The sequence below is a fragment of the Labrus mixtus genome, chromosome 1 (assembly GCF_963584025.1).
Source record: "Labrus mixtus chromosome 1, fLabMix1.1, whole genome shotgun sequence".
Classification (NCBI taxonomy): Eukaryota; Metazoa; Chordata; class Actinopteri; order Labriformes; family Labridae; genus Labrus; species Labrus mixtus.
Genome location: NC_083612.1, coordinates 30423736 through 30567914, shown reverse-complemented (window position 1 = coordinate 30567914; position 144179 = coordinate 30423736). Strand labels below are relative to the sequence as shown.

General features: G+C 41.8%; 3 protein-coding genes across 15 annotated transcripts; 1 reads left to right on the top strand and 2 right to left on the bottom strand.

Annotated features, from left to right (window-relative positions):
• Window positions 1–35298: 35298 nt before the first annotated feature.
• immp1l (inner mitochondrial membrane peptidase subunit 1) lies at window positions 35299–50825 on the bottom strand. 2 transcript variants are annotated; one of them, XM_061041846.1, is made up of 6 exons: window positions 50689–50825; window positions 42138–42248; window positions 41960–42048; window positions 41595–41721; window positions 36031–36141; window positions 35299–35452 (listed from the first exon to the last, which is right to left on the bottom strand). In XM_061041846.1, exons 2-6 carry the CDS (start codon window positions 42240–42242, stop codon window positions 35366–35368), a joined length of 519 nt encoding a protein of 172 aa, XP_060897829.1. In that variant the 5' UTR covers window positions 42243–42248; window positions 50689–50825; the 3' UTR covers window positions 35299–35365. The 2 variants fall into 2 exon arrangements, with proteins under 2 accessions (XP_060897829.1, XP_060897835.1); XM_061041852.1 differs by having other exon boundaries at window positions 42138–42255; window positions 50693–50776.
• Window positions 50811–112436, top strand: elp4 (elongator acetyltransferase complex subunit 4). Of its 2 annotated transcripts, none has more exons than XM_061041838.1 (10): window positions 50811–50995; window positions 52829–52864; window positions 58937–59055; window positions 60381–60515; window positions 61901–62037; window positions 65040–65124; window positions 67696–67884; window positions 75508–75616; window positions 77768–77874; window positions 111622–112436. In XM_061041838.1, exons 1-10 carry the CDS (start codon window positions 50839–50841, stop codon window positions 111748–111750), a joined length of 1203 nt encoding a protein of 400 aa, XP_060897821.1. In that variant the 5' UTR covers window positions 50811–50838; the 3' UTR covers window positions 111751–112436. The 2 variants fall into 2 exon arrangements, with proteins under 2 accessions (XP_060897821.1, XP_060897815.1); XM_061041832.1 differs by having other exon boundaries at window positions 50812–50995; window positions 58934–59055.
• A 3465-nt stretch (window positions 112437–115901) lies between these two features.
• On the bottom strand, window positions 115902–136442 carry pax6b (paired box 6b). Of its 11 annotated transcripts, XM_061041774.1 has the most exons (15): window positions 136270–136438; window positions 130282–130474; window positions 127539–127612; window positions 127279–127332; window positions 126447–126470; window positions 123876–124006; window positions 123513–123548; window positions 123212–123427; window positions 122760–122925; window positions 119363–119521; window positions 119069–119151; window positions 118808–118958; window positions 118124–118236; window positions 117678–117819; window positions 115902–117029 (listed from the first exon to the last, which is right to left on the bottom strand). In XM_061041774.1, the coding sequence occupies exons 4-15, from the start codon at window positions 127289–127291 to the stop codon at window positions 116944–116946; spliced, it is 1320 nt and encodes a 439-aa protein (XP_060897757.1). In that variant the 5' UTR covers window positions 127292–127332; window positions 127539–127612; window positions 130282–130474; window positions 136270–136438; the 3' UTR covers window positions 115902–116943. The 11 variants fall into 11 exon arrangements, with proteins under 11 accessions (XP_060897757.1, XP_060897707.1, XP_060897776.1 ...); XM_061041724.1 differs by lacking the exon at window positions 127539–127612 and having other exon boundaries at window positions 136270–136439; XM_061041793.1 differs by lacking the exon at window positions 126447–126470.
• Between the last annotated feature and the right edge of the window lie 7737 nt (window positions 136443–144179).

The following is a 144179-nucleotide window of genomic DNA, read 5'->3' as shown; positions in this document are numbered from 1 at the left end:
AGTGTTTTCTGCAGCTGAAACTCAGAGAATGGGATTTTCATATTTTCGTCTTTTCCTTTGCCCCGTGCACACCGTCTCCTCCTCTGCACCCCCACCCCTTCTTCTCCTTCTCTCCCTCTGTCTCTCGGTGCCACTGTGCAAGTCACCCTGCTCTAGGGCTCTGGAGATCTTTCAAACATATCTGGGAAATCAATCTTACAGCAAACTGAAGGAAAACATCGAATGTCATTGAGCAATAAGTATGAAGCCTGTCAGAGGTAGAGCTGAGAGCCGGGCCCGCGGCGGGTTAGGCCTGCCAGTGTCCCAGCGAGAGGCCTCGTCAGCTGGACCCCTGCCTATACACACAATACAAACACACACACTGGAACACACAAACACGTAGATCTGACAGAGGAAAAAAGAATGCAGTTTATTCTGCCATGACGTCTGGGTTCACACCATTTGCACCCCTTCATATTTCTATTTTTGTGTTTTTTGTATTTTTTGCCTTCTTTTCTCATAACTGAGTCGACTTCTCAAACACACCTCTCAGGCCATATATAAAGGCATAAGGAATATTCCAATAGTTTATTTGCATCAAACAGAGCTGTTGTCTATTATTCATTTAGGACGACAATTAACGAAAAATGTCATCAGAAATCAAAGTGACAATTTGTTTTTATTTCAAGTTGCTTTCTGTAACACTGCTGAAATAGTCCATTCCATTGGACAACAGCAGCTGTCAATCAAATCACCTGAGCCAATGGGATGCAGTCTGCAGCCAACAGGTGAACTAATCACCTAACAGAAACAATTCACAAGCAGTCAGTCAGAAGGTCAGGACACAACCATCTCTCAAACAGTCATTGAGAACTCCTGAAAGTGAAAACATGTTACTTTGAACCCTGGACACAAAGCTGGACCTTTTCTTTACCTGGAGAGTCAAATCTCCCTATCAATCGTGCGAAGTGAGGCTGCTGCTGCTGAGGAGGATTGTTTCCAGACTTTGAACACTGGTCAGGCAAACATTGCTGGAGCAATGTGCAGATGAAGATGGCGAGCTAAAGGATCAACCTCAAAAACTCGTCAAAAACTTTCCCCCAAAAGGCAGGCCTCAAGCCTGGCTGTTTGGTTGAATGGTGTGGTAGGATTTCCCCTACCTAAATAAACCCTTAAATTCCTCAGACAATCTGCACACACATAACTAGAACTGCAGTAAGTGTGATGTGTTTGGGGCACGGATTTATCTGAAGAGAATTGCTGTAATTGGGAATATTTAGTGTATTGATAATTGTCTGATGTATGGAGGGTAGAAGGTGCCCTTAAAGAAAGAGAAACTGAATTTTGAATTGAAGGCCTGTTTTATTTTATTTTGTGATTTCCTTGATTGACTTCAAGTGTTTTTTATTTGTGAAACATAGAACATTGTGAAATACAAAACTGGTAACCAACATTTTGTGTCCTGTGTTTTAATTAATTCTCCACCAGCTCCAAGAGTCGAACCTTACTCTAGCCCTGTAGACATTAGATTTGTTACATTTTGCCTTTATTGATAATTTATTATTTCTACATCCATATTTTATTTAAACTAATTTTGTATCCTGAGTGTTACATTTCTCTTCCATTTGTCTGATAGTTTAATCTTTTTATAAAGGCCAACTGTAAAGTGTGTTCTGTTTTTAATTGTTTGTGTTTTCTGTATTACCACAGATATAAATGAACTATAAAACTATCACTGGCTCAACAGTTGTGTTGCACGGCTCCTTTCAGATCTTCAGTCGGCTGACATAGAAGTAAGAAAATACTCTCGTGAAGTTTAAACTTTTCATGGTTAACATACAAAAATATTAGAACATAGAAATTGTTGCAGAGAATTTTTAATGCTAATTTAAAAGCAACTAACTTTAAGAACTTTTGTTAAACTTTTTCGTGTCTCTACTTCAAATTATTTTTGACTATTGTTTACATAAAACACATTTTCGATATTTAAACTACTGATTCAAACAAAATAAATGGTTATCAAGATGAGTTGTGAGTAACATTCTTTTAAATATGTAAAACATTTTGTCTTATGTAATCATTGAAAACAGTTAATTGTATTTGATATCAAATTGACTTTAATGGTCACACAATTGTTACATTTAGTACAAGGTGTGGTCAAAGCTTCACCCTGTCGAGCCAAGGAAATATACACCTTTTTTTTACGTAAGATACATTTAAAATACAGAAACTCTGAAGAGTTACAATCAAAAGTTAAAACATTTGAATTCAAAATGAGTGTTAAATTGTTTACTATAATTTAAGATGTATGCTAAGGCCTGTACATGTATTGTACAGATGTTGTGTAAGAGGTGAACTTAAATTCTGCAAGAGGTGCACTTGAATTGGGCCACAAAAACAATATTTTTGGGATGTCATTATAAACACAGATTTGTGAAACTTATAATATAAAGTGATGAGGGACACTGATTCTAAGCATTTTATCCAAACACACAACATGTCACAAAAGATACAGCACAATCTCTCAACTGGTTTCCTCTCGTACGCGATTCAGGGTTCTCCTCTACATGTATCAGAGGCTCACAGGCAGTTATACCGACCTGAGAAAACATGAGAGGAAGATGGATTTCAGGAGGCAGGAGGGGAGAAGGGCAGGAGAAACAGAGAGAGAGAGAGAGCAGGCTCAGACAGACAAGTGAAGGGAAGCAGAAGTTGATGAAACAAGATGTCACCATTGATGGGTCATTACACCCAAGTAAGCATGGGACACTAGCTGGGCCTGTACTGACCCCTCTCTCTTTATCTCTTTTTTTGTCTCCCTCTCTGACAAAGACTCCAAAACATGCCATTACCTTAGTTTCTCAATGTGACTTTACAGACTCTGCGCCGATTATCCGCACAGGACAACAAATCACAGCAGTTCAGTGTCGCAGCGATCCTAATTGGCCCTCTTATATCCACACACCCATGTGTTTACATCTCCAGGTCAATTGAATTAGGTCTTATAATGAGCCTGGGTGCTGACTCTGAAACGCTGCTCAGCACATTGAGGCATAAACCGGCACAAATCAGGTGAATCCAGTTAGGAGTGTTTACACTTTACAGCACACGCACGCAGTATTTGTCTCACGGTCCCTTGTCGCACCTATCCTATTGCTCATTATCATGACTCTGAGCCTGCACGAGGATCAGGGCAACGGCGTCTGTGATGCCACATCAACGAGTCGAGAAGAGGTCCGGAAAGCGACACTAATCTACAAATCCCCAGTGTGAGAGTTTAATAGTAAAGCTCAGCCATTATTTGTTTTAAAGCTTACTCATTATTTGACTACTTAACAATGCACAATGTCCAGATCACATAGCCACTGACCACATTTCCAAGCTCAGCCAATTAGGACCTGAGGATGCGGCAAGTGAGATGTTAACATAAGAAAGAACTTTGGGTGCGATTATTCAAAAAGAAGTGTCTTGATCCGGTGATCTGCCAGTGATTTGGAGCAATAACGAATGTTTTGTTTCTTCTGATGGACTGTGATGTGAATATGACAGAGTGGGATTAGGATTTGATGGTCCTCAGGCTGCTCAGTGGCAGGGAATAGAGAGGTCATCGTTTAAGTAACAGGACTGGAACAGATAGAGTCACTCGAGGGTGAAATGTAAGGATGTTTATGAGCATACACTGTCTTAAATCAGCTACTTATACATCATGCTATTTGCACTGTATATTAAACAGCCTTTTTTATAAAACTTACAAAAAACAAAGGTCATTTTTTAACCAACCTTACTGTGCAATGAAGATGACTTATTCTCAAAATATGTTTGAGGTTGAAAGTATGCAAGATTCAGTGTATGTGCATGCAAACAATCCAGCACAAAAATGTCAAGCCTTGCCGTTTGAATTACTCAAATGAGAAAGTAATGTAGTCAGTGTGAGTGAAGAGTTGTACGTTTTGACACATGAAGAGGGAAGCGGACCACAGGGACCTCACATCAGCCTCCATGTGTGTGTTTAGACTAGTGAGTGGAACTAAAACCTGGCCCCCCGAACCAACACGCCTTGGCTCCGTTGGGACACACATAAGCGACAATAACAACCAAATTAACCGTGCGCACGCAGGCATCGGTGTGTTGAGCTGATCTCAAGCTCAGTCAGCGGCTCTTGGGTCCAGTCTGGTCCACTGATTTTTTTTTTCTTTTTTCCGAGGGACAACAACGAGCCGCGGCGCAGCCAGGACTGTGTACTGTGAAATTAGAGCGGGGTGTGAAAGTGGAAAAACCAAATAAGCATGAGGTTGAAACACGGTATCACGCTCTCTCGCCTGTCTCATCCCGCGCCTCCACACTGTCAAACTCGATAAAGAGCAAAATTGTCCATGATCGGAAGTATCTTGGTTTCTCTGTTGTGACTAATGTGTTCATCTTTGCCTCAGACTGTCTCCTTTATCTTTAAGATGAATTATTAAACTGTTCGCAAATCTCTCAGCCAACATATTTGCTAAAGAAAAGTCGTTTGAAAACAAATTGAAACTATTTTCCTCACTTTTCTAAGCATTTTTTTTTTTTTGTACTTAAATGCAACAAAGGTCAAGAAACAACAACAGATAAAATAATGGATAAAGTCGTCCAGTGAGGCTGGATGACTTTACTTTTAGCTTAATGACACTAACATTTCTTTATAAAATTGTGACAATATTGCATTCGATTTAACCAATTCACACTGAAATTCACTTGGCTACATTCTGTCAGATTTATCTCTGTCTTAAAGCACTGCCAACTTCAACAACAGAGGCTATTCAATTTTTTTCCGTTTCTTTTTATACATAAGCTTATTTTTCCTGGGCAATTAAGAGCATTTGCATAATTTAAATTCATGGTAAATACTTTTAGATTGATCTGGAAGCCCGTTCCTTAAGTTAGAGTAGTTGCCTGAAATGAATGGTGAAGCTCAGCTGAATGTGTAGTTTGCGACCGTCAAGTTGCTGTTGTTCAGATGTCCTACAGCAGAGAAGACACTAACACAACCCCGTGTTTTACTACTAATCATAAGTGATGGTTAACCATATGTATATTTAATGTTGTTTATTTCAGAATCAGTCTCATGTCATCTTTGACAAATTGACACTGATGATGCCCTTTGAAAAATTATCTCAAATATATATCTGTCCATCTGAAATCCTCCTCTGACATGCGTCTGCCTTCATGCTGGCAACTCTGATAGCATCCCATCCACAGGGACCTGAGTAACACTGCTTGATTCACACCTACATTCCTCCCCACCGCCCCCCACACACACACACACACACACACACACACACACACACACACACACACACACACACACACACACACAGACACAAAGTCAAAGTTTGTACACACAGAGGTCAAAAGTCTTATAAGAACAAAATGCACAATTGCATCCCTCCGTACAATCCTCCACCAGAGGAACTCCTTTTTTTTTTTTCTAGTTTCAGTATGACAAACTGTGAAGAACAAACAACACACACGCTGACACCTCTCTCTATTACCTTAACCTGACGGCCTTCGCTGTCTTGGTGGCATCAAAATGTCGTGTCTCCAATTTTAGTATCCTTCACCCCACACACACACAAACACACATAGACACAAACACACACAGCTGCTAAAACAACAAGTCAACATGGGCCGGCAGAGAGCTGGTCTACAGCACTTTCCCCACACCAGGCCTAGTTATACTCTGCCTGTTTGAGGTACACTGATTACTGATATTACACACACACACACAAACATACACACACACACACACACTACCTTCACTGCAGGGTATGTGTAAACTCACCATGCAGAAGCAGGTCGCTGCATTAAACACAAGCATATGCTAGCAAGGAGTCTTACTATGATCTTGCACAGTGTACTCCACTAGACTGGGCTTCAGCACGCTACACTTGTCTGTATTCCACTGCATTACATTGGGCAGAGGCAGGCTAAAGCTAGCTGATGCACTGCCACTGTGTAACAAGTGCAGGGCCTTACTAGCGAGATGCTAGGCTAGGCTAAAGCGAATCAAGGCCTCCTGCAGTCATTGGTGTGAGAGCCCATTTTCACAGTTCACACCCGACCTGCTAATGGCTGATCATTCATTCACGCTCTCTGTTGATTGTGCAGGCAGGGGGTTGGCCAATCGTACAGTTTGCTAATGTAGCGTACATAGTGAGGATAATCGGTGAGAGCAATAAGCATGCTAATGTTCTGTTGGCCATGAAAACTGAGGTCTGGTTTTACGTTAGAGCAGGATTATGACTAAGTTGTGCTTCGGTTGGGAGCTGCAGGTTGTAACAAGCAGTGAGTGGACATTAAGATTTTAAACTTTCACTCTGTAAAATCTGCCAATGTCCTCTTATTTCCATGATTACCTTTGGTGATAGTGTTACTGTCTAAAGTTCTCTGACCATTGGCTGTGGAGTTAGAATATTCTATACCAGATGAGATGCTGGACGTAGATGGAGACCTCTAAAAAGGAAATCTTTGTGTTCATCTTGATTGATCAATAAGCCTTGGTTTTTATAAAGTATTAGAGGAGAGGAGCTGCTTTAACCTGCGGTAAATATACACAACGCATTGGTTGTAAAAACCTTTCAAACTCGCAATGTCCTACAGCAGGTTGATTTTTGATTCATTCAAATAGAAAAGATACTGTAAATCTATACATATGTACTGTAGCTATACTGGTGGACAAACATTTTTTTTTATTAGCAGCTTTGTGTGTGAAAAAAAAACAATATTCTGAATGAATTATTTTGGCAACCTCTGTGGAATCCAGTGTTCATTCAGCCTCGATTTGTGCATATTAACACATAGACTGGATAATTATACATGCACGTTTTTCAATGAGGGTGAATGAATGAAACTATTTTTTTTCTGGAGTAAGTACGGTACAACTGCTGAAGCTGTTTGGAAACAAAATGTCATGGTGTTTCAGATATTTCTAGGTTCTTGGTTTGGTTTTTATCTGTTCATTGGCTGCACAGTTTCCTAGCATGCTATGCTAGATGCGGTGATGCAGAGAACTGAGTGAATTTCAACTTAAATTGATTGTTTACATGCTATACACAGCTCCTAATTATTTGGCCTGCCTGTTCAGTTAACAAGAAGAACAGGCCAAACAGCCTCATAGTCAACAGAAATGTATAAAACCACAGAGGGCAAAGTGGTCCTCCATGGTCTTTTTCACCATTACACAAGCTGATATGTTGATTATTTGACAGCTTAGAGCAGAGAGGTTGAAGTTAAGAGTGAACACAGACTCTTCACTATTTATTAGACTTTAAACTAATTTAACTCAAAAACATTCCACAAGGCTACGCAACAATTTTACATTTTTACCTCAAATCTTTGTTTGTCTTCCGTTAACTGTTTTATTTTCTCATAAATCTAATCTGCTTTGAGTTAGTATACTAGTTAAATAGTTTGAGGTTATTTCTTCAGTTGGAATGCCGTTTGCTTTTCTTGCAGCGATGTCTTTATTCCAGTGCAAATTTGATACTTGATGATCTAAAAACCTCCAAAGTTTTGCATAGTTAGAAGAATGAGGCCTTTCCTAATGAGACAGACAAACTAATCTATGACATTTATTCAACCTGATTATGTTACTAATTAGAGAAAAGAGATAGCGGGGGGGGACTAAGACTGAAGAGAGAAAGAAGCCTCACAAACAAAACCCTTTATTTATTGAGGCAGTGCGCCTCAGGCAGTTTGGGTCTGTTAATTGTGAAAGAATATCTCACTCCCTATGATTAATGCCATGGTATACCGTGAAACACTGCACACATCCTGCACTGTTTCCTCCTTTTCACTGTATTTAGAAATTCTAATTGACATAAAGCCTGTATCAGTTCAGCCTCCTCCGTGTCAGCTGTGAGCCGTGAGGCGTGCTGATGTGAAACATGTTGCATCTGCTTCGCTCACAGGTTTTTCACAGCGCATTAGGAGAACCTCAGTCTTTGAGATCACACCGCATTTTCTGTGCGACTTCACATCCTTACCCTGTGGATGAGCTCCACTCTGCTCCCCTGTCCATCTGGATATCCCAGCTCACCCCGCAAAGTCCACTACTGCCAAACATGACAAACTCCCTCAACTAGATTGGATTAGAGCACGAGAGAGAGAGCGTGCAGCCGCGGCCTCGGACTTAAATACTCTCCGGGCTTAAAAGGGAGTGATAGAGTTAGTTCCAAGGAAGCATAATTAATGTTCTTAATTGGGCCTTTCCTTACTGTGGAGACTGATAGTCCACTCATAGCCCGCCGTGGCTCCGGGGCCACTGCCATGCGCTGTTAATGACATGTGCCCTGTGCTTGTCTGATCTCATACAGTTGCTGGCCTTTTCTTTGCAGAGATGTGTCTCACTCAACACTCAGCTGTGGTCAGAGGAAGATATGGACTCTGAAAATATCACTGAGCTGCAGAGAAGAAACTCCTCACTTCCTTTTTTGAAACTCCATCATGTTATTATAGGATGATCTACGCCTGCTGTTGTAGATAAATTCAGGAAAAAGTGCCCTCTGTTTCCTCTCTGATTGAGCTTTTGTCCACTACAAGATGGATTTAACCTCCTGAACCTGCTCTCCCCCAGAGGTCTCACTTACAAGCTCTCTCCTCCTGCCTCTGACCCCGGGCTTAGTGACATCAGATGGGCAGCGAGGTGTAAATCCGCTGCTCCCACAGACTCCTGCCCGTGTTAAGTCAGGTGTGACACATACGCATGTCTGGCTGGGAAAATGTACAGTTTGTCCTCTTCTGCTGGGAGAATGCAGGTAACAAGATCTGTTTAGATGTAACATGTGCTGTAACAGCTTTAAAAGAAAACAGCAGCTTATCTAAGGTCATCTTTTCTACAGCTTCAACCTTTAGGATGCTTATAAGCCACCATGCTAGTAACTGCTCTTTGTCCACACACCCAAACATGACATCAAAATGTACTGCGTTTATATATTGGTAAATCAAATGGCAACAAATATGATGAAAATATTAAAGATCACTAAATAATACTGAAAAAATGCACTCACAAAAAACAATGGTCAATAAATTCATTTTGATCAACATTGCACAAAGTATTAGTTCACCTTAAAAACAATGACTCAAAAAACCTTATTTACACATCATCAGTCAGTAAAACATTTTATCAGCTTTAAAAATGATAAAGATATCACTAAGGGTGGCTTTTTATTGATACCGTTTATAAATAAAAAGGAAAACTCTCGCCTTGTGTCCGTCACCTTTCTAAACTGTCGGCCATCCAACAACAAAAAATAAATTATTTGATTTATTACTTTAATTGAATATATTCAAAATGTAATGCCTGTATATGTCAAGTCCTGCAAAATAATATGTCAAACTTTCAGTTTTCATGTAAGAGTACGAATTTACTTAACTTTACGACTGCGTCTCATTTCATGTTGTCGGTGTGAAAGAAGTGTTGGTTATGAGACAAAAGTGGTTTTACTGAGAAGTATTTTTGTAGACTTTAGAATTTACTGGTCTGTGTTTTTTTTTTCTGCATCCTACCAGCAGGGGTCAGTAGTGCTCTTCTATCAGAAATCCTCATCAACCATCCGAGAGGACTTCCTTTCACAAAGCAGCTGCTCTGTCCTTTTACGTGTGCTACACTGAGTATTTAAAATATACAAAACATTTGTCCAACATATCTGAATAATATATTATGTTATATGAAATTATATATAGATGCTGTCAAACTGAACATCCTGTAAATATCCCCACAATCAACTTAACAAACAAGCAGCAAATGAAACAGATATGGAAGATGATTATTTTTTCATGCCTAGGCTTCATATTAAAAATGTGGATGAGGGTCAGTAACTCAGCGGAGAGCGCTCATTTTTAAATCCTAATGAACTTAGGTTATAGAGTACGGACGCTGATGCACAAAGGTAGATACAGACATTACCTTGTAATTGTTCAATTTAATCAGCATTTATAATATTCACCTCAGTGAATTCAGATACCTCATGACATTCTGGCCTAAATTTAAATTCACTTTCTTTCTATGTCTAATTACAAACCATCAGAGTGCATGTCTAACTATCTCTTTCTGCTGTCTCTGCGTGAGGTTGTCACTGTTGATTCTGCAGCATTTGCATTGAGTGACTATTAAAAAATGACAAAGCAGGGATGAAGATGAGGAAAGGAATGGTTTTTAAAAAATCATCTCGTAAAAAAAGTAAATACAGCTAAATCTACACACGAGAAAGGATGCTGTTATATGTTCTTTTTTACTCTGTGGTCAGAGGGACGGGGTGGCAACTTAGTGTCCAACACAGGGAGAGACTGACACACTTTCTCTCTGTGTTTCCTCCCTCAGGCGGAGAGCTAATTAAGAAGGGACTGTGGTTTTATTTACTGTCAGCTCCTGGCCCCTGGGTGCGTGCGTGTGTTTATGTGTGTGTGTGTGAGAGAGAGAGAGCAGGACTGATTCTGCTCTGAGACCGTTCTCAGTCACACCAGTTTAGTCGGGCCTTGCCATTTTGCCCACATTCAGCCAGCGGCGCAGTGATAGAAGTAATGCTGACCATTATCCCGTGAGCTACAGCTTCTCTTAGAAGAGATTCTGCACAGAGATGTGGGGAGGTGCAGGGCATGGCAGCCAGCAGTCAGCGCTGCGGGGAGAAACGTAATTACTATACCCTCAATATGATACAGATATCACAGATACATCAAAGATGTGATGTGGATGTTCACTGTGAGTGAGGGAATGTGCTACAATAGGTTTTTCTTATTGGGCTCAATATATCATGATTAACTTAAACATCACTCTTTATGCAAAACAAAGATGTATTTTAATTATCAAACCGCCTTGACCTGTTTCTCTCAGTCTGTAAATGATTTAAAGCTGATTAGGGAGTGGGTTAAAAAGTCTAGATCTGCCTCTTCAGTAGACTTCATTAAGCCTGCTTAATATATTTACAGTCACTGCTTGGATATTTTCAGATACCGGTGCGTTGTGTTTCAGATTCTGATTTAGTCCTGTGATCCTTCTGTTTTGATTGTTAATGTGTTGATTCAGTTTTTCATTTTCAATTTACGACGAGACAGAGGGAAACAACAATTAAAACAAAACACCAAACCACTCAGCATAGACAATAAGGAGAGAAAAACATAAACTAAACACATTAATCAAACATTTGACATTCTTTAGAATTATTTGACACAGTTTTACAACAATAATCACCACCGCTGAGTCCTGGCATCTCACATACTTTAAATAAGACCTTGAAATAAAAGTCAACATGTTCATGGTTATTTATTCAAGAAGATCTCCACATTTTGATTAAGTCAGCTATTTTAGAGGTCCAATGTAACATGCTCCATGGTTATCTTATTCCAGTCAGAGAGTGTGAGGGACCTCGCAGGAAATCCAATGTAGAAGTATATTCTTTGTAGCACAGCATGTCAGCACATTCATCAATTGTCTATGATGCACATTAGAAACATTTGAACTCAGAAGAAGGAAGACTGGATCCAGTTTAAGCTGAGTCCCAAACATTTCCTGCTTTTCATGCTGGAAAGTTTTCCAACATGTCAGTGATTTATTTGGCAGGACTAGAGACAGTTCATTAAGTTACCGGAATGAGTTTTTCTGCGCTCCCCTTAAATCTGTGTTTAAGATGGGGTGGAGTAAAAGTAACAGACATTGGCGACATCATAAATAGTCTGTTCAAAGATGCAACTCCAACATGTGTGATGTGAAAATAGAAAAATCAAGCACACATTATATCTGATGATGTACTGTAAGGTGGACTGTGACCTCCTATTTAAATAAAAATAATCATATTTTTTGTGTGTTAGACGTCACATGGTAGTCAAAGAATGTGTGTGTGTGTGTGTGTGTGTGTGTGTGTGTGTGTGTGTGTGTGTGTGTGTGTGTGTGTGTGTGTGTGTGTGTGTGTGTGTGTGTGAGTGTGTGTGTTAAAGAATGTCTGGAATTGGTCAGGTAAGAGCCATGAGAATCATAAAGAAAACTACTGAGACCAAAACTCTGAAAATGAAGGACCTGGTCGAACATAAAACTAATGGTAAATGAACTTGAGCTTGTGTTGCACATTTCTAGTCTTCTGAATACTCAAAGTGCTTTTTACACTGCAGGTCACACCTACACATTCACACACTGATGGCAGAGGCTGCTTTGTAAAGTCTCCATTAGTATTAACTAATCCCATTCATACATATTTACACGCTGCTGACAAAGCAGCGGGAGGAACTTGGGGGTTAAGTGTCTTGCCCAAGGACACGTCGGACATGTGGCTGCAGGAGCTGATGATTGAACTTTGTATACAAAGGTCAAAGTAACCTCAGAGGTATATTCATGAAAGGAAAAAAAACACGCTGGGAAAACCAGTGAAAAACTTGATTGTGTCACAACAAAGGGAGTAACCTGTGGAACAGCTGTGGTAAAGAAATGAAAATGTATAAAACATTCATCAAATTTAAACAAATCTTCAAGTATCTCATTAAACTAAGGACTTCATTGTTACATCATGAATATACTGTGAATCCATTGACTCATGATTTATATTTTATCATGGAACAGTTTTGTTGCTTTATGGTCATCTGTGTTCTTTGGTGTTATTTTAAATGCATTGGCCTTAATAGATTTATGTTCAAATGGAAAAAAAAAGGGTAATGCTTAACTTTAACCCCTTTCCTATTAAGATGGTTATAAAGGAGTCTCTAATGTCTGTCATGACAGAGATTGCAGACCTTTTTGTCTCCTATCTAAGTCTCCACGTTGGGGACTCTGATCTGTTGACTGAACATATCTGCCATGTAAACAAAACATGGTAGAGGTTAATTTTACCTCAAATTCAGGCCTTGCTCTCCATGCTTTTCTCTTCAAACTCGCTTGCCACTTACGTTAAATCCCCACTGTCTGTGTTGACTGTGGATGGTCATTTGTAGTTAAGCTGACAGTGGACATCCTCCCAACATCCGCTGATGTTGATCAAACAGAACCTGCAGTCCCCCACTGGCCCCAAGCTGATTCAAACAGTACCTCAGCAGGACGCTCTTTACAGGGTTCCTCCACGGCTCCATTTGTTGGTGACAGCGCTGCGGCAGAGGTGACACACCGCAGTGACAGGGGCAGCCCCCCCTCCTCCACCCTCTCCACCAACATCCACTCACCCAGCAGTGGTGCCCCTGTGAGCCCTGCACCTCGGCCATGTCAGTCAATATACCCCAGGCAGCCACACACACACACACACACACACACACACACACACACACACACACACACACACACACACACACACACACACACACACACACACAGACAACCTGGACGAAGAGAGGGAGAGTAGCAGAAAGAAAGGAAGTGGTGATGGATGGAAGAGTGTTTCAGACTCTCATTAAATGCTGTTGTGTCTGACAGCGACGATGCTGTAGCTGTTACGGAGAGTTGATGACCCAAGTGACCCGGAAAGCGAGGCGTGGCCCACACAGCTGTGGTCACCGTGGTGATCTCACACAGTGTAATTAATGCACACAATCAGAGGTGTCTGCATAAGTGTGTGTGTGTGTGTGTGTGTGTGTGTGTGTGCGCGCGCTCAGGATCACACGTGCAGGGGTTTCGCCTGCTTATTACAACCAAACAGTGAGTTACAATCTGACAACAGAGAGCTCTGGGTAATTTCCCATCATGCCTCATCAGGAACAGCAGGGGGGCCAAGAGCCTCGCCACATCAGCTCACACTCGGACCTGGGTAGAAAATTACCATCATTAAACAGCGATGTGAGAGAGAGAGAGAGAGAAAGAGGGAGACAAAAAAAAAAGGAGAGCCAGCGACAGACAATGGGAGAGTGGGAGACAGGAGGACGGAGGGAATCAAATGAAAGGAAGGATGGAGTCAGACTACATACAGTAAATGCCAAAAATCAGGATGCAGTATTGATCAAGGTAAATGGAGTATCTGTGGGCCTCAAAAGACAAAATCTATGACACTATCCCACTCTGAAGAAAACACACAGAGCAGATCTTTACCAGTGTTCTTGTCTTTCTTTTCTCCGTCTGTCTGTTTGGCACTCTCATTAGGGACTGGCTGTGATTGCATTGGATTGAACGGTGACTCAGTATCGATCTTGTCAGCCCTCTGAGGACTGATGTAATCAGTGCCCTCTTGTGGTGGTGGTGGTGGTGGTGGTGGGTGGGTGGGGGGGGGCTGAGATTAGCAGGGAGACAGGTGGGAGAACAAACAGGAGTTAAGCACTGACAACCATTGTGAAAGTTTATATGTTGTGATTTTACAAAGTATTGCACAGGGAAACACCTTTAACCTAAATTAAAGTTGCAAGACCTCAGCAATATGCTAACAGTTTTTACTTTAAAGTAAAAAAGAAATACCAGTAAATAAAATGTAAAAAGTAGAAGTACCTTACGCAACTTGCTTCTTTTCAGAACAATCAACACAAGATATTTATATAACTGTATTGGAAGTATTGATGCGTATTTATTTTTTATTTTGTTATTTTTTAAGGGGTGGTGTTATCTTTCAATGAATCATAATTGAGTTTTGGGTCATGTTTTTCTAATTATAATTTGAGTCTGAGAAGTAAATAATAGTTTTAACGTAGTAAATTTAAACCGCACAATATTTTTCCAGGGTTGAAACAAAAAATGGAATAAAAATGTTAGGACTTAATAAATTACAGTAAATATAAGTATTTTTTTTAGGGGATGGGGGGGGGTTACTCAGAGTGAAAGCATCGCTTAAAGCAAACACAGCCAGGCTTTTTCTTGTCAAATATTAATCTCTGCTTCATAACAGAAATGCACACGTGAAAAGATCTGCAGCCAAGCTCCGAGCTCTCCTGTCTCATCTCAAGCCTGCTCGACTTAAAAAAGACATGTTAATATCTGACTGGAATCTATGAGGAGACGTTGAAAAAAAGTGCTCTGTATCTGTAAAATCAATCACAGTGGCTGCAAGAAGGAGACGAGTTCTGGTTGTTCTTCGAGGGACGGGATGTTTCCTGACAGTCTGTAGTCCCGCAGCTCCCCGGTTGTCTTGACAGCTCTACCAGGCCCATGGCTCTTCCTAACTCCTTCTGTCTTCATGTCTTTTTCCTCAGCCCAGTGCTGAAAGTGTTTACCCTCCCATCTTCTAACATTAACTTCTGTGTCCCTTCACATATGTCTGCAGATTGCTCTCACACACCTGGACTCCCTCTTGCTCTTACCCTTTTCCCTAATCCCACAGCTCCTTCTTTTTCTCCTCTCTCTGTCTGTCTCTCTTCCTACTGTTCTTTGCACACAAAAAAAACAGCCTCACTTGATCACTTGACTGAGTGTTCACCTGGCTGCTCTTCTGGCTCGGGATCAAAGGGAAAGGAAAGGAGATATAGGAAAAAAAACGAGATGGAAAATAAACAGAGAGAAAAGAGAGGGAGAAAGAGAGAGATAGAGTTGGAGACCCAAGAGGAGGGATGGACATATGCAGAACAGAATTCATGTTTTGTGGAGGAGCAGCATCCCCAAGCCTTTCTATAACACATACTGTATCTTTACAATAGTCACACACACACACACACACACACGCACACATGCACACACACACATTTCCCATGTAAAGGCCTACACAGATGCGCTCTTGGTGTGGAGGAGAGCGAGAGGGAGAGAGAGAGAGAAAGAGAGAGCGAGTCTTTGCATGGATGACCCAGTTGGGCTTGTGCCAGTTCTGGAAGAGCCTGGAGCCAAAGTGTAGACCTGGAGATACACACACACACACAGACACACAGAGAGACACACACACACACACCATCTGGTCCCGTGCCTTTTAATAACTGAAACAAGGCACAAGATGTAGGCAGCATGGTGCATGGTTTCCCATCAGCCTGGCAGCGAGAGAGCGGTAAGTAACAATAGCAACAATCGCCGTGAGAGCAGTAAATACACAAAGCATTACAGGTGTAGATGGAGACACAAAGCCGAGCGTGAGGCCTTTTTGTATGCAGAAAATGTGTTGCAGGGGAGTGTATAATGCTTTTATGGGAGTTTCACACACGGGGGTGTTCAAAAAGATGCAGCCCCGCTTTCTCGCCATACAGCCAGCATAAAATTCCTTCCCTTCCTTTGCTTTTCTGCCTCTCTTTTCTTCCTCTCGGTCTTCCTCCCCCGCTGCGTACAGGAGTCAGTCTGACTTTTGATCCTGACATCTGCGTCTTGCAGGAATGTCTGTGTGCTCCCTCTGCCCTCTGATGTAGCTCCAGGAACTAATGGAATGTGAAAGAGACAGACGGGCTTCTCGTCTGAAAAACACTGCCCTCTCTCCGCACACGTGTGTACATATGTGTGTGTGTGTGTATGCATGTCTCTATGCATGTGTGTGTGTGTGTGTGTGTGTGTGGGTTGAGAGGGCATCTCTTGCTCCCACACATCTACTGTCTGCTCCCATAGCATCCAAAAAATCAAATGAAATGAAAAATAGTGAGAGAGGAAGGAGAAAGGGAAAGGATAAACGAGTTGAACACCTCAATTTCTGATTGTTGCAGATGGCATGATGGAGTGTGGATTAATGTCGGCTAACCTTTGAGCTGTAGTGTATGGGGTTAATCCCGCTACTCTTTCACTTTCTCTCCCTCTCTCCCTCTCTCCCTCTCTCCCTCTTTCTGCAGAGAGAGTCTGAAGGTCTAAAAGGGTGTTTACAATTCACTAATCTGACTTCAAAACCAGCTTAACTCTGGGAGACATCAAAGGTGCGCGCGTGATGGCCCCACTGATCCCAGTAAGGGGGGGATGTATGATAGACTGGAAACATAGTGAGATGGGGGGGAGGGGGGGGGGAGGGTGCAGAATGAGAGAAAACCAGATATTTCTGAGATCTTGTGATGACTGTCTCAGTTGATTAAAAAAAAAAAAAAAAAAACTGCTCCAGACTTATGATAAGGCTTAAAAATGAAAAGCGCTTCATGAGGATGCCAAAAACACACAATGTCAGATTGATTGGTTCTGGATCAATTATTTCACTGAAACAATCAACAGATCCACATCTTGTTTAAAGACAGTACTGTTTAGGTTGGTGACACACATCTGAAAATCGAGCTTTATATAAATTGCTCGTAGCCCCATTTTAAATGAGAGCATCGCGTCTCTGGCATCTTTATCAAAACCCCTCCTGATAACAAGCACAGTTGATATAGCTGTCTCTCTTTTCCATAAACATATTCATTTAGAATTGATTGCTGGATTTTTCAAACAGCATTCCTAGAAGTGGACGGGGAGGGGGGGGGGGTCTTTGTCCCTGGCGAGGGCTAACTAATGACGAAGAGTTCATTTAGATGGGACTTGCATGAATATCTGCACAGGAGAAAAATGCATGCAGGCAAGGTAAAATTAGCCAGTAATAAATGAAGACCGGGGAAATACATCCGGCATTAATTGTCATCCAAAAGGTCACGGTTCATTAAATTACCATTAAAGAGTTTGACAAAATATATTTGGTGCTCACTGAGGTATGCCGGCTTTGTGAAGTAAAAATATATAAATAACTGTAATAACTGTAGCTGTGTTTCTAAGGCCTATTAATATCAGATGCACAGGAGAGGCCTATTCTGCAGGGACGTTGTCAAGGCATTTGCGCTATTAACAGATGTATTTTTCCTCATCCTTGAACACATAGAAATAATGCAAATTATAATAAATTGTCTTCTAATGAATAGTCAGGTCACAAAAAAATGAGGACAGTATGATTAGATGGAGATGAAGTGATGGCAGCGGTATTAGTTATTCCGTATGTGTGCCGGTTACGTCTCCCTGCGAAGTTCTTTTGTGATTTCAAGTTTGTCCCACATTTCTATTGAGCTATCAGGGACAGACACACGAGACTGCCCCGAGCAAACATCTGCTCACACATGTACACATATGTATAAACAGACACAGGCTGACATACATGCCCACGCTCGAGCCCAACACTTAGACCAAACAAAAACCAAAGGGAAAAAAGAGAGCGTACAATAGGCCCACATTTGATTAAAACAAGGAGAAAAAGGGAGGAGAGAGGAAAGAAAAAGAAAGTGAATGTGTGTGTGTGTGTGTGCGCGTGTGCGTTCGTGTGTGCGTTGGAGAGAAGCAGAGCAACATGAGACAGAGAGAGACTCGGGTGGACAGACACTGATTCCCCCAGGTGCATGTTGGGTAAGTCTTCAATAATATGGAGTGACAAGGAACAGAAGGAGCCGATTTCTCCTCATGTCATATCCTCTTTCTCTTCTCGCTTCCTGCTTCTTGTCAACAGGACTTTAAACTGGTGTTTGTTAAATTGGATGTCAGGGTCAACAGAGGACTTTGTTCCATCGAATGCTTGTCTGTTTGTGTGCATGTGTGTTCGCCTGCGTGTGCATAAACGTGTGTGTGTGTGTGTGTGTGTGTGTGTGTGTGTGTGTGTGTGTGTGTTTACGCTCGATGTCGTCGTTTAAACGTGGTAACATGTTGTCTCTTGGTATTAAAGGGTCTGGATAAGAGAATAAAATACGACAGAATACCTTAACATAATGCTCCTGTGAGGACCTGTGTGGTTGTATCAATTCAGACGCGCCCTGTGCTTTAAGTGGTACCTTTATCTCTTTGCTGATTTTGTCCTGTACGTCTTTAAATAGTGTTTTTTTTTTTTTACAACAAAAAAACCCTAGTCCTCCTTAATTTAAAACCTCTAATGTTCAACTTACAGCTTGGCATGGAAAAGTGAAAGAAGGCTAACCCTCGTCTGACACCTACCCTGCAGCAGGAGGGACGTGGATAGAAAATAACTTCATAGAGATCATCAGTCTTCTCACTGATTGTGTGGCTTGCTTTTGAAGATCGTTAAGAAGCATCCGTATTAATTCCAGTGTGTTCTATGACCAGCTAAAATACTCCTCACAGGAGCTTTAAGTCGAAACAGGGCCCACTTAAACCCATCGAAACATTAGAATATTAAAACACAATGCAATTTACACACAAAAGTGTCCATGACGCTGATTCAGAATCCCCCGCTGCATTGGTTAGCAAAGCCCCCGGAGCCTCCAGTGTTGCGCCGTGCCACTGTAGCAGGTCTCCCTTGCCTTTCCAGGAAGCATCCGATGAGTAGGAAGCCCCTGGACATCTCTGCTAATCACTCATCCCTAAACAAGCACTTCTACATGACCTCCGAGAGAAAGAAACAAGAGACAGACAAAACCACGCAGCCAAACAAGGCCGCCCCAGGCCTTCAACCAATTTAAATCCCAATTAGATATTCAGATATAGTCTCCAGAGGTGGAGTGTGTCGTCTGTAGATGTTTGTGCATGCTTGTGCGTATGCGTGGGTGCATGCATGCATGTGGATCTTTAACCAGCTCTTCCGTATACGAACAACAAAGGTCATTCCCTGTCTGAGTCGTTGGATGTTATTGTCCCGATTAGTGTGTGTGATTTTGTTTTGACTGTTATTGTTACGATCGTAGAAGCAGCTGACCTTTGACTGTAAAATATAGAGGATCACGTTATTGTCATTGTCAGAGGATTTTTCACTTTTTCTTTACCTGCAACAGCAAGTCAATATTTTCATAACATGTGTGATGGAGACAAGAACTGGACTCAGAATGTACAGAAAACAAATGGTCACACACGTCAAGTGTTCATAGTGTTTCTATTGTTAGCCAACATCTGCGAGGAGATCGCCTCAGTGCAGAATGAAATACACAAACCAAAAAGGAATTAAGAGGTAAACTGAGGTTTCCTTTCTGTCTGTGCTTCATTGCTGCCTGCTGAATCATTTTATGGCCTTCAGATTCCCATCACACAAGACAGATTAAACTGACATCAGTTTTCTCTATCAAAATATGCAGAATAAAAGGATAAGAGGTATTACGTGTTAAAGTAGATCAGTTTCACAAGCTCTTATGTCAGTCTAACAACCTGTCTATCCTGTCAATAATGGATTTGCATTTGCAAACATTTTCATAATGAGGATTACTCTTATAAGCGTCAGGTTGTATGGCGTTTGTTATTATCATATTGTCATGTTTTTTTGGTAAGAGCTGCTGCAAAGCCTCCATCGGCCTCTCAATGCCTTTACATGGCTACATAAACAAAAGCACACACACACATAAACTGACAAACACACAACAGATGGCCACCCCCCCCCCCCCCCCCCCCCCTCACCTCTTACATTAGGGTCCCCGTGGCAACAGGTCAAAACAGGTCCCACCTGAATGGGGCATTTGTGGTTCACAGGTGAGCCCTCTCTCTTCCTCTTTTCCTCCTCTTCTTTATAGTCACATCCACACGTCCTGCAAATGAGAGCAGGTCAGCATGTGCCGGGTTACTTCTGCAGGCCAGATGGGATTCAACAGAGATGACACTCAGTGGACGACCCACCTGATGTTACCATAATGCAGCAAGAGAGGCCTTTTCCTATCCTTTTGATAAACACAACAGAGAGGTGGAAACATGCATGTGCACATTATTGCACACATGCACAGACAGGCACATACAGTTTAAAGTGTGATATAGTGTTAATACTGTACAAATAAAAGTGACATACATGTAATTGTGCACTGGCCTTTTTCACCAACTCTGGATGAGGTTTTCAGTCAGTCCTCATTCCCCTCTATGCCTCTAGGTGGCAGTATTGTCCTATCAACCCCCTCTGCTGGCTTCTCTGTGCTTCAGCTTGTGAAACTCCGCAAAAAAATCTCAGCAGTCGTCATCAACAGAAAGAATTAAGTGACTGCTTCTAAAAGCTGATCATCTGTCTTGCACTCTATTTAGAAGCAGAACAAAATATATAGTGCTTCATAAAATGTTCCATGTCCCAGGCATTACCCCAAGACCATTTTTGCGTGATCATGCGTAAAAGCATCTATATTTATACAAAACCCAAAAGTTAACATCCATGGGTCTGTACTTTCACTAAAAAAATGATTATTTACCATTATCATGAATACGATTTGACCACAGTTTCCAGCTGAGTGTGACATTTTAAAAAAGTAAATATATTTTACAATTACACTTTTGTTCAGTGTTTAAATAATTTTCAGGTGTTCTGGAGGATGTATCAGTTTCTGTGCATGACACAAAGGTGATGTCACCCTAAGGCCAAAGGCAGTAAAAGCAGCATCATCACCAACATCCACGAATCCACATCCAATTCATCATTATGCCGCTCTGGTGTATGTGTGTGACTTTACTTATGTTATATTGAGGAGAGTGTTTTTTCATCAGAGGCTGGTGGAAGCTTTGCGTGCAGAGCAGCACTTGTTCCGACACTTCAAAAAAAGAGGGGCAATAACAGCCCCGCGATGTGTACAAGTGCAAACACACAATTAGACCCATTATTGTATCCTGGAGAAGAGAGAGAAGTGCAACGCGGGCACTCCCCCTGCTGTGGCTTTGGCACCCTTTGGAGACAGTGAATCATGTACACATGTACACGTGTACACAACAATACAGCAGAAGCACTTCAAACAGTCGGCTCCATTCATGGACTCCTCAGCCAGCCAAGCACACAATTTACATTTGTCATATATTGGTTGAATGGTATTTAGGTATCCGGCCAACTTACCTCATCACCTTTCTCGACTGCAGGCCTCTGTTCTCCATCCTAGGAACACTGTGATAAAAGCATTGTATCCTTCAAACCAAAGTCTCTTTTACACTCTCCTATAAGATCTGTCTCCATATTTACATTTATATATTATCTATTTATCTAAACGCATGTGCATGCTACACAGTGAAGTAGATACAACGGCACCTTTAATACTGTTGTTTGAGTATTTATACACACAGGCTGACAGGTGCCTCCTTGCACACTTGCCTTTCCCTCCTTTCCTCGACTGCAGGATCGTGTGATGCACCTGGCCTCTGCAGCAGAGTACCGGTCTGACAGCTAACACTACACTGTGTCACGGTGTGCACTGATTGTCTTATCTGCCCATTTATCACAGTTGAATTGGAACCAGCCTTGCCTGAAACCTGCTTTCAGACTTTGTTCGGGTGACTTGGGATGCATGATGCTGCAATTGTTGCGCTTTCAGAAAGAGGGGTTCCATTGCAAATGTATTCAGGGTTATTTTGAACATACAAAGATACTCAATGCACTTCATACTGTATTTCACCAGCCCAAGATAACAGCTAGAATTAGGGCTGAGCTGCTAAGCCGTGCTTGTAGAACTGTAGGTATTAGCACTACATGTCCTATGCCCATGCTGCTGCAGAAAAAAAAACTGGCATTAAATTACTTCCTGATGAGTGAAAGTTTGTCCTGCGTCAAATAGCCTTAAATGGAATCTTGGATGATTGTATTTTGCTGAAAAATGCATCAGTATAGCTGGCTCCATGAGGCCGTCCGCGCAGGCTGTTTGCACACAAACCAGCACTGATGTCTTCTGTCAGCCCTCATTTTGGTAAACACTGATGTGTATGTGAGGAAACGGAGTGACAGGTGCATGATTGAGGTACTTAAAAGCAGACACTCGCAGCGACTCTCCTCCTCTCTGCTGATCTCTCAGGGTCGCTGTGATTCTCCCCGCGCGTTCTCATCCTGACATTACATGCATCAGCTCTCTTTCATCTCCTGCAACATTTTATTTTGGGTCTTGTTTAATTGATGTAACGCAAGCTTTAGTGCTAATTGTGAGTTAGTATAATCACCTCATTATCATTCACATAGTGCAGATGCCTGGTTTCTTGATTTTAAAAGAAGAGTATCACTCCTTTGAGATCCAGGCTGAACTTGTTTGAACGTGTCAGGCGGGCGCCAACTTCACATGGACTTTGCCACCTTTTCAAAGACTTTTGCTTTAAGAACAGGTCCGTTTAAAAGAGATCTGTAAAAGATAAACATTAAATATGCATCCGGATCTTCTGCTTGGGCGAGTGGACTGAATCTGTATGAATGGGTAATGTGTTGCTGTGACGGCAAGCAACTAGATTGATCACTCATTACGATATCTGCTCCATTGGCCATTAACACCCGCAAGGAGCCTAACCATGGGCCCCATCACACACACCAGGGTTAAATTGAGAGTGAAGAAGTGAAGTGTGTGTGTGTGTGTGTGTGTGTGTGTGTGTGTGTGTGTGTGTGTGTGAAGGAGGGGGGTGTAAGGAAGAATGGTTTTCTGCATGATCCAAATCTGGTCGTTCCATAGGCTGCTGTACACTTTGACAGTGGAGGTGAGTGGGTTCAGGTGTCCTGGTATACATAAAGTGGGCAATACATCTCTATAGTTTCTCACCGGGGATACTGTCCTCTGTATTTATCACACTCACTAAGCACATTAGGCCACAATGCTGCAGATAAAAGCCGAAACCCATTTACCCAGATGGCTCTTCAATGGAGGAAAATCACACGTGTGATAATATTAGACATGGACTTCAGTCTGCGCTCACATGTGTCCTTCCTGAGACTTCCCCTCCTGGTGGCCTATTCTCCGCTGATCCAAGATCGAGAAAAACATGTAAATTTTAAGAGTCTCTCCACACCCACCGCTGTAGGGGTGTTGTCAGAAGAACAAAATTTAATAAACCTGGCTGTCCATGACACCTGCACACATACTGTCTTTCTCCCTGTGTCTCTTGTGTTTTCTCTTTCTCTCACACACACACCTGCCTAAGTGAGGGATTTACTTGTGTTACACACAGCACATTGAACCTGCCAATCACCTGCACAGTGCAGCTGTCGGTGCGTTGTCTGTGAGCTGTCTGCATTCCTTTAGAAATTAACTGCGCACCTCAAATACTCTCAGGCACGCAGCTTTAAAAATGCTGAAGAGGGGACGAATGTCGTGACAAGCTGTTCCGTCACATACATGTCAAAATCACTGGGATAGTTTCTAATTATCATAACTGAATGACTAATCCTGAATACTTTCCAAAAGATATTAAATTAGAGCCTGAAATGATTCATTCAGCACGCAAATGAAGGTGAGAGCTGCTCTGCTTCTGTTGGCTTCAAAACAGCTCCCCTGCTTTAATCCAAGATTCATTTCAAGACGACACTCTGTTTAAGACTAGCTGAGCATTACAGTGACAGACAATAGTTATAATTAAATTTTGTATGGCTGAGCCCAGCTGACAAAACTGTCGTTGTGCACAGGTGGGTTAACTTGAAACACTAGTGTGAAGTCAAAAACTATGGAAGCCCTGAGCAGACATTCTTCAGTACGGTCTGCTTATCTCTCACAAGATGATGACTGATTAAATGTTGTTTTATTATCTTTAGATCTTGAAGAGAAAACAAGAAATATTTACTCGGGAAAACAGAGTGAAATGAAAAGTATGAAAGCATGTCCTCTAATGGCTTCTGTAAATAACTAACTAAAAAAACTAATGAGACATCTTTGTGTAAAGTCTTAGATTTTCTGATTTCTGACATCGGTATTTTGTATTAAAGGATAATAATAATGATGAAATCTTCACCCTAAGCACCATCACACAAAAAAAGTCCTGAAATGGACCAGTTTGAAACCCATCTATTGGAGGGTCAGTAGTTGCTATGAGGCGGGGAGTTTTCTACAGACATGTTGGAGATGCTGCTGTTGACATAAAGGCTGTTTATTCCACTGTGCTCCCTCTGTAAAGATTCTGTCCACATAGACCTCATACGGGGCAAGGGGACCCCTATTCATCTCCTCCCAAATGGGATAGCATCCTCCAGGGGAGAGGGGTGACACGGTCCCTGCCAAGGCGACGGGGAAGTCCTTCAGCTGATAATAGCAGTCGACGGGGGGAACAACCTCAGCAGGCACCAGGCCAGACAACTGTCAATCAAAGTACCTCTCCTCTTTTTTTTTTTCCACTTTTGGTTTGCTCCTCTCCCTCCTCTCTATTCCTCCCGTTGTCTCTCTCATCCATCTCGACTCCTCTTCCTCACAGTGTGCACTCTCCAGAAAAACTCTGCTTCACATCTCCAGCCTGGACATCCTCACAGTGAACATCATGGACATGGTGCTCTGACAAGAGATGAAGGCAAACATCAATTACAGATGTGTAGCTGTACATAATAAGGCATTTTAATGGGTCAGCTAATTGAGCATCAGAAAGCAGCGACGTAGAGGTAGAAAATGAACATCAGAGCATTATGTGGAACTTTTTTCTCTCGTCTTCCTTAGCGCATTAAATCACAACAAACAACAATTGAGGTTCCCTTTTATCTAATCAGTAATTACCACAATGATAATTACACGACTGTGCAATGGCATGAAACAAATTGTTCTGAGAATAAAGTGCATTCCCCTCTCAATTTGCTTACTTCTACAACATCCATTCATCAATGAAAACAAAGCAAAACAAACTGAGCTTCGTGGAAGAGCAAGAGATGAACTGACAACTCTGACTGATGTTCTGCAACAGAAATTAAATATGTAAGAAAATAGAGGTAACCAGTTAAAATGATTCATGTCGCAAAATAAAGCTGGGTAACGTGTGAGTGTATGAAACCAACTTCTGAAGAAAAACAGTCAGCTCTTGTAAGAGAATACAGGTTTAAAAAAAAATATGTGCAACAGGTCCAAGTTTACATTTACACAGAAATTGTTGTATAATGTTGTTTACTTTTAAGGTTATTATTAACCGTCAGACACTGTAAAAAAGAAAAAAAGCTTGTGTGTTTTTCTAGTTGACTTAAATCTATTTTATCTCAGGACTAGTCTTCCTCCTGAGAGTTCATGTAAAAATCATAGTAAACACATTTCTAGAAACACTTGAAAGCACACAAAACAGCCTTCTGTTGATTGTTTTCTTACCAGCCCGCCTCATTATGTTACATACTTAAATACTGAATTCATCAAAGCACATCATCAGTACGAGTGTGTCAGTGATTTTAAAGGGCACATTTTTTGTTAACAGAAGAATCCTATGGATTCAATTCCCTTGACTAACAAAAGTTTTACCATCAAATCTAAAAAGAACCCTAAAATGAAGTGTTTTAGAAAAACAAGCACTAAAAAACAACATTTTTGGTTGAAACATAACAGAATCTAGGAATGTATCTGGGCACTGCCCAGTGAAGACAACACATGTTTGTAGATAAGAGCAGATCTGTCACCATGGCCCGGGAAATGTGGGCGAGGTAACGCCATTCTTTGGCTGCAAGCTGTCCATTAATGAGACATCAGTCTATCAGGATGGTCCGTTATGACAACTACCAGAGGCATTTTTTTGTGTTTGTGTCCATTTGTATGGAGCATGCTTGCATGTGTGTCAACATTTGGACACTCATGACCCAAAGCAAACACTGAATAATGCAAATTTCTAGGATTTAAAAAAAAAAACGGATGTGCATTTGTCATCATGGTAAACACGAAAACATTATTGCAAAAAAAAGAGGAATAATCATCACTCTCTTTTTGAGACATTTAGGGAGGAATGTTACTAGTGTACAATATTATCATAAATAGCATTCATTTGAAAATAAAATGACAATTTCATTAAACCTGTTATATAGTTTACAATATGAGCTCTGAATCATCTACATTAAATAACTACATGTGTCGACTTCAGTGTTGCGTGAGTGTCTATAACCCAGCTGTGCATCATGGGACAAGTCAGTCTTAAAGAGGTGGACCAGCCACTTCCTTCTTTAAAGCAAGCTTTTTACATTTACCAGTAACCGTGTGTGTGCGTGTGTGTGTCCTCACCAGCTGTATGTATAGCAGGTATTTGCGTGTCTTAGAGTGGTATGGTATAAAAAGAAACCCCAAGACTCATACAATATTAAACACAGCCCATCTTGCAGATTTTCCGATTGGAAACATTGACACACACATACATTCATCATGCACCCACACACTGGTAGGGTATCATATTTGTACACAACCTGGCTCAATTGACCTGTAATTACCCATTATTAACACTATGACTACACCATGACTACATGTGATAAAGAACAAAGTAATTCAAGTTCAGGTTTCCTTGTAGATATGAGGGTTGATGCATGAAAGCATTTTTTAAAACTTCTATACGAGTGCAGTCAAATCAGTTCTGATGTGCATGTGTTTAATTAAAGATGAATTTACTTGTCAAAAAAATAGATGGATGGAATAAAAAAATATATATATTTTGTAATTTATCCCACAGTTCATTGATAAACTAAATGTGCAAAAATGTGTGAAACCTGATGTCTAGTCACATCTTTTGCTTTGTAAATCAGAGACCTGCTCAGTTAATCACATTGTAAGGCCTGATAATGGTAGAACTGATTTTACAAAATTCAATTAAATGTGTGAATTCAGTTCAACAAATATTATACAAATCATAATCAACACAAATAATGCATCAATTAAACAGTCTAATCGTATCACCCTGTCATAGGGTTACAATAAGCTGAACATTTGATCTGTTTAATAAATCGTGCTGTTTTTAAAACAAAGCGTAACTCCATAGAGGTAGAGGAGGAAATGAATAACTACCACCTAATATTCAAACAACAAACAATGTATGACAATCTGTGCGGTATAGTTTTAATTTTCTTTTCCCCAAGTAGATATTTGGGATGTAAAAATAATTTAGATAATTAATAACTTGAACGGCCTCTTGGTCAATGACAACTGGTATTGGCCCCAGTCCCTCAAAAGCCTTAACAGGATAAGATACTGGATGGATGGATGACTTTTAGAAAGGATTTAGTTGTTCATTAGTAGCAAAGGAGTGGGAATAAGTAAGCTGATACTTCAAACAGCTCCACTTTAAACATGTACTTTTTACTTTGTAAATGGTGAAGTGACTTGAGCTTGTATAGCGCCTTTCTATGACTACTCAAAGCGCTTTTACACTGCAGATCCCATCTACACATTCACACCCATTCACACACTGGTGCTATAAGTGACCATCAGAAGTAGCTAATCCCCTTCATTCATACGCCCCCGACGAAGCAGCGGGAGCAACTTGGGGTAAGTGTCTTGCCAAAGAGCACATCGCACATTCTACAATTCTACAATTCATTTAGCAGATGCTTTTATCCAAAGCGACGTACATCAGAGAGTAAGTACAACACAAGCAAGGATCTAGAAAAAAGGAAACAATATCAGTAAGAGCAAACGATCAGCTTTGAGTCTGATTGGACACACAGGTGCTGACAGGAAGTGACCAGAGGCAAAGCACAACATTGAGGGCAGTTCTTGAGAGCTCTAATCAGTATAGAAACCATCTTATAAGTCGTCATTATCAAACAAAAACAATCGTCATTACCATCATCATCATCAATAATATGGAGACCATCATCATTAAGTTAGTAGGTATTCATGAAAGAGCTGGGTCTTTAGCTTTTTCTTAAAGGTACTTATCACCTCTTTCTTATTCACGTTCCAAATAAAGATATCAAACTCAAAGTCCCCCAAGGAAAATGTTGTCATGGAATACATTACGTTAATGCAAAAGCTCCTTCGCTCCATCCTTGTTCTACATGACCTTTGTGGTATATTTCAGACTGTGACACTCATTCACTTTTATCTCTTCAGCTCAGGACCTCCTCAGATCAGTGGTCTGTTTGCTCTCACACAGAATCTCAGCAGACATTGCCAAGAACTTCTTTTAGCACTCTACCAAAATGCCTGGCATCAACACACTCTCTTACACAATGGATCCCCCCCCCCCCACCCCACCCCCCAAAACTCACCACACTACCATAATGACCAAGTCTCACCATCCATGGCAGTGGCTGATGTTTGCCTTGCACTTTCGCTGATATTGCCCCCTCCTCCTGCTCTCTCCTTTCAAACCCACCCATTTGACAAAGTGAAAACAGCAAGAAAAACACAAACAAAAACCTCCCCCAAGCTCAAGCACGCACAGCTAAAACCTGACATTCTAATTAGTTTTAAAAGTAATTGCTCGAAATGATTAGTTGAGTTGGGCCACTTTCCCCTGTTACCTCTGAATTGGAAATATAATTGCGGCAGACAGTAATTGGCCAGCCATAGACTGTTGGTTATTGTAGTCTGTGGTGGCCGGCTGCATCATTACCAAGGCTTGGACGCGGTTCAGCTTTTGAACTACAGTGACCGAAGAGGAACACAAACACACACGCACGCAATGCTCTGCTTCCCCATGCCAGCACTCCATCGCCGCTCAGACCCATGCCCCTGCTCTAAGGATCTAAGTTGTTTTCCATCCCGACCTCCCTTCTTCTTTCCTTTCTTTCCCTCTACCTCAGGGGCAAATGAAGTGCCTGTCGAGAGAAAGGGAATGCTACAAGCTCTAATCCGGAGAGGAGGATCTTCAGCTTGTAAAAAGAAAACGGGGAAAGGGGGAGAAATAAGCGAAAGGACTCGATTGGACAGTGACGTGTCATCAGCATAGAAGGAGAGTAAGTTTGCTTCCTGCCTGCAGCTTTTCTGATAGCAATCAATTTCTGAATCATCCAAGATACTCATATGTGCTCTTCATGGTTATTTTTTCATATATACACATGTGCCACTGCCTGTTTGTTTCTTGCCTGGATCAGTCTGTTTATGTTTTGTTGAGTTTCCTTTGCTAAATTGTCTGGAACCCGAACAGCCCCCATCAGTAAACCAGGCAGAAAGGGCTGTGTATCCCTCTACAGGATCCAGGACATGCCCGTGGGACGACAAAGACACACACATGCACACACAGTGTACCTTAGTCTGTCTGACTCGCAAGCACAGACACACACACACACACACACACACACACACACACACACACACACACACACACACCAACTGAATGACAATCAGAGAGATTTTTTTTTTGAGTGACAAATCAGGACAAATTTAAGAAAAATACAGGCCTTTTAACTCTGGTCTTTTCCAAAGTTGACAAACAGATTGCCAAAGAGTCTGAAGGAAGCCCTGCTTACTGCTCTACAGTATGTCAACCACAGAATCAAGAGAAAGAGAGCGCTCATATCTACAAATCGCTATCTGCCAATTACTCTTCCTCCCTCTCTCTATTAAGCAAAGGGGAGATATAGGTCAGGCCTGTCAGACTCAGGCTTCCGTCAACCCCCCCCCCCCCCTCCTCCATCCTCCCCTCTATGCATCACTCCTTGCCTGAGGATAGAGGTCCCATAGCTTTCCATTAGGACCCTCTGAGAGTACTGTACATACAGTAGAGGCCCCCCATGCACATAATCCCACCCACACCCGCACCATTAGAGGGGCGACGCACTAATAGTGTTGACTGCCTTTAGGGAGGAATAACACCAAGGCCAAAGGCAGCAAGTAGCTATACTTCTGGTGTTAAAAGTTCACCATCTCTTTGCTAATTTAATCAAGTTAAAGTTAAGTTTGCCTTCTACATTGTCTTTGTGCGGTGTGTGTTTTTTTTTTTCACTCTTTGATTAGTGGACTGTGATTATTGACAGCCTGGTGTGTGTGATCATCACAACAAACTGACAGTAGGGAGCTCAATAGCCTCCAATACCATCTGTCTAGTATGGATCTCTGGAGGTTGACGCCTGTTGGCTTTGGGAGACGTACACACCACAAGCCTCAAGAGCTGGCAGAGTTTGGAGGAGGTGTGTGTGCGCCCAATTGAAGCTGTTCAGTCATCTTCACACGCACAGAATCAAGTCGGGGTAGAGTATCTCCCAATCTTTTCCCTCCTCTCCTTTCTCCTTCTTTTTTCTCACACACACAGGAGAAGAGCGAGGGTGATCAAACGTGTCTGTGATGTCTTTAATTAAGAAGTACTAACAGGCTTGATTAAAAGGAGAGAATGAAAGGATCCGCCAATGAAAGGAGCAATTCCCTGATCAGCTAACAGCAACACAAGTGGATGGGAGAGCAGGGAAGAAAACAGGATGCATCAACAGAGGAGAAATATGCAAAGAGAGGAGGAGGAGGAGGAGGAGGGGAACTGATTGAAATTAAGCAGCAGCGTGATTGAAAAACAGCTACAACTTATCCAACAAAAGTTGTGTTTGATATAGGCTACGTAAACCTCTTGCTGCTGGTGTATGTTTGTGTGTGTGATGGAGGTATTTTTGTTCGCAGACAGCCTTGAGAGAGACTGTCAGAGTAATGCCGCAGCGTTACTTTTGGGTCACGTTCTCCACCATGGATATGAAAACAAACAAACCAGGCCATTACCAGTGGCTGGCGGTTCTCTTACTCTCTCTACCCGTACCTCCCGCTCTCCTCTTTCACGTGTCTCTGCACTTTTAAAGGACTCAATTAACCTGAAATGAACCAAAGGACCGAGCATACAGATACCGCCTGTCTTCCTGTCTCTGCCCCAAATTCAACCATCCTCCACTCCAGATCTCTCTCGTCTCTTCTGCCCCCTGCAGTCATTTCTCATCTTCCTCTTGCTTAACTCCTTTATTCTGTTTTGTGCAATAGCTTTGGGCAATACAACAGCAAGTAAGGTTCCTGTGGGGAGTTAATGATTTAAAAAAAAGCATCATTATCATCCTTTAAAAGCAATATGATGATGAATTATGTTTTTATAAAGAAGAGAGGACTGTGTGGACCCAGTGTTGTAGTTAGAACCTTAGTGACAAACTTCTAATATCTTTTATGAATATTAAATAGAAAAGACTTGACAATATATTAAAAAAATAATAATCTGCTCAACATGCTCACTCGACTGAAAACCAGTCATACGTGAGTAAATTCTTTAAATCTGATGGGAGTCCACTGCATGAACAAAAACTTCAAGGAACTCACAACCTTAAGGCTTAGTTGAGTATTATATGTGTCAAAAAGAGTCTCAAAAAGCTGAAGGCCTATGTGCCTTCAGGGGGAGCGGGACTGAAATCTGATAAACTGCCTCAAATGACATCACTTAAGTCATTCTTGAGTTGAACATGAGGGCACAAGTTAACAAAAAAAACATTAGCCACGAGAACACCTCCAACCTTTAAAGAGCCCATATTATGCCCTTTTTGGGGTTCGTATATTTAATCTATGTACCTACTTTTGTACGTTCACAATAGATAAAGTTATAAAAAAGTGTCTGTTTTCATGTACTGCTCCTCCTTGCTCCCTCTACGCTCTGAGTCCGTCAGCTGCACTCTGTTGAGCCCACACTGTTAGACCCCATGTGGGCCAAGTCTGCTCTGATTGGTCTGCCGATCTGCTCTGTCGTTATTGGTCAGTTGCTCAGCACGCTTCTCGGAAATTTCAACATGAGCTGCAGGGCTTGCCACAACGAGCCAATGGACTTAGATCAGTGATATCACACTGACAATGACGTCGCACTGACACATTTTTATCGAGGGGGGCTAGAACCGAGCGTTACATGCAGCTAATGCTACAGCTAACAGGAGGACGTAGGAGAAGCCGCGTTTCCGCGGACTTTGAATTTTTGCACATAGATGTTCCTAAACATGCACAGGACACTTGGAAAACACACTAAAGAGCATATAAAACCAGAAAAAGCATAATATGGGACCTTTAATTCTGATTGTTTGCAGCTGGATTGCATTGTGGGTAATCTAGGACCCTGGTTTAAGGGTTTAAGTGGCAACCTCTTGGTGTTTGAAAATGAAGCCAATGTGGACCTGTGCAAAATGTCTGTAGTACCTCGAGTGCCCACTTGAGGCTGGCTGCAAAAGCCCTAGAAGTCACACACACACCCATTCAAAGATGACCACTTTTACAGCAGAAGTAAACATGTTAACAGCATGGTTCAGAACATGAATTTGGTCTGAAAAGCTCATTTCTATAGCGACACACGCTGTAAGGAGGATGCTTTTATTTTTTAAATGTATCCGTTACGATGATATTAAGGCTAAGAGATATTCATAATATGGGGCATGTCTGAACTGACTGACAGACAGACGCATGGTAGCTGTTTACTAGAAGGCTTCAACTCTTTGCCTGGTACTAAATTGACAGGAATTTAGTTTAAAACATCATTTCCAATAAGGCTGTGTAGTGTCACTTCAGAAACCAATGAGTGACGTCACTGAGACTACGTCCATGATTATATAAAGTCTATGATTTAAAAAGGTAGAAATAGCTACGGAAAAAGCTACATCGCTGTTTCTGCTGCAACAAGTTGGTGAAAAATCTAAAATCATAGAGGCGGGTTTCCTCTGCATATGAACTTAACTGAGTAATCATTCCCGTATAACATCAGATATTGAGCTACATGCTGCACTTCAGCTCCGTCCCACTCTTCTGTATGAGGTAGCCGACACACCTCAGGCGCGCTGACAGCCCACAGCCTGACTCTGTGCTGCTGCAGAGCTCAGCACAGCTGTCCGTTGTCCGTTTCCTCTGATCTCCATCTCTCCCTGCTTTGTGCCCACTCAGCATGACAATGATATACACCTCTGCCCCGTCATCTCTTTAAAACTCCTGACACAACTCAAAGGATGACAGCAAAAGCAGCATACAGACTGTATCTCTATACATCATGCATGGAGCTCAAATGACTTAGCAGCACGAGGAGAGTATTGCCCAGTATAATTGTGTCAAATGTTGATAATTGTACAGCACCTTAGGTAGTTTGAACCCAAAAGCTGCAGCTTTAACCTTGTTAAAATGACGTAAATCATGGACTGCTTTCACCCACCAGGGTTTGAGCATCATTAGTAAACAGTCAGAGCTCCCTCTATGGGGCAGTGTCTTGAAAGAGACATGCTAAGATTACTTGTGTCAGCATTTCAGCTGAACACAGGCACCGTGTTGACACGCAGCAGATGAATATTAAACCTTGAGAAACAAAGATGTGCTGGAAGCAAAAGCCTGCATAAATATTTTTCATATGCACACATACACACGCTCACACACACACAATCTTGAGCGTCCCTCCCAGCAGGCACAATCACACTCAGGCAGATAATTCAGTGTCACAGGGAGCCTTGTCTCTGACCCTCTGGCCCCCTCCAGACAGGGAAGCAGCTGGACAGGGACCCACGGCTGCCTGGAACTCACTTCCCCTGGGGAGCTCCAAGGAGAAGAGTCCCTCTCTGCCTCGGAGAATGACCAGCTGAGCTTCCTCGGCTCAGTCTGTGAATGTGCTGTTATGTCTCTGAGTCCAGGAAGGTCTGAGCAAGAAAGGGAAAACGCCTTAGAAATGTGCAAACAGCAATGCAAGGCTTATTGTGGGAGTCAGCAGGCTGATGAAAAACATAGCATCAGGGTTGCTTGGTTTTTTCCTCCTTGTATAAATTCTGTGAAGTTGAAGCTGTCAGAGTGTCACTCAATTTGCTTTACCTTCTGAAGTGACAGAAAGCGTTCCCTCTGTGTGCTTGTGTTTACATTTCGCCTGAGGTTGAAGATGCACTCATTTGAAGAGTTATTTAGCTTCAGTTTTATTATGATTTTAGATTTCACGTGACTTCTTTTTGTTGCAAAAAAAAAAGAGAAAACCCTGCAGAACAAAAAAAAAACCTGGTTGGAAGAATCATGATGAATGTGTATATTTAATTTGAAGTTAGCATCCCTTTTAAGCTGAAGACATTTGAAAACTAAGATTGAGCTTGTTTTATTTAGTGTGTGGGTCAAATGTTTCTTTTGGGTTTTTTCTTGCTACCTTTTTTCTCAAATTTGAGTTTGTGTCTTTTTTTTGCAGTCATTGACTTGTCAAAAAAAAAAAAAATGTCCAAAAAAGTTCAAGGTATAACCATACATTTTTTTTTCTGAAGCAGATATTTAGAGTAAGTGTGCTTACAATATTTTTTGGATACTGTAGCATGATATTTAAAACCATAAAACTGTGTCCTATGTGCATGTAACAAAGTGAGTGTGAGACACACACACACACACACACACACACACACACACACAATGTGTTCAGTGGTGAGGCAGGCCCTTACTAAGTGCTTATTAATATTGTATGGTTAAATGGGAAATGTTAACATTTTTTCAATTGGCTTGGCAGCCTAATGAAATATTCAACAATAAGAGAGCTTTTGTTTTACCATAATACTAAGAAGGGTAAACATGGAACTAATAACATCATTTTTAAGGGAATGTCTGTTCTGAGGCCAGTTTGTATATTTAGACAGGTTTTCCAGTTTTAAAGACCAGTAAGAGAACCAACAAAATATGTTCATTTAAACATGTGTAATGTTGGGTATGATTTTGTCTTTAGTGTGTTTTTATCAGTAAATGAGCAAGATCCCAGACGTAAACCTTGAGCCTCTACTCTATGCCTCTGCCCGCTCTCTCCCATTAGCAGCTCCACAGAGACGCAGCTTTTCTTTGCTGCTCACGCAATGCTGCTGCTACAGCACAGCTACAGCCAACACAACACACGGCCACATGACAAAGCCTCGTCAGTCAGAAGAGAGGAAAACATTTGACTTAAAGAGGAATTATTTGGTGGTTTCTCTACAAAAAATACCTCCAATAATAACGTGGTCCTAGCCTGGTTAAATTACATGATTGAATCAAAAACACTTAAAGGGATAAATACAAATCAGATTTATTCAAAAAAGTGTCACATTGTATAAACAAACTAAATGAATCAATCTGAGTCCGAGTTTCTCTTAGCTTTAACGATCTGTCTGCTTGGGCTTTCACTGAGGGTCCCAAAACTATGTGGCGGCCAGAGCTGTGTAGGAGACAAAGGACAGAGAGACAAACAATGGGTTAAAACAGAGATAAGACTCGATTAATAATAAAAACTAACGACCTGAAACTATAGTGCAGGACACTCTATCACACTTCTTGGACACATTTGCTAATGTGTCTTTTAAGCATGTGTCTGATGATCTTGTTATTTCATCAGCTGTGGTTCTAGGGCCTCCAGTGGAGTGCCGCTGTCCAATCAGATGGACAGAAGGTTGCCTGACCTGTTTTCCAGGGTCATGGTTGCTATGACATCCAGTGACGTGACAGCACGGCAGAATGGAAAGCTACACAATATGTTGTCCAGGCTTTGGTCAATCAGACACACTTGCTTTGAACTTCCAACTGACTCACGTCTCTGAATTGTGCTTCAAATGGCCATGAGGGACTAATCAAAAACCAAATGAAAAAAAACAATCATCATAGACTGATGGTGCTGAAGCTGCACAGCTAACACTACTACAGTCCACAGATGAGGGATTTAATCAAAAATAGCTTCTTGATTATGCAAATTAACACTTTTTCAATAATTAAAAGAAAACAGTGTGCCTCCTCTTTTACCTTTAAGCAAACCCGCCCTCGGATGAGGGCATAAGGAATTGGGCCATAGCTCCTTGAGTCAGTGGAATTCCTAAGGTTATCCCCTTCTAGCCATACGTGGCCTTTTGGAACCTGAAAATATCAGCACACACACACATGAAGAGAGGGCAGGACAGGATTACAATGCAGCAGTTTTATCCCACAACAAACAATTTAAGAGAAAGGAAATCAAGAAGCACGACCTAACTTTAGCATGTAAAAGATATTTGACCTATTATGTTGTCCCAATCTACGTTAACCCCACCCCCTACCCTCAATGAGTGGCTTAAGCCAGTCCTCCCTCCTCAGTCTATCTTAACGTCAACCTGCCTGTCCCTCTTTAACCCCGAACCGTCTTAGGAGAGGGGTCATGGGTAACGGGCAGGGTCGGGGGGGATTTAGAGGAACTTCAAACGGGGTCATTAGGCTGTTGGCTGAGATCTGCACCCCTCTTACCCAGGGAGGGCAAAGCAAGAGAGGGGCCTGAGATAGCAGGGCAGAGAGAGAGCGAGAGGGAGGAAAAGAGGGAGCTGGAGAGGGCTAAGCTGCGGCTAGCAGCAGTGTCCAAGGGTCTCCACCGCGGTCCGACCTGCCAGTGGGGCGGTCATCCGAGCGGGCTCTAATTCACAGTGACACCAATTATGATTAATCTCATCACTTTAGGAGAGTAGGCTTGTCAAGGCCCTAATTAAGTGCGCTGTCCCCCCTATATGTGCAGACAGGATCAACAACACATTATATTGTCATAATGGGCATCACAATCCACGAGTCTATTTTTGTGTTGCCTAACTTTTTAACGGCAAAAGTCCAGTGGAGGAAAGAGAATAACATGAATAAAGAAGCAGAATCCTGACGTCACATCTTCGCCCCGGCTAGTTCCCCTTATTCCCGTCACCCGGCTTCTCTGATTGGACTCTTCGGTCCTACTGTGAGATGCCGCGTTTTGTTTTATAGCGGATAATTGAGACAGATGATGTGACATAATCACGAGCCAGTGACATGTTGACCTAACACGAGGTAAACAACTCGGTGAATAACGACGACACAAATGAATATCATTAAAGGAGTCATCTGAGAACCATATGTCAGCATGCTGGATTCCCACCATTACACCTCATTAACATGGTAACATATGCTGGCTCCCAAGCACAGGAAGAAGACGCACCACCGTTTGTCATCTGCCAAACCAGAACCCCTTGTTTCTCCTCGTCTACTGTTAAAAACAAACAACATCTTGTTGTGCTCATACTGCAGACACAAAGATGTGGTTACAACACCTCAAGCATCTGTCCAGACGTTGGTGAAACCGCTGCACTGACACTGTTTCTTCATCGCTGCTCTTGACATCACTTCAGCTCCATTAGTAATCCAGAATGGATACATCTAACCCTAATTAATCTGTTTTACAACAGCAAAAAGAACGAGAGATTTTCCTCTTCTCAAATCTGTGAAAAAAAACGCACAGATTCTTTGAGCTCGTTGAAACGAATGGGCATCACACCTAAACCTGAGCAAAGAGAAAAAAGTTCTTTGAGAATCAACCAGGCAGTCTTTGAAAAAAAAGTGAGAAAGGGAAGAGCTCTGAAACTTGACACGATGTACGGTGGCCAGACAGAGGATAAAAGCTTTCGCATATCAGCTTGCAAGTTGCAGGTGTGTGAACAAGTTAAAAAAAAACAAAAAAACAAACACTAAGTCAAAGGCAAACCTTTAAATCAAAAATATGTTGATGCAAAGCAGAGGTGTAACGAGGATGCAGCATCCTTGACTCTGCGTTTGAAAGACAACTGCAGAGTCAAGCACCTCCAGAAAGCCATAAAAATGTGAGCGACTCACTAACTCGATTAGTTGAATGCACACAAATGTTGTTTTTTAGAAGTCTCTCCAGACAAACGGTGAGGAAACCATTCGTTATTTTACCACCTCAACAGAACAAGCATGTGGTTTGGACATGACTGACACCAACAGATGTTTTTTTTTATAACCACACAGATTGCAAAAGGTCTATGAAGGCCCAACACATCGTCTTTGGATGTGGAGTCACTTTGATGGATGGCAGCGATTGTACCAGTCCTGTGCTGGGAGGCTGTGTAGACATGAGGCCTTGTGTACCTGTCAGAGACGTGTCGAGAAGCTCCGACACTCGAGCTCTCCTCGCCGTGGAGGTGTGTTGTTTAACAGCCGCACCATTACAGTGCTCATTAAGTTAACATGATTATGGTGGAGAATTAAATTTGGCTTGAAATACATACAGCAGAGTCCACCTTTCACCATAGAACTCTTTCTGTGTTTACTAGAACAGAACACATGAGGACATTTCATATCTCTCTCTCTCTCTTTCTAGCTCTCTCTGCCTGTCTGTCTGTCACCCTCTCCCGCTCTCTTTGCGATAATATTAGGGATCAAGTGTCATTGTTTTGACACAATAGCTCAGACACAGAAATGATTCCTAAAAGGTGACAGGGCAATTAGTCTGCTGTTAAAGCTCTGAGGGTGGAGAGGACCTGCCTGTCTGTCAGAACAAAAAAAAAGAGGCGATGACAGGGTCTAACACCACCTTCAGAAATTCGTCTTTACAGGTCCACCCATAATGCCTCACACCGTTCTAACAGTCCCACACAAACACATACAGCCTCTGGGGAAAGAAAACTCCCAGAGGGAGGCCAAACAGTGAAGTGAACAGCGGGTATTTTATCAGCTAGTCAGTCATTTTGCTCCTGGGGGTTAAAAAATATTACCATGGGAAAGCATTTATTAGGATCGTAGATTAAGAGTAATGCAAATTGAAAATCAGCTTAGCACAGTTGTTCACACCAATTTAAAGCTGCAAAGAGGAACACATTTCTGGTGTTTTTTAAGATGTAGCAGGCCCTGTTCAATAAGGGTGCAAAAGCATGCATTGCACCCGCATCAAACATTTCTGCACCCTCAATCAAACGGATGCAAAAAAATAACAATAGTTTTTTTTCTCTTATTACATGAGGAATCAAGGCTTTCAGATGACAACAGTGACTCCCATCATGTTTACGTCATCCATGATCTGATGGTCATGACGTGACCTGTCTGTTCACCAGAGAACACATGCAGGACCCATAACACCTACACTATTTTACATTGCTGATGCCAGTCACTGTAGCTGCTGCAGCCCCTTTAATCTCAGCTGCACCCTAAGTCTTTTTTTTTCCAGAACAGGGCCTGAGATGTAGGCATCTTTAAAAAAAGGACACATGTCCTCATGTTTATAAAAGTGCAGTCAGAAAGAGGGGCATTTGTCCTACTAAAATAACAAAACCAAAATATCATTGTTTCTCTCTCCTCCTCCTCGGCCATGAGTCTGAGTCCTGTTTGCTACCGGATCTAAAATATAAAACAGGAAAGGAAAGAGTTTCAACTCTTCAAAATGAGAAAGTATCAGTATTTTCTCGCAAAAAATGGTTTCAGCCTTTTTTTTTTTAACCCTGTTTGAAATTTGAAGTTTGGATCCGATGTCGCTTCAGTTGGAGCTTTTTTGAGAAATTGATGGGCCCGTAAAAAAAAAACGCAAACATAAATTAAAATAGATGATCAAATAAAACAGTAATAAATATTATTGAGCAGAATTTAGAACACTAAACTAAAGAAGTGGATAAATAAAAACACTCTGATGTGGTGAAAGTACGAGTCATTTTCTCTTCAACATATTGTAACCTGCAGCTTAAACAACCGAGTAATCGATCAAATAGCTCGATAGGTAGATTCAAAATCTGATATGAAGGGGGAACCGGCTGTGTAGTAGTTAGTGTGACGCTTCATGAACGGAGGCTGGGGTCCACCAAGTTGGCAGCCAGGGTCTGAATCAGACCTGTGGCTCCTTTCCCGTATTTCGTTCCCCGTTCTCTCTGTCTCTCTGATTTCCGGCTCTATCCACTTCTCTATCTCTACAAAAAGGCACAAAAAGACCCCCCCCCCCCCCCCAAAAAATAAATAAATAAATAAATCTGCTATGACCAACAGTTTTATGCTTTTTTAATAAAGCAAAAATGGTAAATATGCTCGGTGTCCAGTTATTTAAAGTGTGAATTTGTGTTAAGTGTTTCTTTATTTGTATCATTGTTGATAAATATCTTTGAGAACTGGATTAGCTAATATAAGAAATCTATACACTTTGAGAAGCCATAATACACATTTTTGAATGACTTGAACATTTAATGGATAAAAACAAGAAGAAAAAAAGCCAAAAAATACAGATTACATGGTACAGTTACTTGTTCTCGTCTTCACTTCATGCATTTAAAAAGGTCCTTGTATTTAATTGTGTCAAACAATGACTGATGTGATATCGTACATCTGTGAATTCCATTTTTTTTTGGGTGTTTGTGTGTGTATGGGGTGGGTGGGGCTTTTATGCCTTTATTTAGTCAGGACATGAACACAGGCTGCGCGCTTCGAGGACTACAGCTTCTGTATATGGGGTGCTAGAAATGACCACTAGGCCACAGAGCCCCATTCTCAGATTGTTTGAACCTCACAGTGGACTTTAGTGAGGTTGCTACAGTGCATGCAGTCAAAAGGGGGATCCGTTTATTCTGGTATGATCTGTTGTTAGAGAAAGATACAAGCAGCCAAAAAAAGGAAGACTTACTGGGATCAAGTATCCCAAGGCAATGATGTCATCCATCACAAAGTCAGTCCTGTGTATGTGGAGGTGAAGCTAGCCGAAGAGGAAACCTTTTTATTTCCCCATTTGATTTGTTGAATGACACTTAGAGGCTCGGCCTTATGCTATGTTTCGCTGAACTCATTCAACAGTCTGCCCGTAGTCTATAAAAAACACAAAAAATTCAAAAACATGCAACATAAATGCAACCTTTGGTTTGCAGACACACACACACACACACACACACACACACACACACACACACACACACACACACACACACACACACAGACACACACACACACAGACACACACACACACACACACACACACACACACACACACACACACAGACACACCTCCGCCCACCCATCAGTGTGTCCACTCGGCTGGCACTAACTCTAACAGGCTTCAGAGAGATTGCAGGCCTGAGCTGTGGGCGTTGGGGAGAGTAGTAATAGAAAAGCAATGACAGTGGTTTCAGCAGCAGAACCCCTGCTCACTCTCTGGTTTTATCACTGTTCTGAGGAAATATAGGTGTTGTCAAAAGCTGATATTTTGACCAATGACACAAAATGGATGTGTGCGGTCTAAAATGTAAACAACTATAATAGTGTATGGACAAGTGGCACAAACACAAAGTAAAACAAAAAAGAAACCCAGAGACAGTTTTGCATTATGCACAGAATCACTCAACTATCAAGTGTTTTGTAGGAAATGCATTTCTCATTTCTCTATCTCCCTGCATATTTTTAACCCCTTTCTCTTCCAGAGATTTGTGTTTATTGCGAACAAGCCAGGGAAACTGGCACCTGGATTTTTTTGGGTTCCGCAGAAAATCACAGGATGCATAAAAGAGAGAACTTTCAGCACTCTGAACAACTTGCATGAAAAAAGAAAACATACTCACATATGTGTGGGCCTTGAATAGATCTGAAGGGGCACTTGTGCAGACCTTGTCACCTTCCAGCCCAATCACTCTTTTACAAATGTTCATATTTGGGTCAAATGGACTCTTTGCAATTATGATATCCCCCCTGTACAAGAACATAAACACAGTGACAATAGTTCAAATTGAAAAATGAAAAACATCACATTTAGTTATGACGTATCTTTGTAGGAAATTGTTGCCATTTTTAATTTTTTTTTAAAATCTTTTTTAAAAGAGTATCCAAAGGAAAAATGTCTCAATCAGTCTTCCAGTGAATAAAAACATGTTTCAATACATATCAGAATTTTGTGTTCCGTCATATGAATCTGACAACTGGAACCTACTTTTCTATTTTGCAGAGATGACGACTCATCCGCTCAGAGAAGACAATATCATGGTTGACAATGGTCGGCTCCATGGATGGACCTGAACACTGAACAGAACAACAACAAAATGTAGTTTTTCATTTTATAAAAAAGAAAGATCAGTCATTCACTCTGTTATAATAATAAGAATACAGACCACAACAACTTCTCCGATGTATTCGAAGGCACAGTGAGCAATGCAGCCATACTGGACGGTGTAGCCCACAAAGCCCAGCGTCGTCCCCAACACACGGCGGAACATCTCCACCTACAACAAAAATACAGAAATATGGTCTATGATTTATCCAATGCTCTATACATACAGCACAGTGCTGGTGCATGACTAAGTGTGTGACCCATTTATGGTAGGCTTAAGTCCCTCAGAGGATCTCTAAAAACAAAAGCTGTTAGGGGGGTTTAATTTTTAGAGGTGTCGACAAGATTGTCACAGTTGGCCTACTGCTAAGATGGCACTTTTCCTGGTGTTTCATTCTCAGGGGCTGAGCGGCCAGTTCACAGCTGAAAACTGCCCCGCTCTTTGACCCCGTGCAGGATGGGCCAATCAACACCTCGCGCTCAGGTGATGGACAAACACAGAAACTGTGACACGTCCAGCCGAGCAGCTCTGCACTTTCTGCAGCGTGTCCCTGACACTGCTCTGCCTCCACCACCACCACAATCATTAGAGCGGCTATCAACTTCTGTCAGCACCATAGAAACACAAAGACACCCTCAGTTACCCCCACCACCCACCCACCTGCCCTGCAAACACTCCGTCACACAAACACACACGAGGACTATCCGCGTGTCCTCTTAGCAAACATCCCAGCCACACTCAGGTTATTGACTTTTACTCAAGCTGCAACCTGTTGGATGGACAGAAGAAAGTGAGTCAATCTTTACCGAGTGTTATGCACTGTGTGTGCGCGTGCTCACCTACACACACATACACATGTAAGAGATAAAAACTGAGATAAAGAGAAGAAAAGATACAGCTTGAGTTGTTCTGTTACCTTAACCATTGTTAGAAATGCTTCTGACTCTGCTAATTATTAGCCCCTCCCCAAAACATACTTGGTTAACCAGAAACCAATTCTTCTTCTCTTCTAAAGACACATCACATTAAATGGACGTAATATGGCTGCAATTGGCGACTACAGTGTTAGAGAAACATAAGAGAACTGATTTCATCAACACTGACGATATCAGATATCAACACCGTGTTGCTGCTGGAGAGTGTTCTGTTAGTGAAAGCTAGCAAGTGTCAGCAGTGCATCGGTGTAGTGTATTGAACATCAGTATCAGCTGATATCGGCCCTGATGACAGACATCTTTCCATAGACAAATAACACAGCATTCACTCTGTGACATCAGGAGCCTAAGTGTGTTTGTTGTGTCGCGTCAATTTGATGCTAGCAAGCTCAAACCAAACAACTGATACCGAGAAGAGATTTTTTTGATGGGCAGAAGAAGCCAGCTGTTGTAAAAAAAAAAAAAAAAATCTGATTTGTTTTTTATGGTGAAAGAAAGAATAATAATTGGCAGTGTGAGAGTCTTCCACTGTCTCTTGGTCAGATCAGCGACGTGCAGTTAGCACAATCGTGTAAGAGGTTAGAGGTTACTAAAAACTATTTAATTAGCAAAATCTCAGGGCTTATTTAAAAAAACATACAAGAAAATATTAGTATGGGAACCGGTCTAGATACAGCTTATCTTAGAGGTTAGTCTGCAGTTGAAACATTTTTTTTTTATCTCAGGCCGCTGTCCTGCCAGTCCACCGCAGGGTAAAGAAATCTTTTCCTCCGTCCCCCCTGGTTCCTTCTGTCTTCTCCCCTCTTTCTCTCTCCATGTCTCCTCTCCCTCCCAGGGTATTATTAACCAAAGCAAGCAGAGCGGAAACCAAAGCCCCAAATCCTCAGAGCTCTGGGAATGACTTCCCAAAGATGGACACGGATTAGACCCCCAATTTCTCCCTTTTCCCCCAACACCACCACTACCACTGCTCCCCCTCATCTCCCCAGGTCCCCAACAGACCGGGTGTCAGGTGGCTCTCCCAGCTCTGCCAAAGGTGTTACCCCTAATCCCATTACCCCCCTCCACTGTTCTCACACACACACATACAAACACACACACACACACACACACACAATACGCTCTCCTCCATGCCAACCATATATTCCACTATTAAATCCTCTACGTTTTCTTTCATCCTTAGTTTGCCTCTTTGGCCCATTCGCCATCGTCTCTGATCCAAAAAAGTCCAACTCCATCTTTTTACCTCCTCATGTGCTGCTACTCCTGCTCTTTCCTCTGTTTTCTGAACACCCCTGGCAACCCTGTGCGTTCTTCTGCCTCTGTGAGCAGGTGAAGGTGGACGTATGTGAGCTCAGCACAGGGCCCAAATGAGGTGCCCCCCTTTGCAGTCTCAGTCTGCTCCGTTTCTCTTGTTGAGGAACTATAAACTCAGTCCTCCCACAGCTGCTGCAACAACACCTCTGGCCCTATAATTCCTCTGTTGGGAAGCAAGGGGTATAAAGGTTAATGTGAATCTCAGGTCTGCACTAAGGTGACATGTTCGGCTCTATTTGTCTTCCACCAGCGTCTCTGTCTTATCATTGCTGTACTGTAATTCACTCTCTTCTTTCAGCCAGGCTGGGGTGGCGGGGGGGGGGATCAAGAATTTTTGCTAGCACTTATTCTCAGAGCACAGTGGACAGCCTCCCTTACAGCTGCCCTCATATCTCTGTTTCAGCCCCCCCCACCCCTTCCTCCATTCCAGTGCGCATTCATCATAGGTAGGGATTAAGGGACTTTGCATAACAAGATCACACAGCCAGTGACTGATATCAAGAGAGTCCATATGCAGCCGCCTGGTTTTCTGAGGCACCCTCTGCCATTGATAGTGTGTGTGCACATGTGGTGTGAATGTGCACACACAATAGCATTACCTATGTGTTTCATACAAAGTGTATATATATAAGCTGCAGTGACTCCTCTGGGATTCAGGAGGAGGTGGACATCCACAGAGACCTCTGATTGGATCTCTATTACCTCTAATTCCCCTGAGCAAAGAGTCAAGCGACACACACACACACACACACACACACTATCTCTTCCCCCCCTAATACCCCAGCACATGTGTGTATCAACATTAATTGAATGCTTTATTACAGCTGTAAATTAACACAAAGTCCCTCTGTTAATCCAGGATTACACGCCAAACATGTTCATGGGAAAACAAAGAAAGTCAGCGCAGCCCTCTCTGCAGAACCATCTGTGGTCACCGGCCTCCCGCGGTCACAGCTCAGCGCTACAGTGAGGAAACGAGGGGGGGGGTCACAAATGAATAGCAGCCGTCGGTAACACCGCATTGTGTGTTTAACTTTGTGATCCTCTTACTGAAGGGAGCGTCATTCACTTGAGGCAGAGTGATCTCAAGAGAAAGAGAAAAAAAGAGAACTTATTTTTTGTGTTTTTTTGTCCCCCCAATACATGACAATAAAATGCAGCAGTACAGTGGGGAGCCTATCACTGTGTTCTGCCAGCTGTCAAAAGCACTTTTGTGTGTTCAGTTTAAGACACAGGTGCAATCAAAGTGATGAGGTGCATTTCACCAACGAATAAAAGTGGCTTCATGAGCGATGTTTTGTCCGACACATCCACGACTCAGTTTGTCTTCAAATTGAGGAAGTAATTGTTGCTCTTTCAAATCATCAGTTGTGATGCTTTATGAAAACAATAACATGACCTTGGAAACACTTTTAAGTCTGAGGAAATTCCAATAATTTCAACTCTTAGCACACACATACGATTCTTTAGAAATTTGTATGAATGCAATTTCTTTATTTAAGAGTCACTTATATATTGAAAACGTTTTGTTTTTTTACTTGTATAAGCATCACATTGTTATATTAACATCTTGTTGGAGTTATCCAGGCCCTTCCTCTGATGTTCACAAAAAACAGAATTATGTTGATGGAAAGTGAGCTAATGTAGAAATGGCAAGAGGAAAAGAGAAGAATTCACACCGTAGATCAGTGGATAACGTCAATCAGCACTGACACTGAATTAAACACATATTATTGAAGCCATAAGGAAGTGTTCAAAAAAGGAATTACCGCTGAGCGTCTCAAGAGATTTGAGCCCGCCATTGGCTGAGTCGTGTTAATTGATATACATGTCCAGTCTATTAGAAGTACAAAGAGAATCTCAATCCAAACGGCGCATAAGGGCCTTGCAGTGGACTCCTTACACAACTAAATTAGGCAAACATGGGCTGAGAGAGAGCTGGGCAACAGGGGGGCTAAGAGGCTTACAAGCCCCTTGTCAGATATTCGTCTTCTCCCTGAGGATCCCAGATGGAAGGGAGTCTGGAGGAGCGGGGACCAATCCCACCTCTGATGTCTTCCTCTGGGCAGCAGAAGGCAGAGGAAGGTGGGGCGTTAGTCCTGTTGCGCAGAGCTTGATTTGATCTTAATGTGAGCCATAAAAAAGGAGGCGGTTCGGCTACCAGGGGGGTCTGCTTCAACTATCAGTCCAATCTGAGATAATCCTGCTGATTTAGACACAGACACCTGGCCGGATGGAGAGTGACAGATGTAGAAGTCCCGCTCACAAGAGTATATGTCTCGCCCCCATCTTTTCCAGGTCTGCCTTCTATCACAGGCTTAATTGAGGCGACTGATCTCCATATTGCTCTTTTCATTGTTGCTAACGGCAACACAGCCGTGAAACAGCTGAGCGAGGTTACTATTTGAGGAGCTGAGGGTTTAAACCTGCAATCAATGGGTCAGCCAGAGCAAATAATAGCCAAGTGATATGAATACAACTGCTATGAATTGAAAGGAAGTGTGGGCTGACAGAGTCCCCAGCCAATTATATAGAATGGAAAAATCAGCCGCTAAGCCTTATTGTATTGACCACAAGCGAATGCCTGGTGCGGGGCTGGTGCTGAGAGAATAGAGAGATCTTATCTGGTGTTGTATCAGATTCACAAAGGAGTTTGTGTTCTGCAGTGACCTGCTCATGACAAAGCCTGTTACACTTTAACACTGGCCAATGACAGACACCTCGACCTAAGCAAAACTTGTCAGTGTCTATTTTTTCTTACCCTGAAGGTCAAGCTTAATATGGCTCTCGGTAACTCACAACTCCTGCAACAAATCTCAGGAAATCATAAAAAAGCTATTCCAAGTACGCTCCGCTGAATGAATGGAAAAGTCCCTTAACAAACGTTTTACAAACCCATCCTATGCTTGTCCTCGTGCCCTTAGACTTAGACTTATCACTCTATACCTTCAACGCTGACAAAACAAATACAGTGCATGTTGCTGATAATCTCGCAATCCCCAGACGCAAAAAGTCAACTGCTTCCCGCAGCTTTACAACAACTGCAGAATTCGACTAAAGAAACCAAAACAGTCTGACCAGGAAAGGTCTGACATGTTATGACTGCTGCCATTATATAGCTCAATCAGATAGAGAGGCTGGTAAAAGTGACAAAAACACTACAAAAACACACACACATACACATGCATATATGGCACATAATAAAAAGGTGGCAAACGGTGTTATTTTTTTGCAGAATCAGGCTGCTATGTTTACACTTCTACAAACTGAATTGTGCTCCGGAGCCCAGGGGTTAAGTCAGGATTTATAAAAGAATGGAAACAAGGTGACGGGCACTGAGCGGAGCATGTGGAGAAAGTTTCCACAGCATTGTGCTTCCTTCATCTTGCACATGCACTGCTGAAGCAAAGATGCAGGTCAGTCAGCGCATCTTATTTGTCTGGTATAGGCTTTCCACAATGCCCAGTGTTGTCAGTCATGATATATTCCTTTGGTCTCCTGTCAGCACATATAAGTCTCAACAGTGCTGTCAAAACAGCAGGACTGCCTCTGCTGAGAGCATTTGTAAAGTGAGCAGTTGGGCTGTTGCTTCCTCTGGAGCCTTACAGTATCCTGTGATCTTGTGCTGCCTCTGGCCTCCCTCTGTCTCACAAAGCTTTTTACAGCTGTCTTAAGGATTACACCGATCACTCATCAGTCAGCTGCTATTAAGAGTGGACATTATGCAGTCCAAAAGAAAGCGGCCTATCCCCTGTGAGCAGATTAGCATTTTTCTCACTGCAGACTTTTTCATACCACAAGGCAGGTGTTACTAAAACACATTATTAACGGCTTGATTCTATTCTATAGTGTGATAGTAAATCAATATCATTACCATATTATTAAAGTAGCTTAATAGACTTTATCCATCCTCTATTTCACTGTCATTTAGAAATGTCTCCAGTGAAAAAGGTCTACTGACAGAGTGTTGCATTAAACACATTACACTGAACATGTCAGGCTGAACCTTCAAGGGTATTTTAACGTCTGTTAGTCATGAACAGCACAAAGAATTACATATATATATGATCATGGTCTGTTATTTTCAGTATAGATTCATATGTAGAATTCAGGGTCTGATGTTGGGGGTTTTCCTCACGTCACTCTCACAGGTCACTTAACAGTTCTTCCAAACACTCAATATTTTTGTCTGACACTTCTTCAATCTTAGGTGCAATAATTTAGAAGTGTAAGTACACTCAGCAAGGGGTACCTGTCAGTGGAAAACACAACATTTATTATGTTAGTCTATTCAGTGACTTATCTTATTGAAACAACTTCTTTATAAAATAATATTAAGTCGGGGCGCTGGTGGGGCAGTGGTTGGTGCGCGCGCCCCATGTGTGCATCCGACCTGTGGCTTCTTTCCCGCATGTCATTCCCCACTCTCTCTCTCACTGGTTTCCGACTCTGTCCACTGTCCTATCTCTCCATTAAAGGCACAAAAAGCCCAAAAATAAATCATTAAAAAATAATAATAATAATAATATTAAGTCATTAAGTGATAAAAAAACAACAACATTGCTTTGGTGGTAGATAAACTTACAAACATTTGTATTGATTGTGTTGATTCAGCTTGTTTCCATCCCTGGGTGCAATTCTTCATTTCATGATGTAAAAAGTGGATATTTGAATGCCACTTTTTCCTGATATTTAAACAAATATTAATAATATCGTCAATATAAATTCTGTACTTCATCCTAGAACTGAAAATGTCAGCATCAGTATAGCCTCAGAAAGTTATTGTAAAGCAGATGTAATCCAAAATGGTTTGTTTTCACAGAGGCTTCTTAGTGTCTGCTTGCAGTGATCCTCATCTCACCTTTTCACCTGATGAGCCCTTTTACCTGAATGTAACCATTGAAGTGACTCACACAAATACACATAAAGAAATGTACACAGTGCTGCTGCTCTTGTACATCTACAATCAATGACCTAGTAATTATATCACATTACATATGACTCACCATGACCTAAGGGTGCTGTTTATCAGACTGTCCGATTTACTTATACTGTTTGACAAAGTCCATGCTTTGAAAGGTAATATATTTGACCAGATTGAATACAATAGAAGAGAAGCTACTGTTATTTAATGTCTTACAGCTAAATATTTAATGCATTGATGAACTGCAGCCAACAACAAATTTGACCATTGATACACTGTTACAATAAAATAATCAAAGATTGGGATTTTAAAAGTAATATGATTTACTTGAATTAATTGACTATTTACTTTATCAGGCTATATACTATGTATAGCCTATACTGTAAAGTTACAAGTCATATAAATATAAAGTATTGTAAAATATAGCTATTCAGTTGGCGTATTATTGTGACTTTGAAGTAATGTATGTATCTTCTATTTAAAATTGAATGTTTATTTTTTATAAATGTTGAGGTGCTATGAATAAAAAGGCTTACTGCTTCTAAAGATGTCTACTTAGTGAACGTTATGGCCTTTTATCACATACATTCAATTTAAGTCACCTAAATGTCTTGTTCCATTATTCACCATGCACCTTATTAACTTTTCATTTAGTATTTGCCTACTTGCACATAGTTCTGTATATATATATATATTTATTTCTCGTTTACTGCACATAGTTATGGTTACATCTGTTTACATCTGTTAGTCCGATCACTGTCCACTTATATCTACTCTTTTTATATTTTGTATTTTTAAGTTGTATTTAAATTGACACTTTATATTTAGGTTAAAATGTTTCGTCTACCTGCACTGTTGTTAATTTACTGCTCTGTGTGTCTTTGAATTGCCCCCCGGGGACAAATAAAGTTATTTGAATTGAATTGAATTGAATTGAATTAACCTGTGTTGAAACCATAGACTGTAGCCTATGTAAACGCACAGATTACCAAACAGATTATTTTTCTTTAACATTGAGTTACACTTTCAGAAGCCTACACTGAAGCAATTTAGTATAAATCGACTGTTTCCTCCTACTGAAAATGATGCATTCAGGTGTTTATCTGATAACATCAATAAGGATGGTATCATGACGTGATATAGCCTTTTATTCTCACGTCCTACATTTAAATTATATAAAACTGTACGCACAGCTATTTTACCCGTAACGTGGTATTCATACAAATATAGATAACAAACACGAACAGGTTTTAAAGAGTATATTAAATGATATGCTGTCTCTGTTAATGTTGTGGACCAACAAGGTCATAGCGGCACGATGCCAGGCTTCAGGTGACAGTTTAAGCCTATACACAGAAGTTAGCCCACAAACTATTATGTCAACATGGTAAAGATATAAGAAGCGACCTTTATTAATCAACAGAGCTTTACTTACCAACTAACAGAGATTCAGTGCTTCCTTTTTGACAGTCCCACACAGTCTACACTCAACCCCGTAACAATCGCTACTCTCATTGGTCGAGCGCCATGGAAGTCTGATTTGATTGGACGACTCATGTAGAGGCGTCACTGCATTCCAAACAGTATGGCGGCTCCCATGAGCGGTGTGGGGAAACCCTCAGTGACGAGTTTCCAGAAGAAAACAAGGAGCAAATTAATCTCTATAGCTGGTACCAGACCGTCGGTTCAAAATGGACAACTGTTAGTCTCGACTGGTGTCACGTCCCTGGACTATCTGCTCGGTCAGTCTTACTGTTTACAGCTGCTAGCTACAATTAGCTACCAGCTGTGCAAGCTAACTCGGTTTCTCAATGCACAGTCAGCTTGACTAGCACAAGTTAGAAACAAATCCATACTGATTTTAATTTGTCAAAGAGTAATTCTTTGAAATAACACACACTGCGGGGTTCGAGTAACTACACTAGCTTTACAGGGAGGGTAAATGTAACATGTTGGGAACTGTAGAAAACAGATTTCAGGCATGTTTTGTCTGAACCTTTTCGTTTAATAGCCTTACATTGGTATCAAGAAAATGCCACGAAAGGGAATATATGTTAAGTTTTATACATATATGTGTCACCTGAACTTTGGTCTTTTTCATAATTAAAGTACAAAGTAAGCACACAAGCATGCATTCAGTATAACAGGAATGTATTTTCATTTATAAACTAAATGTCTGAGTAGATGTGTTATGCCATGTGACATTTAAAAGCCCCAAAACTGGTAGAGTAATGGTAACTTCTTCAAGTTATGTCACTTTAAAAAGATGATTCAAACTGTAGTCAACAGGCGTAAATCATTATATGACAAACTTGCTTAACTTAAATAAGTAATTTATGTGTTAAACCCAAACATTGCAATGCTCAGTGAGTATTTTGAGACCTATTTTCTACTTATAAAGACTAATGATATTTTGTCTGTTTGTGTACCTGCACTGGATAAGAGCCAATGGTTTCTGGAGAATTCAAACTGGGAAGCATTGTATACAACCAGCTCTATTTCTTTGTAAGGGGATTGTAAACAAGATTTGCTTGTGTACCAACTGGGCGTGCATGATCTGAAAAGAAAAATGTGATAAGCGATGACATTTTACAACATTTCTATAACAAATTGAAGTGTGATAATGTGGCAAAAAATTAAAGGCTGCATATACATATATTATTTTTTTATTATTTTGAAATACTTTATTAATCCCTGAGGGAAATTCTGGTTTACACTCTGTTATTTTAGAGACATGCTTCTCACACACATAAGCCCCGAATCACACACATGCACAAACAGGACCTGTAGACATGCAATGGTGGAGAGATGTCAGAGTGCGGCTGCTACACACTGCTATGCATGCACTTGGGAAGTGCCCAGTGGCACCTCTCCAGCTACCAGAACAACATCCTTATTTTTGGTCCACACGGGAACTTGAACCGGCGACCCTCCGGTTCCCTACCCAGGTCCCTACAGACTGAGCCAATTGCCGTCATATTTCTCCTGAATCCAAAATAAATCCAAAAAGTACATTTTTGACCACTGAATTGTCTCAATTGACTCCCAGGGTAGCTGATACTGAGCTTCATTTCACTGTAATGAAGTGGTTTGAAAGCATGCCTTATACACAGGCCTGTATCTAATAGTTTAAATGTACGCATACAGAGGGGGAAATATTACTTAATGTAATGTAAATTCAGTCTATTGGTATGTGGATTTGTGAATGCTCCTATCGCAATAACATCAACATTGGAAATGATTGTGCAGCCCTAGTAGCAGCACCTTAGATGTCATGTTGCTGTTCTGTAGCTATCAAGACTGAAAACACCCAGCCATAGACTGTAGTGTAAAGTTGCTTCTCTCATGTTCAGTGTCATACTGTAATGACCTAATGGGAAACTTGAATATAAGGAAGACATCATTACTGTCAGTGGTTCTTACACAGATGAAGCTGTGGAGCCTAAAAGAGAAAGTATTTAAGATAGGAGTCTGCCAAAGTTGGCTCACATTGATTCAGAGCAATACATTATGTATTATATTTTACTGATATTTTTCATAAACTAACAGTTATGTATCTTTGATTTCTCAAACAGGAGGTGGGTTGGCAGTTGGAACAGTACTTCTCATAGGTGAGTTTTTCCATTTTGTCAAATTGAAAACTGGTTGAAATGACCCATTTGTTTCAAAGATAACCTCCTTTATGTTGTCTATCTCTCTGTACATTTCAAACCTATCAGTTTTGGTAGGAAAGGGATTATGATTGGACGGAGCTGCTTAAAAACAGGATAAAAAGCACAAATGATGATTTTATAGTTAAGAGAGCTGTGTTGGCCTCATCATTGCAGCATGAGGTCCCCAATTATGACAGTATGACAGGAAGAAGTTCAAATACACACTCTGGCGACCCAGATATCCAAAACACGTATAGCTTTTTGGGAAAATTAATTTGTTTTCAATCATGTAATAGTTTTTCTGCTGTGTTGCAAGTAAAAATCATTTTAGAGCACATTGAGGCTTTTTCACGTATAGGCCTTTATTATTGTGGACAGAGGAGGAAAGGCTGGGATGACATTTCTGCCAATGAACGACAGACAGACTGAGACTCTTCAAGTTTCTTGTTTTGGCATTAGCTAATGATGCACAGTAGCCTGTGTTCACTTATTTTAATATACAATAAATTTTTTAATGATCAATAAATAAAAGTTTCAGGCGACCCAATTTGAATTTCATGCGACCTACATGAGGACCTACATGAGGACCTACATGAGGTCGTGACCCCTAGGTTAGGAAAGCCAGCTATAGAGTATCATATTGGATTGTTATATTCTATAGCTAAACACTGGTGAGTAAATGTGCTTATACTTAAGTTAGTATCACACACCAAAGTCTTGAGAGCAAACTCTCCAGGCAACACAGCCCGTGGTGAACTTAATGTATGTGACTCCATGTTGCACAATATACAACCGCAGTCTGATAATAGACAGTTGTGCTTCAGGCTGCATGAGAAGTTTAATTTGTTTTTTTATTTTTCTTAAAGCAGTCATTAAATGAATGAACCTGAATCCTTGTTCCTTTGTTTCTTCTAACTGGAGCAACTGCAGAAAAGTTTCAAGACCTTGAACCTGATTTTGATCTTTTTTCTTCAGAAAGACTTGAGCGTTGGGAAGATGCTAATTATCCACTCTCTCCTGTAATATTTTAGTCTGAAGCTTCTTGGCCACTTTTTATCAACCCTCTCTAAAATGTTGCTTCAGCATTTCAAATGTATTCACAAAAGTGAATCCAGTGGCACTTTTCAGCCACAGATAATGATGCTGTCTGTCTGTTCTCAGGCTCTTTGTGGTTCGCTTGTCTCCGTCTAGCGAATGGTGAATAGACTGACGACCTGAAGGTCTCTTGTTACATTCCCAGGTGTTCACACTTCTACTTTGATGCTTAATTAATATGCTCATCTGCAGATGTGTTATAGAAGTTTTTTTTTTTTCCGTGTGTACATTCAAAGCGAGTGGATTTTGTAGGGACATAAATGTCTTTCACTGTATTATTATTGTTATTATCATTCATCATAGGCCTGGCTATATGCACTGCTAGACAGTAAGGTTAAGGTAGTCTTGTTTCCCCTTGAAGCTGTAATTTGTGTGTAGCAAAGGCCTATACCAACTGATGATATTGCTTTGCCCTTTAATTCACCCCCCCAATCGATGCAGGAGTCAGTGATTATACACTAATGCGTTCTTCCCTTCCATTTTGTGAATCAATGTACGGTTGGTTTCATCTGGTAATGAGAGACACAGTAAAGGTGAAATGCGTGTGTGAGCTCTCTTGTGTTTGTCTCTGAAAGAGCGACGTGTGTGTGTGTGTGTCTCTCTGTGTGTGTGTGTGTGTGTGTGTGTGTGTGTGTGTGTGTGTGTGTGTGTGTGTGTGTGTGTGTGTGTGTGTGTGTGTGTGTGTGTGTGTGTGTGTGTGTGTGTGTGTGTGTGTGTGTGTGTGTGTGTGTGTGTGTGTGTGTGTGTGTGTGTGTGTGTGTGTGTGTGTGTGTGTGTGTGTGTGTGTGTGTGTGTGCGCACTGTGCTGTCTGGTTTGTTGTGTGGGTGGGTGAGTGCAATGGAGGGGGAGTTTTGGAGCGTGTGTTTGTTTGTGTTGGTTTCAGGCAGTCGTCTCCTACAGTCTGCCCCTTTAGCCGTGATGGCCTGTTTGTGAGACTCAGACATAAAATTATCAGACTGGTCGTTGTCTGCCTTTGAAGTGTCTTGAGCTGTCCATCCGTATTTGTCATCCAGAGGGGGATCAGGCCAGTATGGCTGCTGTCTGAAGATCTCTCATCTCTAGTGTTTTTTTTTTTTTTTTTTGTAAGAGAAGGAACAAAGCGTTCCAGCTCTTATCATGTTGTCCATGTATGGTTTCATTCTATAAGTTCAAGTAAATATGTTTCTCCTTAAACCATCCCTTAATAATGACTATTATTTTTGACCTTTTTTTTTTTTTGCTAAACTTTGTATCGCACCCTGAAAGACAATAATCATAGTGTGAGTCTTTTTTTATTTTAATGTAGAAGACTACATCAACATGTGTCCAAAGTAGTTCACCTGTGTTAATGAGCTCACATTGTGTCTGTTTCTTTAAAACGATTACTGAGGAAAAAGGTCATGTGCTGACTTTAATAAAACTTGTTGAAGTGTATAACAAGAGTGATAGAAGAATTATATGTTAACCACAATCACAAACATGCCTTCAATTGTTTCTGTTGTGTTAGTATTTAATAATTATAATGTCAAAGATACAGCAGATCAGACTAAAAACAATTCAAATGTGTTTTCTTTTAAATAGTGTTAAAAAATAAATTCACAGCGTAGATGAGGCCTCAGCTCAGCACAACCATCTTTTTTTTTTTTTTTTAAGATTTATTTTTGGGCTTTTTGTGCCTTTAATGGAGAGACAGGACAGTGGACATAGCTGGAAATCAGGGAGAGAGAGAGGGGAATGACATGCGGGAAAGGAGCCATAGGCTGGATTCGAACCTTGGCTGCCCGCTTCGAGGACTACAGCCCCAGCATGACCATCTTTAGACATAATTGTAAATATCTTCCAGACGTGTAGAGAATTGTAGATTTTCATCTCAGAACACTGGACGATGGGCCTGAACAAAGGTCTTTTTTAGTGCTCCTCTTGTTTTGACTCCAACAAACTGAAAAGTCTTTTTAGTGAGAGATCAACGTAGTCAGTGTCAGTAACATCTATGATACAGGACAGGGAGAGAGAGAGGGAGAGCGTGTTAGGCAACAATGAATGAAAAGGTGTCATCACGTGAACGCTTACAGAAACTCTTCTTCAAAAGTAGGAGATATGAGGTGGAATTAAAATAAAATGATCATTAGTTAAAAATGGTTATTTTCCCTCAAGAGGCTTTTTCAGTTTTTTTCACTTCAGTGAAATATCATAAACATGTAAAATAACATAATGAAATGTGTTTTTGTGAAGGTCTTTTGAGATGAAATGGACGACTGGATCTTATTCTTTTTTATTGTCTCTTTAAGAATTGGCGGTCAGCTTGGTGAAGTGGTGCAGTGTACTGGTGAGGTGTTGTTGGTCATTGTTTCACTTTTCTTTCAACTCCAGGTATTGGTGTAGATGTGAGCTCCGTCATGTCACTCATTCGTGAAGTTCTTCAGATTCATTTAGCAGACGTTGCATATTGAATGCGTCTGGTCAAGCTCCCTGTTACCTGAGATACCGTAGAGTCCAAAGTGCGTCCTAACGCTTGCCTTCAATTCCTTCTTTATAGACATTATGAAGCATGTTACACAAAGCTGTACATTACTGACACTGAGAGCTAGCTAATGTTAGCAGTGCAGCTGCAGGCCAGGAATAGTCGCCACCCCCTGCTGCGTCAGTGTACCAAGGAAGGTGGAGAGGGTGCATGAAGAATATACAGTATGCAAGCAGTATACTCAAACTGGCTGCTGTAGCAAATTAACTTAGAAAGAAAATTAGCATGCTTTTTTAAATGAATAGTAAGTTATAGAAAGTGCTACACACCTGTAGGGGGGCTCAGTGAAAAAGTTTGTTATTGAAAAGAAAGAGTTAGGGATACAAGGAAATTAATTTATCATGAGATCGCAGAATGATAAACGCTACCAGAGCGGAGTGTCACCGGGGAATCATACATCACAGTCTGCTGTGCAAAACACCAACTTTAAGTTGTAGTTGTAGAAGTTAAGAGTTTTCACCATTAGCCTGACGCCAACACATTGACTTATACTTTAATCTATTAAGAGGAACAGGGATCACCATTTGAAACTCAACAATCCAGATATTTCAGCAGTATATGCGGCTTGACTAATGCTGCCAATCTGACCTCGACTTTATATTACTCATCTTTGTAACTGCAAGTTTTTTTTTAAAAGCTTGTTTTTTGGTCAATTGTCTCTATTTCATTTACCTGCTGTATGCCCTAAATACATTTAAGCTGCTCTGTCGGTAAAAAAAAATAGAACAGCAACATAGGGCAAGATTCATACATGGGGGAATCACTCTGACCTAGATATTTAGTCTCCTCCCCCTGCAGCATTAGCAGATATGATTCAGGGCTCTTGGTCTCCCACTCCCCGTTTAAATCAGGCTGAAGTCTTCCCTCCCTTTCAACAAACCTTAGTCAGAATAAGCAAGAAAAAAAATCATCCCGTGACTGTCCAGAGTGACTGATCCACCTCAAAGATATGACCGTCCCCCACCCCCTGTTGCTCGTATATCCCCCTCCACCTCCCGCCCCCTCCCTTACCCCCCGCCTCAACAGCCTAATGACTCCTGGAGGTTCCATTTGTAAGGCTCCCATAGAAACACAGCCACAATAGGCCCCATCTTGAGAGGGCCCATCTGGGAGTCTTTGTGGGGCCTGCTGAAAGCCACAAAGGCCTGCTGACCTAGAAACCCATCAATAAGAGAACAGGGAGCCCCACCGACAACAAATTGAAGAGCCATGGAATTTCCTGGGCCATCCTGAGTCCGTAGGTGAGGACATAGACCGGGGAACGTGGGAGGGGGGGGAATTCTCCGGATGCTTGAGGATGACACGTCAGGATGTCATTCCCAAGCTGTCAGCTGTATGCCCATTACCTTTAACTGTCAGTGCTGCCTTTGTCCTTGTGCCCACTGTTTGCCATTGTGTGGAGACGCCTATGAAATCTTTACAAAATGATGATTGTGACGGGAAGCAGCAGTGGCATGCTGGGTAGAGTTATGTGCCTTGTTAGGGGTCGTTCATGGTGATGATGCAGGTCTTTTTTTTTTGTAGTTCTGGGGTGTGAAATGACCGGGTGGCCGCTTTGTGTGTTCTGAGAATAGCTATGTTAGGGAAAGTTTGCTAAATGTTTAGAATCACATGCCAGTCCTGATAATACCTGAGACACTCCTCTAAATGAGACTGTCATCTCACCCCTCCAAGCCCGCCTCTATACCTTCTCCACTTGTGTTTTTAAGTCTCACGTATAATTTTTATGTGTCTTTTAACCTACTTTTCCGAAAATAAACACACTGGATGTGGCTGACACTAGCAACATAATAAAGAAAGGATGCCATTGCCATCAGAATTCACACAGAGAGCAGTAAGATTCAAGGGAACCAGATGTCAGGAAGCATTTTAAAGACATCCACTACCTTATCCTACTTCTGCCTCCTCCAGTCAGTTTTCCTGACAGCTTGTTTACCTTTGCAGTCCGGGAGAGAGGGGAGAGGGGGGGGGGGGTCAGGTGCAGGCTTAAGGCAGGTGTCTCCCTCTCACCTCTGCTGCTGGTTAGTGATATGATAGGTGAAGGTGGACAGGAATATTGTTAAGGCCATAACAAGAGAGCTGAATGTGTCATTTCTACTCTGATAGTCGGATCACACAGGAACACCTACGATCCTGTGCCATGTCGGTTCCTACTTCAGCTCTTCCCCACAAGAGGTCCTTACATCAATTACAGCCAGTGACTGTGAAGGGGTCATAAACAGCCAGATCTGGGTTGAATGAAACAACCTCCAATCATATACTCCTGACAGATATCTTTTTCATATTTTATCACTAAATATTTTCCCTTGGCTTTGCAGACAGTGTTAGGAGTATGGCATTGAAGGACAGTTTCTTTGGGTTTATGTCCATTAGACGTTTTCACTCAACCTCAAACTCTGATCGTCTTTGTCTTTTCTTTCTTCTCTTTTAGAAGAGGACCGATATGATAGCTACTCCCGTATGATTTTCAAGTACTTCTTGGCAGAAGGTGTGGTGTGTCGACATGAACTTTTTGTGGCGGCTGCTCAAGATAACCCAGACGACATCTTACAGGTATGAAAGGAGGTGCCAGCTATGTTCTAAGCTCTTTGGAAGGAAATGTTTTGTTCTGCAAATTATATAATGTTTGTCTAACTTACAAGTCTTGACAAGTCTTCCACAAAGATGGCCCCAATATGTCTACTCTCCTCCCCCTTAAACTGTCAAAAATGTGTTTTTAAAAAACTTTTGTTCAACTTTTAGAAATCAAAAGATGTATTCCCATCTTTAGAAAGAGTTTAGTTTGCCACAACATATCACTGAGCCAGCACTGTACAGTACTCTCTCCGGTTGGGGCCATGATTTAGCAGTTATTGTGGTTGCACAGCTTTCCTCAAGATGTGTCAGGGTCACCGGGGGTGTCTGAGAGGTCGACGGTGGCATGGTTGTGGCATTGTTGAAATGTTTCCCGATGCATCACTCTGTGAAGAGGACCATAGTCCCAGAAGCTGACTGCCACCCATCATACAGGAGGAGGGCCTCTCTCCCACTGATTGATAGTGGGAGGGGTCACAGCCTCACCCTCTCTTTACATATCAAAGACTTATTAAAAGAAGGGGACTCCCAATGGGGATATATCACATCATTTAGTGTTTCCACTGATACATTCACAGTATGCTAATCTTCAGATGCTAAGGTTGTACTTTACTCATCATGTTAACACACAAGCCACCAGTCCATTGGAAGAAATCAGGTCAAAGCAAAACATTGTACATGTTCACATGGACTGCAGAAGTTTGGCCTGAAATCCCAACGTTAACTTGCATTAAGCTTATCAATCATCAATCGAGCGAGATTTTCCCATTTTGGAAAATAATTAACTTGTTGTACACTGAAAGAAAAGGGTTGCACTTGAGAGAACACACTATTTTTTGTTATTGTGCACTTTGGTTTACAAATACTCCACTGTTCAGCTCTGGGAAAATGACTCATTTAGGCTTATTTCAGTTCCAGTTTTAGTCAGTCTCTGGGCCGTGTTGTGTTTGACGCACAGCAAGGACACGGTGCTGTAAGGATCATTCGTCCCTCTGCACAATATTTTCCCTCTCTGAAGGCTTTGTGATGAAGTTGTGTGGTTGTAGAAAACCCACAAGGCCAACAATCTGGATTCCCCAATGATGTTTTTAATTAAAAATTCTAGCTCTTTTTTTACACGCACATTTTTTATAAATCTGGTTACTCCCAATATCGGAACCATAGGGGCGTGTACATTATCCACTCATGAAGACTCACTTTTAAATAAGACATATGTTGTATAACATTATCAATCTAAGGATCATAGAATGTCTCTTTGGCCTCCTCAGGATATTTCATCTTTTTATATCTATCATTTTGTGTAGGAACTCCCGGCTCCCATCTTGGATGATATTGCCATTCACAAACCAGCGGAGCAGCCCAGACTGTCGTCTGAACCTCAGGAGAGTTTGGATGCCATGAAGATTGCCTGGCGCTATCAGAATCTTCCAAAAGTCCAGGTAATCAGGGGATCTCCAGACAGCTTCATTTTTCCTGTAATTTTAGTGAAATCAACAGATATGAGGCTTACAGGAGTTTGCTGCTCTTATTAAAAGTCCAACTTGTGTCTCTGTCAAGGATGGTATGAGAAAGAACAGCATTGGTTCTGTGGCTCTTGTGGTTTGGCAATTGTCTCCACCACTAAATCCATGAGCTTCTAAACTCCTTTGTGGAGTGAATGAGGCCTCAGCCTCTCCTTTCAGAGCTGGACCAGATTACTCACACTTAGCTGGCAATAGGTAGGCTTTTCACTGGTCCCCAACTCACATATACACAACTACACACACGCCTGCACCCCTGCTTAGCCTGGGAAACAAGAGTACTCTGCAGTCTGTGCATTGACATGTCTGCTCGCTCAACCCTATGACCCAGCCCTGCGCCTCTGTCTTCCCCAAATCCCTGCCTTTCCCCCTGCTAGGGTCGGCAGCCCTACACTCTTTCTTCCGCTTTGAGAGCTGACCCTCCCCTTCAACTTCTCTGCAGTCTCCCCCCTTCTGTCTATAATCCATATCGCTATGTGGATTAACAGCACACAGTGTATCCCTGGGGATCCTCTCCTTCTTTCTCTCTCCCTGGAAACTTCTTTATATCTGTGTCCTTTCCTCACCTCTCCCCCTTCCTCTGTAAAATCGTCTTTACAAACCACTAGTAAGCCCCCACCAGAGGATTTGCATCCCAAATTCACCCCCAGAGTCAACGCTTACTTTCCCCTTACACACACCTCTCCTGGCAATGCCCACTGTGTCGCTCTCCCGATGAAGACATCAGATCAAAGGTGAGGCCATCAGGGCGGGGATGGAACGCTAAGCGGGTTGCCAGGCTCACAAAGAGAAGATGAGCCCCTGACCCCCCTGCCCTGCTGACCCCTTCGTCCCGCCAGGAGAGGGACACACCGGGGGCCCTAATCCAGATTAGGAGTAGATTAAGGGCCCCTCTAACAATGGAATCCCCGGTTTTACTGAGAGAGAGGAGCTAAAACTCTCTCTTTCAGCTGCAGGAAAACATCCGCCTTCCCCTGACACGTTTGCTTTCACAGCCAGAAGTGGACGTTTATGTGAAGAAATGATTAAGACTGTGGCCGTAGTGGTTATTTAACTTCTCCACTGTAGGAATGTCGAGGAATGACCCATAAACAATGCAATTGCATTACCATAGTATTGTGAAGAACACTCATTTAACGTATTAGAAAGACAAATAAGATTATTCTCCTTTATGAATCACTTTATCCTCAGCTGAAATGAGTTAAATGTGCATCAAAAGCTGACTGTGTTGGTAGACAGGGATGATAAAAAAAATCATTTTACATGTGTTTTAAAAATGAGTGTTGACTGTTTGACCTCCACAGTCTGCCCTGGCATCGTCGTGCCGGTTCGGGCACTACTACGACGTCTCCAAGACGATGGAGCCAGAAATTCGCCAGGCAGCCAAGTTCCACCGCTTCTATGTTCCCGAGCATCCCACCCAGTCATCATCCACACACAGGTAAAAGGACGAGACATCATCCACGGACTGAATGGAAACCAATGAGACACCATCTGCAGAACACAGGCACATAAACACGACATCATCCACAAACCACAGTTACGCAAATAAGACATCATCCACAGAACTCAAGTAAGCAAACATGGCATTGTTCACAGAATACAGGTAAAGGAACAATGCAGACAGTCCGATATGATTTCAAGAGCACATACTGTTTAAACCGTGCAACCAGAGGGTGCATGAGGAACAAGTCAAGCTGAGAGGATGAAACTCCAGATTGAGCTTTCTGAAGAACTTTTTCAATCATATTTCATATTTTCTCTTTCTCACCATTTACGCTGATGTTTATGAATTATTATTATAAGATAGTAAAGATTTTTAATTACAGATGAAATAAAAGCTCAACCAATCAAAATGTCTTGTTGTGTAAGACAGTCAATCTATTTACTGAAACAGAGAAAAAGTTGTTTTTTTTAATAATATTAACAAGTAATTAATAGTTTCAGCCCTTATAAATTATAATTTATTTGATTTTAAAACCTGTAGCTGAAGAGAAAATGACATTTTTAGGTTTTGTAGAAATACCTGCTATGATGTGATTAATTTCCTAAAAATCTGAAAAGAAAATGTTCTCATTACAGTTGAAACTTAGAGTAAGGTTGTCAAAATATGTGATACTTGAATACTGTAACGAAACAGCTCCCCGGATTTCTAGTGATCAATGGAATACCAAAATACCCGAAGCTTTAAAAAAACTACAGATCTTCAGCCATATTTTTATCAGTTAATACCGGCAAGGGAAAGAAGAGAGAGAGGGAGAGCACTGTCTAAACTGCACACATTTTATTTATATTATATTTTATATATACCGGTAAATTGAAGGCAAACCCATTCACACAGTTTAAATTGCAAACAAAATGTTGTAACATTTTGGTGCCGAAACATTACAACAATCCCTAAAACAGCTGACGCATCCTCTGTGCTGAGCTTCCCAGTGGCCTGAGACATTCAGCCTTTTGGAAAGGTTGTGTATGTCTATTCAAATAAGGGTCTTGTTTGCTCAGCGTCTGTTTGATTTCTCCTGCGTTGAGTGTACTTAGGGTTCAGAGGTCATACAGGCTCTTTACTCAGAGAGTGCTGCTGAACACACAAGGGCACACTCACACACGCTGGGTAAATACAGCAATCTGGAGCACAGAGGATGTGGAGGAGGCTTTATAGAATCCCTCTTCCTTTATTTCAGCACACAGAAACTGTATAACAGAGTACCCATGCAAACACATTAAAGCAATGGATTTGTTCAGTTTAAAATACAACTTTTTTTTTTTTTTTTTTTACAAGCGTTGGACATGAAGTTGACAGAATTTGCTGTTGCCCTTATTTTCAGTTCGGTTCTTAAAAATCTCTAAAGGAAGTAAAGAAATCAAACATCTTGTGTATTGATGTTTACAGTGATTTGAGTCTGTGGTAGTAGAAAGAGTGACGTGGTGATACTGCATGTGAATGGGTTATAGATCTAACAGACATTGTGACAGCAGGAAGCTACACCTGCACTGCACCATTGTGCCCCCAGCCCCGCCCAATTCTAACACACATACACACACACACACACACACACACACACACACACACACACACACACACACACACACACACACACACACACACACTCACACTCACTCAGCACATTACACACACACATGTAGAACACAAACTCCTAAGCAGGCTACTCCCCCTTGCACGTGTCCACAGCCCCATGTTGATACCCTAGCTGTTAAATTGCTCCGTTTCACTTGAAGGCATAATTGGCACAAATTGCTCTCTAGGTGATACAGATCCTGTTGTTTAAGACCAAGCATCCCCCCTTTCTCCCCTCCTTTCTTCCCTCGCTGAATGAGGAACACTCAGATAAAGAAGCTTCCTTGTGTATGATCCTAATTAGCCGACGTGCTAGCCCCTGTAGCTAAGCACCTAGACCTTTTTTGGTACCTGAATGAGGGGTGCTCAGTGGGGGCAGCTAAAACACAATGCCGTCCCACACAATAGCTGCCAACCAGAGGCTACCTCCTGCTCGACTGCATGTCAAACCATCCCAGCCCCCTACCTCAAGAGCAGGGGCATGGGCAGAGAGGCCGAGGAGGGTAGGTGTCCCTCTTTCACCAAACCAGCTCTATCATTAGGCCCAGCGGGGTCAGGAGGCACCATTGTTGGGCTGAATAACTGAAATAGAGTACATGGATATACTTGGCGCAAGTGTAATCAACACAAGTGTGTATTACTGTTCTTTATGCAGGCCTATTGGCGTGTGACCAATCTATGTGTATCAGCTTTTTTAGCCTGCAGGTCCAATTGACAACTGACATAGCAGCCCACTGTGACTCACTACACAGTGGTCATTACAATGCTGTGGCCTTCTTAAGTGGAGGGACCTGTGTAAAAAGATGGGGTTAACATTCCTGTTGGTCATGCTGTAGGCACATGGAGGCCTCAGCAGCAATGCATCCCTTAAATGTTGCTTTGATGGTACTCTCTGTGGCCTACTCTGTCGGTGGTGCACATCTTACCCCTGATTAAACACCAAAATGCTGCTCCCTGTTAATTTTCGATATCAGCCCATTAATTCCCTCCTGCTTCTCATTTGTCTTTGTTGTGTGCATGTTTGTGAGATACATCTGTCGATCTGTCTGTCTGTCTATCCCCTGCACAATCAGATCCTCGGGGAGCTGACAGAGGACCAGTCATGTTGTAATTTAATCAACCAAATAAATTAATTGGATCTCTTGATATGGATCATCTGTCTGCTTCAGTGGCTCCAGAAAAGCACAGTCAGGAGGAACATGCTGCAGTCAAAGAGGATTAAGTGACTGCGATGAGCGGCACGGCCCAGTTTTATCAAAATGGTTTCAATTACAGTTAACATTTCTCAAGTAAACCCTTCATTTAACCTTTCTCATTTCTCCTCAAATAAGTCCACTCTCTCCTCTGTCCTGTGCTCTTTTCAGTACCATGCCTGAGTCCTACTCCGCCTTGTTGAAGTCACTTCAAGAGGTCATACACAGAGAGGGATTTGATCTAGCAGCCCCCATGGTAAGAACATGAAGTGTATTTGTTTCTCTCAACCTGAAAAAAGAGGGTGTTTTTGTCATCTTCTTTTTTAAAAAATCCAAACCGTCTTGTAATTTGAATCTACAATCATTCTCATACATTGTAATCAAAGTAGCGTATCCTTTGATCAAACAAAAGTCTTTAAGTTACTCTGTACACATGTGCAGCTAAAACTGCAAACGAGTAGGTGACAATTATTTGTTTAATCATCATTTCAATCTTTTTAACCAGTCAAGTGAGTTTTGAATATGTTAAAAGATGTGTGACAATCCACAAGCTATTGTTGTCCCTGCTCTGTTTGTGTTTTTTTTTTTAAACATTGCCTTAATGCAGTAGGTGTGCAGTAAGCTGCCACTTACATCAAGGCACTAACAAAGGCAGGTGTGAATTGTTCCTACATTCAGCCTTAACTTTCTGGTGCTGTGTAGGTCATGCATGTCTGCTTTCAGCCTCACTTCTAACAATGAGCCCTGACAAACTATTACAATTTAAAGTGATCAGGTTTGATATGTGTTTTTTTTTTTTTTCAAAAAGAGATGCTAGATATGCATCTGTGACCCTCGCTCTCCTGTCACATTCCAACCGCCACTTCTTTCAAGTCTGTTTACCTCTCTCTCACCTGCTCAGCTTGGCCTCACCTGTGTGTCCCAGCTGTGTGTGTCTTACCTTTGACATACATCTTTTTAATAATCATCAATCCTGTATAGAATGCCAGAGACATCCACCGCCATGTCGGTTTTCCTCACGGCCAAGTGTAATCCTGTCATCATTGTGATGCGCCTGCATGTATGTATGTATGTATACAGTATTTGTGTGTGTCTTTGTATGTCTCTTTGTGCTTGTGCGCCTTATTCACCTACATTCAGTGACCCTTCTGCTCGTCACCTGGAGCCACCTCTCCCCCTGTCACTCACATGCAGGATTTACCTCCAGAACCCCCCACCCTCCCTCCCTGAGCGCTGTCACTCACACGCCAGATTAACTGCTGACATCATTAAAGCAGTGTGGCCGCCTGACATTCTGTTGGCACAGTCCAGGAATGCAGACCGGCACAGAGCGACATGGGCTCTGGCACAAGAATGCCCAGTATGGCTGATAATCAGTGTATGTGCCTTTAGGTTATTCTTTGTTAATCATCCGACATGAACGGTTAACAAGATGCATATTTTGTACAAACCTTGTTGTGTAAAGAACAGATCAGAATAAGGATTAATCTCCCTTATCATATTTTTTTGAGACAAAGTATGGCAGTGGTGGCAGCAGGACTGCGAGTCTCCATCGGGACTGGCTGGTGATTAGGTTGTGGTCCCAGGCTGGCTGTAGCCTATATGGCTGGCCTCTGGTCCTTGGCTGGACTCTACTGGCACTGTTCCCTGGCTTTTCTATAGGATAAACTATAGGAGTTAAGTTTGGCCTCTCCTCCTGATGCCACAGCAACAGTCTTGTTACCACAGTCTCCCCCCTGCCAGGAAAACGACATAGAAAAAGATTTCTTATTATGTGGCCCCCAAGAACTATGCATGCAAAGGCTGTTAATCAAAGAAAGGGCATATCTAATAAAGACAAAGGCAGTAGTATACACACAACACTAAGACATAAAACATATGTATATGAAATGTTTATGTTGAATAGTAAATAGGACGATGTAGAGTCCAGTTTAAGAGTCCTACTTTGGGAAACTCTGAGCCAACGGTGAAAAACTCCCAGAAACAATGGGGTTTATTTTTCTAAGATGCCTGTGATTCTGATCCAGATCCAAACACAGCTTAGGTCATACTGTTGGGAGAGGAAGCAATGGGGAGCGGGGCGTAGGAGATTGAGAGGAGAGGAGAGGCTGAGATAATGGAGGGGGAGGGATCAAGGAGAGGAGAGATAGGGGGGAAAAAGTGTGCAGATTTTAGGCCAGAGCTTTGTTAATCACTCTTGGCTCTCATCTCAGTAATCAGGAGCCATCGCGGAGAAATCCCAAATAAAAGGCAATTGTGTTAAAGGTTAAAAACCTCTCACAGTTTGGACAGGCTCCTCCATTCAGTCTGTTTCAGTGATATATATCCGACCACTGTTTTGCCACTTTTTCAGCGTCTTCATGAGAGTCGGTTACTGTTGATCTCTCGTGGTCGTTCGGGGGGGGTTTAAGGGAAGGCACTCCACCCTTACCCAGGCCCCCTTGGCTGCAGAGCATCGCTGTTGTGCCAAGAATGTGCTGGGGTTTCTGGGTGGCGGCCATATTGGAAGCCTGTCTGACAGGTCCATTGTGCGTGTGTCAGATGGCCTCTGTGATTGGGCAGTTGTGTCCAGTCACGTTTGGGCACCGCGTTCAGATCGTCTGTGCTGGTGAGCAGACTGTCCAGTGGCTCTCTCCCACAGTTTGAGAATACAACCCACCTTTCCAAAGTAACCCAAAGCTGCAATCTGTGCGATGTTTGGTTCTGAGCTTAAATTAAACAGTATAACTGCATTAATATGCTTCTGCAGAAAAGTATATATTTGCATTTTTTAACTTTTGCTTAGTTTTTCCAAACCCCCTTTTGTCTTGCTTGTTCTTTGTTATAGTCAAACTCCCGCAACATCCTGCGAATCGGGCTTCACTCTCTTGGCTCAGCACTGTGGGGTGATGACCTATGTTGCCATGACAACCCTAAAAATGGCCACTCCCTCACTACCTTTCTCTACGGACTGCGGGCTTTGCTAAGGTCATCTCTCTCAGTTGCAGTTGTCACTGTGCCTTCTCATCTAATCCAGGTAAGTTTATGTTTTTAACATATAACTCATCACAGTTTGTGTTCACCAGTATTCAATTAAGCCTTAGTTCCACTAAACACTATCTATACAGAACCCTTTCAACTTGTGCTCAGGTGTACTTTAAGGTCTAGTCCCATTTCCTGCGCAGACAGCACTACTAACTGTAACACTTCACAATACACAAAGAAACATCCTGGTCATCTTCCAGGCAACAGAGTTGTGCAAAATATTTTCAGATTTAAATAAAAGGATTTTTGTGGATTTAGAGTCTGTCACAATTGACCAATTAATGAACTTCAGTGTTTCTAGTTTCACTTTATTTTTCCTATTTATTCTTTTTTTAATTTATTTGACTTTTAACATTGAACAGCATTCTGACAAAAGCCATGTCTTGATGGATATTAAACATATGACATGAAAAACAAGCAATAACAAAAACAAATACACTAAGCCTGTTGGTGGGATGGGGATTACATTTTTTTTCCTGCACATCATTTATTGTATATGTTGTTTATGTCCCTTTTTTTTGTTTTGTTATATATGTTAATCATTTTCCCCAGCCTTTTGCAAAATAATCTTCCTTGATTTTCAACTTGTAGGTTATATTCTCCATCACAAAGATATTGTCTATGATTAACAGCCATTGCATGTGGTTTGGTGTGTCATCCCTTAACAGTTCTTAGTGATGGTTTTCTTTGCTGCTGCAAGGAGAATCTTAAGCAAGTATTGGTGTCCTGCATGCACAGATCCTTCCAAGTGTCCCAGGTATAAAATGAGACATGATCGAGGGATTTCATAACCCAGCACTTTACAGAGAGCTGAATTTATAAACTTCCCAGAAAGGTTTTATCTTGGTGCAATACCAGAAAATGTGTGTGTGGTTCAGCTTCAGCCATGCTGAAGCATAGTCTTCAGCATGGCTGATATATTCATTCACTTTTAACCTTTGGTGTGATAAAGAACCAAATTTGATTTTTCCAAATTCATTTTCTCCATATCTGTTATTGTGTCGTGGTTTCAGTTGTTTTCCCGCCTTGATAAACAATGCTGAATCATTTACAGATTCCACTAAGCAACAAAGCAGGTTTGACGGAGCTTTTTAACTACATTACTGTATGCTTATGTCAGTAACTTGATGATAGGATGTATTCCGTCCTCATATTTCTTAATGTTTTTAATATAATAGGCTCTTATTTGTTTCCTAGCTGCACTTTAAAATCATGGATCAGGGAAAAAAAATTAAACCCTCATCCAATCAAAAATAAACTTTTCTAACATGTTTGTGATTTAACTGTACAGCGCTGACGACTGTACTACAACGTTGATTCAAATATAAGGGTTATCCTGTAGTTATCTGGCCTGAGTTAGCATAACAAATCAGATCATGCTGAGTGGTCACACGAAGAACGTTATCAACATAAGTCTAGAGTCTAGAGTTTCTATGAGCGCATGAGGGGGCAGTGTTCTCAGTGCATGACCAATCACAAACATGAACAAGTCAGCCCTCAGCAGATAGTCATGTTTTATAATCTTAAAGAAAACGTTGATATTAGAAAAATATTACGAAGTTGAACTCACTAGACTAAAATCAACACAACTGCAAAGACAAATTCAGGAAGAACAAATAGAAGGACCATAACCAGCGACTTGAATAACACACTTTTATTCCATGAAATGAATTTATTGCTCAGATGTACTCAGATGTGTTGTGTCTAACAGTTATGGGTATTTTTTTTCTCGGCTGTTTCTGGGATTTGGCCAAGATTTTTTTTCAATGAATTTGAACTCAAATAAACTAACATTGAACTTCAGTCAAACTAAATTTATAATATTTGGGAACTGATCAACTTACTTAACCAAGAAACTCATGATAAATAATGTAATTAGACAATAAATTATCCTGGAAATAACACATACACTATATCAAAGCAAAAATATCTGGATCAGTTGCAGAATCAACAGTCACTATGTATTGTACTGCTCCCTAATACTCCCATACATTAGTTACTGTGTGGTAGGGTGGGAAAACACATTCAAAACAAAGAACCATTCTCTAGAGGTGGGGAGAAGTCGATACAACATAGTATCGCGATATTTTGTGTGACAATATTATATATTGACCGCCAAGTATCGATATTTCCATTCATGTTTGATTAGACTGAAATACCAACAGTTCAGATTGTGAGGTGCACGCAGCCTTTTACAGGGTTTGACTTTGATCACAGTGTTGGTCAGTCTGTGGGCTTGACTCCCATTGTGTAGAAATAAAAAGACTGAAGTGAGATGAATAGACTGATACGTTTTTCTTATTTGACAAAACACTTCTTGATTTGGTTTAATTCTGTGGACATAATAAGCAGTTAAAACATTGAAATCAAAATATATTGTATCCCAATTCTCAGCATATCGCAAAATGTTTATATACGCGATAATATCGAATTGACTCAAGTATCGTGATAATATTGTATCGTGCGGCCTCTGGTGATTTCCACCCCTACAAGAGCCATGACAGTCATAAATACATCCACTCACAGAGAACCAATAAACCGACTCTATCAAACTGAAACTTAAGGATCTGGTCGATTTGAAAAATATTAAAATAATCTACAGAGTAAAAAATCTTTAGTAACCGAAAAGTAAAATCAAGATGTATATTTATATTCAAACCAATGACAAACTACACATACAAGCAATGGAATTTTCTGGAGTGAAGAAATGAAAACATGTGAACCATTAGGACAGTCCAAACACATTTTCACAAATAACATATGAATCAGAAAAAGAACCTGAGGAATCAATGAGTATAATGGAGCAATATCAGATGTAAGTCTGTACTGTCTAATGATTGGTGTGTGTTATATGCTTTTTGTTGCTTAGCTGGGTAACTTCTCTCGGATTTTATTTTGAAAGCTTAGGCTTTGAAATAATTTATTAAAATTAAATGAAAATGGGGAAGGACTAGATACGGTTATTTCACTTTACCCTACACCCTTTTCAAACAGGGACTAGTTTAAAAACAAGACATTACAAACGAGAGTATGCTTATTGTTATTTGCTTTTTTTGTCTGTATATTTTATTTTTTAAATTTTTAAAATGTTTGAAATCAATAATAAATGGAAATGGACATATCTCATAAGTAACACAAGAAGGTTTCAGTGATTTGATCAATCTCTTCTGTAGAATGATTATATTAAAGTACAATGATCTTCCTTCATGAATATAATTCACATTAAAGATTATACAAGACAGACAATTATTGTCAGTATCTCTCTCCCTCCTCTCATTTCTTGATCAACTCACAGACCTCTGTGATCAAGTGTCTGATTGGTTAGTAGGCTGTGTTTTGTACAGGTGAACCTCTTAAGCCGAGTGTAACCTTCTCCAGAGCAGGTTAGGGCCGCTTCATAAGGTGCCATGGTGATCCAACCCGGAAAAAAGTGAGCCACCTTCTTTGTACTGAAAACAAGCCTGAGGTTCACATGCTAATGGAAAATCTTACTACAGACTGCTTGGTGGAAACACAATTTAAGAATTCATATGAGACATAACAGATATGTCCATATGCTTTTTGAATTTGTTAAATACGTTATGAACAGGTTACTAGTTTCTGAAATATTTGTAACTGACCTGATACCTTGATATTGAACATTTTAAAAGAATACCTGTAGAGGACTCTGCTTTATTCTCTTCTTCTCTTAAGGGTCTTTGCTTCCTTGTTGGATCCTAAACCACTTACCTTCATTTTTTTGTCGGTGGGATAAATTATCCGCTAAACTTGAATTGACTTCAATTAACACGTTATGGACAGTTAGGATTTTTTGTGCTTGTGTTGATGTTTGGCCCATGCACTCCTGCTTTGTCTTGTTCAATAAGGGGGGACAAAGTTTGAACCCTTTTGTAGCAGGGCCTCCTCTTGACCCCGTGGTTCACCCTGGTATGACTCAGGCCTGCGAGGGGCCTCTTCCTCCACGCATCACTCCCCAAACAGACCCAGTTGAGTGCACACTTCATTCAGAGGCCTCTAAATCTATTTGTTTGTTTGGGCTTTTAATTACTTGAAGCTGTACACAATGAGAGTGTGCGTGTGTTTGCATTTTATTCTCTTACAAATATCCCTCTTTGTAGTTGTGTGTGTCTGTGTGTGTCTCACTAGCTGTTTTTGTGGGCGAGCGTAAGTGTGTGTTTGGGGGGTTTGAGTCCGCGTGCATGCGTCTGTGTACAGTCTGGCTTCTCAGTGTGAAGGTAGAGTCATCTGCTGAGGCATATGGCAAACCACAACCCCCCCTCCCCCCCACTCCCCCAGACAGACGACTATAGAAGCACACTGACCAGAAAGCCATTCGAGACTTTCTTCTAAAATGTTCATACACCTACACTTGAAACGCCCTGCTTTCTTATAGTCTTCGATTTCAAGTGCATGTAAGCTGCATTATCCATGAACCCTTACACAAAGCTGTAGGTCGATGCTTAACTTTCAGAACAGCTGTGTTGTCACAACATGCTCTGGCTTCAAGCCTATGCGCTCAGTGCACAGCGGCATTGGCGTTGTCAAAAAAGGTAGAATGGCTAACTAGCAGATGTCAGCTGTGGTGGGAGCGGTCCCCATGTCCCTCTCTGGCCTGGCCCCCAAACCCTTAATCTGTCCCCTCCCCCTTCTCCACCCTGGGGAGTGAAGTGAATGAGCAGGGGGAAGAAGAGGAGAGGGGGGAAATTTGGGACTGAGTCAGGTGTTTGGTGACTAAGCCAACATTGAGGTAATGAGAGGCGGTTAAGGCCATCCCCGAAATGACCTCACCATTCATTTAAAATCAGTTGAAGTTGTAGTAAGAAAATATTAAAATAGATCAGCCATGGACATCTAGGCAATCATGCTCATTTTAAGTTAATGATCACAGAGTTTCTGGTATTTTAAGAATTTAGCTTTCCTTTCCCACTGCCATTGCATTTGCTTAGCTAATTAGTTTAGTTAATGTTAGTGAACGTAGCCTTCGGAAGACCGTCTAGACGAGCAGCTAGCTAGCTGTCCGAGAAAGCATTGGACTCCCCATCCATAATTGAGCAGCTTGGGAAGTTGAGCAACTCACTGAAAGCCTCCTTACAGCAGCCCAGAGCAACAGTCCATCTGAAACATTAATTAGGCTTGTCCTGGTTCGGCCCTCCTCCATCATAATACCTCCTGCATCCCCATAAGTAAACACACACAAATACAAATTACACTGCTCCCACAAATACATCAAAATACACCTCACCTGCTGCTCAGACTAAGTGGTTCCTCGTCCAGTGCAAATATTTAGACTCAGGGCTTGGACTGGTTAGAAATATCTATGATTGCTGTGGGGCTACCAACCCCCCCCCCCCCCCCCCCAAACAGGTTCTTTATGATAAGCCACCAACCCTACACCCTCAATGCTTGGCTAAATGTTGGTGAACCTCAATCATTTAGTTTTTGGACTACAGCTAGAACAGTTTACATTGTCTCAAATCTTCTTCTTTTTTTATTTATATTGAGCAAAGAACTTCTTGGTTTAAAAATGTCAAATGCCTCCAAATATCAATAGGCCAGGGATATTTACCATCACAGTCAACATATAAAATCAGCAAATATTCTTATTTTTAAATCTTAGGAGAAAAACAACAGTTTTTTTATTGTGATTCTGATTTTGCCCTAAAATGACCACTGTAATGATTCAGTCAAACAGCTTAACAGATGTCTTTATTTGTGAAATAACAGACCGAAAAGCTTTTTGTTTGCTGGATTGTTGTTTTGATTCCTTTCCTGAAAACGAGTCTAAATGTTTGTCCTGCTCAGCTGCTGTTATTTATTTTAACTGGTGATAGATTCCCAACAATAGATTTCTATTTGTCCGTCTTTTAATCATTTGAATTGTTTTCAACCATGTAACAGTAAAATCATCATAGTGACTACAACTGTCATATCCAATAGATTTTTCTTTAATAATGGAACTTGGCTTGTGTGGTTTTTTTTTTGTTTTTTTTTAGATGATCACGTATTTTTTGGGAAACTGTTTTCCGGCTTTAGAAGTGATGTGCTTTTATTTAGTCTTATATACACGATCTACTCTTCCAAGACATTAGACAGATGTAAAAATCCTCTCTGCCTTTCTGAGTTATGTTTTGAATTTGGGCAGATTTTGCTCTGACGATGTGTATTCTCAAACAGCACTGAGCCATACAGCCCAAAGAAAAAAAATATTTGAGCCAAACAGCCAAATTAGGGCCCTTTAGTAACTTCTAGTATTAAGAGGCTCCAGTTCAATTATAAGATAAGATAATCCTTTATTTATCCCACAATGGGGAAATTTACATTGTTACAGCAGCAAAGATGGGAAGAGACTTATAAGATAAACTCTTGGCTGTCACTGTGACCCCACATTTGGTGATGCAATCTGAGCTAATTGAGGCGGCATGGACTTTTGTTGGCAAGCTGAAGTGACTCTTTGTTTAAGCTCTGTATCAATTATTAAGAAGATTTCTCACAAGATGTACAGTTGAGGTGAGCGTTTCCCTGATCACCTCCTTGAACGTGGGAGCTGTGCAGCAGTGTGCTTTTCTTACTGTTGTCGTTTTGCCCCTACACTGAGCAACTCCGTGTGGAAACCTTGAGTTCCTCCCACTCATAAACTTCTGAGGTTTTTTTTGCAAGGAGCCTCGTCTTTGTATTTAAATAAGCTCAGAAAGTTATGATGGCCTACACAGTGCCGTCACAGATAAAGTTTTAGCTGACCCTCTCACTGGCACGGACGCTATTGGCCATATCGTGCCATCAGTGTTTTGAATAATTTGTTGTATCCAAACTCTTACACTGCTTTAATTGCTGCATTAGCGTGACCTCAGATACCCTGAAAGTGCCGGTGGCCCTGACTGGTGGGATATGCATACTTTAAAAGTAGGACAAAAATGAAAAGGAAGAAGAAAGAGTGGGGAAAAGACATGAAGGCATGAAAACTGCATTAGGCGGTGGCAGCCAACACAGAGAGGAGGATGTGAATGATTCAGGAGGCAAAGGGATTAATAATGCAGAACTCCCTCTTTCCCTCCATCCCAGTGTCCCTCTCTCTCTCCCACCTTCTTTTCTATCCCTTTACCCTCTGTATCCACACTTTTTGTTTCTCCTTCATTCTTTCAATCTACTGTATTCACCCCTGATTCATCCTCTCTTTTGTCAGCTCACTGGCCGAGCCAGTAGGGGGAGCTCTCTTCATCAAGCCGTTGCTTATGTCTCCTACTTCCTATCTGTCCTCCCCTGCTGTGTGCAGGTTTGAGTGAACACCAACTTTGTTGTTGTTTTTCCGAAGAAAATAGTTTGAAAGAGTCAAATAATATCAGAGTGTGCTACTGACTGTTCTCGTGTCAATTTTGTGAGTTGTGTGTCCATTTTGCTGCCCCTGACATCACCTGTGTAACCTCCCACAGCCCTCTTTCCCCTCTACACCTCATCACCCTCACCTAAGCCAGGGGCACAAATGACCTGGCCACAGGAAATGATGACCTAAATTAATTGCAACACTGATGGCCCGTCAGGAGGCTTTTAATTACCTGCTCATGTTTCTCTCCCTCTCTCTCTCTCCCCCTCGCTCTCTCTCCCTCGCTCGGCCCTACAGGACAGAGCTCTAATGGGCAGCATAACCAGGCTATGTGACAATGCCATCGCCCTGGAATCATTCAAAGGCTCTGAGAGAGAGACCAACCCACTCTACAAAGATTACCATGGTAAGAACACACACACTCACTTATCTTTCTGTCTCTATTCCAACAAACACACACACACACACACACACACACACACACACACACACACACACACACACACACACACACACACACACACACACACACTCACACACAGGCAGTGCATTAAGGCTGGGGCTGGGCTGTGGATGGAGGCAGGGCAGCCCCCTTGCAGGCCAGGCTGTCAGTGCGCGTTAGTGTGCTGCTGCTCAATCAGACGTGCTCCTCAGTAGACAGGCCGGGGGGGATTCAGCTGCCACGCTGTACCCCCTCTCCCTCGCAACCTCACCCGCCTCCATCCCTGCCTCCCCCCCCTCCAGCAGAGCCTCTCTCCTCTCTCCCTCTCGCCTCGCCCCCTCTCCATCCCAAGTCCCATACCCCTGAGGCTCTGGAGCAGAGCAGACCAACACAGGGGAATCGATATTCTCACCATCACTCTCTCTTCCCCTCTGCCTCCATCTCTCTATCCCTCGCTCAATGTCTCCATGGCCAGCATGCTCTGCTAATAAATGGAGGGCAAGGCTTTCAGTAGTGGAAGAGGACACCGGTAAGGGACGATCGGAGAGACAGAAACGAAGAAAGGAGGAGGGGGAGGAAGGGGGCTGCATAGTTTGTCCCTGCTCTTCCTCTACCTCTCCCCCCCATCACTTTTCTGTTCCCATTCCCTCTTTCTCTTGTTTGCTTCTCTCTTTTCTATCACTCTATCACACTCTTCCCGCATAAAGGTCAGTTTAAGCGAGTGGTGTATTTTTAGCCATGCCTCTCGAACACTCCCACTCACTCTTGTGCTTTTCCTCTCATTTCCCCCCTGTTCGAGTTACATAGTCCTGGTTGTGACAGATGACGTGGTAAGGAGTAAATACATTCAATGGCAGATTTTGGTTTCATCCAACACCATGTTTTATTTATATTACACATCCCATACGTGTCACATATTTCAGCAATGTAATACCAGGAAGTACGTTGGCCTAGTAAACATATGAGTGTTGAATTGCATCTTTATATATGTATATATATATATATATATATATATATATATATATATAGTTTTGTCTTTCAAAAATGTTCTTTTTGAAATTTGCAATTAATATTATTTGAATTTCTCGTTCAAGAATATATTTGCCTTCTGTCGAACCAGCCAGAGAAATTCTGGCCAGATTATGAAATACATTTATGTGCATGATTGTTTTGATGTGTGTTCATGAGTGCAAACGCATCTGGTACAAGTGTGAGAGTGCGTGCGGCTGCGCGTGCGTGCGTGTTTGCGGCAGCAGTTCAGGGCTGCTCAAAGCATGCTGGGAAGCCTGTCACTGCAAATCAGGCGAGGGGAAATCACCCAAGTGCACAGAGGAGAGAACCCACCATCCCCCACTTTCTCTGTCTGTCTCCCTCTTCTCCAGTACTCCCTCCATCTCTTATTTTCTCTCTCACACTCATTTATACCAGCCCACTTCTACCGTACTTTTCCAGTTTGATGAAAATGGAAGTTCGTGGCGACAGGAAATGAGAGAGTAACTTCTGAATACTCTTAGGCATCCTCGCTTCTCCTACAGGAATCCCTTTGCTCGTATGTTTGCTCATTCTCTAATGTGTCCTTTAATTGGCAAATTTCCTTTACAGTACGCACGTGCTCCAGCCTGTAGGGAGAAAGGGGAAAGTCGGAAGGCAGATACAGAATATGTTAATAATAATGCTCACATGTCATTTCTTTGGTAGTTTCCATATACCTTTAAAACTAAGTTCAACCGCCATGTTTCTGTTTTTTCATCCAAGTTTAGGGTTACTTTACTGCTTGTTTCAAATATAGAAGTTTGAATGCCTGTAACTTTATTCCTTTCACTCACATTAATTTGCAAAGTCTACTTCAAATGCATAAACAATCAACATGTGATCTAGCTTTAAAAGCAACATTTGTAGATTTTTATGTGAGAACATTGGCCTCCTTCATCACAGAGGGTTTCAAATGGACGATAACACGAATACGATTCTGACATTTTGGCCCTGAAGACTTGATCATCTATCAGGCGTCCTATTGTAGAAAGTTTTTACACTTTATCAGAAGTCTTTTTTTTGGACATTTGTCTTCACTGTTCAGCCCATTCATTTTTGATCTGCTCTCTCTTTTTTTCTCAGGCCTTCTTTACGTACGACAAATACCTCACCTGAACTGTCTGGCGAGTAAACTCCCCGACCATAAGGACCTGGCCTTTAAGCTCAAGAGAAAGCAGTTCACTATTGAGGTATGTTGTCTAGCTTACTCAGGATAAACAACACTTAGTGTTCAGTGCTTTAAGCCTTTTGTTTTATTATTAATGCTGTCTTTCACTTTGACTTCTTTGTTGAGTCTTGGTTGCCCCTGTTCTATTCCAGTAATAAGGTTAATCTGGTATCTTAAAACTGAACATAGAGATGAATTAATATACAAGGCAATTGTTTAATTAAAAACAATCATTCCTCTTCTTAGCAATGCTTATATTAAAAACTAATCGATAGATAGATAGATAGCTAGATAGTATTTCATGTTAGTCAAGCTCTGTCAGCCTGTGTTTCCTTTTCTACTTTTGTCCGTTATCGGGTGTTAAAATCAAAGATGAAATCATTGATTATACACTGCTGTTGTCACACTTAGTCAAGTTCGATGTTGAGAGGCAACAGATGAAGAAAATGACTGATGGTCCCCATCCATCCATAGCAGACAAAATGAGGCAACTACACTATCAAATACATTTAAGCTCTTCAGCTGTCATGGGGAACAAGCTAAGTACAGGTGATGCTGCCTTTGTTTGGTAGGTCGCTGTTTATTTAATCCTAAACTAGCACCTGTCATGACCTGTTGAGAAAAAGAAGCAGTACACAGCAGCAGCTTTACTCTATACAGCTTAGCCTTAAAGTCAGTTTGGATGACGGTAGGGTCAGTGGCATATACTGTAAATATATTTACACTTTGGACATATGCAGGCCCAGAAAATTCTAAGTTGAATAATTTTGACATAATGCTTCATGTTTTTGCACAAATAGTAAATATTTTCACTCTTGCAAGTATACCTTTTTCAGAATTAATGCTGTGTTCATTATTTCCCATCCCAGTTTAAATGGGCCATTAAATGTCATTTAAATGTCAACATTTAAATGGCCCGTCTAATTACGGCTGAGCGATATGGCCTAAAAAATTAAATCGCTAATCATTTCACACCAAACTCAATTTATGATTTTAATCGATTTTCTCCTTCTAAATGACATAAAAATAATTGAAACAAATTTGCTTTTATTTTATTAATACAATTTTACAAATGCAAATTGAATTTCCCTTCGAGGATCAATAAAGTAACCTCAATTTCTCTTTAGGGGTTAAAGTGCAAACTGTAAACCTGCATTATGCAGTTTCAGGGTACAGCAAAATAACTGATGAGGCATAGCAACTTTAGCAAAAAACTTGTGGCTGGGAAGCACATATCTGGAGCCAACCAGCCATTCTTCAGGAAGTAAATGAGGGGGGAGGATGTAAAGTTCGGGAGCCCATGGGGAGTGGCGGAGTAAGTTAAAGAGAACGTCTCTGTTTTCCACAAACCCAATTAATCGATAAAATTGATTTATGGCCCTGCCCTATGTTTAATACTGATAAAATTACAGTGAACTGAACATACCACTGCTAAACCCAGTCACATTATCACCTGTTTTAATAGAATATCAAACAGAACAACCACCCCTGACTTGAACACAGAGCGGACTTTCAAAAGCTCTACAGTAGGATGTAGAAGTCTTCTAACTGTTTGAAAGTCTCTATGCCTCTCGGATAGTGGCCACATCCCATTTAGCTTGCTGCTTATGTATTCCTTAAATCAAAATAGTCCTGTACGCTTCTCATGAACTGTGTGAACAGCTCTACTCTTAAAACTGAATTAACCAAGTGATGGCTTTGGAATGTATCTTTGTGCTGCCCTCTGCCAGGGCTACAGCTTAATTTCTAGACCCAGAGACAAAAGTGGTGAAGTCATGTAGGTCATAGACCCCTCAGAAAGTCCAAATATGCACCATAATGTTTTGAGGTTCACTCAAAGTCCGGAGACTTGTCCGGGCAGTGAAGCAACATTGTACTTTTTCCTGACTAAATACAAGTTATAATCCAATGTATCACATGTGTTGAAATTAAATTGGTGGTTTGTGTGCAATATCAGTAGCTAAAGATGCTTGGAAAGATGCATTAAAGTGTTCTTCATGACCTGGTTCTTTGCTCTCACTAACACTCAACATCAGCAACAAAGCACCTCCTATAACGAGGTAGTAGTCTAAACACTTTTAGTTAAACAGGAAACAACACATATCACAGATGATGGGCGCCAAGGCGTTAAGTCTTTAGGTTTTCTTCAGAAGGCAATGTTTCAGATTCATTCTTTGTTTGAAATATAAAGTTCTGCCAACAACTAACAAATGACGACAACAGTATTTGGCAAATAACCAATCAAAGAACAGTGGGGCAACAGGCAATCAGTCCCACATGGCATGATATTTGTGCCATGTGCTTTCAGTGCCAAAGGCTTTGGGCATGCGTATTCTTGTTTCCCCTCATTCTGGGCACTTGACATTGCAAGTAATGTGCTATACCAACAAAGCAGCCCCTCAATCCAAGTGCAGTTTAAACACTATTTTGGAAGCATTCATTCCCCCTTAACTCTATTTGTGCACAAATAACTAATACCAGCCTTAACCATAGATCAACTTGTGTCACTCCTTGATGCAAAAGCGTGTTAGTAAAGGTGCTAGGTGCCTCTAAAAGTGAGTGAGCCTGGGACTCATTCTCTGAGACACATTATACTTACGTTAGATGGTGGAAATGCTTTCTCCTATGAAGGGTAATTAAGAATTAATTTCTTTTTGCATCACAGTTTAATTGTATTATCATCAACTTAACTATTTCAAGGTTGAATTGTGTGTATGAAGTACAAACAGCACAGGACTCAAATGAGCCTGTTCCGTTGCTTCCTTCATGTTGACGTATGATTTCTCTTCCTCGCTCTCTTTCTCTTCCTGTCACAGACAAATCCATTTTGCATGTGTCACATCATGACTCTCACTCAGAGCAATCAATCTGTCACTGAACTACCACTCTAGACACAAATTAAGGGGCCCTCCTCTTAGCTCAGGCTCATGATTGGTCCTCATTACATTATCATTACCTTATCACACCCTCTGGTCCCTGGCTCTTAGTGAGACCTATTGTTTCAGGCAGGAGGTGAGGGGGAGGAGAGGAATGCCCCCATTCCCTCAAACCCCTCTCCCTGCATCCTACGGTCACCCCTTTCTTATTTTCTGCCAGCCTACACCATCCTTCTAACCCCTTTCTCCTGTCTGCATTCACCCACTCCCCCTCCTTCTTCTGACCCCCCGAGTGGGCTACTCTAGTATAGATTTATTAGGTCCGTAAAAGTCAAGGTGGTTATCCTCAGTGGTCTTTTAATTAGGCTTCTGTATTGGTCAGGCCAGGGGGCCGAGGCCTACAGCATCTCTGTAGCTCTGTGAGGCCTGGTTACCGTGTCATATATCCCAGCAGTACATTGTAAAGACCAAGCTTTGTCTGCTTTCCTTATTTAAGGAGCTTTATTCATGTGTTTTTTGTTGTTGTATGGCAACGACACCCTTGCTGTGCCCTCATACACATACCATTAAAATAAAGATAGCGTCAAAATGGCTCGATTGCTCAGATAAGAGAGTACATAATGTGAAACATCAATCACAGTTCTTTGTCATGACACATTTGTATGTGTCAGGGAATTTCCCAGAGAACATTGTATCATATCACCAGTCATGCATCAAATCAATCAAAACACGGATTAGTCATGTGATACTGAGTTACGTTCCTGTGTTGTGTTCTCTGGCACTTTGATTGGCTGTTATTAATTTGCACAACACCTTAGATGTCATAAGTGTGTGAGTACAGGTGGGCTCTGTATCCCTTGTCATATTTATATATACGTGAATATTTGCATGACTACCGTTGTGCTCTTACTACATGGCTCATTGCATACTGTGTTTGACCTGTTGGCCGACTGCCTCGGTGGGCCGCTGATTGACACATGAGATGGTGATTGGATTCTAAGAGCTGTGTCTGAAGTGTGACAGCTCACACCATCCCTGCTAATCACCTCATTTACTCAAGCTACAGGACTCCTCTGCCCGAGGCCACATAACACAGCATTCTCTTACTGAGTAATAGTGCTCGGTATCATGGTAGTAATAGAACATTTGCTGTCATGCTCTTATTTAAACTTTTGACTCCTTTTCCGTATATAATATACAGCGTATCTTGCCACGCACTGCGTGTCATCTATCTGGATTAATTTGTGTTGTGGCGGTGGTGAGTGACAGGTGATTGACAGCGCTAACTCCTCACCAGTTGGGTCAAGCTGCTACACGTCATCCCAACCGTCACGCTGGTGATATTTCTTAACTGTTGTTTGACTCACGCTAGCATCGCCGAGCACCTCAGGAACGCGGAAGAGCATTTGTTTGTCAGCGCGCAGAGTTCAGTTGTTTATGATAATTAGATTTTTCTTAATTGGAGATTGTAGTACATTAATTCTCAACCCCCTCCCTCAGCACCATCATCAAGGTTCTGTTGGTTCCGTGATAAGGTTGCCACGGTAACAGTTGACATCTCGGAGAGTTCAAGCTACGGTTGATGAGCGGTTATTAGCCATTACGCCTGAAGCCAGAATTAACCCATGGCCCTGTCTGAGCAGGTAGGGGAGTGTTAGGTGTTTAGACAAGATTAACACATACTCATAGACGCACACACACAAACACTGTGCACTCCCACGCAAAGACATATTGACATTCATGCAGCAGCACAAGAGCGTTCTTAACCAGAAACTCATGCATACACATATGTTACATGCTGCGTGTGTGACTATTTCTCTCTCACTTTAGCGACACAGGCTTCTGTCACCAGTTTCAAAAATGCAAGATGCTTTGAGGTTGAAGCTCTGAAGAATGCAGATGGTACGCAATTACATTCTGCTTACCTTTGTTTGACCCTTTAAACTGACACGCAATGTGCCTGTGGGGTACAGGGGTGCCACAGGCAGGTCAGCGGGTCGAATACAGTATAAGACGGGGATTTGTGTCAAATTAGTCTCCTCTTAGAGAGGTTGTTTGGAGGTGTCTGTTGCACTGATGAGCCCTGTCACCAGGACGGCTTTGTAGTCTGTACTCAGATGTTGGCTGTAAGGGAAACTCTAGTTTGAGAACTTGAAGTTTTATGTTAATGTTTTTTTTGTTATGTTATTTCAAACTCCACATTGGAGAAAGTAAGTAATGCCTGATTCAGGAGAAAGCAGGATGACAAATGATTAAACTCCTCAGGCCAGCATCATTGTTTCTAATTAGACTAATGCAAAAATGGTTAACACCGGAGTTATTGCAGTTCATAGTGGGGCTGTGCGCAAAAAATCAACATGGCAATATATCGTCATGTTCTCCTTGCAAATACATCTATCGATGCAGATGTTACAGAATGGATATGGCTTCAAAGCTGTGATGACAGTTTTTAAAGATTGCCTTGTGATGCAGATTAAAATATTTTAATGTATTTCTAGGATCTCTGAGGACCTGAGTCGAAGTGTTTTAAGTTGTAGGATCCTTATGCCTCTTCTGGTATTCTCAACAATAAAGAACAGCTGTTGTAATGAATTCTAGGACATGGTCATTATCTAAAGCAGGGGTGGGCAAACTTTTTGACTCGCAGGCCACAATGGGTTCTAAAATTTGACAGAGGGGCCGGGCCAGGAACAGATGGATGGAGTGTTTGTGTGAACTAATATAAATGACATGTAAAAGCCATTATATGAAAGGATTTGGCCTTTAACAGGTAGCAAAGCATGAATATGCAAGGCTCATTGTACAAATTGATTTCCAAATGCATTCATTTAATTAATTTAAATTTTAATAAACACAGTAGAGAAACTCACGTTCAGTTTCAGTGGGAACAGTGTTGTTGATCTCCCTTTTTTGCCAGTGCATTAAAGTCTGGAGAAAGCCAGTTCTTGTCGCTTAGCTCAGGAAATTTGTCGGATTTCCCCATTAACTCCAAAAATGCGCTGATCTCCCACACTCGTTGAAACACTTTGCCCAAACTTAACCAGCGGACACGAGAGTGGTACAGTAAGTCCTGATGATCCGCATCAGTTTCCTCCAGGAACATAATAAAGTGACGATGCTGAAGTCCCCTTGCTCGTATAAAGTTAACACGTTTTACAACTGGATTCACGACATGATTAAGCTGCAATACAGACTTACACAGAGATTCCTGATGGATGATGCAGTGAAGGAAAATAACATCCTGGTCAGGGTTTTCCTCTTTCACTTTATCCTGGATTCTTTTCAGCAGCCCAACGTGTTTTCCAGTTCAATTTGGCGATCCATCCGTTGTGACATTGGCAAGTTTACTCCAAGGTAGCTTCATTCTCTCGATGACAGCAGACACCTGGTTATACAAGTCCTCTCCTCACGTTTTTCCTTTCAGGGACTCCATGGTCAAAAACTCCTCCGTTATCTCAAAACTGTCATTAATCCCTCGGATAAAAATGAGGAGCTGAGCAGTGTCTTTCACGTCATTACTTTCATCCAGCGCTAGTGAATATAACTTAAAGGACTCAGCCTTTTTGTTTAATTCGCTGGCTATATCTTCGTCAATCAGTTCCACACGGCGAGTCACAGTCCTCCGTGATAAACTGATTTTTTCAAACTGGCCTTGGCTCTCTGGACCCAAGAGACCTGCTGTCTCAACCACGCATTCTTTTAAAAACTCGCCTTCGGAGAAAGGCTTGCTAGCCTTTGCTAATTTGAATGCCAGCAAAAAAACTTGCCTTGGTAGTTGACTCTTGAATCGCAGTTTGTTGGTGAAAAAACTGTTGCTGAGTCTGTAAATTATCCTTCAACCTCTGAGCCGCAGCCGCCCGTTCTTGCGTGGACTGCTTGCTAGCGTAGTTAGCATGCTTCATAGCAAAGTGACGGCTGATACTGTACTCTTTGAAAACTGCAACAGTTTCTTGGCATATCAGGCATACAGCCTTTGATCGGACTTCAGTGAAAAAATATTTAGTTGTCCACTCCGTATTAAACACTCTGCATTCACTGTCCACTTTTCTTTTCTTTGATCCGCGCATTTTTACAGAAGGGTTCATAGGGCAAAGTGAAAAAGTGAAGAAGGGAATAATACACCACACTCTGAAGTGCGCCATCTATTGGGGAAACGCGGGCATTACAGGGGAAAACGAACGAGGTTTAATTATAATAAAATTGTATTTAATAATAATATAATTTGGACAAGTTCTGCAGGCCGGATTAAAAAGCCCAACGGGCCGTATATGGCCCGCGGGCCGTAGTTTGCCCATGCCTGATCTAAAGTCAGTGTATATCACGATATGTATTGTGGCCTCTGTATGGTGATACGCATCGTATCGATGGGTGGTGGGAAATACCCAGCCCTAATTCATAGTTTCTGATTTATAGTTCAGGTCGCAGCTTCATCCAAGTCAGAACTATAAACTGAAAATATGTGTTACTTCTGAAGACTTCTAAACCAAAGGAGGATTTAGTGTAGGGCTTAAACCAATCCAAAACCATACAACTCTTTATTTACTATCACAAAGGACAGACAATCAATAAAAGAAACCTTCGATAAGTGGTACATTTCTGACACTGCTGCTTGATCATTTACTGATAAATACTTTTGTAATTCATCAACTTTCTATCATTCATTTGCTAACTGAATCATTGCAGACCAGTTGAAAGACTTTATCACTCGTCTAATTTATCTTGAAGGTGTCAGATTTCCTGAATTTTCTAAAAAAATGAAGTTTAACTTGGCTAAACTTTTGTTGAAACTAAGCATTCATCATCCAGCAAGATTAGGTTAGGTAAGGACAGTTTTATTTTTGTAATTGTAATGAGATAATTATTTCTGTGGTATTGCAAGCAATGTACAAACAGACTCCATCACTGGATTGCCAGCTACTTTATGGAGTTTTGGAGTGTGATATACCTTTAAAGTAAGGATATTCAGGACTTCCTGGATCATATTTCATCATCCCCCAGTTACCTGGCAAAGCCCAGCCCCACCCTGACAAAACCAACTCTGTAGTCATATATTTAAATTTGTCCAATGAACAGCCATCCCAAATTGCCTGAACTTGGAATCAACCTGCTGAGTACATTTTTAAGCTGAGTGAAGGGGAAGGAAAGAGGGGGCTAAAAAGTGGTTGAAGATGATAATGGTACTGAAGAGATGACGACAAAAAGAGGAAAAGAAGCCGAACTGAAAGAGTCCGAGGGAGGTGTGTAGAGTAGGTTAATGTTTCTTGGCATGTCCTCAAAACGTCTTTAAGACATCGCCAGTGTTTGCCCCCTGTTGAAGCCTGTGGGTGCCGAGGGAAGGGTGTTAATGGACCTATGTGAGGAACAGAGCGAGGCCTTGGAGAGGAGGGGGGAGGCATGAGCGGAGAGGAGCAGTTAAGTGATTCTCAGGTCAGGTCTAATTAAAATGAGGGCTTTTCCTCAGAGGCACCAAACCGTCTTATTGAGAGGGAAATAAAAAGGGAGGGAAAGAAAGAATTGAAGAAAGCAGAATGGGTTAGACAGAGAACTAGTCCTCGGGGCTTGTTTGTGTATTTGTTTATGTGTTTTTGTATTGCATGCCTGCTCGTATATCTGCTTCCCCATGTCTCAAATAATGCTTGGTACTAAAGATCAGAGAACGGCCAATGTTGAAAAGAACTTACATGGAGAGAGAACTGAACTGGGTCATTTAATATTTACTTCCACTAGCGGATCACAATGACTATGCACAGAATGAGAGTAAACTAAATACAAAAAATAGACTTACTGAATGTCCTGAACCTATTAGTAACTTAAATAAAATTCTAAGGTTCCTCATACAACGGCCTGTGATTCCTACATCTGCCCTGGGAATCACAATCAGATGGGAATGGACCTTTGCAATAATATTCCAATTGAATAATTTATACTTCCTCCCTCAGTGCACACCAGCCTCTGTCGCATTTTGGAATGAGGTGTGCTTATGGTTTGTGCGTGTATGAAAAAGAGAGAGAAAGAGAGCCCGGTGCAGGCCAGCCGGTGGCACGCGATCGGACCCTTCAGCAGAACAATATTCACAACATACATCAGATTTGCATCAATTATTTAACTGGGATTTTATCTATTCTGCAAATGTGCATGAGTGTTTGAAAAGGCCCAGCTTGTAAGGTCTCTGTGCTTAGTATTGGGTATATGGGGGGGTGCAAATGTGTTTTTTGTAGTGGGGGTTGGGTTGTTTCTTTTGGTACCTGCATGATGGGACACAAGTGATTCTGGTTTGTATGGACTTCTCAAATAGTGATCTTTGTTAAATCGAATCATTCAGAAAATCAAACCCAACCATATTCAATATGTGATACAGAAACTACTTAGTTGAGTTTTTGCCCTCTTCAGTGGATTTGGGATCCGACCTGAAGACTAGACATGGAGGATGAGCTTGTCCTGACAAGGTCAGGTTCAGGAATCATTAAGGACACTGGCTAAAATAATTTCCCATGAGTTTTGTTTTCGTCAAATGCCTTAGGAAAAAAGTATATTCACTGAAGTCGGGTCAAAGCTCAGCAAGAGAATATGTGGGACTTCGCCAAATGTGCTGCCCTCTATACCATATCAACACAATGCCGAAACGTTTCCTCCAAACGGGCAGCATTAAAGGCAAACAAAACAGGGCATATGTGCTCCTCCTGCCACACTGAGTAAGAGTGTGGTCCGCCTGAACTCGCCCTGGAAGTGAAGCTGTTTCATCAGTGAGCAGTGAACCCTTAACATGGTCCATGCACCACTCAGCCCCCATCAGACGAGACGGGCCACATTGGACTCAGACCTGATTAAAGTAGCCCTATTTGTCTTCAGCTCCCATTAGAGTGAGAGAAGAGGCTGTAACTTGGATTCCACCCTACATCCATGGGGTCTTGTGGTACTATAGGGTATGTGTAAGTGTGTTCAGAGAGGGTTCACCATTAGCATAATGGTAGTGACTGGGGAACCATAGGCCCCCTGGTGCTTATAAACTGGGTCTTCACTGTATCCTTGTCTTCTGCCTTGTGTTATAGTTAACTACAAGACTTTAGAAAGTAGTGCCTAATTTTGCCTTAGGTCCTTGCACTTTTGTACAAGTCTCAACTATTTCTATTTCAAACTGTGTATACTGTGGTAACTCAAAATGTGAAATTTGCCATTGTCTCTCGATTCTTCGTTATGTAAATCTAATACTTGGACTTGGTTGTTAATAGAAACAATTAAAAATGGAATACATAGATAACAGAAATATTCTTGATTACTGTATTTTCCTACTGTGAGAAGTTAATGGTTAAGAGACCGTCTCCATTTAATATTTGATATTATCCAAAGCAGGTCGTCAGCGCAAAGACAGATCTTTTCTGTACTGTTATTCTCAATGGCTGTCATCGGGATGGATTTGGATGAAGCAAATTACGGCAAAACAGACCAGAGACCCATTTTATACAAGGTTTCCTTCAAAAATGTTCAAAATCTTTCAAGGCAGCATCACCAAAGAAGAAAAGAGAAATAGACGATTTAGTGCTGGAAATAACAGGAGCCAAACCTGGTTAGAACCTTATCCTAAATGATCCCACATCCTCTTAGAAAAATGGTTTCTGTACATTTCAAATAAATGGATTGAGCACATGGCTGTGTATAGTCCATGGAGGTGTCTGTGGAAGTAACTGTCAGAGAACTGGCTTAAGCCGTAACATTTATCTCAGAGTGGTCTTGCTATTGAGCTTTCCCTTGGCGTATTATTTCATGAACATAACTTGACCAGGTAATGATTGTATATGTATATGTAGCCTTATCAGTGAAATAACTGTTTCAGAGCAACTGAATGTTTTAATTATAAGTTTAAGTAGGTGTATGAATGATACCTGACACAAATGAACAATGTGTTATCATCACATTAAAGTTATCCTGCATAGTCAAAAATTGAAACCTTACCTCCTCACTATACAAGCTTCCTTTTTTAAACTCACTTCCGACTTACATTGACAAGCTTGCCTGATCTCGATCTTTATAAAACCATGTATGCTGCTTTTGTCCACAGGGGCCGCCAAATTCAACCAAAATGATAGTTCACTACAGCTGCCTTTCAAATAGACATAAAACCATGCAAATCTGACTTTACAGAAATGAATATTCTCATTTTCTAACATCTAAAAAGTAAAAAAAAACTCCAGGCTCAACAATCCAGATATTTACCGCTCCAAACAATGTTTATTCTAAAAAGTTCCTGTCAATGTTATCACACAGATTAGAATCAGCCTCATAGTTTGGGCTGATGGTGTGACTCTTAATCTAAAGAACTCTAAATGAAAAAGTCCCCTCCCTGCTGTTGGTCCACAGAGAAAGTTAAAATTGCCATCATTGGCACAAACAGCTTCATGGTCGGATTGGTTCAAAGGTGGAATGTTGATCCGGAGCAGGAGCATCAAACTCAGGAAGGCTCTCTGCTTGGGTCCTAAAAATAACTTTCCCACACTCTCACCGCTCGGTGTCCTGGGGAGGTGGGAGGTGGGGTCAGGGTGAGGAGTGTGTGCATGTGTTTCTCTGTGCATCTGCTTGGTCTTTATTTATGTTGAGTTTCTAGCAAACAATCGATATGAAACATAGACAACAGGCTGGTGTCCACACTAGTTATATGCTGTTTTTACGTTACATTTAACAGTTTCTAAACTGGATGAGTCTGTTTTGGAGGATCTTTGTCCGTTATAGTTTGGTATAGACAGCTAATGTCAACTTTTTTGAGAAATTTGATAAAGACGAGTTGATTTGGCACTTATTATTAGAAAATAAAGAATTATAAATGTAACTTTTATTAAGCTTTGATCATAAAAGTATAGATCTGGTCATCAGCAGCACTACATTAAGTGATTGGCTGTATTAGCGAAGAACAGTTGAGGTGATTTGGAGGCAGAAAATAAGTTGTCTCCATAACAACACAGTCAGATGGGGAGACATCCTTCTCGTGAGGAGTCCATCATCTCTAAACTCAACACAACAGAATATGTGTTCTTACTTTGTTCATTTGTTAGCATCACAAAAAAGTCGGTTTGGTGATGCCTGATCAGGAGACACACTGATCTCTTTTCTAAATGCTTTCTCTGTCTGCAATCCCCCAATGAGTCCTGGCTTGACAAAACAAATTGGTTGTCTTGATCCTCTTTTCTTTCTCTTTATCTCCAAGCACACCGTAAAGGCATTTGTTTCAGCTAATCATGGGAGCTACTTAACCCCTGCTACTGTGAATATGCTCGTATTTAAAAAGGATTCACCTAACAGTCAACACGGAGTTGTTTAAAGTGGTGTTGGCCATTGAGAGAAGTTGGCCGGCCTGCTGAATGTAGCCGGGGCTCATGAATATTATGAGGGCAAGTGTCCCCGTCCTTCAGAGTTCACAGGTGGCTATTGAAAGGCCCCGGCCAGATGATGGAGGATAGTTAGGACATGTTTAGAGCCTTGAATGGACTTTAATTACACTCAGCAGATCAGTCAAAGGGCCATTGGAAGGACAAGCCTGCACTTCAAAAGGCAAGTTAGGGGACAAGGTGGTGGCGCCTTATCGAAAGGTTTGCGACCCCATCAATGAATTAGGGTGCGTGTGTGAGTCATTGGTCTTGTGTTTATGCAGCAAAAAATAGAACAATTTTCTTTGTGCACTTGTCCATGCGTGCATGCGCTACCTCGCACACATACGTTAATGTGTGAAGGTGGGGGGAGGCAGTGTGTGGGAGAATACTCCAGTGTGTGGCTTAACCAAACTTTCCTTTTGTCCCCAACAATGATGAGTGATGATGAGTGACAGGGGTGTTAGGAGTGGGATCTGGGGAACAGAATGCGCCTAAGCAGTGCTCACCCAGACTCGCACAAAAGGCAGCAAAAGGTCAAATCTGAGGCGAGCTTCTTCTCCACTGGCATATAATAATAATGCACCATGTTATGTGTCACATAATTAGCTAAAACATGTCACGTCTCTTTTGTTGTGCTCAGGGTGACAGGCCAGTATTTTTCCTTCAGCTTCAGTGCTATCCCCGGACTTTTGCAGTGATCTTTGAAGTATACAAAACTTGACAGATATTGATTATCTTAGGCGTTACTTTTTTTTTGGTAGGATCATCACATTCAGCCCTAAAATGCCCTTTGCCTTATCTTTGCCCTCAATTTGACTTTGAGAGGCTCTCTTTCTCTCTGCATCACTTCCTTTCCAAAATCCTACCAAAGTGCATATCAGTTTATCCCCTTACTCAGAGGCAAGTAAGAAAACATGCACAGTTGTCCTTTTGTTACGCAAAATCCATACATTCTGCTTACACAGCCCAACTTCACCCACAGAAACCCCCCTCCCTTTATCCCCCCCCCCCCCCCGTCTCTACCCCACACACATTATGCTCTACCACTAGCTAGGGATGAAGTTGCGTGCAAGTGTTTCCCAGGAGGCAGTTGTAGACTGAGGGTTCTGAGGCCCACGGATGGCTCTAGATGGCGGTTAGCAAAGAACCAGTATTTCCTTTTTTTCTTTTTTTTTTCGCCTGCTCTCCTCCTTCCCCTCCCCCTTTCTGAGCGCATGCAGTGATCGTAATGGGGGGTGACAGCTCACCTCTCCCTAGCGTGCCTACGGTCCTCGGAGCGTTAGACCCCCCCGCGTAACCCCACCGCCACCCCCTCAAGTCCCGGAAGGACACAAAGGTTACTCCATATGTTAGTCTGAGGATTCTTATGAATCTTTTCCTCTTTTTTTTCCCCCCCCTCAGACAAGTGTGTTTTTTTTTTCTGTCAGTCTAGAAAGATATGTTTGAATCAAGTCAAGCTTCATAAATATATTACCCTTGTATTGTCTCTGTCAGTGTTTTATTTTTCGCTTTGTCATCCTCTGCCTCCTGTTCCTCTGTATGAGTTGAGACTCAGTGGTGTGAAAAGATCCAGGGCCTGGAGTTTCACATCTATTAAAGGCTGTATGTTTGGAGAAGGAAGTGATCTGATCGCCTGATGTTGTACGCTCACTTACACACACTGTTTGTATGCGTACGTCATGTATTCTTGCTTCATCACACACTGTGAATGTCGGCGTGTGCACGCATGTGTGTGTGTGTATTTGCTCGCCTGTGTTTAGGATGCGTTTAATTTTGACGGAGTATCCGAGCGTGCATTTGCGATTTAACAACATAACTTTAGTTTTAAGTTTCCTGAATATTGTTTCATGGCTTTATTTAAACTCTTCAAAAAAAAGTTTGGTCTCCATGTTTGTTTGTTTACTCAAAGTAGTGTCAGGCATATTTGATGTCTCTGAACTATCAAAGTTTTTACTTATTGAGTGAGTTCATTTACTCACACGGGGGAAAAAAAAATTACCTGCTTACCTCGACAAGAAGAAAGATCCCACGAGTGTCCCTCTCCGGCTGAATCCCATTGGACATGAAAGTGAACAAGCTCCTTTGATGCACATCCCTAAAAACACTCAGCAGCCATCGTTTGAGCTTTCTGCATCAACAGAAGTCTTCTGAGGAGACAACGATGTAATGCACAATATTATAATTAAATCAGTACAGTGAATTTCTTCGTCTCACATCTTTGGTGTTGGTGTGGGCTTTTGAATCTCTACAAGAGTGTTAATGCTTGTGCAGGTCTTGGATAACCAGTTAGTGAAATTGTATAATGAGTAATGTGCGTATTGAGCGCAGGGTTTGCGTGCTTAGATGGGCGAAGAAGATTGCAATAAAGCATGTGTAGTGGTGAATATTTGAGCAGGCGGAGTGTTAGCAAGGTCACTCTGCGTACAGAAAGAAGTGCTTTCCCATTTCAAACTCACTTGCTTTTCCTCTTTAAGTCTCTCGCTCTCTCTCTTTTGTCTCCCTCCCTCCCGCTTCTCTTCTTTTTTTATCATATGTAAGCTTTTATAAAGAGTCGCTCCCCATACAAGCCGAGCCCTTATCCCAACTTAGCAGCCTTCACAGTCACCCTCTCACCTCATTTGCTAGGAGACACAAAGTCAGCTTGGCATCTTATAAGCTGGTGCCTGTTTAGGATGTTGTAATCATGGTGAACATTCGAGCTAAACTCAATTGCTGAACCTCATTTGCCCCACACCTACAAAAGAAGAAAAGATAAGCAATCTCATTTGGATGGTTGGACAGGGGTGCTCAGACACGGCAGCACCGCTGTGGGAATCACTCTGCAATGTTGGAATATGTGAGATAAGTGCTTAAGGGGCGTGTGTGCCACTTCCCAGCGTCCTTTTCAAACACCATGCAGGCTAAACTAGAATCTTGGCCACACCCCACATATCACCCCATGTGATATTAAGGGATGCACCCAGCACATACTTAGGACACGCAACATTTTTCTAGGTCTTTTTTCTTTTTCTTTTTTTTCTCCACACGAGCCCTTGTTACATTTCTCAATGCCGTATACAAGTGAGTCTCGACTTCTGGCCTTAATGGCAGGCAGCCTACATATCAGAGAGGAGGCACTGGCCTGGTGTAATCTGACTTGTCTTAATTACAGGCAGTATCCAGTAATAGGCTGCTTCCATAGATATCAGCCATTAGAGCAGTGTCTCTGACGGTGGAGGCCTGATTGGCTACGAGGCAGGTGATAAAGAAGCCATGCCTCATTTACCTCCAATTTTTTGTTCACACATCCCTGTATTAAAGTCAAGCGTGAAGATGGCAAAAAGACTGTGTTAAACTGATTTATTGCGCGCCCTCCTATGTGCTGCTCGCTAATCTGCTCCCCCTGATTGCATTGTCAGCAATCAGTTCGGCTTTTCAAGTAAATGATTTCACTGGATGGAAGTTGTTTCAGCAAAGTTTCAGAGCTGAAGTTTTCATTAAATGTCCTCATTTCTGGATTCATTCAAATTGATATCAGTACAGCATTGTGTCTTATATTCCTTTCTTTTCTTTTCTTTTTTGCTTTGAGCTTATGAAAGGAAACATCTTGGGCTTGTCTTGCGTAGTTCCACCAAAACCTCAACCCAGCATCTCCTGTTTGCTAATTGAAGTAAACCACAACAAGTGTCCTCATAGCTCTTCAAACTTTGTCGAGGTTTCTTTCTTCAGACCTTTTCCCCTAAACTCTGCATAATCGTCTGCCTCCCTTCTCTCCCCGCAAGTACACACATGCCTTCTGATAGCATTGCTGCAAATGATGAAGAGTATTGATGATGCTCTCACTATCTCTCCATCCAACCCATTCACTTTGCCTCTGTTAGCAGCAGAGCGGCATGAGATCTGATGACATGATATGTTTGAGTTATTCCACAGACGACTCCACCAATCCATTTCATATGCCATAAAACAAAGTCAACCCATTAAAGGTAATATACCCATTATTAGTATGGAAATTAGAGATGGCATGTCGTGGAGTACTGAAAGCTTGTCATATGAGTGACAGGCAAAGACACTCCTGGTTCAGTGCACTGTATTTAAGAAATGTTTGATGTTTTTCAAACTCCATATTTGGCATATTATGCTCGGGTGGCAGCCCACACCTTGTTGGTATTTAAGACAGATTTCATCGGATATTACAGGATTTGTGTGGCGGTTGCATTTAAGAGTGCGGCTCCCTCGTAACAGGGAGGTGTCGTCTGCTGACAGATCACTGTCTGGATGAGAGAGCACAGCAGCATCCCACCTCATTACCGTAGCAACACACTAACCGAGGGACCGACACACTGCTCTCTGTGATTAAGATGTAAATTTCCTCTAATTGGAATGTAAATTCATACATTTATATGAAGACGTCAGCTGTCAGATTGCAATATTGTGTCCTTTTTTCTCTGTCTCCCCTGTTCCCTGAGCAGGGACTAGGTGACTGTAATCTGTATCATACTCCCACAGCCCATCCTGGGATTTGCCGTTTGTTTAATGCCGGGCCCATTGTCCTGCATCCAGCCCGTCATTGTAATGCTTCCCATTCATGTTTCTGTGTTTTGTTGCAGTCTGATTTTCTCTCGCTACCTGTGTTTGTTCCTCCATGCATGGCTGAGCCATCAGGGCTTTGGGGACGGGGAGGGACTTTGAGACGGGGCTGGGGTCATTGGGTGGCCGTATTTTGTGTGTGCATTGATTACTTCTGCTGAATGTTCCTCAATGCAAATAAGTCTGCCACTTTGAGAGGAAGCACATGTATCTGAAGTAATTAATTTTACCCTTGAATAACAGCTGCGGTGTTGGTGTGACGTGTTCCAAATTGAGCTTTCTCACCAAAAAGGTGTTAATTTAGGGGTTTGGCTCATGACGTTCGTGTGTTTGCCAATGTATACGGCCCATAAAACTGAGATGTAGAATTTTTGTCCTGCTAATTCTGAGACTGTGCCATCATGTGCTAATATGAGATTACATTGTGTTATGACACATTCAGACCCAATTGCTTTAAAATTGAATATAAATGTCTCCCCTCTTAAATAATGTGGTAACTCCAAATTGTCATTGAGAGTCTATATCAGCCTTGTTTTTCATTACCTCACCTATGTTTCATAATTATTCTATTTCTCTTGTGGCCAGATGACATGTTCGTACAGTACATTTAAATGATGATAAAGTTATTGAGTAGTTAGTCCAACAGATACTTTCAAATAACCTTTAAAATTCTGCTGGCTAATAGTTGGAATAGGAAAAAGTAAGAAACTTATATTAATATAGTCTGTACTCATATTCATGATGTCTTAACGATATGCATTCTGACAGTTTGAATACTTAAGACAGGATACTACTTCTGTCTTCACACAACAAGACTTGTACTTGTCTCAACCTGTCATGCTCCTGAAGTGATCAGAATGTGCAAAAAGAAAAATGTCACAACTGACGTGTTCATGCAGAAGACATCATTTGCACAAGACCGTTAAAATCTCAGAGGAGATTTTTTTCTCCTTCCTTTTTTAGATCAATGAAATTTAGCCTTAACCACCAATCAAGAATCATGATCAATCTGCTGGTTTGATGTTAAACAACATGCGTAGCATCACATGTTTGGCTTGTGTTGTGACCAACTAGACTGAGGTCACAATGAACATAAACATTTACCAGGTTTACAAGATGTACCGTCTGCAAAGGGCTGCATTGGTCAAGTTGAGCTGCTTTAAAAAGCAGTGACCTGCAAAAAGTTTTATTTTATACACTGTCTCAGTAATTGTAAATAATAATAAGTCCCTTCATGTCCAAAATGGTTTGTTTGCAGCAGTAAAACTGGTCAAAATATTCCATTAATATATAATGTTGCATTACTCTGTAAGTCATCTGCAATGACACAGAAAGTGTCCTATTTATGCTGATTGATCAAAATCCATGATGTGCTTTGTATTAAGTCATGGGCTAAACAATGAACAAAAGTGTTAACTTACTGTGCAGAGCTAAAACCTGCACATATCAATAATACGGCACAGTAACCTCATATGTGTTATACATATCTCAATGGGCTCAAAACAGGCAAAACATAAAGTCAAAGTTTATGTGTCTAACTATCAGACACTGAGACTGAAACTGGATTGCGTGCAAAATCCTGTCACCTGGACATGTTTTTTTATGAACACAAACAAAAGCAGGACAGTGTTTGTGTATCGTGCAGCTCGTTAAGAATCTTTGGGTGTGTGTGCTTGAGGATCCTGCATTTCTCATGTACATTCCTCTTAGGTGCAGGAAGCGTGTGAAACCTCACGCAACATGCACACTTTCTACCAAAGAGGTTAAGTTACTTGAATGGAAGGGAATCCCCCCCCCCACACCTTTTTTTTTGTTCACATGCTTTCTTATGAGCTGAAAACCCTCCGTAAATGTGTGTGCTCACAGATCTTAATAGAATAAAAACACAAGACAATGTGATGCGTTCACAGTATATCAGTGTGTGAAGGGTGCTGCAGGGTTTGACAACAGCATGTGTAGGTGTTGTAGGATGCAGGAAATTAAAAACACTGGAGCCCCCAGGACGCCTCAGACACGGAGAAAATAGGGAGAAAGGGTGAAAGGACCCTTCTATTTTTGTGTCCAGCCGTAGGTCACTCTAGCTGAACCTGTGTGAGGGACACAGTGGTTTGTAAAAGGCCAGTCTGTATTCACAGGCGCTGCTCGTTGTGTTGCATGTGACAGAGCCTTGGATTCCCATGCTCCCTGATTCCAGCTGAGGGTTGAGCCGTACAACAAGAATCCTGACTATGCTGCCACAGCTTGTCAATGACTACTCCACCCACCTGTGGCACCAGACCTATGTGACGTGCCCTCCCTCAATTAGCCCTCCATCAGGGAGGAATCCTAATAAACCTGATCCTTTCACTTCCAGTCCATCCATCAGCCTCTGTTTATTACATCAAATCAACAGCGTGGAAAGCTGACTCGTTCCCGGGCCGTTGTTTCTGGTAACCAGGAATCCGCCTCTGGTTAGGTGAACCTGTCGACCGTTTGTACATCCTGGTGACATGACTAACAGTTCCTCCCATCACCTGACTGTTCAGTAGTCAAAGGAGGAAGTGAATCATATATTTGCCTTTGGGTGGTGAGATACCAGTGGTTCAGTAACTATTGGAGTTGCTCCAATGTTGTTTTCTTCTACTGATGATGCTGGCTGCAGGACCCTAATTGGAGAAACCAGCAGGAGGATCACACATAAACTAAGCTGTGCACTGCTGTGGAGGAGGTGACAGCAAATGATACCTAATGGTCTTTGCACACAAGAAAAGTTTCTTGGGTTCAGAGCAGGTTAAAGTCAGGAAATTCATTATGGGCTTGCAGACCGATGTGATGACGATATCCTGCGACCTCTGTTCAATCTTCGTGCACATAATGAAGCTGCTTCTTTCCTTTTTTTTCTGCTCATCAGTACACGTAGCATGGCTATAAAGGCAGAAAACGAGACAGGGAAAACTTCCCGCTGTGTTGGACATATATAGGTTTCAGGTGCTGGCTGTCTAAAAAATCTTCTGAACTGCATGTGTGAAAACAGTGAAAACAGCTCGAGCCACTTTAAAAAGCCCCACCTACAAAAATCAATATCAGTTCAAGTGTAAGCTTTATCTTCAATATTTTCACGGCTTCACCTTGCCACCAGACAGCCAATTCTTTGGCACATGCTACAAAGTCCATATTTCTACACATGCTGCGTACATACAAGAGCAGAGGTAGAGAGGAACTGGGTGAGAGAGAGAGAGAGAGAGAGAGAGACAGGAAAAAGCTAGAGAGAGACCATTATGTCCCCCAGGTATGACAGAGGCACTCATGCAGAAAGATCCCACATGGAGGGAGTTGTGTGTGTGGGTGCATGAAGGAACTCTTGGCTTCCTCTCCTTGTTTGTACCCCCCCCCCCCCCCCCCCCACCTTCCCCTGAAAACACATCTGTCTTCTTTTCTCTGCCACACACCTTTCCTGCATCCTTCGCTCACCTTCTCACTCCAGGAGCAGAGACTTTTCACAGCTTAAAATGTTTTTCTCATATTTTTAGCCTCAAAGTGTCTGTTTCCTCTGAGTGTTTCTTGTCACATTTAATGCACACCTGCCATATTTTATCGAACTTTCAAGCTATCGGGCTCTTTGGCTCCTATTTGATTCTCTTTTGCACACCGTGTTTTTTTTTTTCACCTCCAGGCACACCGCTTACTAACATTACCCTGAGCGGTCCATCTTGCATGCAAATATGTGTCGCCTCAACAGCGATCACCATTTAAGTCCACGGTGTAGCTATCTCATGGCTCCATGCATTAAAACAATTAAACTTTGCCCCTCCCCCACCACAACAATCATTTGCGGATGTGTTGGGTGAAATTTAGCAAGAAATTATCATTTTCTGAATCACTTCACTCGGCTCGCTGGGTGTTTGTTTCATTCTTTCTCTTTTCTCCGTCTCCTCTTTGAGCTCTTTAAAAGACTTGGAGCCCCCTGCATGTTCTTCCTTTTGCTTCCTTTCTCTGTACTTTTTTTTTTTCATCATTATCCAACAGCACTTTTCTGTGCGTGCAAATGCTTTCTGAACGGCGTCCTTTCTTCCCTTTCAGGCTGGATGTCATTGTTGCTGCCTGTGGGCTGGGTGTATTTATTTAGGGGTAATTGGTGTGTGGATGAGTGAGGTAATGAGGTGCATCCACACTTGGCTGCTCCCCTCCCTGAGAGCCGGAGACAGACGTAGCCACGCTGGGCTCCGGCTTGAGCTGTACCACACTGCTGTCTCCTGCACACAGGCCAGAATGGCTCTTTCATACCCAGGTGGACAAACACAATCACGGGGGCTGATACCTCAATGAAGCGTCTGCAGCTTGAAGTGGTGTGTATGTGCGTGCATGTGCAAATATCCCTGTGTTTGTGTGCATGTATTTATGGGTGAAAGGGGGAAAAACAGCGCTTGTAGTTGCCTCTGTTTCCAGTCGTTGTTTGTCTTGCGGCCTGTGTTTGTATAAGTGATTTTCCCTCTGTGTTTGTAAGTGCATGTATATCAGGCTGAGTGGGTGTTCAATGGAGCTCAAGGAGGACCTCTGGCTCTCATAGCCCCCTGCCAACCTTAAACTGGCCCTGATGTCCTGCAGAGTTACCTAATGATTTCACTTACACCTCCCTTATCTGTCTGGCCTGTGTGGCAGCTACTGTCTGACGCTTCAGCCTTTACATGCCATTTGCTGCCTCATATCCTGTGAAATTCAATTGCACAGCTCAGACTGTAGCCAGAGTACAGGGATCTCCCTCTCTCTCTCTCTCTCTCTCTCTCTCTCTCTCTTTCTCTCTCTCTCTCTCTCTCTCTTTTCACACACTCTCTCTCCCGCTCTCTCTCTTGTAGATACAAACATAAACAGTTCTTCCATGTCAGTGTTTTCCATATTATCTCTAAGGAACGTCGCACTTTTCAGATGTTACCACTCTAAAGTTGACACTTTGTTTCGCTGCAGTGTCGTGGACAGACTTTGAATGAGGCGTAGAAGTTTGAAAGCCCAAAGCTTGAACGTCTGAGGCTGCCCACAGGTGTTCAGCAGATAATATTATGCATCAATTGTTTTGTTGTTATCAGGGTAATTGGTGTAGACCTGCCAGCCTTTGATAGACACACAATTACTGTATGTGATGCATAAGTGGACTCATTTTAGGGCAGGATTTTGAGTTGCTAATGGTGCATTATTCAGCTTTTGGTCTGTCCCCAAAAGTGCCGGGCCAAATCAAACACGCCGCTCCAGGGTAATTGAGGCCCACTCCGCACCCCCTGCGGTGAGCAAGGCAGAACTGTAATCCCCTGACAACTCTGACTTGGCCCCAATCTGGCAGGCCGCCCATTTCCCAGCAAAACGCCTAACTCGACATCCAGGAGAATGAAGAAGCTGATAGTCACAGGAACGCTTTCCAATTTTGTGATTCTTTTCAACTCAGCAGCCCCCTTTTTTAGCCGTCTCTGTGCTTGCCTTTACTTTTCTTTTTTCAGCTTAAACTGTACTTCATAGAACATGATTGCACACTAATTACACACCATCACACTAATATTCTTACTCATTAGTCTCCTGAATCTTTTGTGGTTTTATGATCAAAGGTATTTGACAAATAAACTTAACCACCCTCACCGCAGAGAAGCTTTAACTTTTCTTTTAAAACTGGTTTGTCTGATCAGTTTCCAGGAAGTCTCTGCGATTACAGAACAGTTGAAGTGAAAGTCTGGTGAGAGTTTAAGATGATATTGTTACAGGTGTTTTTGTTCAATTAAGGAACCAAATTGAAGCTTCATTCTGGTTGATGGGCATCTACAGTATCTATATAACGTGCAACTGCAGCATGCTTCTTGTGCACACATACACCTCAGGTACAGCACACTTCATACTTAACCTCTGGCTGATAGCAATTAATCATCCCCTTCAAATCGACTTTGAAACAATCAGCTGCCCTGAACTCTAAAACATCCACATCTGATGCAAACGTTGATCCAATCAAATCTTTGCAGCCTCAGATCTATAGCATGTTATTTCATTCAGTTTAAGATATGTAGCTTTTAGAAATATACAAAAAATACTTTTGTCTTTTTTAATATCCTGATTATTTTTCACACATTTCTGTCGTTTGAGTATTTGAAATGATTTTATTGTTCTGTATACCTTAAATAATGTGTTCTGACTCTAACAAAATTTATGAAGTATAAGAAGTTGTCATCATTCAAACGTTATTGCTGCTCAATAGGTACAACACAACCTTTGCATTACATTTTTCCTGTTCCTCTTCTTGTTTATCATAGGATTTAAAATCATCTTCCTCGGGCAGCTGGAGAAAAAAAACACTCATTCATAGACTGAATTCAGTACTTTTCTCTCTGCCTCTCGTCCCCTATTTACAAAATGATGAGGGCTTGTTTTCACTTTTTTTATCAGTTGGGTAAAAAATAAAATTCTACTAATTGCAAAAAAATAAAAAAATATCAGTATCTGGCTTTGTTTTGTTTTAATTTGTTCTAAATTACCTACAAAATAACTTAAAAAACAGACCTGGAAATTTAAAGATTGTTTTGTGAGAGAATTTTCAATTGAAAACTCCTGAACAATTCCAATGTGCAATACAATGTTAAATATAATTTATTACTACAGTCCATGTGTGTCCGTTTGCATTTTACAGCCTGTTGGTACAAGTCCTGGTAGGATTGAGTCTCTCCTCACAAACCTCCATATTGCAGATAGAAATACATTGCATTGATAATTTGACAACATATCTGTAAATTTACAAAACAAATGTTGTTTTTCTCCTCAGATGAAGTCACTTTTTTATCATTTTTATCATGTTATTTCTCTTATAGCTGCAGCGCCACCGCTTTAAGGGGTCATGTGCAGAGAGGGTATCACATGCATTTAGCACTGTCTCTCTGATTTTTAACTTTAGCATGCTTTCTCCTCCGGCCTTGGCTCACTCTTTTAATGGCTTTAGTAATGCTTCACAATTAACACTAAGCCAGCGCTCTAGGTTAGGCAAAGGCTGGTGTGTTTCAGGCAAAATTAGAAAACACAAAACAAGCATTCCCCCGTCACCCACAGTGCTTCCATGACCTAGAGGTTATGGGGGAAATGGAAGGTGGTGAATTTTCTGACAGGGCAGCCGAGGTGATGTTTCATTCCCTCTGACATCTCAAACACCCTAAAGGTGGCTTTGCCAACAGTCTACCCAGGAAGCACTTCACCTAGCTGTGGCTAAATTTACACAACCACCTGCCCACAGGGAGCGTACTGCAGAGGAGAACAGAGGTGGAGGTGGCGTGGGGTGTGGAGGGCAAATAGGGGAAGAGGGGTGTAGGAGACTAAAGTGTGTCAAAGGATACAACAAATACTAAACTATGGAGCTAAATCAAATGCAGTTTGCGTTTTACAACTTAGATTAAAAATTATCAACTTGTAAAAAAAATAAGTCAACTCAGTCTTTCCTTTCTAAATGTTTTCTCTTTTGTCTCTCACGAATGAAAGTGGTTGAGAGAATACCTGAATATAACTAGAACCAAGACGTTTGCTGGATGAAAAAGTCTGTGGAGGCTTTTCAGCGTTTGTGTTAACTCTGTTTTGAAAGAAAACCTCTTTTCTATGCTGCTTTGTTGTTTGAACATTTTGCCCTCCAAGATATTTATTTTTGTCTTCAGTTCAGACACTACCAAAGCTGTTTGTAGGAAATAAGATGTTTTCCAGCCGCATATCTGTGGACTGCATTATCCCTAAAACAGTGCATTGTGCAAGTAAACAGTATGATTTGCTATAAATGCAAATCTACATTGAATTTTGTTGGGGGTTTTTTGGGGGGAGGGGGTTATATAAAAAAAGTTGAATGCTTTGCTGTTAGACCCACCAGCTAAGATCGGATTTAAATCATTGCTTTCATGAAACCAACAGATGTTTGCATTTGGATTGCTCTCGTTTGTTAATCAAATGGAACGGCCCAAAAAGGACTATTTGAATTCCGGGTTGCAGACGTGTAAAATGTTGAAAAGTCTGAAGGATTGGACATGTACTTATTAAAGACACTGTGGGTACCATTTGGTTTTTGTCAACCAAGAGAAAATAGTTGTTGAAACTGTTATTCTAGCTCCAGAAGTTCTTGTTTCTCATCATATTTAATGTCTAAAAGTAAAAAAGCAGTACCTTTTATCACATTTATTTCATGTTGCTACATCATTGCCACATTTTGATAAACGGGCAAACAGTCCAGTCTCGCTCTTTAAAAACTGTATATTCATGCTTTTTATGAATGACCTCAAAGGCTGCTCATATAGAAGCTCTTAAGACGGACAGTCCAATAGAATAGTAACAATCCTCGATGCTCCCCAGTGGCAGAGTTCAGGCTGTTTGCCTGTGGGCTGATGTGGAGTGAATGGCCTTAGAGGCTCTAGGCTGGTCTATGTGTGGCCCGGCTGGTCCAAGTCAGCAGTAATGACTGGCTTTGGCCAGCATGCCTGTTAATGTGAATGGGGTTACTCTGGGCAACACCTTTTCAGCTGGGTCCTATGAAGTCCCCAGTATGGTGGTCTTTGTCCTCACAAGGGCTGTCCTCTCAGCAAAAAGGGCTCCTTTTTGTGGGGACTATCAACTGGTGATGGATTATACCCACCCCCCTTTACTCATCTGGGCAGACTAACAGACATGGACAAACACACATCTTACACATATGAGCAGGAAGATATCTAAAGTTTCACCAACACATCTGCACATGATCTTAAACAATTGTTCAATGGATGAATAAAAAGCATGAACCTTCTTAAGTACCCTCAACAGGTGGACATCAGACTTTACCAGCCTTTATTTACAGTCACCTTCACTTTCAATGAGCTACTTAACACTGTTTTCATTCTAAAACTATTTACGTTGAAGCTGAGCATCCACAGAACACGTGAACCTCTAAAACTTATATAAAACATTTCTTGAACTGTGTTAGTTTTGAAATGTGTAAAAGAAACAACATAAACCTTTTGATAACGATGACACATAGACGCATGTTGAGTCCGTGCTGCATTGACTGCCGTATACTCATGTGACACTTTCAGTAACATTCACTTCTCAATTTTAACTTTGAATTGAAAACATGTCAGTGTGGAAAGTACCATGAGAGAATTGTTGCTTCCAGTTAATCTCCTGTTTGTGCCAAGAGCTACAGAAAAATATAGTTACATCATTTTCTTCTACATATCTCTACAAATACATCCGTTTACTTTCATCTCCTCTCTTTTGCTATGAGGTGTTGTAGAAATCTGGAGACACATTAGCTTCATAAAAACAGCTACTAGAAAGATAGATAGATAGATAGATACTTTATTGATCCCGAGGGAAATTAAAAAAAATCCACAATCCACTAATCCACATGTTCTAGTAAACAGGTGGTTAGAGAAGAGATTCTTAAAATGTAGTAAGAGCTTTGACTTCATCATGTTGACATTGGAAATATTTTTTTCCAAAAAACCTTTTTGATAATGTTAATGGATCCAGGCACAGGTTGTCAAGGGCTGAGCAGTGCCAATTCAGTCCTAGTGATCGAGTGCCGGCTCTCTTGCCAGGTGTTGAGTCTCCCATTCAGGCAAAGTTCACAAGCCCCCACACAGTGTAGAGGCAGACTGAGAAAAACATGTCGTCATATGTCCTCATATATGCAGATCCAGTGTGCCCTATTCCAACCTGATCTTTTGCTAGCTCAACAGCAGACTACGCCTCTGCGAGTGTGGTCGCCCCCCACCCCTCCCAAGGGGTCAGCTACTTACCCAGGCTGACACAGTAACCTCCAGACGACCTTTCGCTTTGCCAAATGTTATGCCTGTAAACTGCATGAACTCCATCACAGTGCAAAGGACGAGGAATAAAAAGGGTCTTCTGTTATAGGGGAGGCTGGGCTCAAGAAACCTTAGTTGTACTAACCCGCTTTGTGTTCCTTTTGTTGTAAATACCTCAGTGTGACACATGCATAGGCAAGTGGCAGTGTGTCTGTCTGTCCGTCTGTTTTTGTACATGGCTGTGTGCACTTGTAGACTGAGTGCTACACGGGAAAAAGAGTGAATAATACATGACCAAATATCCTTTGGTAATGCTCTGGCTTTTGCATTTTGGTGTCTGAAGCACTGACAAAGAAGGTTTGCAAAGAGATCATAAAGGATTGTTTTGAAAATAAAAAAACAAATGATTGAGGACATGTTTTAGTTTTTGTATAAGAAGAGAAGATAAAATGTATTAAGTGAGCGTCAGTAGGAACATTTTAAAGATTTTTTTATTCAGAGTAAGACTGAAATGAGAGAGTGGAGATGACATTCAGCAAAATGCTGAAGGTTTTGAGTCTGATTCGGGACCTTGCAGTGAGCACTATGGCCTCTGCTCAGTCAGGCTCGACTGACTGAACCAGCGTCCATGAGTAGGCAAATTTTACCTACAAATAAATGAAGGCTAGTTATTTACAGTCTCTGTCCTATGCTAAGTGGCTGCTTGATCCACCTATGACTTAGCTCCTTTAGCACTGGCTACTCATTCATTCTTACACTGCAGCGTGTTGATATTCATATCATTTCCTTGATGCCACTAAGCCAAGTTGTTTGGAGCAACATTTAGTCTGTTTTCTCCAGCATCATAGAATAGATATTACAGATGACATTACATTAGCCGTGCTTACTGAAGGTTAGAAATATGTAATTCTGTTCAGAAACAGTCACTAGTTCTGTTAAAAATGTATTGTCGTCTTATCTATTGAGACTCAGATCGTTAATGAGTCTCATTATGGTTTTGATACCAATTAAAATGAGCGATCCCCATCACTACTCAGAAGGTGCAAGGTCAATACAACCTGAACTCCAACAAAAATTATTATTATAAGTATTTATATGCAGATATTTGATTCTAGATATTTATTTTAATGGTAAGAAAAAAAGTTAATTTCCCATGATAAACTATTCCTTTAACCCTTTAATGACATCGTCCTAGTATCTGCAGTCACTTGGTTACTCACATTGTTCTGCACATCTATCGCCATGTGCTGGATGTGAAAGTTTAGAAATGTTTTCATGTGTATGGTTATACCAGCAGGACATCTGTACAGCACAACAAAACCTGCTTTCACCAAACGTGTCAGTGGTGTTTTAACCTGAGGACGTTATATCAGAGTCATGGTTCCAGGGCTAAAATGTGTGTTTGAGGGGTGGAGGGCACAAGAGGTCCCCCAGATATGCTGTCATAACCCATGCAGCCGCGCTCTTTGCTATGGACCTATCGGTAGTGAAGGCAGCACTTAGACATGTTTGTACTCCACGCCCTATATTCCTCTTCCTTTCTCCCCAGGCACCATGTCACTCCAGGGGCTAACCAGCACTGTGCCCAAGTCCATAACACCAACTAACCCCCCCCCCCCCCCTCAATACCCACCACCACTGGGGTCAATGTGCCCTCGCCCCCTCACCCTACAACGCCCACGGTCCATACCGACACTGCCCTCCAAAAGAGAAACAAAACCGAACTGAAAAGAGACAAAATGGCCCCACGCTGCTTCCCCTGTCAAAGCTCTTGACAGGCCCGAGCGGAGGCCCCCAGAGGAGGGTTCAGTTGAAGATGATGACGACTGAGATAACAAGTCAAGTTGTTGTGTTACAGCACAGTTACACTTTGGCCCTTGTTTGTCCATTTGGTTATTCAGATGCATGGCGGAGCTAACTGATTCCCATGCATGTCATGTTTAGTAACATGACAGAAACTATCATCTGCTGTTTTACATCAGTCTGTGGAGCGTGAAGGGTAAGTGAGGAGCCGGCTTTTTCAACGGAACAGCAATAAACATTCCATTAGGTATTAAAAAACCTTGAAATATTGTCAGCTTATCAATTTCCTGTTTGGACATGCTGACTTTTAATGGAAATTCACTCAGTTATTAGTCCCTTCCCATTCTCCCAATGTTTGGGAATATAATTACACTCAAAATGCTTACTCATCCTTCTGCCTGCCTGCTGCCTACTCTGTCAGATGCATTAGCCATGAAGCAGAAGGGATGAGGAGCCTGTGTCTGTATCTGTCTTTCTGTCATTCTGCCTGAATGTCTGTATGCCTGCCGCTCAGATTATCCTGGATCAGGCAGCAGGTGACATGGTGAGCAGGTGACCATCACCCAATTACTGAAAAGAAACTTAAGACCACCTCCAGTTCGTTTCTTTCTTATCCTGCCTGTCTCAATTCCTCTTTTGCAACTATTTTACTTAATCTACATTGAAGTTTGCTCTATTTGCAAGCATGATGCATGGCCTTACACGAGTTTAAGAATGTATTTTATTCTATAATATGTAACTGTTCAGCTGATGATGAATTATTGTAAATAACTACCAACATTACATGCTACTTCTAGTGAAGGCTGCAGGGAGACGGTTTAACATGCCCTCACAAAAAATACATTTATTGACCGCTATTTGACCACAAATAATAAAATGTTAAGTAAGATACAATGAGTTAGATAAATGGAATGACAAGGAATTTCTGTAGAAAGTCTTTCGGTGTAAAATCTCCTCGCAAACAGGTTATTCTTAGGTCAGGGATCAGGTTGCACTCTTTGTTACGAGTAAAGAAGAGGAAGGAAGAGCTTCTTCTCAGCCTTTGTTAGGTGCAGGTGGGCTTAAATTACTTAAGAGATGGGATTTATGCCCAGCATTTTCTGCATCTTTTTTTTTTCATTCGCAAGGTAGAGGAAGTCTTTCCTCAAAATTCCTCGCTAAAATTGAATGATAGTTTGCTTCCATAATAGAAAAGCACATTACCTCATTATGTGGGTTTTGGTGTGCCAAAGTGAACACAAGTTCCTATTGGTCCAGCCGATGATTTCTCACACAATGCAGTGTAACTTTAGAGGTGTGAGGGATTACAGCACTGGGAGGTGATTTAGCTTGGTTTGGTGACTGTATAGGCTCACAAGACTGGGACATTTCTAGCAATGTTGTTTTTCTACCATTTTGACCCTTGACTGGTTGTAGAAATGGGGCTGGAAATGGAGGACATTGGCCTGGTGTCAGAGACAGACATACACATTAGTTTACAGTGGCTGCACTGCACTGCAGATGTGCTGCTCAGGGAAATGGAGTTGGCTAAAAGGCATCACCTCTAATGTGACCGCTGTCCATGAATACTGCACTTGAGGTGTATACAATTATTCAAACTATATATGTCTAAACATCTTAGAGCAATCAACACAATAACGGGCTTGTTTTACTCGTGCATTACAGCAAATTGCAAGTGTGCTTGGTCAACATTTGTTTCATTATTGTAACAACACTAGCTTAGTGATATAATGTTAAGGTTCTCTCATTTCAGTGAATCAACAGAGCTTATAATATGCTGACCAAATCACAACAACAAGTGTGTTAAGTAGGTGTTTATGGTAAATATCCTGTCACTTCCATGAGCATGTTCCAGCATTGGCTAATCTGATTGAAACAGCCAGAGCGGGCATCATGTGTTCCAACAAGGTGTTGGGTTTCCCATAGTTCTAAGCTGTACAGTGACACGGGCCATTTGAAACTGTGGCTAAAACCCTATGGAATAAATGACTCGTTAAATTAGCACCTAATACTCCGGTCATTAGCAAGCCGTTACCAGCAGTGGAATGCCTTTGATGGTGCTGCCTTGTGTGAGTGGGTTGCGTTTAAGCTCCAGTTGGGAAAAAAATGGTCACCTTGGATCGTTGGATACTATTAGCTTACTTAACACTTTGATACTCACAACAAAAACCTTGAAGACTGAGATTTGTTGCCTTTGATGACCCTTAAAAAAGTGATTTGATATGCACCACCAATAAAAACTGTGTATGGGGATTGTAAACGGCCGGTTACAAGCAGCATGAAACGCCATATTCCTTAAGAACCGGGTCTTTGGGGTGTTTAGTAAGCTGAAGGGAATTGTCCATTGTAGGGTGATATTAGTAACCCTCTTAGGCAAAGCTAGTCCGTGGGCCGCCCTGAGGGCTCATTTCAAGTGCTTAGCGCTCGTTTGGAGCTTTGTCACCCCTCGCCCTGTTGCCAGCATGGCCCCAGCCCCTCTGGCTGTGGAGTGGAGCTGAACCACAGACCTTTACCCCCGCCTGCCACCAGGGAGGGAACACTGACATCATAACTTTAACACACACACACAGTCATTCTTGCACTAACATTGTGGCACACATCCATTTTCACAACCCCCCTCCCCTCCCTTCATCCCCTCTCTGCCAGTGCACCACAGCCAATGGTCTATTTTCCCGCCGTCCACTCCCATACAACTACCCCCTCTCTTATTTTGTCTTCCTCTCGCTCCCCACCCTGATGAAGGTTGCCAGGCAGCAGAGAAAGACTTCACACACACATACACCCCACTATGCCTCTGAGGGTTTTCCGGATGTCCTTGTTTACATCATGGAGTGTGCAGGTCGTAGAGAAGCAGACTCAGAGCCTCCCTGGTTGTGTCTGTCTGAGTCCTACATTGACCTCCCTTCATGGTAGGCCTGCAGTTGGCCTGTCACGGCACTTTGTGAAAATCTTTTCTTTCTTTTTTCTATGAATTTCTTCATCCATCCAACTTGCATTGACACAGATTTAAAATGTTCTTTTTTGGAGTTGGACTGAAAATAAAGCTCATTTTTGTGTCTCTGATAAGCCAATGAGTGATCAGCTTAGTTATTGGCTGTCGGTGATGTTTGGGAAGGTTGTTGACAGTAACCAGGCTCTGTATTCCCTGTGTGTGTGTCAAACCGATCGATTGGTTTTGTCTGCTCCTCCCTCCAACTTTGATGTTACCATTGATTGTTCTCATCTGCCCCTGAACTCAAAGGTTAGAGGAGCTGAGCTACACTTCTGGATTGCTTTGACCTTCGCTCTGCACATGCTCAGTGGGTTCACAGAGCCCAGAGCCAAACAGACACGGTGTAGCCAGGCCCGTGGGTGCGTGACAGCCAGACAACGGTGTGATGCCTTATTTTTTTTCTTTTTTACTCACCCACTGAGGATGATGTATATGTGATTGATTTTTCTCCAACCCCTCTCTCTACCGTGTTTCCGCTGCAGTGCACTAAGCAGGACTGAGTCCAGGCTTGATCAATGCATTGTTTTTCTTTTTCAATCACACTCGAGTGAGCTGAAGACACGAAAGGTTACACAGGTGAGGTTTGGCAGGGGTGGAAGCGGGGCAGAGCTTCTGGAGGCCCCCTCAAGGCCAATATATGAGTTTGCATGGATGTTTGTGTGTGTGTGTGTGTGTGAGAGAGAGAGAGAGAGAGAGAGTAAGAGGGAGGGAGTCGGTGAAAAAGTTGCATACAGAGAGAACTTTACCAAATTCATCATGTATCTAACAAGTTCTTCATCCTTCTTGTTGTGTCACAAGAGTTTAAGACCATTATACATCCCACGTCTCTTCTCGCAGTGGGAATCTTCCACCCATGCCTCTAGAAGTCCTTTGTAACCTTACCTTTACCATCTTACATTAAATTATAGGTCCCTCACATTGTCTCAGCGCTCACCTGCCCCAGATAATCTGCAGGGCTGCGTCAAGACTGCTCCTCTTGTTTCCTCTATTTGCCTGACACATGCACACACACACACACACACACACACACACACACACACACACACACACACACACACACACACACACACACACAAAGCCAACTTGTCCAACAGAAAGGAGACCACTTAAGTATGACTCGCCTTCAACCTAGTAGCCACAGAAGAAAGAGAGCAAGGCTTCATATCAGTCATGAGCATCAGGGATGTAAAAACATTTTCACACTCAGGTGTCTTAATGCTCTTAAAGAAACAGTATTAGACAAAGGAAGGAAGTAGATTCCCCTAGAGGGGCAAAGAGTGTCACGTTGTACGGAGTTATCTCTTAGTAATAACGCTGCTTAACCCTGTACCAAAACACCTACTCGTTAAGAAAAAGATAAGTATCAGTGGGAGTGGAAGGGCTCTCCCAAAGCTGCATGTCTGGAGGGGCTGAGGATTCAGCGGGCAGGGAGGGTTTAGAGGACTGGGGTGCGGTGGGGTGGGGTGGGGTGGGAGCGCAGGCTTCGACCAGTGGGTTTCAGATGTCATGGCAGATTCTTTCATGGACAAATTACAGGGTTTAACTCCTCTTGTACCCGGGATGCCTGTATTGGGTTTTAACTTCCTCGATAGGCACTCGAGCACCACGCTACTCAACACTATTGTCAGACGCACACTTGACTCTGGAGATGCTTTCGCCTACTCTCACGCTCTCAGAAACTCTTCAAGACTTTGATCGCTCAGTGCAAGTGGAGGCCCTTGTTGCAGCTTCTGGAGAGAGCAGAGAAGTGAAGGCCCTCATGAGCTTTATATTAGTTAGCGCGTTGGTGTTAAAGGGCTTTACATGAGTGGCCCTCATTAACCTCTTAGCGTCTTTGTGCTTTGAGTTGGCACAGGGCTGCTCCATAGATAAGCTTTTCTATGAAACAGCTAAAAGGCTTGACTCTGGCATTAGCCTAACGTAATCATCTGTGTTTCAAACACAGTAAACAAAGAATCAGATCCAGCTGGAGCATTATGCATTTGTGTCAGAACACACTTTCTCTTGCCTAACCTCATAAATACATGCTGGTCTGTCCCGTACACAACTTCTCAATAAACCACAGCATCAAACTCACACACATAAACACACAAATGTACACACACACACACACACACACACACACACACACACACACACACACACACTCCCAGAGAGCTGTAACAGACCTAAAGCTCTCTGAAGCATTTAGCAGCACGCTAGCAGGTTTACTCCATGCTGCCAGTGCTGGGAGGAGTGCTGAAGCATCTAATGCAATTTCAACCCAACATGGCTCTCTGAATAAACATCACTGAAGTGTACCGTCTACTGTATGTTGATCTACTGTAGTGCTTTCTTTTTTTCTCCATACAAGCTTATCTAATACCCCCGTCCCCTCTCTCTCTCTCTCTCTCTCTCTTTCTCTGATTTCTGTAGAGACTACATTTGCCTCCAGACTTGTCTGAGACGGTGAGTCGTGTAAGCAGGGGGGAGCTTTCAGGAGCGGCCGCCGTGGCTTCAGCCTGTGGCTCCGGTACTTCCGGCAACAAACACCTGGACTTCTAGAACTCCCACACAGTCGCCACGGGCAACTAACACCTGGAACGCTGCAGCGTTGTCCTCTTAACCACAGTGACCGGGTTGTTCCCTCACCCACACAATGTCAGAAGTGATAACCCTGGCCACCTTTGCCACCTGCCAACTGTGCCAGCCAGGGGTGACTACCTAAACATCCACAGTAAATCTTCTCATAATGGACACGTGTCAACCTTCAAGTACTTTTTAGAATTAGAAATACAGTGCACTCTATGGTTTTTGTGTGATAGCTTATATTTGCACATTCCAAGCCGTCATAAAATGTTAATTTAACTTCTGTTACCAAGCAACTTTTTTAATACCCACAGCCCCCCCTCCCTGCTTTAAGCTGCAAAAAATGTAAGACGATTTATGATTGGCCTGCTGACTTTTTCACTCAAATGAGGATGTCAGATGGACTACTCTTTAAAGATTTGGTACATTGTTTTTTTGCTGCTCCTGGAGAATTTGAATACGAGTAAAATGACATCCTGAAGTATTTTTCAGTCTTTATAAAGTCTCCGGCTTGGAAAACATTAAATAATTAAACTGCATGTTCCCATGCTCTACTTTACAAAACAAGTGGCCACCCCTGTCTAGCTCCATCATGTACAATACTAGTATGCAATACAATCTGCTTTTGTTTTGTTAAATAAAAGAAAATTAATACAAAATACGCACCATATGATCTTTATTATTTCACTACGCCCCAGCACCAGCTCTAAAGAGAAAGTCGTCTGTATGAAGTGAGTGTGTTCAGAATGACTGATCTGTGGTCTGCCTGGCTGGTTTCAGATTTGAACAGCGATGCCTCCGCCTGACCCTGAGACTGTGCTGGTGAGTGATGTCTACCTCCAGTTAGCTGGAGAGCAGAGCGGGGGAATGTGGGCAGAGGGTAGGAGAGCTAGATTTGGGTGCAGGCTTCACACCTCATCAGGCATGTTTGCTGGATGAGCTGCTTTGCCATGACAAGCCCAAAAGAACAAATTAGGTCAAATGGTGACATGGAGAAATGTAGAAAAAAAAAACAACAACATGAAAAATTAAATGTTTCATTTTTGTTTTCCTCAGTCTGTTGCTGATGCCACTTTGATTTTTTTTGCCTGTGAAAAGTGGCAGTATTGGTAAGCATCTGCAACACATGTTGGGAGAGTGTAGTGTTACCTGACAGTTTCATGCATGGATGGAGAGCTCTAATATCGGGTGTATGAGAGAGAGAGAGAGAGATGACGTACACAGGTCAAAGATACAGGTGAAAGAAAGCTTCTGTTGTCAAGATAAAAACTGTTTTCCAACTTAGTGTTTTTGAACAGCTGACATATTCAGGGTGCACTTTAAAAACAGATTAAAAGAGACAGAATTCATTTTGCCATTTGTTTATATTGCCATGCTTCTGGTAGTCTGTTTGTTCACTTGTGACAGTTTGGTGCTGATTCAAGTTGAGTAAGTTCAGAAAGTTTGTAGTGGTTTGTTTCATGTTAAAACCATGAACACATTTCTAGTCCGTTACTTCTTCTTCTACTACATTTAGAGATAATGAGTGTTTTCAGTTACTGATGAACATAAAAAGTTATGTTTAGAATTTAGTGAACTCAAACTAGTCTTATGTGTATACTTGTTCAACCTATTTACATATACTTCCCATGCTGCTCTGCATATTCGTCAAGTAAAAAAATAAACAGCATTTACAATATCACTTCTCACACCTGATTGGTCCGTGCGCTGCCCCTTTAAATAAAGTCACCTGTACACACTTCAATCATGCATTACCCAGCTAGCTTCTACAATGACGATTAATTTATAGTACCAGTAAACTTACTTCAACCTCTGAACACAGTAACTGGAACATAATCATGGTTTTACACCGGGGTACTTTGACTTCTGATCCCTCAACATCAACCCTTATAAGACACAAACCTCACAGAATTCATTTTACATGAGGATATTTTTCCTCAACTTTCTTTTACTACTCAGTTAAAACACTGTTTATAAAGTGTAAAAGGTAAAAAAATACAACATGTGTATAATTGAAATAGATTTGCAAAAGGTAACATATAGAGAATCTCTGAATGTTGTGGACACATTTTAAAGGGCCTACTTCTTCAAAGGCCTTTAGTACATAACAGAGAGTAGACTTTTATAATCGTTTTTGTCCTGTTGATCCCAATCAAGGTCATAGTGGTTTTCCTACTCGAGCTTTTGTGCTCTACTTTTTATGTCATCTCTGAGTATCAGTAAAGGATTATCTGAAGTTATCGAAGTTTGAATAAGGGCAGACCATAAATAAATATTGTGTCTGACTCATTAGATAATAATGTTACTATATTTGTTTAATATTTAAAAAACACTCAAACTTGGACTATGGTGTGTTCTATTAACAGCAATGAGAGAAGCTCTACTTCATGAAATACAGACGGAGATTCTCAGTCAAACTAACAGATCACAGAGTTCAAAGTTTCTCAAGGACTTTTTCCCAGAAACTTAAATTGACCTGACTTTGTTCTGAGTGAGATTTAAATCCAATCCTTTTCATCCTGACGTTGTGTATTATTTAGACTTCCACTAATTGCGAGTCTTGCTTGCATTTTTGAATCCTTCTTTTTCATCCTGCCTCTGTAATTATTCATGTTCCTGCTCTGCCTCGGCACAGTCGCCTAACCTGTTCTCCGTCTCCTTCTCTGCGCTCTGGAAACAGTATTTCCCTGATTTCTCTGTCCTGTGATAAACTGGATGAAATTACCAGAATGGAGATATCGAATTATCGCCGAGAAGAAATATAAATCTCCGTAAAGAAATGTGATCACGCTGAAATCCTTCAAGTTCTGATTGGACTATTAGATATCGAGTGAGATGGGTCAATTTAATAAGTCAGTCAGTCTTAACATGATATTTGGTGCTGTTACATGCTGACCTCACTCTCTCTTGGATGCTATCGCTCTCTTTCTAACACATCCCTTCAAATCCACACACACACACACACACACACACACACACACACACACACACACACACACACACACACACACACACACACACACACGACCCCCCTGCTGTGGCAGCAAGTGAAGCAAAATAACTCACTCTGCCACACAATCGCTCCTTTGCCTCGCTCTAGGCACTGACTGCTTTATTCCATGACTTTTCTCTCTCTCTTCTCTGCGCCCTCCACCTCCTCATTGGTTCTGTATTTTTTTTTTTTCTTCATACCATCGTAACTCTGCCACAACAAGAGCCAGTGATGGTGAATTGCTTGACCTTTCTCATTGTGTGGTGGCGGTGTGCTGTGTGGTCTGTGTCGACTTGGTTCAGCCCATACATCAGGAGAGGGTTTGTTATTGTGGACACCTTTGTTTTGTGGGAATTGGAGGTGTTGTGTGTGAAATAGGAGCCCTTGTACTGGCATTTGTCAGCGTTGGATTTGTTTAAAGTTGCAGCTATGATGCATTTGTATGTCCAAGATCCTTGACTCCGACACTGTGTATGAATTGAACAGGCAAAAAGGCTTTCTTTAAGACACAATTTTACTGTACAAAATGTTTTATAGTTTTCACAAAATACATTTAGAAAGCTCCATTTTAAATAAAATTAAATTGAAATATTTAAGAGACAGCGTGTAGACGTTTTTATCTCAGAAGCATTGCTCAGACGTAAACCCAGTGTGTGTGTCCATGTTCTACGCACACTGAAATCAAAATGCAACAACTCAAAAGAGCATGACAGATGATGCTAGAAAAACCCTCCCATGGTCTTCAATTATAAATAAGGACTGCGGGGTTCGACTGCAGTCGCACAAACTCGAAGCCAATGTAATCGAAACAGAACGTGTTTACAAAAGTTTTGCAACACAAGACTAATATCTTTAAAAAAACACTGTGTACTAGATGAAATACAAAGGCTTTGGTCTGTTTTACAATCAACAATGATTAAATCTGATATGTACTTGTAAACAACTGCCAAACACTTAAGTTTAAAACTCTGTCAAGCAATGTTTAATCATAATTATAGGAATTAAATATTTCTAGTTGCACATTTTTTTGACCATAGGACACTATAATACAACTATAGCTAAGAGACAAATTGTACCTGACCCTAAAGAAATGTATTTCATGATGCGTGGAACATTTATAGAATATTCTCGGGGATATAAATGAAATCAACTTTTATTGGAGAAATCTTTCTGGAAGATTTCTAGGGAAGACAAGTACTTTACATTTTGACATAAACAAACTGGATTATATCGAAGACGCAGTCTACCATTTACAGACTACAGGTTTTCTTTGACACCTGTTTTCCCCACATTTAATGTTCTTCGTGGTAATCTAGAGTCAATCCAACCACCGAAGCAAGAGGTCCAAGTTGTGTTGCATGTCGCGTCGTCTTTGCACACACCGAGCTGTCGATCCGTGTTTAATAAGTCAGAGGGGGAGACCACAGCCTCAGTGGGTGGATCGAGTTTTTTTTTTTTCAGTATCCTCTGCTAAATATCCATCCGTACGAAATAAGACCAATAAATAGTTTATTTTTTTTCTGACACAGTAAGAGTCTTCCCTCCAGCTTTTTTCGTCTTTAATGATATGCAACAGCGTCCAGAGACCATGCAAAGGCTGGTAGAAAGTCTCGATATAAGCAGATTAAAAAGATAGTCATGGCAGAATCTCTCCTCTCGCAAAAACAAACGCAAGACCAACATGGTTTTCTAGCAGTCCATCTATCAGTACTTGATCTTGGTTTTTCATATTAACATACAAATGGCCATTTACTAACACACCAGAGAAAAAAAGGAAACAATGACTGAAGTTGGAAATAGAAAAAAAACAGATAAGTTTTTGTTCCATAAAAATGTTAACACCGGGCACTTTACAGAGGTCCATATTTTTTTTTCCCGTCTTTCCATCCTTGTTCTCTCTTCCAAGTCCTCGTTTGTTTGAATGTGCCTAGAGCTACAGAACAGCACACGGTCCCACCGGAAAAAACAAAGCCCAGACGTCCCAAAGCTCTCCCAGAGTCTCTCTCTCTCTCTCTCTCTTTCTCTCTCTCTCTCTCTGTCCTCCTTTCCTCTTATGTCCTTTGCCTCCATTCAACCCTTCCTCGCCTTCTCTACTCTCCTGTGCCGTGTATGTGTGAGGAGCACTGCCGGAGGGCGATGGTGGAGTGGGTGGTTACAGGGTGAAGTAGCTCTTCTCTCTACTGTAGTCTTGACCAGTACTGAGACATGTCAGGCTCGCTGCCTGGGACTTGGACAGGGACAGACACTCCAGGAGAGATGAGTCCTGCAGAGATAGGGAAAGAGAAAAAGACGTCAGTTAAAAAAATAAATAAAAAGCAAAGGCCCCTTAAGTCGACATGCTGAATTAGATGAGTGGATGCACCATGCACAGTTCGCCTTATATCACAGAGCATTGTGCTTTAAGCACTTGCAAATAGGTAGACGAGCAGTGGAGCTGCAATGAGTCACAATGCTCTGCACATGGTTGCACAGTAAAAGGCTCGCAAGCTCGATAAATTGAGGCTTTGGCAATGGCATTTAAACAGAGAGAGTACAACAGCAAATGAATCAAATTAATTAGCAATTTAGCACAGAGGAAATGTGGTTCTGCATGATTAACTCTTCATGACTATAACCGGTATATATGGCTCCCAGTAACAGCATCCTAATGGGGTGGAACTAAACTATGGGCTGGAGTAGTGGGAGTGACATGATGGCGTAGAGCTGGCGATGAAATGAGCTTGGATCATGCAGCCGCAGGAGGAAAATGATGTGGGATGTAGAGCTATCGATACGTTAAAAGCATGAGGAGGACAGAGCATGAATCAGAGACGGCTATGGAAGGCCTAGTTAGAGCAAGTGGTGGCAGATAGTTTCAAAAAGAGTGCACTAATTCCCAAGCATGTTGGTAAACAATGAGCTTTCTGCCTACCTGTTGAGGTGGTACCAGAAGTGGTCATTGATTGGCTGTTCATATGTGCCTGCATATGAGGGGGCGTGTATGTGTCGTAGCTCCGCCCGTTCACAGGCGGACTGGTAGGCAGCATGCAGGAATAAGAGGAGGTCTGGCTGGGCTATAGATGGGGGAGAGAATGTTACATTAGCTTAGCCAACCATATTTGAAGTCTTTAATACTGTCAGCTCTCAAATGTCTTTCATTTTATTTAGATGATTTTTTTTGGTTTATTATCCTTTGATTTAAAAATAGACGGTTTAAAGGAAGATTTTATTTTGGCCAGGAAACATTTGAAAATTACTCATGCTGTTTTTTTTTTTTTTTATTCCACTCTTAAAAATCATATAAATCACCAAAAAACATAATAAAATGACATCCTTTATAACATTTGACTGTAAAGCAATAAGGCCTTTTTTACTTACTTGCATAGGTAGATTGTTTGCCATGGTGAAGCTGGGCATGGGGGGCAGTGCACTGTAGGTGTTTGCAAGTGCAGAGTCAGGTCTACCCAGCATTGACCCCGAGGTGAAGGACACTGTGAATAAGATTTAAAAAAAACAAAAAAAAAACATTAAAAAAATGACACATGAACAGAGTGTTGTGTAGTGCAGGATGCCGTCTCATTAGCGTTAAGTAGTGCGTGTGTAAGCTGACGCCTCATGTGACAGGCTGATGGGCCCGGACAGATATACTGTACACCGTGAGTCTCAGGTGATTGACTTGTAAGCATGAGCTGCAGCTCTGCCGGTGTGTGCCCTCCTGCCTGATGCGGTAATTACGCAGAGAGTCAGCTGAGAAGTTTTGCTCAATCATCCATCAAAGGGAAACCACCGCTGCTTCTTCATGTGAACTAGAGCGCACTGACACAGAGGCCTCTTTGCTCTTTTTTTTTTTTTTTTTTATATTCCTCCGCAGGCTTTTTCATAATAATATTTAGTCGTTTTCATCTGCTGACTTGAACTCATGGACGCTCAATTGTGGTATTGTTTTATGTGCTTCATTTGTCAAATACAGTTGATGAAAAATTACATTTTTTAGATACAATTGTTTTTATTTATTTTTGACAGTGATGTTAAAGTAGTGCCCTGGCTGTGTGGGTGACCTACCCGGCGTGGTGGGCTGTGGGATGGCCTGGTACACACTGGTGCTAAAGCTGCTGCTGATGGGAATGTGACTGGAGGAGTTGTTGGCCTGCCGGCGCTGGTTGCGCAGCTTCTCCTCTCGCCTCCACTTTGCTCTTCTGTTTGAGAACCAAACCTGTGATGCAAGGTGAGGTTCTTATTAGTTTACAAACATCTTTTAAACAACACTTCTGAAAAACGTTGTTTTCTTTAGCTGTTTTAAAAAAAAAAACTCTCATCACTCACTTGTATTCTTGCTTCGGGCAGGTCAATTTTCGCTGCTAGTCTCTCTCGTGCGAACACATCTGGATAGTGGGTTCTTTCAAATTCTGTAATGCAAAAATACGTGTAAACAAATACATTTTCAAATAAATCCAAATAAGTTTCTTTTTATCTGGGGCGTATAGTGGGATACTCGCTGTGTCAAAGGCTCATAATAAGTCGATCTACAATGATCAGCAACGTGTTTTCTTTTAATAAGACGAAGACATATGACAAAAAAAAAACATTCATAAAGACATGATTCATAGATTGTTGCACCTTTTTCCAGCGCTTCAATCTGCTCCTGTGTGAAAGAAGTTCGGTTTCTCTGTAGTTTCCTCTTGAGCTGCAGACGCATCTGTGTCTCCTCTGAGTCCTCTCCGTTCGAGCTGATGGAGTTTGTGTTTTCTCCTGCACCGTCTTGTTGCTGGCAACCATCTGCAAAAAAAAAAAAAAAAAAAAAGAGGGGGGGTTATAATGGAAATATACATTCAATTAAGCTAATTGAATAATTAATTCTCGGGCCCCGTGTTGTATCAGTCTGCGACTAATTGTACAGAGCGCGGTGCAACATCATTAATTAAAGGACCCGGTCATGCTTGATTGGACTCAAAATCAGAGGAATGATTGCCATCCCCTTCTTAATGCAGCCAGATTACAGCCTGCGTGAAAAGACACAATCTGAAGAAGGCTCCGCGGTCAAACTGTTTATAAAATATTGTGGGAACAAAACGTGTTGGCGAGGGGAAAAGGCTGCGCGTACTTCTCGCTCCCAAAACAATGGCGTGTGTTCTCAAAAGGTTAAGAGAAATGTGACAAGATGTGGCGAGCTCTCTTTTCACAGCCTATGAAATGTATTAAAACCCCAAACTCTCTAGCCCCCTTTTTTTTTTTTTTTTTTAGGGGGCAGAGCAATGCCTCAATGGTCGTTCCCATATGGGCGTTGGTATAGCCATTGAGGTGACCACCAACTTCTGAATAGGAGAAGACGCTTTTCAGAATGATACAATGCCTTCAGGAGTAAGGGAAACCATTAAACTATGGACACAGCCCGAGACGAGCAGTGAGCCCTCGGTGGGTGTAATATATGGGAGGGGGGAGCCATTGGAGGAGATGACAAAAGGATCCTCTCTCTCTGGAGGCGCACAGGCTATAGTGCTTTGGTATTGTGCGCACGAGGATCCTAGTCAACAGAGCTTTGAGTCCAGTGTGTTAACCCTTATCCACTACCATCATTAATCACGTCCCCCGGCCAGCTCCACGCCAGTCAGGATTTCTGTCTTCAATTGGAAACAAATGAGTGAGGAGAGAGCATGCAACCCCCTGAACAACCCAAATCAGGCCAATCTATTCACTGGCCCTTCAGTTTGCAGGGCGAGGCTTATCGACTAATGTCTGTCTTGTTGTTGGACATCATTATCACACCGAGGAGTTAATGCGAAATTAAGCAGGGCTGCGCTGATAGAAGGCTGCTTTATGTAATATCTCACTTGTGTCTTCCTGCAGCCATGAAGAGGAATCGTTCACGGACATTGTTCAGGCAGTTTTAATTGATTGTTATTACCGAACATTTTAATAGTTTCACTGGGTAGTGAGAACTTTATGAAGATGGAAAAGGTGCGAGGAGGCCACGAAAGCTGATTCAGATTCTGAAGCTGCACACACAAACACACGCAGGGAAAAAAAAATCATTTGAGTTGTTGATTCTTGATTCTCCCCCTCACTCTAATTTCCTTTTGTGGAAAATGTAGCACTTTAGAATTTCACTCACGTTGTTCTGTAGGCCGTTTTACGCGCCCATGGAAACATATTTAAGTGTTTCTAAAATGTAAAAGTTTTTGGTTCACTGGATAGAACCAGATACGCAACATTTCTCGACAATTTCCTTCGCTGCAAAAAAAACAAAAAAAAAACAGACGAAAGTACTTTTCTATAGGCCAATAGTTTGTATCCACGCTATTTGTTTCTTCACTCCCGGATAATCCATAAAAAGGAGTGAATGTGCTGCTATTATCCGTCTGCCAGACCCACTGACGCTGGGATGGGATTTGTTTTCTTTATAAAAGCGCTGGGAAATAAACTCATTCTTTAGTATCACGATGTCTCAGCCAGTGAGGCGGAAAAGCAGCAAAAAAGAGAGAGTGAGGGAGAGAGAGAGAGAGAGAGAGAGAGAGAGATACCGAACCAATTGCGGCACCTTTCAGCTGCTGAGACCGGATCAAAACACTCTTGAGAACCCGCTTTAGAAGTGAAAGGGAAAGTGAGAGACTAAATCCTATAGACGGGATTTAGAGCCATATAGCCAGTGAGTGAGAATGAGATGAAAGAGGAAAAATCGGTGCGGAGTTTTTTTTTTATTCGTTGCTCTTTGGATAGAGTTGTCTTCTTTTGGGGCCCTGTCACTCTCCACGAAGCCTTTCTATCTGCGCACTGGGCTGTCGGCTGGAAAACATATTTTTATTCCCCTGGGACGATTGATTTACCAAAGTACTTAGTGAATGCATCAACACAATAACCAGGGGAATCGTTTTTATTTTCACTATATAATATTTAGTTTTATGATAGAATTATAAATAGTTAATGACTGGCCTACTTATAGGCTAATAATAATAATAATTGTGATTCAATAAGGTAAATTAACAATCAATAATACTCAATCTTATGAGCTTTGAATTACTTAAAAGTCGAACACAGTCATCTATGGAAATAATAATAATAATAATAATAATGATGATGATAATTATAATACGTTCGCAAATATATGTTAATTTGATTGTTTCCGCATTACTGCTTTCTAAAAACACCCCCACGTGTCCAAATCAAACCATTGCTAACATTGAAGTGAATTCCAGCACGCGTAATTCCGCCTTTCTGACGCGTAAAAAACACAAGAGAACGCTTCTACGTTCTACACACTGGGTTTCTACATTTATGAGCGAAGCACCTGTGATTCTTCTAATAAAAACGCACTGTGTGTTCGGTCTGCTGCAGGAAACCCTGTGAGGTGGAATATTTCCACAGCAGCCCGACCGTCTCCACACTCCTGCATGTTGCCATAATGAGAGACAAAGCCCTCTCTAATGAGCAATTACACGTAGTGCGGAGCGTTCCCATAACCAATCATTGCGTGTGAAGGAAAACATTCCTTTGTACTAAATATCCCCGCACACACACACACACAGACACACACACACTCACAGACACAGCTCGGCCTCCCCATCAGGAGGGGAGGAAAACTCCGGCTGTTGGATGGACACCTCTGCTGAAAGGACAAGCCGCTGTCACGCACATCCATGTCTGGGACAGTGGAGGCATTGAGACTGCATGCACGGCCTGTAGCTTCCTCTAATCGACTAGTCTTAATTGGGGGTCTTGTTCAGGGCATCAAAGCATGCCAATACAATACCTTCCCTGCAAACAGAGCCGTGGACCGGAACCACTGGAAGAGTGAGCTGTAAAACTATTCAGATTCAAACATGACGGGGTTGTGGTGACCTCTGTGGAGTTCAAATCGAGACTATACTGAAGGATTTTTTTTTTTTTTTTTTTTTTTTTTTTTGGTGGGGTTACTGACCAAAAAATGAAACCTATAGATGGCTGGTTTGGATTCCTTCTGTGATACAACCGTGTGTGCGTCAAGGTGTCTTTATCGCCAAAGTGTGATAATGAGGCTCACCTTGGTTGGGCTGCCCTGGCACTGATGTTCCGGGGTACCAGCCGGGCCGGGTCCCCCAAGTTCCTGTCTGACCGTTGAGCATTCTCAGCTTGTCATACATGCCATCTGCGCCCATCTGTTGCTTTTCACTAGCCAGGTTGCGGAGGACTCTGTTTATCGATGACACCTGAATGACAAATTGCATATGATGAGACTGGAGGATTGGGATTAGGTGGAGCACCATATCAGTTTATAACTCCTCAGAATGATAAGGAATGTGCGGAGGATGAAGTTTCCTGAAAAGCGCATTAAATGGACAACGCAGTGATGCTTCAGTGTGTCTGGGTGCAGCAGTGTATTTAATAAGAGTGAACGGATGGTTGCTCATCTCCTCTTCCTCCACTGCATGAGAAAAAAAGTCATTTCATGTGGCAAATTAAATCATGCACATAAGTTACAGTCAATGCACTTACGCTGGGTATGTTGTCGTTTGTGCAGATCCCCTCCGACAGAAGTCTGTCACGGATCTCCCACGCGAAGATAGACGGACACTCCCGCTTGTACTGAGCGATTTTTGCGACCACCTCCGGAGTGGCAACCCTGGGCTTGCTGCCGCCTATTGCTCTCGGTCTTATGGAGCCAGTTTCATAATATCTGCCCAGGATCTTGCTCACGCAGCCGTTGGATACCTGGATAGGAAACAAAAGACACAATTCACATACATTATTTACGACTATTAACGGAATTTCTAAGATGACGTCAATTAATTATCACCTTTTCACTGTCCAGCACTTGGACTTCATCATGGGTCTATAAACACAAAGAATATGCCTTGAATGGTATATTAGGCGTTTTTTTTACAATAGATGTATTCTTTCTAAGAGCAGGCACATAACTTTACTGTGTGTGTGCTTCATTGGACATTTCCAGTAAACTGAAACATGTTACTAATAAATAATAATTTTACTCACTTTAAATGCAATTCAACATTTAGGCCACAGAAAACATTGATTTAATATGAAAATCATACCCTTATTATGTCTTCCATTTTTACCCTAAGAGAATTTTGTATCGATTGAAAACAAAGTCAGTTTGAACATGTTTTCTGTTTTTAAAAAAAGGAATTGAAATATTCACCTGCAGTATCCTGGAGATGTCGCAGGGCCGAGCACCACTGTGGGCAAGTTCAACTATTTTCTGCCTGGTGGAATCCGGCAGCGGTCTACCATTAACAAACACACCACCAAGCTGGTTTACGCCACTGTGACCTACATGGAGACAAAAGCATCGCAGTCATCACACCGCATCATCCCCTTACATTTAAAACATTGGCTGGTAAAAGCAAATAATTTGGTATTGAATGGTATAAGGAGGATGGTAGAAGCGTTCAGGAAAAAAACCGAGTTCAAGATGGAACATGGAGACAGGAGGACAGAAGGTTATTTGAGTTTGCTTCGAAATAAGATAAGCTCTTTTTTTATATGAGGTTGTAAAATGTGTTAAAACATCTCAAGTTTTCTGTTAAAACGATTGTTTAAGAAGCTGTTACGTCGCTCGGTGCATTCCCCTCTGAAGACAAACACTGCACAGTTATTCAGTAATACATGCACAACATGAATAACACGACCTTAATCTGACGACAAAATAAAACACACCGAAACACCTTTTTTTTTTTTAAATAAAAACGAACACATCGATCGGTATTGTGCCCTGAGGAAACACAACCAACATTTGATCAAACCAGCAAACTTGGGTATTTAAACATCCGCACCGTTATCCATCCTAACTTGAACAGCTGCGCATCACCAAAACCAGCTCCCGACTTATGAACTATCCTAAAATAATAACCAGCAGCACAGACAGCAACAGACAACACTAAACCTGAAACAATGTGTTAAATTAGCGTTCATTCACATGCATCGCTTTCGAGAAAGTAGCTTTAAATCGACATCCTTTCCTCCAAAACATTCAATAATTACGCACCAATGAAGCAGGCAGCAAACAGGATACTAGCTCCAAAATAGCATTTTTTATAATTGGTTATTGTATAAAAATGATATTTTTTGCTAAATTATTCCTAAATTGTTTTATAGAATCCCTCTAAAGCAAAGAATAAGCCCGCAAACCTGAAGCCAAATGGGAGAGCTGACTCCCCGGAGTGCCTGAGCTGCTCTCTGTTTCTCCGCTGCCTTCCCCTGCGCTGCCGCCCGGTACATTGACTCCGGGAGCAGAGGCTCCTTAGCAATAAATAAGCTCCAAATATAGAAGAGGGGGAAAATATGATGAGCCTGCCTGACATTTGTCTTTAAAATAAAGCTAGCTGCACGTCAAGTTTGAGCTTAATTTCTGGAAATAGGCGGAAGTCGCCTCGGATCATGCATGGGAGGCTAATTGAAAAGATCAGTTGGAGCACTTGTGGCAGGCATGTCACTTTATGACACCGCTCTGCTTTTGAAAATCGCATCGTCACGACAAATAGTAGCATGATAAAACGACCCTTTCTGTCTGCATTTGGATATCACTCAGACAAAATTGGACGCTACTCGTTTACCCTCCGAGGGAGACTTCGTTTTAAGGTGGCCAGGGGCTACGCGCGGTCACACAAACGAGGGCGCGCCTGGATTCTTAACATATTAAAAGTGACATGCAGTTTTTTTCTCCCCCCCTTGTTTGTATTTGACAACAAATGCTCACAGCCACTGCAGCCCTGTTGTGTGCAATCAGTGGGCGTCTTAACTCTGAAACATGTCATAGTGCTGTGATTTAAACTGCACACTTTATTTAACAGTAATAAATAAAAAAAAGGCCTCTGTGAGAATTAACCTGTTTAACTGGGGGAACATATCCCTTTTGGCCGCTCTGTGTAATAATCTTCCAGCGTGGATCTGATTGATAGTAAATCCATTATCATCCCTCCTGCTCTTTGGTAATTCCAGGATTAAGTGGAATTAATAGACTTCTTACACTGAAATTGGCCTATGCGCACTAAGCAGCCCCTGCTTTCTCTGCGGGCTTTCCACGGCTTCTCCATGTATACACTTCTGATTTATAACAATCAGATAAATCCTCCGAATCGATAAAACCGTCAGATAAGGACATCACATAAAAATCAAACTCTGCTAAAAGGTTAAGTCTTAATCATGGCGACAATTCCCTCAAGTGCCCGGAGTCGATCTCGCCCGCTGGCGCTGATTATGCGCCTTGTATTCTATTGCGAGTGGACTAATAGGAAAACATATGGTGTCAATTTGGACGCTCCCCACCATATACACCCAGGAGTTATTAACACAAAAGCCACCGAGGCCGCCGCGACCTTTAGACAACCCAAAGGGCCGGGCCCAATGATATCTGCTCGGCAATTCGCAGCAGACATCACACGCCAAAGCCAGGGGAGCATCCCATTATCATCAATCCGCAGCAAAGCAGCAGCGCTGGGTGTTGTACACAGCTTTGATAAAGGCCCCATCATCCCCTATAATGGACAACTGGCAAGCGCTGCGGCCTTCCAAATAAAACTCTCCTGCCCCCCAGTTTGTACAAGAATTTTTCCTTTTGAAACAAACCTCTGCACATCAAAAAAAAAACAAAAAAAAAATCCAACTGTCAGCATTGGATTCAAACATATTTGGACTATAATGCGCACAGATTACAGCACAGACACGTCATCGAGGTATATGGAGAATAATATAATAAAATTATTCCACACACCTTCATCACAGATGTCATACACCTCTTGTCCAGCAGCAAGAGAGAAAATGTTTCATGTTTAACCTTTTTTGTTTGACACACACACTAATACACACACACACACACCAGGCATATAAGACAGAAATCATGGGCCACTTTAATAAGCAGCTTCATCTAGCATGTTTTTTTTTATGATTGGCACCCACGACAGTATGGTTGTTAATATTTATCTTCCACGCTGAAACTAGTGAGGCCTGCGGTTATAATACAAGCATTTTCTTTCTGCTTCCTGCTGTCTGTCCGTGAAGAATATGGACTAATCTACATAAGACATTATTCCTATTCCTCATGTTTCATGCAGGGCTCTTCTCCACGCAGCTAATCTTGTATGCAGCCTGGCAGCCAGCTCTAACGCTAATGCAGAAGGCTGTGCAATTATTTAATACCAACTCAAGCAGAAACAAAAAATCTCCCTCTCAACCCAGCCCCCCCTTTATTCTGCCTCCCCCTCTCTTCTTTCTCTCTCTCTCTCTCTCTCTGGAGCAGGACGACGTGTGATTAACTTATCCAATAATAACTTTGCCTACCTTATCATTGCAAAAAAAAAAAAAAAAAAAGTAAAAGATAAATAAATAAATTAAAAGGCCATCAAATAACTGAGAATATTTCTGCGCTGCAACTTCAAAGTCATGCAAATGTATGCCTGAATATATTTCCTTTTAAAGTGTTGAGGAATGAAGAAAAAGTTAGTGCGCTATAATAACAACCATGTCAGTGGGTGTTGCTCCCATGCAACCACATCAAAACTTTGCGGTTGTAATTAAAACTTTCAAATGAAATAAAAACAACTTACTGTTTTGCATCATTGAGGCTACTCCAGACTCCCACGTGGCTTGGTTGTGGTATTCTAAGCGTCACAGGAAGAAAACAGAAGTGGTCAGCATCCAATCCAACTGTATACACATCTGTATTATTTACATGTTTTATTCATTAATTATCTCATCTGATCGTTCGATTTGAATTATTGCGGTTCTTATTTTTAGTGCTTTAACATTACTGATGCATAATGAATTTTGACATCCTCAGTGTATAATATATTTTAATTAAACTTGCCTGGAAACAGAGTTGACTGTCCGCTCTATAACAATTTAGTCAATCATCTGCCGTTTTCACTACTTAATGTCTCCCTATAGGACAAAGCAAAACAACACATTAGCACAGCCACCACAGCTATACTGATGTAGTACTGTATCTGTTTTAATAGTGCCCTACATTTTACAGTTAACCTCAACGCTGCTGCCAGACTAATAACGCAAAGCAAACGCGGAAGATGATTATTTTAACATCTATGTTAAGCACTTGTCAACAGACATTTGAACTAACAGCCTAGACGCGATATGAGGCCTTGAGTATCTCTTTTTACATCTGATGGTTTTCTTTCTATGGGCTTTATTTTTTATATTAAACAATCAGCCCTCAGCGTCACAGTTAGACGCCTTTATTTAAAAACTTGATATCCCTCCGCCGAAGGGGTCTATAGCGTGGAAACTTTACAGTGACACACGTTGTCTACCTCGCCTCACTGCTCTGCAAAAGTCCAGACCAGGAGGGGGTACAAAGCTGGTGTACAAAGCCTGCCGGACTCCCGACAATGCTAACCCCCCCTCCCTTCTTTTTTTTTTTTCTGCCTCCGTGTACCACAAACCCCGGGCGAAAACTCGGCCTCCGCGACTAGAAACACACAGCTTCCCTACTAAACACACCAACAAGTTCAGATTAATACAAAGGGCCGGAGGCATGCATCCACCCCCTCCGGGACCATTCACACACCCTCTCTCCCCCCCCCCCCCCCCCCCCCCTCTCTCTCTCTCTCTCTCTCTCTCTCACACACACACACACACACACACACACACGACCGTGACCCCGGTGCCGCAAGCGCGTGAATGTGGGTTTTGTTTTGCCCTGCCTTTCGAAAGAAAAATTTAAAAAAAGGGGTAATTTCTTGTTCTAAATATTTGGTGGTTATTTTGTGCTGCTGGTGCGGGTTGTAAAGCGGACTGAAAGACACAACAGCGCAGTAGGGCGCTCAATTGGAAAAGACAAATGCATTAAAGAAGCTATTGACTGGGGGGGGCAGATAAAAAGGGGGCCAGGCAGGGAGAAGTCTGAAGTTTCCTCGTTTTCTCCCTCCATGCTAACTTGTGTTGTGTGCAGAGCAAAATGGCCTAATAACGCCGGCTAACAGGCTGTGTGTAGAGCAGGGCTAGTTTGTGACGAGCACTTATATAGAGGGCCGCCATTACTGCTTTTAGGCTGCAGTGTCTTTCATGTTTAACAAATAGGCTGAATTAATCAAATGCAGATTCCATCACATGGCCAACATAGCCTGGGTTAGCCTGTTTAGCATGACTTAAATGACCAGAGCAGACACAGCTTATTTATGTTATTACTATTGATTTTATGTCGTGTTTTTTATAATTAGGCTATTCTGACTAAATAAAATAAAAAGCATTAATTAAGCCTGGCACCTCTGTTCAATCAGCCACTAGCTTTAAACCTCATAATGTGCATGTGGTTAATCATTTATTTAGGGTCGAAAGCTCAAACGTTGTTGTTCCCGAGGTTAACTACGATCTAATCTGCATTTCTTTTCCTTTCGTAATCCGGAACAACAATGTCGTAATTCAACATGCTTATTCTGACCGCTTACAACATTCAAATGCAGAAGTGGTTTATGTAGGATCTCACTACAATAGCCCCGGTGCAGGTTGTCTTATAGAGGTTATATATTTATTTATAGGCCTATTCAATGCATGAAGTTTGTTTTTCTCTTACATTTTATGGGACACATTTAATGTAGCCTAGGCTATCCATTTTTAAAAAATGCAAGTAGCCTATCTTAAATAATTAATCTCCCCTCAGAAGATGAAATATTTTATTGTTTTTATTTGTTTTGTTTTTGTATTTTTTACATTTGAAAACATGAGCGTGGTTGGTAGTAGTTGTGCTATTATTGTTAGCCTGTTTTTGTTATATCTATTAAAGGCTGAATAATTCTGAATTTATCTAAAAAAATTAACAACAACAAAAAAAATCGATATTCATTTTAATTTTAATTTTATTTATTAATTATTTATTTTGAGTATAGTTTTAAAAGCTTATTTGAACATGTCTGGTGTTTAATTAAAACTAATATTGTTTTAAATATTATTTTCCGCTGGTAGGCCTGTCAGGATGATGTCTCAGTGTTTTGAAGACAGCTTTCTACACAGCTTAACTACTCACGTCTAAAATATTTTTGATTTACATTTTTAGCAGAATTGCTTATTTAATAAACTGGGGTGAAGTTTTTTTTCTTTTATGAAACACAAACAAAATAAAACGGTCATCCTGCCCAACACTTTTTTTTGTTGTTTTCTTTTTGCACAAGGCGCTCGGTTGACTCGCCTGCATGAATCAATCTGACACCTTTCCTCAACGGGTCATTGCGCCCCATTCTCCACGATGATCACTGTCCTGGCCCAACGTGACTTTTTACTCTTTACTGTCATAAATAAGCGGTAAGCTATCCGTGCAGGGCCTAAGCACATACACATACACACACACAATAAAATGGAGCAGATAAAACAGAGACGCTAAAGGCTGTTCGAGTCCAGTCAGAGGAAAGCAGGCTGCACAGTCAGAAACACTCACAAACTCTACACTGAACCTCATCCTAAAGACGATAATCAATCACCTAACATCATATAAACTGCAATACAGAACAGGCTAGTGATAAACATACACTTTGAAAAATATAAAGAAAAACATTTTTTAAAGTGATTATTTCTGCAAAAACTTTTTGTCATGTTCTCACCTTTTTGGGGCATCCTGTCTCGTTGTCAAAGTCCTTTTCAAACTACAGGCTTCAGCCTAGTTCTCCACACCACAGAAAGTGAAAAAAAAAGCCGACCAGGATCAGTCTCTCTCTCTCTCTCTCTCTCGGGGGAAGTTCAGAGGAGGGAAAAATTAGTTTCCAGTGGTCTTCGGCGGAGACGGAGGGGATATCCCTGCGAAGTGGACAGAGATTGACAGTGAACTCAGATGTCAGGACGCACGGAGTTTGGCGAGGATGTGCGCTGGCGTGTGAGAGAGCGAATGAGAGAGTCGGAAAGAGAGAGAGTGGGGAAGAGAGAAAAGAGAGCGAGAGAGGGTAGGGAGGGAGGGAAGGAGGGGAGGGGAGGGAGGGGGAGAATGGTGGTGGTAGTGGTAGAAGGAGGAGGAGGTGGGGGCGAAAAGAGAATGAACACACCTATGCTGATTGGTGATGGAACAAGTGTATTAATGTATGTGTTCGTGGTCTGCTGTGCGCGCCTCGCCTCTCCTCGCCTCGCCTCCCTCCGCCGCTCTTCACTGGCCCATTAGCGCGACCCGACCTCTGTCATCATCCCCCATATAAACACTTCCCCCTGCACCACAGCCAAAGCGGGAAACAGGACCGAGTCACAGCGAGAGAGAGAGAGAGAGAGAGAGAGAAAGAGAGAGAGTCTCGTCTTCCCAACCCACTAATCAGCCCACGCATGCAAATACCCTGCGCTCACTTGCTGAATATTGCCCTATTGCAGAGCAACTGCCTCGGAAATGCCCATTGGACGGGGCGCTCTATTCTTCCAGGCTGAATTGGGTCCGTGTAGGGAATCTCAGGCATGTTCAGCTCCAACCTGAGGCTAACTAGAGCTGCAAGCAAAGGAGGACGGGAAATAGCAGTGGAGCTCGTCAATGTTGGAGTTCATAACAGCAAATCAAAGATCTGGCGAGCAGCAGTTTGCAGCGTTTTATGATGTTACAAATAGGCTTTTAATTCTGCATTAAAAGTTTTTACACATTTATTTTCTTTCTGCATCCACGTGTCAGATTTAGAAGTTATTAGAGAGAAGAGATTGTTTGACATAAACGTATTGAAAACTGAGATTTAAACCAGTTTTACTCTCAGATCAGGTCTATATTGCTTTTTTTTTTTCTTCAGGTCTATTTTCCTTTTTTTTTTTTTTTTTTAAGAATCTGTAGATCCCCAAACTTCCTTAGAGGAAACCCTCTCTGCTGAGTTTTCAGAAATTGTCTTTGAAACTAAACGCTCCAAATCAAAAGCCCTTATAACCTTATAAGCGAGCCCCTTCCCCTCACTATAAACAATCAAAAATAATCCCCACCACGTGCTTTTGTTGATTCTTTTGGGTATCACCTTCCCCTGAATAGCCTTACCCCTCCTGTCAACAAGAAGGCCATGCGTAAAGAGCGGAGCCTTTAGGCCAAGCTCCACTGCTCTTTATGGACACATTTGCGAGGCGAGGCGGCCGGCGACGTCACTCCTGCGACCTGACAGCAAATAGCACGCGTAAATAAAGTAAAGCAAATGACTGTGTAGCCATGGCCACACGCTTCCCCAAACTGCGCTTGGTTTTGAATGACTGGCTATTAGCGCACACCTCAACGCACCCAAAAGCAACCCCTCTGCGCCCGTGTTTGAGCGTCCACCCGGAGCTCTGTTGCAGCACCAGTCTGAGCACCGAGGAGCCCCGCGGTTCACTCCAAAAGGAGAAGAAACCGAAGGGGAGAGAATGAGGGTTGTATGGATGTGGAAGCAGAAAAGGGGGTGCATGAAAGGGCAAAGTGGGAGAGAGAGAGAGAGAGAGAGGGGGGGGGGGGAGAGGGGAGAGGGCCAGGCAGAAACAGGGGGAGGGGAGAGAAATTGCTCGGGTTTTTTTTGGATGGGAGGCCATGAAATGAAGTCATGGAGGCCTACACTTGACTTTCTTTGACATGTGAAAAACTAGGAGAAGTCAGAGCTCATCAATAAAACACTTTGGAGGTGAAAGAGGGCTCCCTAACAACCATCGCATTCCTGACTATGGGTTCAATGAGTAGACAAACGACGCTGCCACAGAGGGAGAGAGAGAGAGAGAGAGAGCGAGAGGGGCAAAGAGGGAGGGAGGAAGAGGAGGAAAGAGTGAGAGAGGGGGACTGCCCGGCCTGAATGGGGCCCTCAGTGGGCCGGCGAGATAATGAGCTGAGAGGAGCGGCTCAAACTGTCACCGAGGGTCCTGCGGTGAGGAACAACACTTTGGCCAATACTCCTTCATCAAACAAGCCGTAAACTAAACGAGCACATTCATCTGTTTCTCCTTGCTGCATTGTTTCTACTCACTCTGACTGGTGGCTCAGCCTATAGGCCTGCTTATATCAGCTAAGAGAGGCACGGAGGGAGGGGGGGGGGGGGTTCCCAAACATTTTCACGTCAAGGACCCCCCTATTAGACATGCATTAGACCACAAACACACCCCCTCCACCTCTCCGCAGACCTAAAGGAGTTTGTGCAGAAAAAAAACTCTTATGATTTACTGTAAAGGCAGAGCTCTACTTTCTTCTTCTGACTAATCTGAAATAGTTACAAATATGAACAGCAGAGATGGAAGCTTGGCTCTGAGTTCAAGGCAGTTTGTAACTCCAGAAAAGTGGAATAAAGTTTAAAGAGGAGGCTGCACCACTACTGTGTTTACTACACTCTGCGTCCTCAGTCATGTGGCACAGCTGCAGCCACTGCTCCAAGTCTTCATTTGAGCACAAAGATTGCTGATAAACACCTGACATCTACCAAGACAAAACTCTAAAATAGGGATTTCACTTTGCAAAAGTCTTCATTTTCTGTGCGTAAAAAAGGCGTGTGTTTCTTTGTAGTGCAAATGTTATTGGCCCAGCTGTCAAAAGTCCACACCACTAACCTGCCCTCAGCTGAAAGACAGATTCCCCGATGAGTGTGTCAAGTAGTTTTCTCAGGAAACAATACCTCCACGAGGTTATTGATTTCTTTTCTTAAGCTGTAAATCCGCTCCTGAGCTAATTCAGTGTCTCCAATCTCAGAAGTTTCCCGATGTTATTATTATTATTTCCAATATCTTCCTTCGCTTCACACGTAGATGTTCGACTTTATCAGTTAGAATCTTGAAAGAAAATATGTTGCCTTGTTTTTTTTTCTTCTGTTTTGGTCTGGATAGCCATGGAAGCTAAACCCGGGATAGGCTGATGTTGGGAAAGCAATTAGCCCAATTCGGATTAGCAGCAACTAATGCCACAGGCCTTGAAAAGAAAGCCTAATCTGGTCGCTATTTTCCCCTGGGGCAATGTGGTATTTGTACCCATCTCGAAACTTTTAAATACAAAAAAAAAAGAAAAGAAAGAAAGGCAGTAAGAAAGGAAAACAGAAGGGGAGGGAGCTGCAGTGAAAAACAGTGACATTGTTTGTAGACAGGAGAAAAGGATGTAATGCAGCTCATTCAGAGAGCTCTTGTTAGGGATTACAGTTTACCCTTTACAGGCTGATGCGACTTCATATCAGAGACATGCATCATGTGTCCAACTGCTGCACACACACACACACTCTCTCACATTTCATTTTTTTTATTGGTTTTCTGTTTTGTTAGTTGTTTGCTTTTGTGATGATCCCCCCCACTTGAGGTCACAGTTTGCTCCCTTCTTTTAATCAGGACATCTGGTGAGCTCTATTAGAAACTGAGACAAGGTTGTAACAAGATTGTTTGCAGTGAATCAAAGATGTCTGCGCTGAATTCATCGTTTATTCCTTCTATTCAAAACTGAAGCTTGAATCTATAATCTATAAAATGTTGTATTTTTTTTTATTTAGAGGATAATTCACGAGTTATTTTTTTTAGTAAAAAGAGAAAAGCACCAAACCCTGTTTGGTCATTTTTCTTTTTATGAAATTCAGAAAATCAAATCAAGCCTCTGCTCAAAAAACTGTTCATGCACCTATAATGATCAGTTTATACAATACACCAAATATATTATTATTATATGATTATTATGGTATTATTATTATTATTATTATTATTATTATTAATAATAATAAAAAACGTATTTATATGTATATATTATTAATTAATAATTATATTTGTGTTTTATAATTATTATTTTGATGATGAGAAATAGATATTGAATAATGTGTTTTTTTCAATATAAAAATATATTTTAAATAGTATATATACATAAAAGTGAATAATAATAAAACAATAATTTTAATATAGGCTTAGTTAATATGATTTTAAATACAAAATTAATATTAGATTAAAATCCGTAATTAATGTGATAATTTATTCTAATACAAATAATTATTGTTGTTATTTTTATTTTTGTTTTCATTGTTGTTGTTTCTGTGGTTTCTTTGACTATCAGACTGCTGAGGAGGAAAGTGGAGCCTGATGTGTTTAAGTTTCCTTGTCGTGGAGCTGACCTGTCATTCATCACGCCGCCTCGATCTGTCACATTTATTCTTTCTAAACACATTCATGAGCACGTCGCCGCTTCATTTGCATACATGATTTGCGTGTGTGGTTTTTGTGTTTTTTATCAATAATAATTAAACAATCAAATGCTTGTTTAGACTTTTTGCTTAGACATTTACTCAAACTCCCTTTTTTATGGAGCGCGTTCCTGAAATTGACAATCCTTCTGTGTCGACTTATTTCACAGAAGACGCTGTAAATATTCAATTAAGGAACAAATATCTATGACGCTTCTTTAGAAGAAAAATATTTCCAGAAGACCAAACAAGCCCAAGCCTTCTGCTTTATAGGCGATTTTTAAAGGCATTAAAATGTGCTTGTTCTTTATTTTAAATAAAGGTGCACCATCCTCCTCCCTTTTGGGATATTTTCTTGAGATAAAAACACCAGTACTTTTTTTTTTTTTTTTTTTTACTGTTTTCTCTGTAATTTTCTTCAGCTTTCATAGTGCGAGATCTAGATCTTTAAAGTATTTTTGGAGACTTTAGGGGGTGACATCTATATTTCTTGTGCACCCCACAGAAAGTGTACAGTCCACAGCAGCCCTCTCCTGGCAAAAGGCTGAAGGCTTGGATAAACACCGGGGCTAATGGTGTCACAGCGCTGCTCGGCAAGCGTGACAGAAAGAAACACTGGACCAAAACACACCAGAGAGCCTGGACCTGAGGCGTCCACAGTCCTCCAGCCTATACTGATGAAAACACAGGGAATCTAAATCGTGCATGGGGTAAATGAAAAAGATAATAAAAATAAATCTCAGTTTGGCAAAAAGAAAAGACTGAGATGAGATCCGAGGCCCAGGCCCGTCCTAGTGAAAACCCTGAGGGCGCACATGTCATTCCCCTGCATGCTAAATTTGACCTGAAATCTGGCACACTTTTTTCTTTTCTTTTTTTTGCATTTTAAATCAGTTAAAAATTAAAATGTTAATACATTTTGCAGCTTCCCACTCTTTACTTGATATGTATATTTATAAAGTAATTTCTCCAAGCACACGTGGATTTCAGCGCTTGGAAGCAGCAGAATAAAAAGTAAAATATTACGTTGATGGACAGCGTCACTACCGCGCTGATGGATCGAGCAGAGAGAAAAGAGATCCCTCATACATTCAGTTTACAGTGCAGGTCAGAGCCTTTAATTTCCCCCTCGCGTTACGCTCACAATAATGGAGGCTTTTTAAAGGATTGACGTGCGCTTAATTCCTCGGTGAAGATCGCTAATTACACGCTGTATGTATGTGTGATAAATTACAGCAGTAAGGGAGTCAGATCGCTGTGTGTGGGTGCTCACACCTCCTGTAGGAAGCACTTCACCAATGATTTTACCTAACTTTGCCAATGGATAAGACTTGTAATCCATCAAGTTCGTGTTTCACTTTTCTCTGCACATTTAAAGTTTAAGGAAAAGTGGTGCGCGATTTTTGCAGTGTTTGAATATAAAAGAAGAATGTCATTGTTAATGAAGATGTACAGTAAGCGTTTTTGTTATTATAATCTGTCCAAACTCACCGGATACGAGGCAGCAGGCGTGTGTGTGTCCGGTATCCTATGCGCATAAAGTCGTTCCTTTCCTCCGTGGGAGCTCTCCTCCGTGTCACAGCGACAGAAAACTTATAGGTCCCGAATCAAAATCTATCTACCTTTGGATCCGTCGTGGAGTTGAAATGTCAATGAGAGTGGGGAGAAAAAAAATCTGCAGCTCTTACCAGCAACTTTCCCTTCAGCATCAGCCCTCAAGTTGGCAGTGATTGGCTGGAGCGACGGGTCGACGTCATACCTTGGACAGGACGCGGAGCAGAGAATGGGGAAGTGCACAAGGTAGCGTAGGGCTACATGTGGAGCACACCGGCCTGTTTACTGTCCCACTGAGTGTGATGCATGTGTGCATGGTCTGACTGACACACCACCACCACAACAACAACAACAACAACAACAACAACAACAACAACCACAGCAACAATACACTACGCATAAACATGTTTAACTTTATGAAAATGATTGTATTTTCATTTATTTCTGTTTCATTGCGATGTTCGTTTAGTTTTATCTCAGCAACGTCTTTTATTCTTCAGTGTCCGCTGACTTTTTTCTCCGGATGTAATCTACTTCCTAGTGTGTCGCTAGTGATTTTAAAAAATAACAGTCCTACATTTGGTGGTTATTCAAGCTTATTCTAAAACTGAGAGAAGTCTCAGTAAATGAAATACAGCACGCTATGTGAATAACGTGCAACATGGATTTTTGTTGCAGCCCAATGTTGTTTTCACTTTTACATGGCACGTATTTTCAACCTTTGCAAGATATTCATAGACTGACCGTACATGTATCAACTCTTTCCATCACACAACAATAGCTGCGTTTGCCCGTTAACTCCTATCATCATCATCATCAACAACAACATTTATTGAAGTTCTCGGAGAGATCATATGTGGACTTTAACAGCCACTGAGGAGATAGAGGCTTTAAAAAAGGCATGTGCGAGTAGGCCTGCATATTTGTTGTTTTGTTTATAATTGGAGCATGCTCGGTGTGCAACAGGTGTGGACAAGAACAGGTGCAGACAGGTCCCACTCTGCAGACCTGCACACTTTCTCATGATGTCTTTTGGCAGCAGAAGTATAAACTCTGATGTTATAAGACATGCAGGCTTAGTTCTCTGTCAGGGATTTAAAGCTCATAAACAAACAAAACAAATGTGCTTCACCTTCCGCTGAAAACGTTTTTATTTCCACAGCTCTATAAAGTTGTCATCCGCTGCTCGTAATGGAGCTTCAGTGTCCCTTTTACTGAGGCTAAAAGCCTCTGAGCCTCTTTCACAACCTCTGATGTGTGTGTCAATTTGAACAAGACCTGTGAGTAAATGGACAACCGCGCCACCGCCTGTCTCTCAGGAAGAGACCGGGGCGGAGGGCGCAGGTACGGGGGCCGGTCAGGACTGGCTGTGTTTGGGGCCATTATTTGGAGGGAACAACCATTAAGAGGCCTCGATACTGTGCAACGCAGCAGGGTGCTCGACATCCGCGCTGGAAACCGCACGGCTTGGTCCCTGCTTATCAGGCTGTCAATAAAACGAGATGGGATGCAGCGGTCGGGCCAGGTGCTCCCTTTCCCTTCCCACACAGCCGCGCTCTCCAGAAGCAGATCAGGCGTGAACGCAAATCTGTCCAGCCGGTTTTCCCTCTGCCGTCACCACGCTGCTGCACAACGCCACCTCTCCCCCCTCTCCCTCCCTCTCTCACCCACACACACTCACACTAAACAACACTGACAGGAATTTTGTATGCATATATGGAAAATATTTTGCAACTCAAATGACGGTGACAGTAAATATCTTCCTATATTTGCATGAAATCCCAATGCCCAGCACTCATGCATATTTATCAATCACAGCCATTTCTAGAGAAGTAAAATATCTGACATAATGTGGTTGCGTGGAAAAGATGAAGGAAACTTATGGAAAGTGTCTGCAATCTAAGGGGGGGGGGGGTCTCGTTTCCACGCTCTTAGTGATCAAATTTGAAACAAATTGTGTAATGATCGACCTCCCCTCTCTCGCCATGCAGAACATCATGCTGCCATAGCCTACGCCTCATGAGCTTATTGTTTACTGCCGCTGTAGCAGACAGAGAAAAATGTCCAGAGGACTGACCGAGCACGTTACCAGAAAGCAAAAGGTGTAGCCTAGTGCTGAGTGCAGAGCTAGTGCAGCGTCCACACTGGGGGGGATCCACCTTCCATCTAAATTAGGATTAAGCTCCAGGGAGACCAGGAGGTAAGGTTTTTATCTGATCTTCAAGTTTAAACTGGTTTTGAAATGGGCCCTCAGATGGGTTGACACTTTGCTAGATGCGTAAAGTTATGGACTTTGAATCTTGATTCTGTATATATATTTATATATATATATTTACAACCATTTATATATATATTAAAAAAAATCTTGATTCGCTTGAATTAGCGTAAACATTTCAAAGAAAGGCCAAAGTTAGTCCATATGCAGCCTGTTTTTTCAAGGAGTGTAAAACTGTCAGGCCGGTTACTAGTGTGCAGAGATGTACAAATTGGTCATTTAATATTTTCAATGTAAGATAGTGTCCACAGATAATACTGCCTAATTACCCCCCCCCCCCCCCCCCCCCCCCCCACACACACACACACACACACACACACACACAGACACACACTCCTCTCTCTCTCTCTCTCTCTCTCTCTCTCTCTCTCTCTCTCCCCCTGTGTGAAATGTTTTAATAAGCCCTACACGCTCTGTGTGCAGAGTTTGATTTGTTTTCTCTCCATGCTCCCCGGCCCTGGATCGAGACATTAGCCGAATTCCCCCGGGGTGATTGGATGCAATTTGTCCGGAGTAGACAGGCACGTCCTGGATGTTAGGAATTCACTCTGGCTCAACGTGACAAGTCTGACTTCGATCTACAATTGCATCTGAAAGTGCAGCGAGCGGAAAGATCCCATGCCATTAAGTGTTCTTCTTCCCTCCTTTTTTTCTCGCAAAAATAACGAGATCCTCAAATTGGCGCACATATATTCATAATAATTCCATTTGCGACACTTCTAATCTGCTAGTGAGGCCTTTGTGCAGGGCTAAATTCGGGCTGTGTCTGTAGTGATGCACATGGTCAGTCCTCCGAGAGAGACTGGAGAGAGGGAGTCCAAACGAGGGGATAGTATGCCCCAAATCTATGACCCTTTAAATTAGATTAAAGATTGACAGTGGGCTGGGTTTAAAAAAAAAAAAAAAAAACCTAAGACTGACACCTGCCACGCAGACTTCCCTGTGATTGATTGTGATGCTTCGTGCTGGCAACAATAATGCTGCTGTTTTGCGCAGGGCTGAGTAGGCGCATTTATCACTCGCTTGCCAGGAGTGGCTGAAGTCAGTGTCCGTGTCGCACTGTGAGCTGACAGGGGAAAATGGGAGCTAACGAGGTTGTCAGATGTCCTGACAAGACAAATGAGAGCTCGTCACTCCCTGCGCTTTAATAACGTTTAATGGAAACGTATTGCACCGTTCAAAATAAAGTGTTACACATACTGGGGTCTGGCGGCGACGCACTTAATTACGCACGGCGAGGTAAATTACGCATCAACTGAAGGGTGTTGGCCTGGATTCAGCACCACCAAAGAGGAGTGTATCTATGTAACACCTATGCTATATAGTTAATAGACCAATACGAACTGGGATTTTTGTGTTGGGAAAAAGTATTTTTTCCCCCCACAAATAATTGAACAGAACTGCCTATCTAGCGCGTGGTTAGTTTAGCCCCATAATGTCTTTCCAGAGCTTATCATAGCAACAGTTGGAAAATATTTTAACATTTAAAATAAAGAAATATGACCGGTAAAGCATGCACTTTAATTCAGCAAAAACCCATTTGTACCTGGTATAAACTTAATTAATTAATTTTAAAACCAGTCAAAGACCTCACACGTTTTTAAATGAATTGATATGGTCGCGACTTTCTCCTGCTTATTTCAATCTTAAAGACATACAACAGATACCACAATGAAGCTCAACTTACATTAAAGATTAAAAAATCTTCTAAGACTCATATGTACCTTATATAATATGCGTGCGCGTGGACATATGCCCCTGCCTCTAAAACCAGACTGATTTCCATGCGTAAACGTTTGGATGAAATGTCCCTCTCTCCTCGTGTCAGTCTTTTCAGTGGTCTGCACTAACTGGGGTTTCCCCATCATCACACGTGTTAAGGGCTGTGATGTGACTGATTTTTGTGAGTACCGTTGAGCGCTGAGGTTGTGCACTCTTCTGTGTAATTCATGGTGCGCGATATCGCCAACACACGGTATGGTAGTTATAGTCATGATACATGATCCCCAGGGCAGGGCTGATGTTGGGCTTTAACAAACCCTCACAGAGGCTCTCTTGAATTATTTACACATTTTATAATCTCTACTTTTTAATTTTTCTGATAATTACTTTTTATTTTAAACAGCCTTGTTCACACAGTTGAGCACCAAGAGTGATCTGCTCTTCTGTCCTGGTTTCTGTGTTGTTGACTCTTTATGATGCTTTCTGGGTAATCAGCTGACTCACAGTTACCGGAATCAACATGTTTTTTTTTTTCCGATGACAAATAAACAAGTCATCCAATCATTAAGTTGAAATCAGCTGGGGAAACTAAGGACAAATTAATAACACAGAATGAAGAAATAGGACTTTTAAAAAATGACATCATCTGAATATCACACTGCAAAAAGGCAGCTCAAGCTTTCCACACGTAAACACGTTATACCAACTATGATTAATATAAAGTAAAAAAATATATATATATAACTGGAGCCTATACTGCATGTTAGCCTCAAAAGAGAGGATAATCCGGATCTCTCCTACATTTCATGAAACAATTGTTCACACAAGCTCACCTCAGCATTCAACAAGCTCGGTGGATGACAGGTGAAGGGATGGAATTTGGAAAGATCTGATTGATTCCTTAAAAGGAGGGTATGTACAAATAAACAGGAGAGCATTTGACTAATGTTATCACCTGGCCTGTGACAGCCTGTGTGTGCAGGGTCAGAGAGGTACGAGCACCTGCTGCAGAGGAGCAGCGAGAGGAGATCCGAGGAGGGAAAACATAATAATGAATAGATACATAGATACATAGACAGACAGACAGACAGACAGACAGACAGACAGATATTATACAAACAAACCTATAGCTCCCAGCAGTAGAGGAGTCAGAACATAAAACAGAAAATGTGACAAACTCCTCGCACATCTGTGTGATGTGTATAAATGGATGCAGCGGCGCAGCGCTGAACGTGAACTCACACAGATAACTGGGCGATGTAAAACAACACACACTAAATCAGGCAATAACGACGACAAACCGTCTGGAAAATGGAAGCACACAGTGCAGCGAGAAATCACTTCTCGTGTCTTCTTCCCTCCTCTTCTGGATCCGGATGACAAATCCTTTCCTTGAGTAAATATTTTGAGGATAATTGAACTGATTGTTATTTGCAAGTTTTCTCTGTCTTGAATATAAAAGCGACAGCGTGCCTGTACGCACTCATAATGACTTTCGGACCATTGGGAATATATGTAGGGCCTATATTCATAATGTGGCAAATTCTAAATCACTAATATACAATTCAATGTGTGTCAGATTATATTATTTATTTCGCTTTTTTTTTATTTCCCCTGCAAAAAATATCCGAAATAAGGAGCATTTGGGGGACACAGTGTCTCCCAGAGGTCAAGAAAAAGCTCGTCGTTAAGATGTGACATTCGCTGACCTCTTCACTCAAGACTACCAAACTCTTGAGGGAAGTGCACGGATTTACAAATAAAAAGAAAAGGGAATAAAAAGAAGAAAAAAAGTGGAAAGGAGAAAGCATTGAAAGGAGTGTTTGACAACATGGCTGTGTCTCATTCTGGAGACACTTTGTTGTGCCTTGAACATATAGATCATTGAGGACTTCTGTGAGAAAAATAAAGATAAGTTTCGGGTCAGCGCGTCACTATTGATCTTATTCACTCCATCCCTCACTGGCCGGTTATTCAGCAGCACCCCGCTGTGGATACACACTACACTCCAGCCTATACAGTGTTAAGCCTACAGAGTGGCTACAGAAAGCCTCTGTATAGACCTGAAACGTTTCTAAATCTAATCACAAACGAACCGTAATTAGACAAGTAATTACCGGCGTAATTAACAGCCTCTTTCTGCTCGCTGTGCTTTGATATGGACGGGCGGAGAGCTGTGCGCCAGGCAGCAGCGGATAAAGTCTTTATTATTATTGCTGAAAACCCATCTGGTAATAGTCTTGCCCGAGACCTCCTCCCTCCTAATCAAGGTTTTAATTAAAGACGGTTGAGGGCCATGGAGAACATGAAGGCCAGTAATTAAGACTAACATTGGACCCTAACAGATGCAACCCTCCTCCTGCGTTGGAGCAGAAAAAAAGGAGGAAGACGCGCACATACGTTAGTGCAGAGATGTTATGTTAAATATATAATGATGGTTAAACCAAGACTGGCGTTTGCTGATGATTTAAACGAAACAATGTTTTTTCTTATGTAACTTTCCCCAGATTCAGCGTATATTTAGTCTGATGTCAGATTATACAAGGGGAGTTAAATCTATTAAATTCAATAACAAGTGGGCTACCACCAGCTTCACAGTGCGTACTTTACACTTAACAATATAGTAGGTCTGTGAGATCCCAGGAACATTCCTGTTTAGTGAGCGGAGCCTCGCAGCCCTCGGTGTTTGTTTTCATATTTCTCTGTCATGTATTGATTTGAGGACAGCTCTGGGGTTTTGTCGCAGGAGAAAGCCCCCGGTCACCCTGCATTAGTGTGATGCCTGCGCACTATATAGCCCGACATGTGAGGGTCCAAACAGAGAGAGAGAGACGGGGGACTGGACAATGTCATCATTATATACTGGACACACACGGGAGTGCGGTTCAAGTCGCGCGTAAAAAGTTGGATCACACGTTATATTGTTCCAGTTTAAGGAGCGATAAGATAAATAGAAAGTATTGTAGAGCCTATTTATCAGAGGTAATGATTTATTTCTTAATTGGAGCTGTCGGGACGATACAAAAAAATACATGAGATTGCGGATAAACATTCAGTTTTGAACAGAAGTTATGATACAACAAATGTATCATACATGATTGATCGAAGGTTTCAGTGTAGGTTAAAAAAAAACTGAAGAGTAAAATCGAAAAGCAAATAATCTAGATTGCGATTCCAATCCTGTACAACATGTTTACTATGGAATTATTTTTGCATGCTTTCTGCGTAAAGGTGCACCTCGTGTATTAACACAGAAGCTTCTAACTGAGCCTGCTCCAAATCAAACACACACCACGTTATACAAAATGCAATAAAAGTGTGTCATGTATGTGTGTGTGTGTGTGTGTACTTATGAATATTCATCACATCCTCTTCAATCAGTCCCCCACTCATCCCCCTTTTCCTCCTACGCGCTCCCACACACTAAGAGACTTCCTTCGTAAGTTGCATTGTGGAAGTTCAGAGTTGCCCCTCTTCAGATGGGCAAGCAGATGGGTCGATGTTTAGCCAAAAAATCCCCCCCCCCCCCCCCTCCACAAAATAGCCTGGCTGCTCAGCCACCACTGGAGAGGGCCTACAGGAAGGCTGCACTTTGGCTTCTCGACCTCGTCGCACGCTGCCAGAACAAACGGCAGACCTAAAAACGGGTCCAGATTCAGGAGTGGGAGAGGAAGCCTTATGACAAAATAGTCCTCATTCTCAAATGATGCGAAGGCTTATGGGAGATGAGGTCTAATGGTGCCACTTTAACAACTAACTTAGGCCTAGAGAAAAGTATGTAATGATAACAAAAGGAGATTTTATTATTTATAAAGATTCATATAGCTAATTGTATTCATTTCTTAAATTT

Coding starts and splice junctions, on each gene's coding strand:
- immp1l (XM_061041846.1), bottom strand. CDS start 42,242: ATGTTCCGCCGTGTGTTGGGGACGACGCTGGGCTTTGTGGGCTACACC. Junction 42,049..42,137: donor ACATCGGAGAAGTTGTTGTG/GTCTGTATTCTT, acceptor TGTTCTGTTCAG/TGTTCAGGTCCATCCATGGA. Junction 41,722..41,959: donor CATCTCTGCAAAATAGAAAA/GTAGGTTCCAGT, acceptor GTTCTTGTACAG/GGGGGATATCATAATTGCAA.
- elp4 (XM_061041832.1), top strand. CDS start 50,839: ATGGCGGCTCCCATGAGCGGTGTGGGGAAACCCTCAGTGACGAGTTTC. Junction 75,617..77,767: donor ACTCTACAAAGATTACCATG/GTAAGAACACAC, acceptor TTTTTTTCTCAG/GCCTTCTTTACGTACGACAA. Junction 77,875..111,621: donor GAAAGCAGTTCACTATTGAG/GTATGTTGTCTA, acceptor TGATTTCTGTAG/AGACTACATTTGCCTCCAGA.
- pax6b (XM_061041724.1), bottom strand. Junction 124,007..126,446: donor GTATGACATCTGTGATGAAG/GTGTGTGGAATA, acceptor GTCTCCATGTAG/GTCACAGTGGCGTAAACCAG. Junction 119,152..119,362: donor GATTGAAGCGCTGGAAAAAG/GTGCAACAATCT, acceptor TTTGCATTACAG/AATTTGAAAGAACCCACTAT.